The sequence below is a fragment of the Nerophis ophidion genome, linkage group LG04 (assembly GCF_033978795.1).
Source record: "Nerophis ophidion isolate RoL-2023_Sa linkage group LG04, RoL_Noph_v1.0, whole genome shotgun sequence".
NCBI lineage: Eukaryota > Metazoa > Chordata > Actinopteri > Syngnathiformes > Syngnathidae > Nerophis > Nerophis ophidion.
In genome coordinates, this window is record NC_084614.1 from 2,841,855 (window position 1) to 2,964,778 (window position 122,924).

The 122,924-nt window shown below is 44.8% G+C and overlaps 2 protein-coding genes across 2 annotated transcripts; both read left to right on the top strand.

The window, feature by feature from the left end:
• Positions 1–8,904: 8,904 nt before the first annotated feature.
• Positions 8,905–64,792, top strand: LOC133551135 (mucin-19-like). Its single transcript, XM_061897520.1, has 4 exons — positions 8,905–8,988; positions 33,325–33,395; positions 33,469–41,340; positions 41,404–64,792. Exons 2-4 carry the CDS (start codon positions 33,347–33,349, stop codon positions 64,422–64,424), a joined length of 30,942 nt encoding a protein of 10,313 aa, XP_061753504.1. The 5' UTR covers positions 8,905–8,988; positions 33,325–33,346; the 3' UTR covers positions 64,425–64,792.
• A 35,039-nt stretch (positions 64,793–99,831) lies between these two features.
• Positions 99,832–106,012, top strand: LOC133550739 (uncharacterized abhydrolase domain-containing protein DDB_G0269086-like). Its single transcript, XM_061896743.1, has 3 exons — positions 99,832–99,989; positions 102,165–102,252; positions 102,331–106,012. Exons 2-3 carry the CDS (start codon positions 102,213–102,215, stop codon positions 104,724–104,726), a joined length of 2,436 nt encoding a protein of 811 aa, XP_061752727.1. The 5' UTR covers positions 99,832–99,989; positions 102,165–102,212; the 3' UTR covers positions 104,727–106,012.
• The last annotated feature ends 16,912 nt before the right edge of the window (positions 106,013–122,924 follow it).

Here is a 122,924-nt window from a genome sequence, read left to right on the forward strand (position 1 = left end):
CCAACGAACGGGTTGTCGACATAAGTGAGGCGTCGAAAAAAGGTTGTTGCCATAAACAAGTTGTTGACATAAAGGGTTCTTCGACAAACAGGTTGTCAACATGGAGAAGTTGTCAACATAAACGGGTCGTGGACATGAACGAGCAGTCGACATAAATGGTTTGTTGACATAAGAAAGTGGTCAACATAAACAAGTTGTAGACATAAAGTTATCGACATAAATGGTTTGTTTGATGTAAAAAAAGTTGTCGACATAAACAGGTAAACGATATAAATAAGTGGCCAACAAAAAGATTGTCAACTTAAACAAGGCATCGAAAAAAGTTTGTCGCCATAAACAAGTTGTTGACATAAAGGGTTCTTCGACAACCAGGTTGTCAACATGGAGAAGTTGTCAACAAAAACGGGTCGTGTACATGAACGAGAGGTCGACATAAATGGTTTGTTGACATAAGAAAGTGGTCGACATAAACAAGTTGTAGACATAAAGTTATCAATATAAAGGGTTTGTTGACATAAAAAAAATTGTCGACACAAACAGGTTGACGATATAAATAAGTTGCCAACGAACGGGTTGTCGACATAAGCGAGGCGTCGAAAAAAGGTTGTTGCCATAAACAAGTTGTTGACATAAAGGGTTCATCGACAACCAGGTTGTCAACATGGAGAAGTTGTCAACATAAACGGGTCGTGGACATGAACGAGCAGTCGACATAAATGGTTTGTTGACATAAGAAAGTGGTCAACATAAACAAGTTGTAGACATAAAGTTATCGACATAAATGATTTGTTTGATGTAAAAAAAGTTGTCGACATAAACAGGTAAACGATATAAATAAGTGGCCAACCAACAGATTGTCAACTTAAACAAGGCATCGAAAAAAGGTTGTCGCCATAAACAAGTTGTTGACATAAAGGGTTCATCGACAACCAGGTTGTCAACATGGAGAAGTTGTCAACAAAAACGGGTCGTGGACATCAACGAGCATTCAACATAAATGGTTTGTTGACATAAGAAAGTGGTCAACATAAACAAGTTGGAGACATAAAGTTATCGACATAAATGGTTTGTTGACATAAGAAAGTGGTCAACATAAACAAGTTGGAGACATAAAGTTATCGACATAAATGGTTTGTTGACATAGAAAAAGTTGTCGACATAAACGGGTTGACGATATAAATAAGTTGCCAACAAACAGATTGTCAACTTAAACAAGGCATCGAAAAAAGGTTGTCGCCATAAACAAGTTGTTGACATAAAGGGTTCATCGACAAACAGGTTGTCAACATGGACAAATTGTCAACAAAAACGGGTCGTGGACATGAACGAGAAGTCGACATAAATGGTTTGTTGACATAAAAAAAGTTGTCGACATAAACAGGTTGACGATATAAATAAGTTGCCAACAAACAGATTGTCAACTTAAACAAGGCATCGAAAAAAGGTTGTCGCCATAAACAGGTTGTTGACGTAAAGGGTTCATCGACAAACAGGTTGTCAACATGGATAAGTTGTCAACAAAAACGGGTTGTGGACATGAGTCGACATAAATGGTTTGTTGACATAAGAAAGTGGTCGACATAAACAAGTTGTAGACATAAAGTTATCGACATAAATGGTTTGTTGACATAATGTTGTCGACACAAAACAGGTTGACGATATAAATAAGTTGTTAACAAACGGGTTGTCGACATAAGCGAGGCCTCAAAAAAAGGTTATCGCCATAAACAAGTTGTTGACATAAAGGGTTCATCGACAAACAGATTGTCAACATGGAGAAGTTGTCAACAAAAACGGGTTGTGGACATGAACGAGCAGTCGACATAAATGGTTTGTTGACATAAAAAAAAGTTGTCAACAGAAACAGGTTGACTGTATAACTAAGTTGCCAACAAACGGGTTGTCGACATAAGCGCTCCCTCCCCTGGCGCCGCTGTAAACAGTCCGGGCCGGGGAGATGAGCTGTACCGGTAGCTTCCCAAGCACTCAGTCCATCTTAGATGATCTGAGGCCCAGAGAAGCCAATGGCGTTTCTGGATGTTGTTGATAAATGGCTTTTGCTTTGCATAGTAGAGCTTTAACTTGCACTTACAGATGTAGCGACAAACTATATTTAGTGACAGTGGTTTTCTGAAGTGTTCCTGAGCCCATGTGGTGATATCCTTTAGAGTTTGATGTGGGTTTTTGGTGCAGTGCCGTCTGAGGGATGGAAGGTCACGGTCAATCAATGTTGGTTTCCGGCCATGCCGCTTACGTGGAGTGATTTCTCCAGATTCTCTGAACCTTTTGATGATATTATGGAGCGTAGATGTTGAAATCCCTAAATTTCTTGCAATTGCACTTTGAGAAAGGTTGTTCTTAAACTGTTTGACTATTTGCTCACACAGTTGTGGACAAAGGGGTGTACCTCGCCCCATCCTTTCTTGTGAAAGACTGAGCATTTTTTGGTAAGCTGTTTTTATAGCCAATCATGGCACCCACCTGTTCCCAATTAGCCTGCACACCTGTGGGATGTTCCAAATAATTTTATTTGGTGTTGAAAATAAAAATAGACATTGACAGATAGAAGTATACATATATCCATATTTAAAAGTTATTTCTTTTCTTTAGTCATATTTGAAATAGCTAGTGTTCCATTTTGAACTCTTTTTATCTTTTCTTTATCTCCTGACCGATGGTACACCGTAGACTGCCTTGAGCTTGGAATGCAGGAGTAGCAATACTCCTTTTTCCTATCTCAAGGTAGTCTACAGCTGAGGACAACAATAGGTAGGTGGATTCGATCTGAAGAGTGGGAGCTAAAGAAAACACTTCCATAGTGAGGTCAGATCAACTAGGCAATGCGAATTGAATGTGTTGTTTTTTTAGGTTGGTCTCCCCAAAGCTTTGGAATAAATTGCAAAATACCTATTCGGTTCTGGGTGTTCATTTAAAATCAGCTTACGTGTCATTAAAAGAACTTGCAACTTAAATTCCCTTGGAGGAACAGCCGGTCCAAAAGCAACAACATTTCTCACAGCCCAGCCTCTCCCACTCCCTGCATCCAGTGGCCCCCCAGGTAAATTGAGTTTGAGACCCCTGGTTTAAATAGTGAAAGGGTTGTACTTCTGTAACGCATTTCTTTTTACCTTCAAGGTACCCAAAGCGCCCTGCGATGAGGTGGCGACTTATCCAGGGTGTACCCTGCCTTCCGCCCGATTGTAGCTGAGATAGGCGCCAGCGCCCCCCGCGACCCTGAAAGGGAATAAGCGGTAGAAAATGGATGGATGGATGGATGGTACCCAAAGCGCTTAGACACTATTTCCACATTTCCCCATTCACACACGGATGGCCCTAACCAGCACCTATCAGGAGCAAGGGTGAAGTGTCTTGCTCAAGGACACAACGGATGGGGATTGAACCTGGAACCCACAGGTTGCTGGCACGGCCACTATCACAACCGCACCACGCCGTCTCCCGACATTAGACATTGACATAATTGAACTATTGTGTGTTTGTATGTTTTTGTTGTAAGTCATTAGCGCTTTAATTATAGTGTGTGGTTGCTACTGTTTGTTCTTTGTTTGGATGAAACCTGTTTTGGTTGCCAGTGCAGAAAAGTCAATTTAGACTTGTAATAAAAGTGACTTTTTACCCGTTTAAATGAAGAAATGAAAATGAATTCATGGACTCACAGCACTGATTAAAAAGAGAGACTTCATGGAGTTGAAACCCACAATTGGCAGAACCACCACGGCTACGACTAAAGGTGGCGGTGAGATTCCTTCTAGACCTGACCCCGGTGTACTGTCAGGGGTTCTACAAGGGCAATGAGAGAATCCCACTGTGGGGAGGCGTGGCCTGCAGTCCGACAGCGAGGCGGGGCACGCCGGAGCCCGGCCAAGATGGCGGCAAGAAGGACTGGACTGCGGGCAAGCAGCGAGGCTGGGATCTGAGGCTACCTGAACTCAATCAATCAATCAATCAATCAAAGTTTACTTATATAGCCCTAAATCACGAGTGTCTCAAAGGGCTGCAGAATCCACAGCCACATCCTCGGCTCAGATCCTACATCAGGGGACCACAGATTTGGGGTACTCCCCCCGGGCGACCGGTGCAATGGACATTGAGTGGAAGCATTGGGGATGCGATGAGGTGGAGACTTGTCCAGGGTGTAGGCCGCCTTCCGCCCGATTGTAGCCGAGATAGGCTCCAGCGCCCCCTGCGACCCAAAAGGGAGTAAGAGGTAGATCATGGATGGATGGATGGATCTAACATAATAGTGTGAGAGTCCAGTCCATAGTGGATCTAACATAATAGTGAGTGTTCTGGACTCTCACACTATAACGTTGGATCTACTATGAACTGGACTCTCACTATTATGTTAGACCCACTATGGACTGGACTCTCACACTATTATGTTAGATCCACTATGGACTGGACTCTCACTATTATGTTAGATCCACTATGGACTGGACTCTCACACTATTATGTTAGATCCACTATGGACTGGACTCTCACTATTATGTTAGATCCACTATGGACTGGACTCTCACTATTATGTTAGATCCACTATGGACTGGACTCTCACTATTATGTTAGATCCACTAAGGACTGGACCCTCACTATTATGTTAGACCCACTATGGACTGGACTCTCACTATTATGTTAGATCCACTATGGACTGGACTCACACTATTTTGTTAGATCCACTATGGACTGGACTCTCTCACTATTATGTTAGATCCACTATGGACTGGACTCTCACACTATTATGTTAGATCCACTATGGACTGGACTCTCACACTATTATGTTAGATCCACTATGGACTGGACTCTCACACTATTATGTTAGATCCACTATGAACTGGACTCTCACACTATTATGTTAGATCCACTATGGACTGGACTCTCACACTATCATGTTAGATCCACTATGGACTGGACTCTCACACTATTATGTTAGATCCACTATGGACTGGACTCACACTATTATGTTAGATCCACTATGGACTGGACTCTCACACTATTATGTTAGATCCACTATGGACTGGACTCCCACTATTATGTTAGATCCACTATGGACTGGACTCTCACACTATTATGTTAGATCCACTATGGACTGGACTCTCACTATTATGTTAGATCCACTCTAAACCAGGTTAGTAACTTTGGTGCATGGCTGATGTTTGTAAAACCTGCCAGGTCTCCTAGAAGAATTGAGTCCTAAATGCAACAAAAGGAGTGTCTGGGTTTGCAGTCTCAGGGCGTCGTCCTCGACTATAAGAACATCCACTTTTGTCTCTTTGCAAAGTTGTGGCATGACTACCTGTAGTGACATACTTCAGCACCTTTGTTTAAGTCAAGTTAAAGTCTCAAAGATTGTCACACACACACACACACACACACACACACACACACCCACACACACACACACACACACACACACACACACACACACACGTTGTCTGGGAGTTCATAAATACTTGGTTTTCTTTTCGCAGATGTTGGCAGACTACATATGTCAAGAGCTGCGGCTCCTTCACCCCTAGAAATCTGCAAGACTTAAATACAATCACTTTCCTCACTTCCCAAACGTTTATTGAGTGTTGTTGAAAGAAAAGGTGATGTAACACAGTGGTGAACATGCCCTCTGACACTCCCCCACTGCGCCACATTATTCTATTCCGTTCATATTTACATCTAACACAATTTCCACTGATGGAGGGAGCTGTCATGCAAGGCGCTAACCAGCACCCATCAGGAACAAGGGTGAAGTGTCTTGTTCAAGGACACAACGGACGTGACGAGGTTGGTACTAGGTTGGTACTAGGTGGGGATTGAACCAAGGACCCTTGCCCACGGCCACTCCCCCACTGCGCCACATTATTCTATTCCGTTTATATTTACATATAACACAATTTCCCCTGATGGAGGGAGCTGCCATGCAAGGCGATAACCAGCATCCATCAGGAGCAAGGGTGAAATGTCTTGTTCAAGGACACAACGGACGTGACTAGGTTGGTGCTAGGTGGGGATTGAACCAGGAACCCTTGCGCACGGCCACTCCCCCACTGCGCCACATTATTCTATTCCGTTTATATTTACATCTAACACAATTTCCCCTGATGGAGGGAGCTGTCATGCAAGGCGCTAACCAGCACCCATCAGGAGCTAGGGTGAAGTGTCTTGTTCAAGGACACAACGGACGTGACGAGGTTGGTACTAAGTGGGGATTGAACCAAGGACCCTTGCGCACGGCCACTCCCCCACTGCGCCACATTATTCTATTCCGTTTATATTTACATCAAACACAATTTCCTAACTCATATGGAAACAAGGTTTATCGATACCGTGGTAGAGCGCAATAAAAATCACAGGACTACTTCATCTCTACAGAACTGTTTCATGAGGGGTTCCCTCGTGAAAATCTCCTGATGATTGAGGGAACCCCTCATGAAACAGTTCTGTAGAGATGGAGATCAGGTGCGTGGATCGCGCACCCGGGTTCGATTAATGAGTCCTCTCGCACTGCGTCGGGGAGCGAGGCGGAGAAGCAACGAAGGAGGGGAGAGACTGCTGAAAAGCAAGCAAGAACTTTAAACGGCGACAACATCAAAAAGAAAATAAAAAAACTCTCTTATAAACCTGCGTCCTGAGGTATTGTGGTCCTGTTGGTCCGACGAACCCTGAGAAGTAAGAAGAAGACTTCCACCGATGTCTACGTATTATCTCACAACTTTAGTATGCTTAAAGTCCCTTGCTATAGTTATTAGCTATTGTTCTGAATTTGCATTTTTTCTATCTGTGCAAGGACAGAAATTCTTGCCGAAGATGTTATCTTTGTTTTAGCCCGCTAACCGCCGAGGACTTCAAAAACCTCAACGAAGACAAGATGACAGACCGTAGACGAAGAAGGAAATCACAAGGCCCAGCACATTCCGTCACATATCGTGCGTAGTCGACCTGCTTTGCATGAAATGTGTGACCACTCCTTTTAGATGCTGACTATGGAACTCCTGAATAAATAGACGGACGCAGGAGCTGAATCTTAGAGCGCAGGGCGAGACTGTGACTAAGTGTTCAGCTCCATGTGTTCTCCTCATGAACTAAATTGAAATCTGTCTCTGCATGATTCCTTGCTTCTTGTCTGCTTAATAGATGTCATCAGTGTTTGAACCTGGCAACGGGAAACGCTACTTGTTAAAAAAGTAGCTTAGCTTCTGGGAAATGTACAAACCCCAAAAGCGGTGAAGTAGTCAGGTTGTGTAAATGGTAAATAAAAATAGAATACAACAAATCTGGATGAAGTACTGGCTGTCCAAAGTCGGGACCCAGGATGGACCGCTTGTCGGGACTGTGTATCGGTTGGGGACATCTCTACGCTGCTGATCTGACTCCGCTTGGGATGGTTTCCTGTGGACGGGACTCTCGCTGCTGTCTTGGATCCGCTTTGAACTGAACTCTCGCGGCTGTGTTGGAGCCACTATGGATTGAACTTTCACAGTATCATGTTAGACCCGCTCCACATCCATTGCTTTCGGTCCCCTAGAGGGGGGGGGTTGCCCACATCTGAGGTCCTCTCCAAGGTTTCTCATAGTCAGCATTGTCACTGGCGTCCCACTGGATGTGAATTCTCCCTGCCCACTGGGTGTGAGTTTTCCTTGCCCTTTTGTGGGTTCTTCCGAGGATGTTGTAGTCGTAATGATTTGTGCAGTCCTTTGAGACATTTGTGATTTGGGGCTATATAAATAAACATTGATTGATTGATTTTGTCTAATACAAAGTTTTTTGTGATCATTTAGAAACAATTATTATTAATGCTAAAAGGTAAAGGAGAATCAGCACCTCCAAATCCGAGTCCATGGTTCTCGCCCGGAAAAGGGTGGAGTGCCATCTCCGGGTTGGGGAGGAGACCCTGCCCCAAGTGGAGGAGTTCAAGTACCTAGGAGTCTTGTTCACCAGTGAGGGAAGAGTGGATGGTGAGATCGACAGGCGGATCGGTGCGGCGTCTTCAGTAATGCGGACGTTGTACCGATCCGTTGTGGTGAAGAAGGAGCTGAGCCGGAAGGCAAAGCTCTCAATTTACTGGTCGATCTACGTTCCCATCCTCACCTATGGTCATGAGCTTTGGGTTTTGACCGAAAAGGACGAGATCACGGGTACAAGCGACCCAATGTGTCCCAGGACACGTTGGGAAGACTATGTCTCCCGGCTAGCCTGGGAACGCCTCGGGATCCCCCGGGAAGAGCTAGACGAAGTGGCTGGGGAGAGGGAAGTCTGGGTTTCCCTGCTTAGGCTGTTGCCCCCGCGACCCGACCTCGGATAAGCGGAAGAAGATGGATGGATAAAAGGTACATACAGCTTTTGGTAGCAACATGTGTCACTATCATGGACGCCCCTGCTTATTTCAGCAAGACGATGCCAAGCCAGGTGTTACAACAGCGTGGCTTCGTAGTAAAAGAGTGCGGGTACTAGACTGCCCCGCCTGGAGTCCAGACCTGTCTCCAATTGAAATGACCACTTTTTTTGATTGATTTGAAATGATTTGCTAAAAAAATAATAATAAAATGTGAAAATTAAATATCTTGTCCTTGCACTCTATTCTATTGAATATAAGTGGAAAATGAGTTGCTGTTTTCTCGTTTTATTTACTAGTTTTGGGGTCTGTGGATGAGCCCCTGCCCACACACTAATGAGGTTCTGCAGAGTCTTGATCCGGACCGGGAAGGATGTGAGTGACGGTAGAGTCGAGTACAGTAGAGTACAGTAGAGTACAGTAGAGTCATCAGGGTTTGGCCCTGCTTAATATGTTTCATTAAGCCACTGGAGATGATTCATTGTCTATTGCTGACTAATTGCTGTCAAAGAACAACATGCACTTAATAAATAATTGCGGACGTGTCCGCCTTAAAGGCGTTTCTAGTCTTTAAGTCGGCAAGAAGACACAGCAGCCAGACATTAAGTCAACGGCGGGTCAGGACTCAACAACCGACTTCGTTCAGAGCGGTAAGTCTTTCCTTGGTTCTTAAAATGAGGCGTTGTCCTTGGCCTTTGGGGTCTTAACCAACCTGTCGCTTGCTCCTCGAACCGTGCCCAGACTTTGTAACCTTTGCCACATCTGTTCTTTATGGTGCTTTATCAGGATCCCCCTTTGCTACATCGTGGTTTTCATCCAGGATGTCTCCGTATGTTCATCTTAGACCCCGGCCGATCCCGCCTGAGACTTCAATCTTAGTCTTATAAGACTTAGAGAACTGAGTTTTTCATGGTCTGAGAGTCTTTCGGTGGGATTTGGGCAAACGTTTTTGGACTCTGCCATACGGGCCTGATTGGAGGGTTCTCCTTACTACATTGTGGTTTTCATCCAGGATGTCTCCGTACGTTCATCTTAGACCCCGGCCGATCCCGCCTGAGACTTCAATCTTAGTCTTATCAGACTTAGAGAACTGAGTTTCTCATGGTCTAAAAGTCTTTCGGTGGGATTTTGGCAAACGTTTTTGGACTCTGCCATATGGGCCTGATTGGGGGGTTCTCCTCTCTCCTGACTAGTCTCTCAGTTCCCACGCTGAAAACTTGGTTTCCTCCTGGCGATCCCGCCTGAGACTTCAATCTTAGTCTTATAAGACTTGGAGAACTGAGTTTTTCATGGTCTGAGAGTCTTTCGGTGGGATTTGGGCAAACGTTTTTGGACTCTGCCATACGGGCCTGATTGGAGGGTTCTCCTTACTACATTGTGGTTTTCATCCAGGATGTCTCCGTACGTTCATCTTAGACCCCGGCCGATCCCGCCTGAGACTTCAATCTTAGTCTTATAAGACTTAGAGAACTGAGTTTCTCATGGTCTAAAAGTATTTCGGTAGGATTTTGGCAAACGTTTTTGGACTCTGCCATATGGGCCTGATTGGGGGGTTCTCCTCTCTCCTGACTAGTCTCTCAGTTCCCACGCTGAAAACTTGGTTTCCTCCTGGCGATCCCGCCTGAGACTTCAATCTTCGTCTTATAAGACTTAGAGAACTGAGTTTCTCATGGTCTGAGAGTTTTTCGGTGGGATTTGGGCAAACGTTTTTGGACTCTGCCATACGGGCCTGATTGGGGTGTTCTCCTCTCTCCTGACTAGTCCCTCAGTTCCCACGCTGAAAACTTGGTTTCCTCCTGGCGATCCCGCCTGAGACTTCAATCTTCGTCTTATAAGACTTAGAGAACGGAGTTTCTCATGGTCTGAGAGTTTTTCGGTGGGATTTGGGCAAACGTTTTTGGACTCTGCCATACGGGCCTGATTGGGGGGTTCTCCTCTCTCCTGACTAGTCCCTCAGTTCCCATGCTGAAAACTTGGTTTCCTCCTGGCGATCCCGCCTGAGACTTCAATCTTAGTCTTATAAGACTTAGAGAACTGAGTTTCTCATGGTTTAAAAGTCTTTCGGTGGGATTTTGGCAAACGTTTTTGGACTCTGCCATATGGGCCTGATTGGGGGGTTCTCCTCTCTCCTGACTAGTCTCTCAGTTCCCACGCTGAAAACTTGGTTTCCTCCTGGCGATCCCGCCTGAGACTTCAATCTTCGTCTTATAAGACTTAGAGAACTGAGTTTCTCATGGTCTGAGAGTTTTTCGGTGGGATTTGGGCAAACGTTTTTGGACTCTGCCATACGGGCCTGATTGGGGGGTTCTCCTCTCTCCTGACTAGTCCCTCAGTTCCCACGCTGAAAACTTGGTTTCCTCCTGGCGATCCCGCCTGAGACTTCAATCTTCGTCTTATAAGACTTAGAGAACGGAGTTTCTCATGGTCAGAGTTTTTCGGTGGGATTTGGGCAAACGTTTTTGGACTCTGCCATACGGGCCTGATTGGGGGGTTCTCCTCTCTCCTGACTAGTCCCTCAGTTCCCATGCTGAAAACTTGGTTTCCTCCTGGCGATCCCGCCTGAGACTTCAATCTTAGTCTTATAAGACTTGGAGAACGGAGTTTCTCATGGTCTGAGAGTTTTTCGGTGGGATTTGGGCAAACGTTTTTGGACTCTGCCATACGGGCCTGATTGGGGGGTTCTCCTCTCTCCTGACTAGTCCCTCAGTTCCCATGGTGAAAACTTGGTTTCCTCCTGGCGATCCCGCCTGAGACTTCAATCTTAGTCTTATAAGACTTAGAGAACTGAGTTTCTCATGGTCTAAAAGTCTTTCGGTGGGATTTTGGCAAACGTTTTTGGACTCTGCCATATGGGCCTGATTGGGGGGTTCTCCTCTCTCCTGACTAGTCTCTCAGTTCCCACGCTGAAAACCTGGTTTCATCCTGGCGATCCCGCCTGAGACTTCAATCTTAGTCTTATAAGACTTAGAGAACCGAGTTTTTCATGGTCTGAGAGTCTTTCGGTGGGATTTGGGCAAACGTTTTTGGACTCTGCCATACGGGCCTGATTGGGGGGGGGGGGGGGGGGGGGGGTTGTCCTCTCTCCACAGAGGGACCGTGTATCTCTGACGGAGGTGACCACCTGGTCCCCGGTCACCTCCCTGACTAGACTAAGATGAAGGCAGTAGGGCTGCGAGTCTTTTGGGCACCAGGCGATTCGGTTCTTGTCTCAAAATCAAGACTTTTTAATAACATTGGATGCCACTTCTTTGGTTGATTACGTTCCTAAATAAAATAGATAAACTATTTCTGTATGACTTAAAAGAAAACTGGTTTTGTTGGATAAAAATGGACTCAAACATTTGATCAAGTCAACAAGACTTGTCATTTCTAAAGTAAATCTGTAAATCGGACTAGATCTGGTCAGGATGCCACCCGAACGCCTCCCTAGAGAGGTTTTTAGGGCACATCCGACCGGTAGGAGGCCATGGGGAAGACCCGGGACACGTTGGGAAGAATATGTCTCCCGGCTGGACCTGGGAACGCCTCTGGATCTCCCGGCAGGAGCTGGACCAAGTCGCTGGGGAGCGGGAAGCCTGGGCTTCCCTGCTTAGGCTGCTGCCCCCGCGACTCCACCTCGGATAAGCAGAGGTAAACAGATGGATGGATGGATTTAGAATCGGTAAAAATAAGAATCACGATTAGTCTAAAAATCTTTAAAAAATTTTTTTACAGCAGGGGTCACCCGTAAGGACCAGATGAGTCGCCCGCTGGCCTGTTCTAAAAATAGCTCAAATAGCAGCACTTACCAGTGAGCTGCCTCTATTTTTTAAGTTGTATTTATTTACTAGCAAGCTGGTCTCACTTTGCTGGACATTTTTAATTCTAAGAGAGACAAAACTCAAATAGAATTTGAAAATCCGTGAAAATATTTGAAAGACTTGGTCTTTACTTGTTGAAAAAAATTCATTTTTTTTTTTTACTTTGCTTCTTATAACTTTCAGAAAGACATTTTTAGAGAAAAAAATACAACCTTAAAAAGGATTTTTAAACACATATACCTTTTTACCTTTTAAATTCCTTCCTCTTCTTTCCTGACAATTTAAATCAATGTTCAAGTAAATGTATTTTTTTATTGTAAAGAATAATAAATAATGTAATTTAATTCTTCATTTTAGCTTCTGTTTTTTTCGACAAAGAATATTTGTGAAATATTTCTTCAAACTTGTTATGGTTGAAAATCAAAAAAAATATATTCAGGCAAATCTAGAAAATCTGTAGAATCAAATTTAAATATTATTTCAAAGTCTTTTGTATTTCTTTTAAAATTTTTGTTCTGGAAAATCTAGAAGAAATAATGATTTGTCTTTGTTAGAAATATAGCTTGGTCCAATTTGTTATATATTCTAACAAAGTGCAGATTGGATTTTAACCTTTTTAAAACATGTCAAAATCAGGAAAAATTACTTATGATGTTCCATAATTTTTTTTTCTTATTTTCTCAAAAAGATTCGCGTTAGCTAGTTTTACATCTTCTTTTTTTTGATGGGATTTTGAATTTTATAGAGTCGAAATCGAAGAGAAACTCTTTTTCAAAATGTAATTGTCATTTTTTTCGTGTTTTCTACTCTTTTAAACTGTTCAATTAAGTGCTTTTTTTCATCATTTATTCTCTACAAAAACCTTCCGTAGAAGGAAAAAAAATGTACGACGGAATGACCCTATTTTTTATATTTGTCTGTTTCTATATATATTTATTGTGAGAAATCATTAAGATGATCAGTGTTTCCACAAAGATATATATAATTAATTTTTAATAATAACATAGAGTTAAAGGTAAATTGAGCAAATTGGCTATTTCTGGTAATTTTTTGAAGTGTGTATCAAACTGGTAGCCCTTGGCATTAATCAGTACCCAAAAAGGCTGGTGAGCCCTGTTTTACAGCCTCACATGCTTCATGCCGGATGAAAACCAAAGCTTCGCATCCTAGCTGATGGAGCGTGAGAGGCGTTGTAAAGAGGAATGAGAGAAAAAGCCCAAAGACAGGTGTGCAATTGCTGCCCAAAAGTGCATCGACAAAGTATCGAGCAAATGCTGTGAAAACTTTTAATACATTTGCAATATAATCTATGTAAAAAAAACTGAAACATTGTCATAATCGGGTATTGTTTGTGGAATTTTGAGGACACATTTTTTTTATTTCTTTTTTTGGCTCAATTTACAATAAGGCTGTTATTGTTAATCCAAGGACAATAAAAAAAAATAAGTAAATGAAATAAATAAATAATTTAAATTAATGAATACATACTTTAAATAAATAGGTAAATGAAATAAATATGTAGATTAATTTAAAATAAATGCTCTATAATAAATATATAAAATGAATATTTCAATAAATAAATAAATGTAAAAAGATCAAATAAAAACATAATAAATAGATAACACACACACACACATATATAAATAAATAAATGAATAATTTGAACAAAAATAATACATACATTTAAAAAATAACTACATGTAAATAAATAAATGCATAATTTTTATAAATAAATAAATACATGCATCATTTAAATACATCAATAAATAAAATAAACAAATGATTTTAAAATAAATCTATTAAAATAAATAAAAACATAAAATGTATGAATAAATTCATAATAAATAACAATAAAACATAACAAAAAATAACACATTTGCATAAATAACTAAATAAATGCATGAATATTTAAAAAATAAACAAATATAAATTAATAATTATATACTTTTAATGAATACATACATAAATAATTTAAATAAATTAATTACCAACTACAATGTTTTATTAAATAAATAAATAAAATATATAAATGAATAAATAAATGAAAGTATTTTTTTTACAAAACAAAAAAAACACAAATCTAAATTACAAATAAATGATTAATTTAAATTTATATAAAAAGTAAAAAAGATTTAAAAAACAAATAATTTAAAGGAATTAATAAATCATTTAAACTATTTAAAAATGAATATTTTGAATAAATATTGTATTTTTTTTTTAAAATAAAGAAATCATTTAAATAAATAAATACAAGCAGAGCCTTATGAACACAAAAATAGAACAAGAGAACTATTCCCACCAATAGATGTTGATACAAATGTCAAATAATCTGATCTTTTGTTTTTTTTACTAAAATCCAGTCAATTATGCAGCATTATTCACATGTGAATAACATAAATACAGTCTATTATACAGCATTATTCACATGTTAATAATATAAATACAGTTTATTATACATCATTATTCACATGTGAATAATATAAATACAGTCTATTATACAGCATTATTCACATGTGAATAATATAAATACAGTCTATTATACAGCATTATTCACGTGTGACGCTTTAGTAAGTAAGTATTATTTAGCTATATTGTACAACTTAAAAAAAAGTTGCTTGGAGTGATGAATAAAGAATCCATACGAGTAGAAATGGCCGGAAGACGGAATTGCACTTGCACTTCCGGTTGAAGGCGCTCAACAGCAGGACACTATAGCACCTGCAGTGGGCAAACTCATCCTTAAGATGGCACCGTAGCACAAAGAATACACCACTTTTCAAAACGTTTTTATAGCGCCAGCAAATTTAAAAATAAAAAAAATAAGTAAAATAAATTCTTAAATTATGCGCGGCGTTTTATAATCCGTCTGGTTCAAAGCCAAAATAGTGGCTTATCGTGGGGAATGCACGCGTAATTTACCTCAGACAGGGCGGACGGCATCTCGTCATGCGACGCGGGACTAGGGTTGCAAAAGGCTGGAAAGGTTCCGGTAAATTTCCGGACACTATGACGACAGGAAACGGCACGTTTTGATTAAGCATTTGCGAGTTGAACTGTACACATCACAAAAAGGTAAATCCGGTTCGCTAACGTTGTTAGCATAAATGAATGGGATTTAACATAGGGAAAATTAGCATCACGGCTAACGGAGAAAGCTTTTCGGTTCATCATGAGACTGTGTCGGTACATAGACCTAGCTAGCTAGGGATATTGGCCCCAAAATCATTGAACGAGTACAGGAACAGCTAGCTAGTATTGCATTTGGACCAGATGTTCCTCCCAGGGACTTTAAGTTGCTGGTCAATCCCAAGTTCTTTTGATGACACATAAACTGGTTTTAAATGATAACCCAAAACACAATAAGTATTTTGCAATTTATTCCAAAGCTTTGGAGGGACCAACCTAAAAAACAACACATTCAATTCGCGTCTCCTAGTTGATCTGAAAACCCTAAGGACGCGCTGTCTTCTTCACTATCTCCCCCGCCCACACCTAGCAGAACAAATCCACATATCTGTTGTTCTGCTAAGCCTGGGACAGGAAGAGATAAGAAGGGAGTATGGCTACTCCTTACATTCTTCAAGCTTCAAGGTTAACACACGCAGTTTACTAGCAAACAACCATCCATCCATCATCTTCCGCTTATCCGAGGTCGGGTCGCGGGGGCAGCAGCCTAAGCTGGGAAGCCCAGACTTCCCTCTCATCAGCCACTTCGTCTAGCTCTTCCCGGGGGATCCCGAGGCGTTCCCAGGCCAGCGGGGAGACATAGTCTTCCCAACGTGTCCTGGGTCTTCCCCGTGGCCTCCTACCGGCTGGACGTGCCCTAAACACCTCCCTAGGGAGGCATTCGGGTGGCATCCTGACCAGATGCCCGAACCACCTCATCTGGCTCCTCTCCATGTGGAGGAGCAGCGGCTTTACTTTGAGTTCCTCCCGGATGGCAGAGCTTCTCACCCTATCTCTAAGGGAGAGACCCGGAAACTCATTTGGGCCGCTTGTACCCGTGATCTTATCCTTTCGGTCATGACCCAAAGCTCATGACCATAGGTGAGGATGGGAACGTAGATCGATCGGTAAATTGAGAGCTTTGCCTTCCGGCTCAGCTCCTTCTTCCACACAACGGATCGGTACAACGTCCGCATTACTGAAGACGCCGCACCGATCCGCCTGTCGATCTCACCATCCACTCTTCCCTCACTGGTGAACAAGACTCCTAGGTACTTGAACTCCTCCACTTGGGGCAGGGTCTCCTCCCCAACCCGGAGATGGCACTCCACCCTTTTCCGGGCGAGAACATGGACTCGGACTTGGAGGTGCTGGTTCTCATTCAGGTCGCAACCAAAAAGAGAACAAATGGAAAAATCAGATATGACTATGAATAGAAAGAAATAACTCCTAAATATGGATATATGTAGATATCTGTCTCTGTCACTAGCTTGAGTGGAAGTCTCCTGGAGTCATATCTCTATTCCACTTAAACGCGGCATGGCGTGGTGGGTAGAGCGGCCGGCCAGAAACCTGAGGGTTGCAGGTTCGCTTCCCACCTATTGACATCCCAAAAATGGCTGCCGTTGTGTCCTTGGGCAGGACACTTCACCCTTTTCCCCCGGTGCCACTCACACTGGTGAATGAATGATAGGTGGTGGTCGGAGGGGCCGTAGTCGCAAACTGGCGGTCAGTCCACTCCAGGGCAGCTTGATGTAGCTTACCACCACCAGGTGTGAATGAATGTTGAGTCCCACTTCTCTGTGAGCGCTTTCAGTGTTTAGATAAACGCGATATTCATCTAAGTTATTTTTAAACACCATCCATCCATCTAATTCCGCTTGTCCAGGGATCCCGAGGCATTCTCGAGGCTTTACCTGGCCAGCCGGGAGACATAGTCTTCCCAACGTGTCCTGGGTCTTCCCCGCCGGCTCCTGCCGGTCGGACATGGCCCAAACACCTCCCTAGGGAGGCATTCGGGTGGCATCCTGACCAGATACCCCAACAACCTGATCTGGCTCCTCTCCATGTGGAGGAGTTTTGAGTTCCTCCCGGATGGCAGAGCTTCTCACCCTATCTCTAAGGGAGAGACCCAACACCCGGCAGGGGAAACTCATTTACCCGTGATCTTGTCCTCTCGGTCATAACCCAAAGCTCATCACCATAGGTGAGAATGGGAACGTGGATCGACTGGTATATTGAGAGCTTTGCCTTCCGGCTCAGCTCCTTCTTCACCACAACGAATCGGTACAACGTCCGCATTACTGAACTTACACATCTGTGAAGGCACCATTAATGCTGAAAGGTACATACAGCTTTTGGAACAACATATGTTGTCATCTAAGCGCGGTCTTTTTCATGGACGCCCCTGCTTATTTCAGCGAGACAATGCCAAGCCACATTCAGAAACACTGGAGAAAATCACTGTCAGTAACTACAGTTGGTCGCTACATCAGTAAGTGCAAGCTAAAACTCTACTATGCAAAGCCACAGCCATTTATCAACAACACCCAGAAACGCTTCGCGCGGCCCGTGTTCATCCAAGATGGACGGATGCAAAGTGGAAAACTGCTCTGTGGTCTGACCAGAAAGTAAAAGAACCATCCGGACTGTATAGTGGAACATTTGTGAATTAGTGAATTATATTTATATAGCGCTTTTCTCTAGTGACTCAAAGCGCTTTACATAGTGAAACCCAATATCTAAGTTACATTTAAACCAGTGTGGGTGGCACTGGGAGCAGGTGGGTAAAGTGTCTTGCCCAAGGACACAACGGCAGTGACTAGGATGACGGAAGCGGGAATCAAACCGGCAACCCTCAAGTTGCCGCTCTACCAACCGAGCTATGCCAAGACAATGCCAAGCCACGTGTTACAACAGCGTGGCTTTGTAGTAAAAGAGTGCGGGTACTTTCCTGGCCCGCCTGCAGTCCAGACCTGTCTCCCATGGAAAATGTGTGAAGCGTAAAATAGGACAGCGGAGACCCCGGACTGTTGAAGGACTGAAGCTCTACATAAAACAAGAATGGGAAAGAATTCCACTTTCAAAGCTTCAACAATTAGTTTCCTCAGTTCCCAAACCTTTATTGAGTGTTGTTAAAAGAAAAGGTGATGTAACACAGTGGTGAACATGCCCTTTCCCAACTACTTTGGCACGTGTTGCAGCCATGAAATTCTACGTTAATTATTATTTGCAAAAAAAATAAAGTTTTGTCACCGATTCTGTTCATAACTTTTATGGACGGAATTTCTAGGCGCAGTCAAGGCGTTGAGGGGTTCCGGTTTGGTGACCGCAGGATTAGGTCTCTGCTTTTTGCAGATGATGTGGTCCTGATGGCTTCATCTGACCGGGATCTTCAGCTCTCACTGGATCGGTTCGCAGCCGAGTGTGAAGCGACCGGAATGAGAATCAGCACCTCCAAGTCCGAGTCCATGGTTCTCGCCCGGAAAAGGGTGGAGTGCCATCTCCGGGTTGGGGAGGAGACCCTGCCCCAAGTGGAGGAGTTCAAGTACCTAGGAGTCTTGTTCACGAGTGGGGGAAGAGTGGATGGTGAGATCGACAGGCGGATCGGTGCGGCGTCTTCAGTAATGCGGACGTTGTACCGATCCGTTGTGGTGAAGAAGGAGCTGAGCCGGAAGGCAAAGCTCTTAATTTACCGGTCGATCTACGTTCCCATCCTCACCTATGGTCATGAGCTTTGGGTTTTGACCGAAAAGGACAAGATCACGGGTACAAGCGGCCGAAATGAGTTTGGGTCTCTCCCTTAGAGATAGGGTGAGAAGCTCTGCCATCCGGGAGGAACTCAAAGTAAAGCCGCTGCTCCTCCACATGGAGAGGAGCCGGATGAGGTGGTTCGGGCATCTGGTCAGGATGCCACCCGAACGCCTCCCTAGGTGTCGAACCGGGGAAGACCCAGGACACGTTGGGAAGACTATGTCTCCCGGCTGGCCTGGGAACGCCTCGGGATCCCCCGGGAAGAGCTAGACGAAGTGGCTGGGGAGAGGGAAGTCTGGGTTTCCCTGCTTAGGCTGCTGCCCCCGCGACCCGACCTCGGATAAGCGGAAGAAGATGGATGGATAAAGTTTATGACACAATTTCCCAACTCATATGGAAACGGGGTTTGTATTTGTGTCCGCTCACGTTTGTGCTGGCGTTAACTCAACTGGATGCAATGTTCCTGGTGACCGATAGAGAAACTCTCGCATGATTCCCAGGTATTGAAACTCCTCTAATCGGGTTCTCGAGAAGAACCAGTATTTAGACCCGCCTGTTTGGATCACGTTGGTGACGTTTAGAAAAGCACTCCCATACAAATGGGCGCTGGCGGTTTGTTAATTGCTCCAAAAACCTGTTTGCTGTACCGAGGACTTTGGATTTGCTGACGCACTCCACGTACCTGGGTGTTGCTCTCGACCCATCCCTGTCCTCATGGGAAACTGGTATAGACGTTCATACCGCGGTCCACTTCAACGGGCACAGCTTGGGTCACGCTGGACCGTCCTTGGCAAGAACAGCGGAGGTGGTTTTTCCACATGTTGATGGCCCTTTTCCAAACCGGTCTCAAGGTACACTTCAAAAGACTGAAGCCACTGGCGGTGATCCAGCCTTTTGATGTCAGCCAAATAGCTGAAAGAGAACAGAACACGCTAATTAGGTAATTGTGGACATGCCCCGCCCAAAGGGCATGCCAGGTCTTTGGTGGGATGAGTTAGAAAATATAATGACCCGGATATCCACTTCTATCAGGACTCTGATATGGACTGGGAGTTTTAGACTAAAGAACAGTTTCTTTCAAATGTTAAAAAGGAAGGATTTTCAGTGATTCATTTCAATTGCAGGAGTCTTTACATCAGGGGTCACCAACACGGTGCCCGCGGGCACCAGGTCGCCCGTAAGGACCAGAGGAGTCTTTACATCAAGGGTCACCAATGAGGTGCCCGCGGGCACCAGGTCGCCCGTAAGGACCAGAGGAGTCTTTACATCAGGGGTCACCAACACGGTGCCGGCGGGCACCAGGTCGCCCGTAAGGACCAGAGGAGTTTTTACATCAGGGGTCACCAACACGGTGCCCGCGGGCACCAGGTCGCCCGTAAGGACCAGAGGAGTCTTTACATCAGGGGTCACCAACACGGTGCCCGCGGGCACCAGGTCGCCCGTAAGGACCAGAGGAGTCTTTACATCAGGGGTCACCAACACGGTGCCGGCGGGCACCAGGTTGCCTGTAAGGACCAGAGGAGTCTTTACATCAGGGGTCACCAACACGGTGCCCGCGGGCACCAGGTCACCCGTAAGGACCAGAGGAGTTTTTATATCAGGGGTCACCAACCCGGTGCCCGCGGCCACCAGGTCGCCCGTAAGGACCAGAGGAGTCTTTACATCAGGGCTCACCAACATGGTGCCCACAGGCACCAGGTCGCCCGTAAGGACCAGAGGAGTCTTTACATCAGGGGTCACCAATGAGGTGCCCGCGGGCACCAGGTCGCCCGTAAGGACCAGAGGAGTCTTTACATCAGGGCTCACCAACATGGTGCCCACAGGCACCAGGTCGCCCGTAAGGACCAGAGCAGTCTTTACATCAGGGGTCACCAACACGGTGCCGGCGGGCACCAGGTCGCCTGTAAGGACCAGAGGAGTCTTTACATCAGGGGTCACCAACGAGGTGCCCACAGGCACCAGGTCGCCCGTAAGGACCAGAGGAGTCTTTACATCAGGGCTCACCAACATGGTGCCCACAGGCACCAGGTCGCCCGTAAGGACCAGAGGAGTCTTTACATCAGGGCTCACCAACATGGTGCCCACAGGCACCAGGTCGCCCGTAAGGACCAGAGGAGTCTTTACATCAGGGCTCACCAACATGGTGCCCACAGGCACCAGGTCGCCCGTAAGGACCAGAGGAGTCTTTACATCAGGGCTCACCAACATGGTGCCCACAGGCACCAGGTCGCCCGTAAGGACCAGAGGAGTCTTTACATCAGGGCTCACCAACATGGTGCCCACAGGCACCAGGTCGCCCGTAAGGACCAGAGGAGTCTTTACATCAGGGCTCACCAACGAGGTGCCCGCGGGCACCAGGTCGCCCGCAAGGACGACCTAAAATTAATCTTAACCAGGAAAAATTACTAAAGATGTTCCATAAATTCTTTTAATTTTTTCAAAAAGATTCGAATTAGCTAGTTTTTTTGCTTCTTTTTTTTTGATTGAATTTTAAAGAGTCGAAATTGAAGATAAACTATGTTTCAAAATTTTAATTTCTTTTATTCCCCTGTTTTCTCCTCTTTTAAACCGTTTAATCAAGTGTTATTTTTATCATTTATTCTCCACAAAAAGCTTTCTGTAAAAGGAAAAAAAAAATGTACGACGGAATGAGAAAGATACAATTTATTTAAGTGTGTATCAAACTGGTAGCCCTTCGCATTAATCAATACCCAAGAATAGCTCTTGCTTTACAGTAACTTTTCCAAAATTAAAGAGTATCTTAAAAATTAATATAATCTCATTTTGTTTATCTTATGGTTCTTTCCATCCATCCATCTTCTTCCGCTTATCAGAGGTCGGGTCGCGGGGGCAGCAGCCTTAGCAGGGAAGCCCATACTTCTGTTATGGTATTGCAGAGGAAGTGACGGCAGACTGACACCAGAGGGTGTTAAAGTACAATTCATATAAAAATAAAGTTCAAGTAGCAATGGTTGTCACACACACACTCTTGGTGTGGCAAAATTATTCTCTGCATTTCACCCATCACCCTTGTTCACCCCCTGGGAGGTGAGGGGAGCAGTCAGCAGCAGTGGTGCTGCGCCCGGGAATCATTTTTGGTGATTTAACCCCCAATTCCAAGCCTTGATGCTGAGTGCCAAGCAGGGAGGTAATGAGTCCCATTTTTATAGTCTTTGGTATGACTCGGCCGGGGTTTGAACCCACAACCTACCCATCTCAGGGCGGACACTCTAACCACTAGGCCACTGAGTAGGTATATAGTCAATGTACATATATAATACTACTACTAAATAAACTAAGGAAATGGAGCGTGACTAAAAAATCGAGAGTGTATATGGTGTAAGACTATGTGAAGTATTTTAGCTGAGGAAGCAGACAAAAAACAAAGAAGGCAAGGCAAAAGGAGTCCAAGATCTGCGAGGGTTCCATGGGGCAGAGAGGGACGTCAGAGTCCGGGGGCGAGCGAGGAGTCGGGATATGAGGGTGGCAGTCCAAATCCAGGGCAACGGAAGGGAAAACGCTGCGGAAACACGGGAGAACAAACAAGGATGTCAGACACGAGGGAAAAGCGCAGAGAGATTACGGTATCCGATTCGAACTGAGTCCACTGGCTTGCCCTCATCAGCACCAGGTGAGCAGATTGGTAAATGAGTGCAAGCGTGTCGCTGCGTGGGCGTGCTGCGCTCAGCATGAGCGTGTCTGGGTCCTCTGGGTGGTCCCGCAGTGGAGGGAGACGCAGACTGCCCATGTGCCGCAGCAACTTCCCTCTCCCCGGCCACTTCGTCCAGCTCCTCCCGGGGGATCCCGAGGCGTGCCCAATCCAGCCAGGAGACATAGTCTTCCCAACGTGTCCTGGGTCTTCCCCGTGGCCTCCTACCGGTCGGACGTGCCCGAAACACCTCCCTAGGGATGGCAGAGCTTCTCACCCTAAGGGAGAGACTCGACACCCGGCGGAGGAAACTAATTTGGGCCGCTTGTACCCGTGATCTTATCCTTCCGGTCATAACCCGAAGCTCATGACCATAGTTGAGGATGGGAACGTAGATCGACCAGTAAATTGAGAGCTTTGCCTTCCGGCTCAGCTCCTTCTTCACCACAACGGATCGATACAGCGTCCGCAGTGTTTATTGTAAAAACTATCAGAATAACAAACGGCAACTTAACACTGATTGACAATATTTTCAATCAATCAATCAATCAATCAATCAATGTTTATTTATATAGCCCCAAATCACAAATGTCTCAAAGGACTGCACAAATCATTACGACTATGACATCCTCGGAAGAACCCACAAAAGGGCAAGGAAAACTCACACCCAGTGGGCAGGGAGAATTCACGTCCAGAGGGACGCCAGTGACAATGCTGACTATGAGAAACCTTGGAGAGGACCTCAGATGTGGGCAACCCCCCCCCCCTCTAGGGGACCGAAAGCAATGGATGTCGAGCGGGTCTAACATGATACTGTGAAAGTTCAATCCATAGTGGATCCACCACCGCCACGAGAGTTCAGTTCAAAGCGGATCCGAGACAGCAGCGAGAGTCCCGTCCACAGGAAACCATCTCAAGCGGAGGCGTTCAGCAGCGTAGAGATGTCCCCCAACCGATACACAGGCGAGAAGTCCATCCTGGGTCTCGACTCTGGACAGGCAGTACTTCATCCATGGTCATCGGACCGGACCCCCTCCACAAGGGAGGGGGGGGACATAGGAGAAAGAAAAGAAGCGGCAGATCAACTGGTCTAAAAAGGAGGTCTATTTAAAGGCTAGAGTATACAGATGAGTTTTAAGGTGAGACTTAAATGCTTCTACTGAGGTAGCATCTCGAACTGTTACCGGGAGGGCATTCCTGAGTACTGGAGCCCGAATTTTCTATCGATGCATTTGATGGGAAGAGACAAAGTGGACTCTCAGAGACTGATGCAAGGGATCACTTGCCGGTCTTTCACGGTGATCCAAACCAACAAGGAGCAAAACTTGCAAACGAAATGACTTTGTTAGAATAAAATCACCAGAAGCAGTTAAGCCATTCAAGGCTGATCTTTTTAAATCCGGATCGGCAAAATGGTTTTGTGAAGGATATGAAGTGGAACATTTCTGTCCTAGGGTTACCTCCAAACTGAATGCGTTGGGAGGGACAGGACATAAGAGGTCGAGTCACCCTGACCTAGTCCTAGTTCTGATGGTGGGGTGATGTTTGAACATTGGACAGTTGCAGGGGTTGTTGTACTACAATCAGGCCATCAGGGGGCGTATAAATAAGAAGGGAAGACCAAGCCTGATGTGCGCTCTTTCTTACTTCCTTCATGAGAGTTCACCATCTTTCATCTCACAAGACACTGTCTGTAATTCATATCCATGCAATCCAACTTTGGACTATCTGATTATGAGTAAACAAACTCTTTTAACAAATTCTCTATTGTTCCTGTTCTAGATTCGGACTTTTCTTCTACATAACATTTGCATCACGAACCGACTTTTCTACTGCAGCTAGCAATGAAGCACACCACACATTACTGGATATATTTCCCACACTTTATGACCGTCATTGTCCTTTGAGACAATATGTCTTTTTTTGTCTTCTTTCTGTCTTGCCTGTGGTGAGGCCGGTCATATTTTTTTCTCCTCCCGTCTTCTCCTTGCTTGCTCTCTTTGTTTTGTCTTGTTTACACTTTTTTTAAGCTTCTTTCTTTGCGCTGTCCTTCAAATCTAAACATCAGACATGGAATTGATTAGCTGGACTCTCAACTCTGTTATGAAGGTGTCTGTTACTACATGATATATATACTTGCAGTGTGTATATTGGACATATTGTTATGAAGGTGTCTGTTATTACATGTTTTATATACTTGCAGTGTGTATATTGTACATATTACATATTGTTATGAAGGTGTCTGTTACTACATTATATATACTCTTGCAGTGTGTATATTGTACATATTACATATTGTTATGAAGGTGTCTGTTACTACATGATATATATACTTGCAGTGTGTATATTGTACATATTGTTATGAAGGTGTCTGTTACTACATGATATATATACTTGCAGTGTGTATATTGTACATATTACATATTGTTATGAAGGTGTCTGTTACTACATGATATAAATACTTGCAGTGTGTATATTGTACATATTACATATTGTTATGAAGGTGTCTGTTACTACATGATATAAATACTTGCAGTGTGTATATTGTACATATTACATATTGTTATGAAGGTGTCTGTTACTACATGATATAAATACTTGCAGTGTGTATATTGTACATATTGTTATGAAGGTGTCTGTTACTACATGATATATATACTTGCAGTGTGTAATTGTACATATTAAATATTGTTATGAAGGTGTCTGTTACTACATGATATAAATACTTGCAGTGTGTATATTGTACATATTGTTATGAAAGTGTCTGTTACTACATGATATAAATACTTGCAGTGTGTATATTGTACATATTGTTATGAAGGTGTCTGTTACTACATGATATAAATACTTGCAGTGTGTATATTGTACATATTGTTATGAAGGTGTCTGTTACTACATGATATAAATACTTGCAGTGTGTATATTGTACATATTGTTATGAAGGTGTCTGTTACTACATGATATATATACTTGCAGTGTGTATATTGTACATATTACATATTGTTATGAAGGTGTCTGTTACTACATGATATATATACTTGCAGTGTGTATATTGGACATATTACATATTGTTATGAAGGTGTCTGTTACTACATGATATATATACTTGCAGTGTGTATATTGTACATATTACATATTGTTATGAAGGTGTCTGTTACTACATGATGTAGATACTTGCAGTGTGTATATTGTACATATTACATATTGTTATGAAGGTGTCTGTTACTACATGATATATATACTTGCAGTGTGTATATTGGACATATTACATATTGTTATGAAGGTGTCTGTTACTACATGATATATATACTTGCAGTGTGTATATTGTACATATTACATATTGTTATGAAGGTGTCTGTTACTACATGATGTAGATACTTGCAGTGTGTATATTGTACATATTACATATTGTTATGAAGGTGTCTGTTACTACATGATATATATACTTGCAGTGTGTATATTGGACATATTACATATTGTTATGAAGGTGTCTGTTACTACATGATATATATACTTGCAGTGTGTATATTGTACATATTACATATTGTTATGAAGGTGTCTGTTACTACATGATGTAGATACTTGCAGTGTGTATATTGTACATATTACATATTGTTATGAAGGTGTCTGTTACTACATGATATATATACTTGCAGTGTGTATATTGTACATATTACATATTGTTATGAAGGTGTCTGTTACTACATGATGTAGATACTTGCATTGTGTATATTGTACATATTGTTATGAAGGTGTCTGTTATTACATGATATATATACTTGCAGTGTGTATATTGGACATATTGTTATGAAGGTGTCTGTTATTACATGTTTTATATACTTGCTGTGTGTATATTGTACATATTACATATTGTTATGAAGGTGTCTGTTACTACATTATATATATACTTGCAGTGTGTATATTGTACATATTACATATTGTTATGAAGGTGTCTGTTACTACATGATATATATACTTGCAGTGTGTATATTGTACATATTACATATTGTTATGAAGGTGTCTGTTACTACATTATATATATACTTGCAGTGTGTATATTGTACATATTACATATTGTTATGAAGGTGTCTGTTACTACATGATATATATACTTGCAGTGTGTATATTGTACATATTACATATTGTTATGAAGGTGTCTGTTACTACATGATGTAGATACTTGCAGTGTGTATATTGTACATATTGTTATGAAGGTGTCTGTTACTACATGATATATATACTTGCAGTGTGTATATTGTACATATTGTTATGAAGGTGTGTGTTACTACATGATATACTTGCAGTGTGTATAATGTACATATTACATGTAGTTATGAAGGTGTCTGTTACTACATTATATATACTCTTGCAGTGTGTATATTGTACATATTACATATTGTTATGAAGGTGTCTGTTACTACATGATGTAGATACTTGCAGTGTGTATATTGTACATATTGTTATGAAGGTGTCTGTTACTACATTATATAAATACTTGCAGTGTGTATATTGTACATATTGTTATGAAGGTGTCTGTTACTACATGATATAAATACTTGCAGTGTGTATATTGTACATATTACATATTGTTATGAAGGTGTCTGTTACTACATGATGTAGATACTTGCATTGTGAATATTGTACATATTACATATTGTTATGAAGGTGTCTGTTATTACATTATATAAATACTTGCAGTGTGTATATTGTACATATTGTTATGAAGGTGTCTGTTACTACATGATGTAGATACTTGCATTGTGTATATTGTACATATTGTTATGAAGGTGTCTGTTACTACATGATATAAATACTTGCAGTGTGTATATTGTACATATTACATATTGTTATGAAGGTGTCTGTTACTACATGATATATATACTTGCAGTGTGTATATTGTACATGTTACATATTGTTATGAAGGTGTCTGTTACTACATGATATAAATACTTGCAGTGTGTATATTGTACATATTACATATTGTTATGAAGGTGTCTGTTACTACATGATATAAATACTTGCAGTGTGTATATTGTACATATTACATATTGTTATGAAGGTGTCTGTTATTACATGATATAAATACTATAAAGGTGTGCATAATAACAAATATAAACTCCAATTAAGTATGCATTCCAGAGCCACAAACGGCTATTATGTTGTCTCTTTCGCCATCTAGAGGCCAGACGACAACATCGCAGTTGCAATGACCTTAAATCAGGGTCAGCAACTGTTTTGAATGCAAGAGCTACTTCTTGGGTACTGATTCATGTGAAGGGCTAACAGTTTGATACACCCTTAAATAAATTGCCAGAAATAACCAATTTACTCAATTTACCTTTAATATATATATATATATATATATATATATATATATATATATATATATATATATATATATATATATATATATATATATATATGTATATAAAAAATGGGTATTTCTGTCCGTCATTCCGTCGTACATTTTTTATCTTTTTACCGAAGGTTTTTTGTAGGGAATAAATGATGAACAAAACACTTAATTGAACGGTTTTAAAGAGTAAAAAACACGAAAAAAAATGAAAATTTAATTATGAAACATGGTTTATCTTCAGTTGAGTTTTCAGGATGGACCGCTCGCCTGTATCGGTTGGGGACATCTCTACGCTGCTGATCCGCTTGAGATGGTTTCCTGTGGACGGGACTCTCACTGCTGTCTTGGAGCCACTATGGATTGAACTTTCACAGTATCATGTTAGACCCGCTCGACATCCATTGCTTTCGGTCCCCTAGAGGGGGGGGGGGGGTTGCCCACATCTGAGGTCCTCTCCAAGGTTTCTCATAGTCAGCATTGTCGCTGGCGTCCCACTGAATGTGAATTCTCCCTGCCCACTGGGTGTGAGTTTTCCTTGCCCTTTTGTGGGTTCTTCCGAGGATGTTGTAGTCGTAATGATTTGTGCAGTCCTTTGAGACATTTGTGATTTGGGGCTATATAAATAAACATTGATTGATTGATTGATACCAAAATGGATACATGGATGATACAGCAGAGGATTGGGAGAATGTCATGTGGTCAGATGAAACCAAAATAGAACTTTTTTGGTATAAACTCAACTGGTGGTGTTTGGAAGAAGAAGAATACTGAGTTGCATCCCAAGAGCACCATACCTACTGTGAAGCATGGAGGTGGAAACATCATGCTTTGGGGCTGTTTTTCTGCTAAGGGGACAGGACGATTGATCCATGTTAAGGAAAGAATGAATGGGGCCATGTATCCTGAGATTTGGAGCCAAAACCTCCTTCCATCAGTGAGAGCTTTGAATGCTTGACCAAATACTTATTTTCCACCATCATTTACAAATAAATTCTTTAAAATTCCTGGATTTTTTTTCACATTCTGTCTCTCACGCTGCATAATATCATCAAAAGGTTCAGAGAATCTGGAGAAATCACTGCACGTAAGCGGCATGGCCGGAAACCAACATTGAATGACCGTGACCTTCGATTCCTTTAGACGGCACTGTATCAAAAACCGACATCAATCTCTAAAGGATATCACCACATGGGCTCTGGAACACTTCAGAAAACCACTGTCACTAAATACAGTTGGTCGCTACATCTGTAAGTGCAAGTTAAAGCTCTACTATGCAAAGCGAAAGCCATTTATCAACAACATCCAGAAACGCCGCCGGCTTCGCTGGGCCCGAGATCATCTAAGATGGACTGATGCAAAGTGGATAAGTGTTCTGTGGTCTGACGAGTCCACTTTTCAAATTGTTTTTGGAAATATTCCACATCGTGTCATCCGGACCAAAGGGGAAGCGAACCATCCAGACTGTTATCGACGCAAAGTGTAAAAGCCAGCATGTGTGATGGTATGGGGGTGCATTAGTGCCCAAGGCATGGGTAACTTACACATCTTTGAAGGCACCATTAATGCTGAAAGGTACATACAGCTTTTGGAACAACATATGCTGCCATCTAAGCGCCGTCGTTTTCATGCACGCCCCTGCTTATTTCAGCAAGACAATGCCAAGACACATTCAGCACGTGTTACAACAGCCTGCAGTCCAGACCTGTCTCCCATGGAAAATGTGAAGCGTAAAATAGGACAGCGGAGACCCCGGACTGTTGAAGGACTGAAGCTCTACATAAAACAAGAATGGGAAATAATTCCACTTTCAAAACTTCAACAATTAGTTTCCTCAGTTCCCAATCATTTATTGAGTGTTGTTAAAAGAAACGGTGATGTAACACAGTGGTGAACATGCCCTTTCCCAACTACTTAGGCACATGTTGCAGCCATGAAATTCTACGTTAATTGGATAACAGTTGAAGTGTACCTATGATGAAAATTACAGACCTCTGTCATCCTTTGAAGTGAGAGAACTTGCACAATCGCTGCCTGACTAAATACTTTTTTGCCCCACTGTATATATTTGCAGTGTGTATATTGTACAAATTACATATTGTTATGAAGGTGTGTGTTACTACATGATATCTACAAACCCCGTTTCCATATGAGTTGGGAAATGGTGTTAGATGTAAATATAAACAGAATACAATGATTTGTAAATCATTTTCAACCCATATTCAGTTGAATATGCTACAAAGACAACATATTTGATGTTCAAACTCACAAACTATTTTTTGCAAATAATAATTCACTTAGAATTTCATGGCTGCAACACGTGCCAAAGTAGTTGGGAAAGGGCATGTTCACCACTGTGTTACATCACCTTTTCTTTTAACAACACTCAATAAACGTTTGGGAACTGAGGAAACTAATTGTTGAAGCTTTGAAAGTGGAATTCTTTCCCATTCTTGTTTTATGTAGAGCTTCAGTCCTTCAACAGTCCGGAGTCTCCGCTGTCCTATTTTACGCTTCACACATTTTCCATGGGAGACAGGTCTGGACTGCAGGCGGGTCAGGAAAGCACCCGCACTCTTTTTTTTTTTACAAAGCCACGCTGTTGTAACACGTGCTGAATGTGGCCTGGCATTGTCTTGCTGAAATAAGCAGGGGCGTCCATGAAAAAGACGGCGCTTAGATGGCAGCATATGTTGTTCCAAAACCTGTATGTACCTTTCAGCATTAATGGTGCCTTCACAGATGTGTAAGTTACCCATGCCTTGGGCACTAATGCACCCCCATACCATCACACATGCTGGCTTTTACACTTTGCGTCGATAAAAGTCTGGATGGTTCGCTTCCCCTTTGGTCCGGATGACACGATGTGGAATATTTCCAAAAACAATTTGAAATGTGGACTCGTCAGACCACAGAACACTTTTCTACTTTGCATCAGTCCATCTTAGATGATCTCGGGCCCAGAGAACCCGGCGACGTTTCTGGATGTTGTTGATAAATGGCTTTCGCTTTACATAGTAGAGCTTTAACTTGCACTTACAGATGTAGCGACCAACTGTATTTAGTGACAGTGGTTTTATGAAGTGTTCTTGAGCCCATGTGGTGATATCCTTTAGAGATTGATGTCGGTTTTTGATACAGTGCTGTCTGAGGGATCGGAAATGTTGGTTTCCGGCCATGCCGCTTACGCTGAGTGATTTCTCCAGATTCTCTGAACCTTTTGATGATATTATGGAGCGTAGATGTTGAAATCCCTAAATTTCTTGCAATGTCACTTTGAGAAAGGTTGTTCTTAAACTGTTTGACTATTTGCTCACGCAGTTGTGGACAAAGGGGTGTACCTCGCCCCATCCTTTCTTGTGAAAGACTGAGCATTTTTTGGGAAGCTGTTTTTATACCCAATCATGGACTACAGGCAGGCCAGTCTAGTACCCGCACTCTTTTACTATGAAGCCACGCTGTTGTAACACGTGGCTTGGCATTATCTTGCTGAAATAAGCAGGGGCGTCCATGATAACGTAGCTTGAATGACAACATATGTTGTTCCAAAACCTGTATGTACCTTTCAGCATTAATGGTGCCTTCACAGATGTGTAAGTTACCCATGCCTTGGGCACTAATGCACCCCCATACCCTCACAGACGCTGGCTTATGAATTTTGTGCCTATAACAATCCGGATGGTTATTTTCCTCGTTCTTAAGGAGGACACCACGTCCACAGTTTCCAAATATAATTTGAAATGTGGACTCGTCGGACCACAGAACACTTTTTCACTTTGCATCAGTCCATCTTAGATGATCTCGGGCCCAGAGAAGCCAATGGTATTTCTGGGTGTTGTTGATAAATGGCTTTTGCTTTGCATAGTAGAGTTTTAACTTGCACTTACAGATGTAGCGACCAACTGTACATAGTGAAAGTGGTTTTCTGAAGTGTTCCTGAGCCCATGTGGTGATATCCTTTGCACACTGATGTCGGTTTTCGATGCAGTACAGTCTGAGGGATCAAAGGTCCGTAATATCATCACTTACGTGCAGTGATTTCTCCAGATTCTCTGAACCTTTTGATGATTTTACGGACCGTAGATGGTAAAATCCCTAAATTCCTTGCAATAGCTCGTTGAGAAATGTTGTTCTAAAACTGTTCGACAATTAGCATACAAATTGGTGACCCTCACCCCATCCTTGTTTGTGAATTACTTAGCATTTCATGGAAGCTGTTTTTTATAGCCAATCATGGCACCCACCTGTTCCCAATTAGCCTGCACACCTGTGGGATGTTCCAAATAAGTGTTTGATGAGCATTCCTCAACTTTATCAGTATTTATTGCCACCTTTCCCAACTTCTTTGTCACGTGTTGCTGGCATCAAATTATAAAGTTAATGATTATTTTCAACAACAAAAAAATGTTTATGAGTTTGAACATCAAATATGTTATCTTTGTAGCATATTCAACTGAATATGGCTTGAAAAGGATTTGCAAATCATTGTATTCTGTTTATATATAGTTTCAGAAGACAGCGCGTCCATGGGGTTTTTCAGATCAACTAGGCGACGCGAATTGAATGTGTTGTTTTTTAGGTTGGTCTCTCCAAAGCTTTGGAATAAATTGCAAAATACCTATTCTGTTCTGGGTTATCATTTAAAATCATCTTATGTGTCATGAAAAGAACCTGGGATTGACCAGCAACTTAAATTCCCTCTGAGGAACATCTGGTCCAAACGCAACAGTATGTATGTGTGTATTTGTCGACAAGTGTGCTTATTTCAAATAATCTAACAAAAATACCTATTTCCGTCCATCTGTCCTCTTCCACTTATCCGAAGTCGGGTTGCGGGGGCAGAAGCCTAAGCAGAGAAAGAAGAATAAAGTGGAATAAAGAGTTAACAAAGTATATTTAGTTTACAATGTTGTTTTAACGGGTTTGTAATTTTTTTTTTCCATTGAAAACATAGATTTTTTCCCCAGTGGAAAAACTGAAAAAAGCCTAAAGGGAAACTGCACTTTTTTCCCTTCGTCACTGATTATTTCTCACTGCAGACGTCATGAGAGCCAAGAAACAGTACAAAACATCACTTACTGTACATGGTCTGCTGTCATTAGGACGCCAATTGCTAGGATGTTTATATGTTCCCATTTAGATGAAGAATGACTCATAATCATCACAACGAAAAGGGGGGGTGAAACCAAGCGTCTTTTTGTGTCGTTCTCGCCATTCCCATGTCTAAATTGGCTGTCAAAGTGTACCAACTTGTTGGAAAGATCAGTTCCCCTCTAAAGTTCTCCGACTACCTTAGAGTCCAGTCCAGGTTTGGAAGTCCTGAGATATCCTGTTCTTCACTGCAGGAATATTTTTCATGTTACTTGCTGTGAAAATGTAGCAGCAACACCATAAATAAATCCATTAAGTTATTATACCGAGAAAGAACAGGTTGTGTTTTTTACATTCACCATCAATACTGAAATACCATTTTATACTTTTACAGAATACAAAACCTGAAGCGGAAGATGCACAAGATGACCCGAACAGCAACTTTTCTTTTTATTTTAGTTTTTGGTAAGTACTTGTATCTAACAGTTATAAAACATCTCTAAATGCCATCACAAACTAAGCATACCAATGTAAACAGGACTCAAGAGTGAATCTGCGGAGGGAGGACTTCAAGGATTCAGGATTAGCACACGACACCTCAACACCAAACCTGGCAAACCAGGCACTACTTGTGACCTAAACACCCTAAACATCAAAGGGCCTACAGACAGCCAAGGCACCCCTGAATTCCCACACAAATATCCAAGCACCACAGGCACCGAAAGCAGCCCAAGTACCACAAACTCGACAGACAGCGCAAGCACGACAGGCTCAACAGCAAGCTTAAGCACCACAAGAACCACAGAGAGCTTAAACACAGCAGAAACGACAGAGAGAACTGACACTTCAGGTACCACAGACAGCCAAAGTACAACAACTCCAACAGACAGCACAAGCACCACAGGTTCCACAGACAGCGCTAATACAGCTGGTACTTCGGACAGTCCAGGTCCAAAAGACACCACCATGAACCCAAGCAGCACAAGCCTAACAAGCAGCACTGAAATGGCAAGTACCACAAGCAACCTAAGTACCACGAACCCAATGGACAGCACGAGCAGCACAGGTCCCACAGACAGTACTAATACATCTGGTACTTCGGACAGTCCAGGTCCCACAGACAACACCATGAACCCAAGCACCACAGGCCCAACAGGCAGCACTGAAATGGCAAGTACCACAAGCAGTCCAAGTACCACAAACCCAATGGACAGCGCGAGAACCACAGGCCCAACAAATAGCGCAAGCACCACAGGTCCCACAGACAGCACTAATACAGCTGGTACTTCGGACGGTCCAGGTCCCACAGACACCACCATGAATCCAAGCACCACAGGCTCAACAGACAGCACAAGCACCACAGGTCCCACAGTCAGCACTAATACAGCTGGTACTTCTGACAGCCCAGGTCCCACAGACACCACCATGAACCCAAGCACTACACGCCCAACAGGCACCACTGAAATGGCAAGTGCCACAAGCAGCTCTAGTACCACAAACCCAATGGACAGCGTGAGCAACACAGGTCCCACGGACAACACTAATACACCTGGTACTTCGGACAGCCCAGGTCCCATAGAAACAACCGTGAACCCAAGCAGCACAGGCCTAACAGGCAGCACTGAAATGGCAAGTACCACAAGCAGTCCAAGTACCACAAACCCAATGGACAGCGCGAGTACCACAGGCCCAACAAATAGCGCAAGCACCACAGGTCCCACAGACAGCACTAATACAGCTGGTACTTCGGACGGTCCAGGTCCCACAGACACCACCATGAACCCAATTACTACACGCCCAACAGGCACCACTGAAATGGCAAGTGCCACGAGCAGCTCTAGTACCACAAACCCAATGGACAGCGTGAGTAGCACAGGTCCCACGGACAGCACTAATACAGCTGGTACTTCGGACAGTCCAGGTCTCACAGACACCACCATGAACCCAAGCAGCACAGGCCTGACAGGCAGCACTGAAATGGCAAGTACCACAAGCCGTCCAAGTACCACAAACCCAATGGACAGCGCGAGTACCACAGGTCCCACAGACAGCACAAATACAGCTGGTACTTCGGACAGTCCAGCTCCCACAGACACCACCATGAACCCAAGCACTACACGCCCAACAGTCACCACTGAAATGGCAAGTGCCACGAGCAGTCCAAGTACCACAAACCCAATGGACAGCGCAAGTACCACAGGCCCAACAAATAGCGCAAGCACCACAGGTCCCACAGTCAGCACTAATACAGCTGGTACTTCTGACAGTCCAGGTCCCACAGACACCACCATGAACCCAATTACTACACGCCCAACAGGCACCACTGAAATGGCAAGTGCCACGAGCAGCTCTAGTACCACAAACCCAGTGGACAGCGTGAGTAACACAGGTCCCACGGACAGCACTAATACAGCTGGTACTTCGGACAGCCCAGGTCCTACAGACACCACCATGAACCCAATTACTACACGGCCAACAGGCACCACTGAAATGGCAAGTGCCACAAGCAGTCCAAGTACCACAAACCCAATGGACAGCGCGAGTACCACAGGCCCAACAAATAGCGCAAGCACCACAGGTCCCACAGACAGCACTAATACAGCTGGTACTTCGGACGGTCCAGGTCCCACAGACACCACCATGAATCCAAGCACCACAGGCTCAACAGACAGCACAAGCACCACAGGTCCCACAGACAGCACTAATACACCTGGTACTTCTGACAGCCCAGGTCCCACAGACACCACCATGAACCCAATTACTACACGCCCAACAGGCACCACTGAAATGGCAAGTGCCACGAGCAGCTCTAGTACCACAAACCCAATGGACAGCGTGAGTAACACAGGTCCCACGGACAGCACTAATACACCTGGTACTTCGGACAGCCCAGGTGCCATAGACACCACCATGAACCCAAGCACAACAGGCCTAACAGGCAGCACTGAAATGGCGAGTACCACAAGCAGTCCAAGTACCACTAACCCAATGGACAGCGCGAGTACCACAGGCCCAACAAATAGCGCAAGCACCACAGGCCAAACAGGGAGCACAAGCACCACAGGTCCCACAGTCAGCACTAATAGAGCTGGTACTTCGGACAGCCCAGGTCCCACAGAGACCACCATGAACCCTATTACTACACGCCCAACAGGCACCACTGAAATGGCAAGTGCCACAAGCAGCTCTAGTACCACAAACCCAATGGACAGCGTGAGTAACACAGGTCCCACGGACAGCACTAATACACCTGGTACTTCAGACAGCCCAGGTCCCACAGATACCACCATGAACCCTATTACTACACGCCCAACAGGCACCACTGAAATGGCAAGTGCCACGAGCAGCTCTAGTACCACAAACCCAATGGACAGCGTGAGTAACACAGGTCCCACGGACAGCACTAATACACCTGGTACTTCGGACAGCCCAGGTGCCATAGACACCACCATGAACCCAAGCACAACAGGCCTAACAGGCAGCACTGAAATGGCGAGTACCACAAGCAGTCCAAGTACCACTAACCCAATGGACAGCGCGAGTACCACAGGCCAAACAGGGAGCACAAGCACCACAGGTCCCACAGTCAGCACTAATAGAGCTGGTACTTCGGACAGCCCAGGTCCCACAGAGACCACCATGAACCCTATTACTACACGCCCAACAGGCACCACTGAAATGGCAAGTGCCACAAGCAGCTCTAGTACCACAAACCCAATGGACAGCGTGAGTAACACAGGTCCCACGGACAGCACTAATACACCTGGTACTTCTGACAGCCCAGGTCCCACAGAAACCACCATGAACCCTATTACTACACGCCCAACAGGCACCACTGAAATGGCAAGTACCACAAGCAGTCCAAGTACCACAAACCCAATGGACAGCGCGAGTACCACAGGCCCAACAAATAGCGCAAGCACCACAGGCCCAACAGACAGCACAAGCACCACAGGTCCCACAGTCAGCACTAATACAGCTGGTACTTCTGACAGCCCAGGTCCCACAGACACCACCATGAACCCTATTACTACACGCCCAACAGGCACCACTGAAATGGCAAGTGCCACGAGCAGCTCTAGTACCACAAACCCAATGGACAGCGTGAGTAACACAGGTCCCACGGACAGCACTAATACACCTGGTACTTCGGACAGCCAAGGTGCCATAGACACCACCATGAACCCAAGCACTACACGCCCAACAGTCACCACTGAAATGGCAAGTGCCACGAGCAGTCCAAGTTCCACAAACCCAATGGACAGCGCGAGTACCACAGGCCCAACAAATAGCACAAGCACCACAGGTCCCACAGTCAGCACTAATACACCTGGTACTTCTGACAGCCCAGGTCCCACAGACACCACCATGAACCCAATTACTACACGCCCAACAGGCACCACTGAAATGGCAAGTGCCACGAGCAGCTCTAGTACCACAAACCCAATGGACAGCGTGAGCAACACAGGTCCCACGGACAGCACTAATACAGCTGGTACTTCCGACAACCCAGGTGCCATAGACACCACCATGAACCCAAGCACCACAGGCCTAACAGGCAGCACTGAAATGGCGAGTTCCACAAGCAGTCCAAGTACCACTAACCCAATAGACAGCGCGAGTACCACAGGCCCAACAAATAGCGCAAGCACCACAGGCCCAACAGACAGCACAAGCAACACAGGTCCCACAGTCAGCACTAATACAGCTGGTACTTCTGACAACCCAGGTCCCACAGACACCACCATGAACCCAAGCACTACACGCCCAACAGTCACCACTGAAATGGCAAGTGCCAGGAGCAGTCCAAGTTCCACAAACCCAATGGACAGCGCGAGTACCACAGGCCCAACAAATAGCACAAGCACCACAGGTCCCACAGTCAGCACTAATACACCTGGTACTTCTGACAGCCCAGGTCCTATAGACACCACCATGAACCCAATTACTACACGCCCAACAGGCACCACTGAAATGGCAAGTGCCACGAGCAGCTCTAGTACCACAAACCCAATGGACAGCGTGAGCAACACAGGTCCCACGGACAGCACTAATACACCTGGTACTTCGGACAGCCCAGGTGCCATAGACACCACCATGAACCCAAGCACCACAGGCCTAACAGGCAGCACTGAAATGGCAAGTACCACAAGCAGTCCAAGTACCACAAACCCAATGGACAGCGCGAGTACCACAGGCCCAACAAATAGCGCAAGCACCACAGGCCCAACAGACAGCACAAGCACCATAGGTTCCACGGTCAACACTAATACAGCTGGTACTTCGGACGGTCCAGGTCCCGCAGACACCTCCATGAATCCAAGCACCACAGACTCAACAGACAGCACAAGCACCACAGGTCCCACAGTCAGCACTAATACACCTGGTACTTCTGACAGCCCAGGTCCCACAGATACCACCATGAACCCTATTACTACACGCCCAACAGGCACCACTGAAATGGCAAGTGCCACGAGCAGCTCTAGTACCACAAACCCAATGGACAGCGTGAGTAACACAGGTCCCACGGACAGCACTAATACACCTGGTACTTCTGACAGCCCAGGTCCCACAGATACCACCATGAACCCTATTACTACACGCCCAACAGGCACCACTGAAATGGCAAGTGCCACGAGCAGCTCTAGTACCACAAACCCAATGGACAGCGTGAGTAACACAGGTCCCACGGACAGCACTAATACACCTGGTACTTCGGACAGCCCAGGTGCCATAGACACCACCATGAACCCAAGCACCACAGGCCTAACAGGCAGCACTGAAATGGCAAGTACCACAAGCAGTCCAAGTACCACTAACCCAATGGACAGCGCGAGTACCACAGGCCCAACAAATAGCGCAAGCACCACAGGTCCCACAGTCAGCACTAATACAGCTGGTACTTCCGACAACCCAGGTCCCACAGACACCACCATGAACCCAAGCACTACACGCCCAACAGTCACCACTGAAATGGCAAGTGCCACAAGCAGTCCAAGTTCCACAAACCCAATGGACAGCGCGAGTACCACAGGCCCAACAAATAGCGCAAGCACCACAGGCCCAACAGACAGCACAAGCACCATAGGTTCCACGGTCAACACTAATACAGCTGGTACTTCGGACGGTCCAGGTCCCGCAGACACCTCCATGAATCCAAGCACCACAGACTCAACAGACAGCACAAGCACCACAGGTCCCACAGTCAGCACTAATACACCTGGTACTTCTGACAGCCCAGGTCCCACAGACACCACCATGAACCCAATTACTACACGCCCAACAGGCACCACTGAAATGGCAAGTGCCACGAGCAGCTCTAGTACCACAAACCCAATGGACAGCGTGAGCAACACAGGTCCCACGGACAGCACTAATACAGCTGGTACTTCGGACAGCCCAGGTCCCACAGAAACAACCATGAACCCAAGCACCACAGGCCTAACAGGCAGCACTGAAATGGCGAGTACCACAAGCAGTCCAAGTACCACAAACCCAATGGACAGCGCGAGTACCACAGGCCCAACAAATAGCGCAAGCACCACAGGCCCAACAGACAGCACAAGCACCATAGGTTCCACGGACAGCACTAATACACCTGGTACTTCGGACAGCCCAGGTGCTATAGACACCACCATGAACCCAAGCACTACACGCCCAACAGTCACCACTGAAATGGCAAGTGCCACGAGCAGCTCTAGTACCACAAACCCAATGGACAGCGCGAGTACCACAGGCCCAACAAATAGCGCAAGCACCACAGGCCAAACAGGGAGCACAAGCACCACAGGTCCCACAGTCAGCACTAATACAGCTGGTACTTCTGACAGCCCAGGTCCCACAGACACCACCATGAACCCAATTACTACACGGCCAACAGGCACCACTGAAATGGCAAGTGCCACAAGCAGTCCAAGTACCACAAACCCAATGGACAGCGCGAGTACCACAGGCCCAACAAATAGCGCAAGCACCACAGGTCCCACAGACAGCACTAATACAGCTGGTACTTCGGACGGTCCAGGTCCCACAGACACCACCATGAATCCAAGCACCACAGGCTCAACAGACAGCACAAGCACCACAGGTCCCACAGACAGCACTAATACACCTGGTACTTCTGACAGCCCAGGTCCCACAGACACCACCATGAACCCAATTACTACACGCCCAACAGGCACCACTGAAATGGCAAGTGCCACGAGCAGCTCTAGTACCACAAACCCAATGGACAGCGTGAGTAACACAGGTCCCACGGACAGCACTAATACACCTGGTACTTCGGACAGCCCAGGTGCCATAGACACCACCATGAACCCAAGCACAACAGGCCTAACAGGCAGCACTGAAATGGCGAGTACCACAAGCAGTCCAAGTACCACTAACCCAATGGACAGCGCGAGTACCACAGGCCCAACAAATAGCGCAAGCACCACAGGCCAAACAGGGAGCACAAGCACCACAGGTCCCACAGTCAGCACTAATAGAGCTGGTACTTCGGACAGCCCAGGTCCCACAGAGACCACCATGAACCCTATTACTACACGCCCAACAGGCACCACTGAAATGGCAAGTGCCACAAGCAGCTCTAGTACCACAAACCCAATGGACAGCGTGAGTAACACAGGTCCCACGGACAGCACTAATACACCTGGTACTTCAGACAGCCCAGGTCCCACAGATACCACCATGAACCCTATTACTACACGCCCAACAGGCACCACTGAAATGGCAAGTGCCACGAGCAGCTCTAGTACCACAAACCCAATGGACAGCGTGAGTAACACAGGTCCCACGGACAGCACTAATACACCTGGTACTTCGGACAGCCCAGGTGCCATAGACACCACCATGAACCCAAGCACAACAGGCCTAACAGGCAGCACTGAAATGGCGAGTACCACAAGCAGTCCAAGTACCACTAACCCAATGGACAGCGCGAGTACCACAGGCCCAACAAATAGCGCAAGCACCACAGGCCAAACAGGGAGCACAAGCACCACAGGTCCCACAGTCAGCACTAATACAGCTGGTACTTCGGACAGCCCAGGTCCCACAGAGACCACCATGAACCCTATTACTACACGCCCAACAGGCACCACTGAAATGGCAAGTGCCACAAGCAGCTCTAGTACCACAAACCCAATGGACAGCGTGAGTAACACAGGTCCCACGGACAGCACTAATACACCTGGTACTTCTGACAGCCCAGGTCCCACAGAAACCACCATGAACCCTATTACTACACGCCCAACAGGCACCACTGAAATGGCAAGTACCACAAGCAGTCCAAGTACCACAAACCCAATGGACAGCGCGAGTACCACAGGCCCAACAAATAGCGCAAGCACCACAGGCCCAACAGACAGCACAAGCACCACAGGTCCCACAGTCAGCACTAATACAGCTGGTACTTCTGACAGCCCAGGTCCCACAGACACAACCATGAACCCTATTACTACACGCCCAACAGGCACCACTGAAATGGCAAGTGCCACGAGCAGCTCTAGTACCACAAATCCAATGGACAGCGTGAGTAACACAGGTCCCACGGACAGCACTAATACACCTGGTACTTCGGACAGCCAAGGTGCCATAGACACCACCATGAACCCAAGCACTACACGCCCAACAGTCACCACTGAAATGGCAAGTGCCACGAGCAGTCCAAGTTCCACAAACCCAATGGACAGCGCGAGTACCACAGGCCCAACAAATAGCACACGCACCACAGGTCCCACAGTCAGCACTAATACACCTGGTACTTCTGACAGCCCAGGTCCTATAGACACCACCATGAACCCAATTACTACACGCCCAACAGGCACCACTGAAATGGCAAGTGCCACGAGCAGCTCTAGTACCACAAACCCAATGGACAGCGCGAGTACCACAGGCCCAACAAATAGCGCAAGCACCACAGGCCCAACAGACAGCACAAGCACCATAGGTTCCACGGACAGCACTAATACACCTGGTACTTCGGACAGCCCAGGTGCCATAGACACCACCATGAACCCAAGCACTACACGCCCAACAGTCACCACTGAAATGGCAAGTGCCACGAGCAGTCCAAGTTCCACAAACCCAATGGACAGCGCGAGTACCACAGGCCCAACAAATAGCGCAAGCACCACAGGCCAAACAGGGAGCACAAGCACCACAGGTCCCACAGTCAGCACTAATACACCTGGTACTTCTGACAGCCCAGGTCCCACAGACACCACCATGAACCCAATTACTACACGCCCAACAGGCACCACTGAAATGGCAAGTGCCACGAGCAGCTCTAGTACCACAAACCCAATGGACAGCGTGAGCAACACAGGTCCCACGGACAGCACTAATACAGCTGGTACTTCCGACAACCCAGGTGCCATAGACACCACCATGAACCCAAGCACCACAGGCCTAACAGGCAGCACTGAAATGGCGAGTTCCACAAGCAGTCCAAGTACCACTAACCCAATAGACAGCGCGAGTACCACAGGCCCAACAAATAGCGCAAGCACCACAGGCCCAACAGACAGCACAAGCAACACAGGTCCCACAGTCAGCACTAATACAGCTGGTACTTCTGACAACCCAGGTCCCACAGACACCACCATGAACCCAAGCACTACACGCCCAACAGTCACCACTGAAATGGCAAGTGCCACGAGCAGCTCTAGTACCACAAACCCAATGGACAGCGCGAGTACCACAGGCCCAACAAATAGCGCAAGCACCACAGGCCCAACAGACAGCACAAGCACCATAGGTTCCACGGACAGCACTAATACACCTGGTACTTCGGACAGCCCAGGTGCCATAGACACCACCATGAACCCAAGCACTACACGCCCAACAGTCACCACTGAAATGGCAAGTGCCACGAGCAGTCCAAGTTCCACAAACCCAATGGACAGCGCGAGTACCACAGGCCCAACAAATAGCGCAAGCACCACAGGCCAAACAGGGAGCACAAGCACCACAGGTCCCACAGTCAGCACTAATACACCTGGTACTTCTGACAGCCCAGGTCCCACAGACACCACCATGAACCCAATTACTACACGCCCAACAGGCACCACTGAAATGGCAAGTGCCACGAGCAGCTCTAGTACCACAAACCCAATGGACAGCGTGAGCAACACAGGTCCCACGGACAGCACTAATACAGCTGGTACTTCCGACAACCCAGGTGCCATAGACACCACCATGAACCCAAGCACCACAGGCCTAACAGGCAGCACTGAAATGGCGAGTTCCACAAGCAGTCCAAGTACCACTAACCCAATAGACAGCGCGAGTACCACAGGCCCAACAAATAGCGCAAGCACCACAGGCCCAACAGACAGCACAAGCAACACAGGTCCCACAGTCAGCACTAATACAGCTGGTACTTCTGACAACCCAGGTCCCACAGACACCACCATGAACCCAAGCACTACACGCCCAACAGTCACCACTGAAATGGCAAGTGCCAGGAGCAGTCCAAGTTCCACAAACCCAATGGACAGCGCGAGTACCACAGGCCCAACAAATAGCACAAGCACCACAGGTCCCACAGTCAGCACTAATACACCTGGTACTTCTGACAGCCCAGGTCCTATAGACACCACCATGAACCCAATTACTACACGCCCAACAGGCACCACTGAAATGGCAAGTGCCACGAGCAGCTCTAGTACCACAAACCCAATGGACAGCGTGAGCAACACAGGTCCCACGGACAGCACTAATACACCTGGTACTTCGGACAGCCCAGGTGCCATAGACACCACCATGAACCCAAGCACCACAGGCCTAACAGGCAGCACTGAAATGGCAAGTACCACAAGCAGTCCAAGTACCACAAATCCAATGGACAGCGCGAGTACCACAGGCCCAACAAATAGCGCAAGCACCACAGGCCCAACAGACAGCACAAGCACCATAGGTTCCACGGTCAACACTAATACAGCTGGTACTTCGGACGGTCCAGGTCCCGCAGACACCTCCATGAATCCAAGCACCACAGACTCAACAGACAGCACAAGCACCACAGGTCCCACAGTCAGCACTAATACACCTGGTACTTCTGACAGCCCAGGTCCCACAGATACCACCATGAACCCTATTACTACACGCCCAACAGGCACCACTGAAATGGCAAGTGCCACGAGCAGCTCTAGTACCACAAACCCAATGGACAGCGTGAGTAACACAGGTCCCACGGACAGCACTAATACACCTGGTACTTCTGACAGCCCAGGTCCCACAGATACCACCATGAACCCAAGCACCACAGGCCTAACAGGCAGCACTGAAATGGCAAGTACCACAAGCAGTCCAAGTACCACTAACCCAATGGACAGCGCGAGTACCACAGGCCCAACAAATAGCGCAAGCACCACAGGTCCCACAGTCAGCACTAATACAGCTGGTACTTCCGACAACCCAGGTCCCACAGACAACACCATGAACCCAAGCACTACACGCCCAACAGTCACCACTGAAATGGCAAGTGCCACGAGCAGTCCAAGTTCCACAAACCCAATGGACAGCGCGAGTACCACAGGCCCAACAAATAGCGCAAGCACCACAGGCCCAACAGACAGCACAAGCACCACAGGTCCCACAGTCAGCACTAATACAGCTGGTACTTCCGACAACCCAGGTCCCACAGACACCACCATGAACCCAAGCACTACACGCCCAACAGTCACCACTGAAATGGCAAGTGCCACGAGCAGTCCAAGTTCCACAAACCCAATGGACAGCGCGAGTACCACAGGCCCAACAAATAGCGCAAGCACCACAGGCCAAACAGGGAGCACAAGCACCACAGGTCCCACAGTCAGCACTAATACACCTGGTACTTCTGACAGCCCAGGTCCCACAGACACCACCATGAACCCAATTACTACACGCCCAACAGGCACCACTGAAATGGCAAGTGCCACGAGCAGCTCTAGTACCACAAACCCAATGGACAGCGTGAGCAACACAGGTCCCACGGACAGCACTAATACAGCTGGTACTTCGGACAGCCCAGGTCCCACAGAAACAACCATGAACCCAAGCACCACAGGCCTAACAGGCAGCACTGAAATGGCGAGTACCACAAGCAGTCCAAGTACCACAAACCCAATGGACAGCGCGAGTACCACAGGCCCAACAAATAGCGCAAGCACCACAGGCCAAACAGGGAGCACAAGCACCACAGGTCCCACAGTCAGCACTAATAGAGCTGGTACTTCGGACAGCCCAGGTCCCACAGAGACCACCATGAACCCTATTACTACACGCCCAACAGGCACCACTGAAATGGCAAGTGCCACGAGCAGCTCTAGTACCACAAACCCAATGGACAGCGTGAGTAACACAGGTCCCACAGTCAGCACTAATACAGCTGGTACTTCCGACAACCCAGGTCCCACAGACACCACCATGAACCCAAGCACTACACGCCCAACAGTCACCACTGAAATGGCAAGTGCCACGAGCAGTCCAAGTTCGACAAACCCAATGGACAGCGCGAGTACCACAGGCCCAACAAATAGCGCAAGCACCACAGGCCAAACAGGGAGCACAAGCACCACAGGTCCCACAGTCAGCACTAATAGAGCTGGTACTTCGGACAGTCCAGGTCCCACAGACACCACCATGAACCCTATTACTACACGCCCAACAGGCACCACTGAAATGGCAAGTGCCACGAGCAGCTCTAGTACCATAAACCCAATGGACAGCGTGAGTAACACAGGTCCCACGGACAGCACTAATACACCTGGTACTTCGGACAGCCCAGGTGCCATAGACACCACCATGAACCCAAGCACCACAGGCCTAACAGGCAGCACTGAAATGGCGAGTACCACAAGCAGTCCAAGTACCACTAACCCAATGGACAGCGCGAGTACCACAGGCCTAACAAATAGCGCAAGCACCACAGGCCCAACAGACAGCACAAGCACCACAGGTCCCACAGTCAGCACTAATACAGCTGGTACTTCGGACAGTCCAGGTCCCACAGACACCACCATGAACCCTATTACTACACGCCCAACAGGCACCACTGAAATGGCAAGTGCCACGAGCAGCTCTAGTACCACAAACCCAATGGACAGCGTGAGTAACACAGGTCCCACGGACAGCACTAATACACCTGGTACTTCTGACAGCCCAGGTCCCACAGATACCACCATGAACCCTATTACTACACGCCCAACAGGCACCACTGAAATGGCAAGTGCCACGAGCAGCTCTAGTACCACAAACCCAATGGACAGCGTGAGTAACACAGGTCCCACGGACAGCACTAATAAACCTGGTACTTCAGACAGCCCAGGTGCCATAGACACCACCATGAACCCAAGCACCACAGGCCTAACAGGCAGCACTGAAATGGCGAGTACCACAAGCAGTCCAAGTACCACTAACCCAATGGACAGCGCGAGTACCACAGGCCCAACAAATAGCGCAAGCACCACAGGCCAAACAGGGAGCACAAGCACCACAGGTCCCACAGTCAGCACTAATACACCTGGTACTTCTGACAGCCCAGGTCCCACAGACACCACCATGAACCCAATTACTACACGCCCAACAGGCACCACTGAAATGGCAAGTGCCACGAGCAGCTCTAGTACCACAAACCCAATGGACAGCGTGAGCAACACAGGTCCCACGGACAGCACTAATACAGCTGGTACTTCGGACAGCCCAGGTCCCATAGACACCACCATGAACCCTATTACTACACGCCCAACAGGCACCACTGAAATGGCAAGTGCCACGAGCAGCTCTAGTACCACAAACCCAATGGACAGCGTGAGTAACACAGGTCCCACGGACAGCACTAATACACCTGGTACTTCAGACAGCCCAGGTGCCATAGACACCACCATGAACCCAAGCACCACAGGCCTAACAGGCAGCACTGAAATGGCGAGTACCACAAGCAGTCCAAGTACCACTAACCCAATAGACAGCGCGAGTACCACAGGCCCAACAAATAGCGCAAGCACCACAGGCCCAACAGACAGCACAAGCACCACAGGTCCCACAGTCAGCACTAATACAGCTGGTACTTCCGACAACCCAGGTCCCACAGACACCACCATGAACCCAATTACTACACGCCCAACAGGCACCACTGAAATGGCAAGTGCCACAAGCAGCTCAAGTACCACAAACCCAATGGACAGCGTGAGTAACACAGGTCCCACGGACAGCACTAATACACCTGGTACTTCGGACAGCCCAAGTCCCATAGACACCACCATGAACCCAATTACTACACGCCCAACAGGCACCACTGAAATGGCAAGTGCCACGAGCAGCTCTAGTACCACAAACCCAATGGACAGCGTGAGTAACACAGGTCCCACGGACAGCACTAATACACCTGGTACTTCAGACAGCCCAGGTGCCATAGACACCACCATGAACCCAAGCACCACAGGCCTAACAGGCAGCACTGAAATGGCGAGTACCACAAGCAGTCCAAGTACCACTAACCCAATGGACAGCGCGAGTACCACAGGCCCAACAAATAGCGCAAGCACCACAGGCCCAACAGACAGCACAAGCACCATAGGTTCCACGGTCAACACTAATACAGCTGGTACTTCGGACGGTCCAGGTCCCGCAGACACCTCCATGAATCCAAGCACCACAGACTCAACAGACAGCACAAGCACCACAGGTCCCACAGTCAGCACTAATACACCTGGTACTTCTGACAGCCCAGGTCCCACAGATACCACCATGAACCCTATTACTACACGCCCAACAGGCACCACTGAAATGGCAAGTGCCACGAGCAGCTCTAGTACCACAAACCCAATGGACAGCGTGAGTAACACAGGTCCCACGGACAGCACTAATACACCTGGTACTTCGGACAGCCCAGGTGCCATAGACACCACCATGAACCCAAGCACCACAGGCCTAACAGGCAGCACTGAAATGGCAAGTACCACAAGCAGTCCAAGTACCACTAACCCAATGGACAGCGCGAGTACCACAGGCCCAACAAATAGCGCAAGCACCACAGGTCCCACAGTCAGCACTAATACAGCTGGTACTTCCGACAACCCAGGTCCCACAGACACCACCATGAACCCAAGCACTACACGCCCAACAGTCACCACTGAAATGGCAAGTGCCACGAGCAGTCCAAGTTCCACAAACCCAATGGACAGCGCGAGTACCACAGGCCCAACAAATAGCGCAAGCACCACAGGCCCAACAGACAGCACAAGCACCATAGGTTCCACGGTCAACACTAATACAGCTGGTACTTCGGACGGTCCAGGTCCCGCAGACACCTCCATGAATCCAAGCACCACAGACTCAACAGACAGCACAAGCACCACAGGTCCCACAGTCAGCACTAATACACCTGGTACTTCTGACAGCCCAGGTCCCACAGACACCACCATGAACCCAATTACTACACGCCCAACAGGCACCACTGAAATGGCAAGTGCCACGAGCAGCTCTAGTACCACAAACCCAATGGACAGCGTGAGTAACACAGGTCCCACGGACAGCACTAATACACCTGGTACTTCGGACAGCCCAGGTCCCACAGAAACCACCATGAACCCAAGCACCACAGGCCTAACAGGCAGCACTGAAATGGCGAGTACCACAAGCAGTCCAAGTACCACTAACCCAATGGACAGCGCGAGTACCACAGGCCCGACAAATAGCGCAAGCACCACAGGCCAAACAGTCACCACTAATACAGCTGGTACTTCGGACAGTCCAGGTCCCACAGACACCACCATGAACCCAAGCACTACACGCCCAACAGGCAGCACTGAAATGGCAAGTGCCACGAGCAGCTCTAGTACCACAAACCCAATGGACAGCGTGAGTAACACAGGTCCCACGGACAGCACTAATACACCTGGTACTTCGGACAGCCCAGGTCCCACAGACACCACCATGAACCCAAGCACAACAGCCAGCACTGAAATGGCAAGTACCACAAGCAGTCCAAGTACCACAAACCCAATGGACAGTGCGAGTACCACAGGCCCAACAGACAGCACTAATACAGCTGGTACTTCGGACAGCCCAGGTACGATAGAAACCACCATGATCCAAAGCACCACAGGCCTAACAAGCAGCACTGAAATGGCAAGTTCCACAAGCAACCCAGGTACCACACGCACAACAGACGGCAATAATACAGCTGATACTTCGGACAGTCCAGGTACCACAAACCCAATAGAAGGCACGAGTACCACACGCCCAACAGACAGCAATAATACAGCTGGTACTTCGGACAGTCCAGGTACCATAGACACCACCATGATCCAAAGCACTACAAGCCCAACAGGCAGCACTGAAATGGCAAGTACCACAAGCAGTCCAAGTACCACAAACCCAATGGACAGCGCGAGTACCACAGGCCCGACAGATAGCACTAATACAACTGGTAATTCGGACGGTCCAGGTCCCACAGACACCTCCATGAATCCAAGCACCACAGACTCAACAGACAGCACAAGCACCACAGGTCCCACAGTCAGCACTAATACACCTGGTACTTCTGACAGCCCAGGTCCCACAGATACCACCATGAACCCTATTACTACACGCCCAACAGGCACCACTGAAATGGCAAGTGCCACGAGCAGCTCTAGTACCACAAACCCAATGGACAGCGTGAGTAACACAGGTCCCACGGACAGCACTAATACACCTGGTACTTCGGACAGCCCAGGTCCCATAGACACCACCATGAACCCAAGCACTACACGCCCAACAGTCACCACTGAAATGGCAAATGCCACGAGCAGTCCAAGTTCGACAAACCCAATGGACAGCGCGAGTACCACAGGCCCAACAAATAGCGCAAGCACCACAGGCCAAACAGGGAGCACAAGCACCACAGGTCCCACAGTCAGCACTAATAGAGCTGGTACTTCGGACAGTCCAGGTCCCACAGACACCACCATGAACCCTATTACTACACGCCCAACAGGCACCACTGAAATGGCAAGTGCCACGAGCAGCTCTAATACCACAAACCCAATGGACAGCGCGAGTACCACAGGCCCAACAAATAGCGCAAGCACCACAGGCCCAACAGACAGCACAAGCACCACAGGTCCCACAGTCAGCACTAATACAGCTGGTACTTCCGACAACCCAGGTCCCACAGACACCACCATGAACCCAAGCACTACGGGCCCAACAGTCACCACTGAAATGGCAAGTGCCACGAGCAGTCCAAGTTCCACAAACCCAATGGACAGCGCGAGTACCACAGGCCCAACAAATAGCGCAAGCACCACAGGCCAAACAGGGAGCACAAGCACCACAGGTCCCACAGTCAGCACTAATACACCTGGTACTTCTGACAGCCCAGGTCCCACAGACACCACCATGAACCCAATTACTACACGCCCAACAGGCACCACTGAAATGGCAAGTGCCACGAGCAGCTCTAGTACCACAAACCCAATGGACAGCGTGAGTAACACAGGTCCCACGGACAGCACTAATACACCTGGTACTTCGGACAGCCCAGGTGCCATAGACACCACCATGAACCCAAGCACCACAGGCCTAACAGGCAGCACTGAAATGGCAAGTACCACAAGCAGTCCAAGTACCACTAACCCAATGGACAGCGCGAGTACCACAGGCCCAACAAATAGCGCAAGCACCACAGGTCCCACAGTCAGCACTAATACAGCTGGTACTTCCGACAACCCAGGTCCCACAGACAACACCATGAACCCAAGCACTACACGCCCAACAGTCACCACTGAAATGGCAAGTGCCACGAGCAGTCCAAGTTCCACAAACCCAATGGACAGCGCGAGTACCACAGGCCCAACAAATAGCGCAAGCACCAAAGGCCAAACAGGGAGCACAAGCACCACAGGTCCCACAGTCAGCACTAATAGAGCTGGTACTTCGGACAGTCCAGGTCCCACAGACACCACCATGAACCCTATTACTACACGCCCAACAGGCACCACTGAAATGGCAAGTGCCACGAGCAGCTCTAGTACCACAAACCCAATGGACAGCGCGAGTACCACAGGCCCAACAAATAGCGCAAGCACCACAGGCCCAACAGACAGCACGAGCACCACAGGTCCCACAGTCAGCACTAATACAGCTGGTACTTCGGACAGTCCAGGTCCCACAGACACCACCATGAACCCTATTACTACACGCCCAACAGGCACCACTGAAATGGCAAGTGCCACGAGCAGCTCTAGTACCACAAACCCAATGGACAGCGTGAGTAACACAGGTCCCACGGACAGCACTAATACACCTGGTACTTCAGACAGCCCAGGTGCCATAGACACCACCATGAACCCAAGCACCACAGGCCTAACAGGCAGCACTGAAATGGCGAGTACCACAAGCAGTCCAAGTACCACTAACCCAATGGACAGCGCGAGTACCACAGGCCCAACAAATAGCGCAAGCACCACAGGCCCAACAGACAGCACAAGCACCACAGGTCCCACAGTCAGCACTAATACAGCTGGTACTTCCGACAACCCAGGTCCCACAGACACCACCATGAACCCAAGCACTACACGCCCAACAGTCACCACTGAAATGGCAAGTGCCACGAGCAGTCCAAGTTCCACAAACCCAATGGACAGCGCGAGTACCACAGGCCCAACAAATAGCGCAAGCACCACAGGCCAAACAGGGAGCACAAGCACCACAGGTCCCACAGTCAGCACTAATACACCTGGTACTTCTGACAGCCCAGGTCCCACAGACACCACCATGAACCCAATTACTACACGCCCAACAGGCACCACTGAAATGGCAAGTGCCACGAGCAGCTCTAGTACCACAAACCCAATGGACAGCGTGAGCAACACAGGTCCCACGGACAGCACTAATACAGCTGGTACTTCGGACAGCCCAGGTCCCATAGAAACAACCATGAACCCAAGCACCACAGGCCTAACAGGCAGCAGTGAAATGGCGAGTACCACAAGCAGTCCAAGTACCACAAACCCAATGGACAGCGCGAGTACCACAGGCCCAACAAATAGCGCAAGCACCACAGGCCCAACAGACAGCACAAGCACCATAGGTTCCACGGACAGCACTAATACACCTGGTACTTCGGACAGCCCAGGTGCTATAGACACCACCATGAACCCAAGCACTACACGCCCAACAGTCACCACTGAAATGGCAAGTGCCACGAGCAGTCCAAGTTCCACAAACCCAATGGACAGCGCGAGTACCACAGGCCCAACAAATAGCGCAAGCACCACAGGCCAAACAGGGAGCACAAGCACCACAGGTCCCACAGTCAGCACTAATACAGCTGGTACTTCTGACAGCCCAGGTCCCACAGACACCACCATGAACCCAATTACTACACGCCCAACAGGCACCACTGAAATGGCAAGTGCCACGAGCAGCTCTAGTACCACAAACCCAATGGACAGCGTGAGTAGCACAGGTCCCACGGACAGCACTAATACAGCTGGTACTTCCGACAACCCAGGTGCCATAGACACCACCATGAACCCAAGCACCACAGGCCTAACAGGCAGCACTGAAATGGCGAGTACCACAAGCAGTCCAAGTACCACTAACCCAATAGACAGCGCGAGTACCACAGGCCCAACAAATAGCGCAAGCACCACAGGCCCAACAGACAGCACAAGCACCACAGGTCCCACAGTCAGCACTAATACAGCTGGTACTTCCGACAACCCAGGTCCCACAGACACCACCATGAACCCAAGCACTACACGCCCAACAGTCACCACTGAAATGGCAAGTGCCACGAGCAGTCCAAGTTCCACAAACCCAATGGACAGCGCGAGTACCACAGGCCCAACAAATAGCGCAAGCACCACAGGCCAAACAGGGAGCACAAGCACCACAGGTCCCACAGTCAGCACTAATACACCTGGTACTTCTGACAGCCCAGGTCCCACAGACACCACCATGAACCCAATTACTACACGCCCAACAGGCACCACTGAAATGGCAAGTGCCACGAGCAGCTCTAGTACCACAAACCCAATGGACAGCGTGAGCAACACAGGTCCCACGGACAGCACTAATACAGCTGGTACTTCGGACAGCCCAGGTCCCACAGAAACAACCATGAACCCAAGCACCACAGGCCTAACAGGCAGCACTGAAATGGCGAGTACCACAAGCAGTCCAAGTACCACTAACCCAATAGACAGCGCGAGTACCACAGGCCCAACAAATAGCGCAAGCACCACAGGCCCAACAGACAGCACAAGCACCATAGGTTCCACGGTCAACACTAATACAGCTGGTACTTCGGACGGTCCAGGTCCCGCAGACACCTCCATGAATCCAAGCACCACAGACTCAACAGACAGCACAAGCACCACAGGTCCCACAGTCAGCACTAATACACCTGGTACTTCTGACAGCCCAGGTCCCACAGATACCACCATGAACCCTATTACTACACGCCCAACAGGCACCACTGAAATGGCAAGTGCCACGAGCAGCTCTAGTACCACAAACCCAATGGACAGCGTGAGTAACACAGGTCCCACGGACAGCACTAATACACCTGGTACTTCGGACAGCCCAGGTGCCATAGACAGCACCATGAACCCAAGCACCACAGGCCTAACAGGCAGCACTGAAATGGCAAGTACCACAAGCAGTCCAAGTACCACTAACCCAATGGACAGCGCGAGTACCACAGGCCCAACAAATAGCGCAAGCACCACAGGTCCCACAGTCAGCACTAATACAGCTGGTACTTCCGATAACCCAGGTCCCACAGACACCACCATGAACCCAAGCACTACACGCCCAACAGTCACCACTGAAATGGCAAGTGCCACGAGCAGTCCAAGTTCCACAAACCCAATGGACAGCGCGAGTACCACAGGCCCAACAAATAGCGCAAGCACCACAGACCAAACAGGGAGCACAAGCACCACAGGTCCCACTGTCAGCACTAATACAGCTGGTACTTTGGACAGCCCAGGTCCTATAGACACCACCATGAACCCAAGCACTACACGCCCAACAGGCACCACTGAAATGGCAAGTGCCACGAGCAGCTCTAGTACCACAAACCTAATGGACAGCGTGAGTAACACAGGTCCCACGGACAGCACTAATACACCTGGTACTTCGGACAGCCCAGGTCCCACAGACACCACCATGAACCCAAGCACAACAGCCAGCACTGAAATGGCAAGTACCACAAGCAGTCCAAGTACCACAAACCCAATGGACAGAGCGAGTACCACAGGCCCAACAGACAGCACTAATACAGCTGCTACTTCGGACAGTCCAGGTCCCACGGATACCAACATGATCCCAAGCACCACAGGCCCAACAGGCAGCACTGAAATGGCAAGTTCCACAAGCAACCCAAGTACCGCAAACCCAATGGACAGCACGAGCACCGACGGTTCCACAGACAGCACTAATACAGCTGGTACTTCGGACAGCCCAGGTACGATAGAAACCACCATGATCCAAAGCACCACAGGCCTAACAAGCAGCACTGAAATGGCAAGTTCCACAAGCAACCCAGGTACCACACGCACAACAGACGGCAATAATACAGCTGATACTTCGGACAGTCCAGGTACCACAAACCCAATAGAAGGCACGAGTACCACACGCCCAACAGACAGCAATAATACAGCTGGTACTTCGGACAGTCCAGGTACCATAGACACCACCATGATCCAAAGCACTACAAGCCCAACAGGCAGCACTGAAATGGCAAGTACCACAAGCAGTCCAAGTACCACAAACCCAATGGACAGCGCGAGTACCACAGGCCCGACAGATAGCACTAATACAGCTGGTAATTCGGACGGTCCAGGTCCCACAGACACCTCCATGAATCCAAGCACCACAGACTCAACAGACAGCACAAGCACCACAGGTCCCACAGTCAGCACTAATACACCTGGTACTTCTGACAGCCCAGGTCCCACAGATACCACCATGAACCCTATTACTACACGCCCAACAGGCACCACTGAAATGGCAAGTGCCACGAGCAGCTCTAGTACCACAAACCCAATGGACAGCGTGAGCAACACAGGTCCCACGGACAGCACTAATACAGCTGGTACTTCGGACAGCCCAGGTCCCATAGAAACAACCATGAACCCAAGCACCACAGGCCTAACAGGCAGCACTGAAATGGCGAGTACCACAAGCAGTCCAAGTACCACTAACCCAATGGACAGCGCGAGTACCACAGGCCCAACAAATAGCGCAAGCACCACAGGCCCAACAGACAGCACAAGCACCACAGGTCCCACAGTCAGCACTAATACAGCTGGTACTTCCGACAACCCAGGTCCCACAGACACCACCATGAACCCAAGCACTACACGCCCAACAGTCACCACTGAAATGGCAAGTGCCACGAGCAGTCCAAGTTCCACAAACCCAATGGACAGCGTGAGTAACACAGGTCCCACGGACAGCACTAATACACCTGGTACTTCGGACAGCCCAGGTGCCATAGACACCACCATGAACCCAAGCACCACAGGCCTAACAGGCAGCACTGAAATGGCGAGTACCACAAGCAGTCCAAGTACCACTAACCCAATGGACAGCGCGAGTACCACAGGCCCAACAAATAGCGCAAGCACCACAGGCCCAACAGACAGCACAAGCACCATAGGTTCCACGGTCAACACTAATACAGCTGGTACTTCGGACGGTCCAGGTCCCACAGATACCACCATGAACCCTATTACTACACGCCCAACAGGCACCACTGAAATGGCAAGTGCCTCGAGCAGCTCTAGTACCACAAACCCAATGGACAGCGTGAGTAACACAAGTCCCACGGACAGCACTAATACACCTGGTACTTCGGACAGCCCAGGTGCCAGAGAAACCACCATGAACCCAAGCACCACAGGCCTAACAGCCAGCGCTGAAATGGCGAGTACCACAAGCAGTCCAAGTACCACAAACCCAATGGACAGCGCGAGTACCACAGGTCCCACAGACAGCACTAATACAGCTGGTACTTCGGACAGTCCAGCTCCCACAGGTACCAACATGATCCCAAGCACCACAGGCCTAACACGCAGCACTGAAATGGCAAGTTCCACAAGCAACCCAGGTACCACACGCCCAACAGACGGCAATAATACAGATGATACTTCGGACAGTCCAGGTACCACAAACCCAATAGAAGGCACGAGTACCACACGCCCAACAGAGAGCAATAATACAGCTGGTACTTCGGAAAGTCCAGGTACCATAGACACCACCATGATCCAAAGCACTACAAGCCCAACAGGCAGCACTGAAATTGCAACTGCCACAAGCAGTCCAAGTACCACAAACCTAATGGTAAGCACGAGCAACACAGGCCCTACAGAGAGCCCAACCTCAACAGGTCCCACAGACAGCACTAATACAGCTGATACTTCGGACAGTCCAGGTCCCACAGACACCACCATGATCCCAATCACCTCAAACCCAACAGGCAGCACTGAAATGGCAACTGCCACAAGCAGTCCAAGTACCGCAAACCCAATGGAAAGCACGACCACCGATGGTCCCACAGACAGCACTAATACGGCTGGTACTTCGAATAGTCCAGGTACCATGGATACCACCATGATCCCAATCACTACAAACCCAACAGGCACCACTGAAATGGCAAGCGCCACAAGCAGTCCAAGTACTACTAACCCAATAGACAGCATTAGCAACACAGGCCCTACAGAGAGCCCAACCACAACAGGTCCCACAGACAGCACTAATACAGCTGGTACTTCGGACAACCCAGGTCCCATAGACACCACCATAAACACAAGCACCACAGGTCCAACAGGCAGCACTGAAATGGCAAGTGCCACAAGCAGCCCAAGCACCACAAACCCAATGGACAGCACGAGCACCGAAAGTCCCACAGACAGCACTAATACAGCTGGTACTTTGGACAGTCCAGGTACCATAGACACCACAATTATCCAAAGCACCATGAGCCCAACAGGTAGCACTGAAATGGCAAGTGCCACAAGCAGCGAAAGTACCACAAACCCAATGGACAGCACGAGCACCACAGGTCCCACACGCAGCACTAATACAGCTGGTACTTCGGACAACCCTGGTCCAACAGACATCAGTATGAACCAAAGCACCACAGGCCCAACAGGCAGCACTGAAATGGCAAGTGCCACAAGCAGTCCAAGTACCACAAACCCAATGGACAGCACGAGCACCGAAGGTCCCACAGACAGGACTAATACAGCTGGTACTTCGGACAGTCCAGGTACCATAGATACCACCATGGTCCAAAGCACCACAGGCCCAACAAGCACCACTGAAATGGCAAGTTCCACAAGCAACCCAAGTACCACAAACCCAATAGAGAGCACGAGCACCACAGGTCCCACAGACAGCACTAATACAGCTGATACTTCGGACAGCCCAGGTCCCACAGACACCACCATGATCCAAAGCACTACAAGCCCAACAGGCAGCACTGAAATGGCAAGTGCCACAAGCAGTCCAAGTACCGCAAACGCAATGGACAGCACGAGCACCGAAAGTCCCACAGACAGCACTAATACAGCTGGTACTTCGGACAGTCCAGGTACCATAGAGACCACCATGATCCAAAGCAGTACAAGCCCAACAGGCACCACTGAAATGGCAAGTGTAACGAGCAGCCCAAGTAACACCAATCCAATGGACAGCACGAGCAACACAGGTCCCACAGACAGCACTAATACAGCTGGTACTTCGGACAATCCAGGTACCATAGACACCACTATGATCCAAAGCACTATGAGCCCAATAGGCAGCACTGAAATGGCAAATGCCACAAGCAGCCCAAGCACCACAAACCCAATGGACAGCACGACCAACACAGGCCCTACAGAGAACACAACCACAACAGGTCCCACAGACAGCACTAATACAGCTGGTACTTCGGACAGCCCAGGTCCCACGGATACCAACATGATCCCAAGCACCATAGGCCTAACAAGCAGCACTGAAATGGCAAGTGCTACAAGCATTCCAATTACCGCAAACCCAATGGACAGCACGAGCACCGAAGGTTCCACAGACAACACTAATACAGCTGGTACTTCGGACAGCCCAGGTACGATAGAAACCACCATGATCCAAAGCACCACAGGCCTAACAAGCAGCACTGAAATGGCAAGTTCCACAAGCAGCCCAAGCACCACAAACCCAATGGACAGCACGAGCACCACGGGTCCTACGGACAGAACTAGTACAGCTGGTACTTCGGACAGTCCAGGTACCATAGACACCACAATGATCCAAAGCACTATGAGCCCAACAGGTAGCACTGAAATGGCAAGTGCCACAAGCAGCGAAAGTACCACAAACCCAATGGACAGTGCGAGTACCACAGGCCCAACAGAAAGCACTAATACAGCTGGTACTTCGGACAGTCCAGGTCCCACGGACACCACCAGGATCCCAATCACCTCAAACCCAACAGGCAGCACTGAAATGGCAACTGCCACAAGCAGTCCAAGTACCGCAAACCCAATGGAAAGCACGACCACCGATGGTCCCACAGACAGCACTAATACGGCTGGTACTTCGAATAGTCCAGGTACCATGGATACCACCATGATCCAAAGCACTATGAGCCCAACAGGCAGCACTGAAATGGCAAGTGCCACGAGCAGCTCAAGTAACACCAACCCAATGGACAGCACGAGCACCACAGGTCCCACAGACAGCACTAATACAGCTCGTACTTCGGACAACCCTGGTCCAACAGACACCAGTATGAACCCAAGCACCACAGGTCCAACAGGCAGCACTGAAATGGCAAGTGCCACAAGCAGTCCAAGTACCACAAACCCAATGGAAAGCACGACCACCGATGGTCCCACAGACAGCACCAATACGGCTGGTACTTCGAATAGTCCAGGTACCATAGACACCACCATGATCCAAAGCACTATGAGCCCAACAGGCAGCACTGAAATGGCAAGTGCCACAAGCAGTCCAAGTACCACAAACCCAATGGACAGCACGAGCACCGAAGGTCCCACAGACAGGACTAATACAGCTGGTACTTCGGACAGTCCAGGTACCATAGATACCACCATGATCCAAAGCACCACAGGCCCAACAAGCACCACTGAAATGGCAAGTTCCACAAGCAACCCAAGTACCACAAACCCAATAGACAGCACGAGCACCACAGGTCCCACAGACAGCACTAATACAGCTGATACTTCGGATAGCCCAGGTACCATAGACACCACCATGATCCAAAGCACTACAAGCCCAATAGGCAGCACTGAAATGGCAAGTGCCACAAGCAGTCCAAGTACCGCAAACGCAATGGACAGCACGAGCACCGAAAGTCCCACAGACAGCACTAATACAGCTGATACTTCGGACAGCCCAGGTACCATTGACACCACCATGATCCTAAGCACTACAAGCCCAACAGGCAGCACTGAAATGGCAAGTGTAACGAGCAGCCCAAGTAACACCAATCCAATGGACAGCACGAGCACCACAGGTCCCACAGACAGCACTAATACAGCTGGTACTTCGGACAGTCCAGGTACCATAGACACCACTATGATCCAAAGCACTATGAACCCAACAGGCAGCACTGAAATGGCAAGTGCCACAAGCAGCCGAAGTACTACAAACCCAATGGACAGCACAAGCTCCACAGGCCCTACAGAGAGCCCAACCACAACAGGTCCCACAGACAGCACTAATACAGCTGGTACTTCGGACAGCCCAGGTCCCACGGATACCAACATGATCCCAAGCACCATAGGCCCAACAGGCAGCACTGAAATGGCAAGTGCTACGAGCAACTCAAGTACCACAAACCCAACGGACAGCGTGAGTAACACAGGTCTCACAGACAGCACTAATACAGCTGGTACTTCGGACAGTCCAGGTCCCACAGACACCACCATGATTCCAATCACCACAAACCCAACAGGCAGCACTGAAACTGCAAGTGCCACAAGCAGCCCAAGTAGCCCAAACCCAACGGACAGCGCAAACATCACAGGCCCATCAGATGGCCCAAGCACCACAGGTACCACAGACAGCACTGATACATTTGGTACTACTGACAGCCCAGGCCCCACAGACATCATAATCAACCCAAGCACCACAGGTCCAACAGGCAGCCCAAGCAATACAGGCACCATGGGCCCCATAGTGGTTGTAGGGGATCCTGCAGTTCAAAGAGCCATAGAAGCAGCTGTCGCAGCAGCCACAACAGCCGCTGCAGCAGCAGCAGCAGTGACGGGAGCAGCAGTAGCAGCAACAGCAGCCGCTTTAGGCGGCTTGCCACTAACAGATGCTGCAGGAAATGTATCAGCAGCTGCAAACAGAGCAGCTGTTGCTTCAGATTCTCTTTTAAGGGGTACTATAAATCCATCCACAGCAGCACAAGCAGCTGAAGATGCAGCATTGGAGGCTCTATTGGCTGCAATAGCTGCGGCGCAAGGGGCAACAACAGCAACGGGGGGCCTGGCTTCTCTTGCAAGAAATGTATCTGAAGCAGCAGCAAAAGCAGCATTGGCAGCGAGAGCAGCTGCAGATTCTGCAATTTCACTAGCTAACCTTACGGCATCCGGAAACGTTACAGCTAACGCACAAAAGGCCTTTGATGCTGCAAGAAATGCCAGCCAACAGGCTGCAATGGCTGCACAAACCCTCAGTGCATTACTTACTTCAACAGACCTGCCGTCAGAAACAGCTCAAACTGTTAGACAAGCATTGGTGTCAGCTGAAAGTGCTGCTGAATTGGCAAATGACACCGCGGTACAGACCTTGGTGGCACTGAACACAGCAGAACAAGCAGTGGCTGCAGAGGCAGGAAGTCAAGAAGCTCAAGTAGCTGCAGCCTCAGCAGAAGTACAAATTGCAGTAGATTCGGCAATAGTTTCTGCAAGGGTGGTATCAGACATTGTGAGTGCACTGCGTCCTAGCACTACAGGACCCACAGACAGCCCAGGCACCACAGACAGCCTAAATACAATAAACCCCACAGAGACTCCAGGCACTGCAGACCCCGGAGACACTGCAGACACCACAGGCACCCCAGTCAGCCCATCAGACAGCCCAGGCATCGTAAGCACCACAGGCAGCCCAGGCACTGCAGACCCCGAAGATACTGCAGACACGACAGGCACCCCAGTCAGCCCGTCAGACAGCCCAGGCATGGTAGGCACCACAGACAGCCTAAATACAATAAACCCCACAGAGAGTCCAGGCACTGCAGACCCCGGAGACACTGCAGACACCACAGGCACCCCAGTCAGCCCATCAGACAGCCCAGGCATCGTAAGCACCACAGGCAGCCCAGGCACTGCAGACCCCGGAGACACTACAGACACCACAGGCACCCCAGTCAGCCCATCAGACAGCCCAGGCATCATAAGCACCACAGACAGCCTAAATACAATAAACCCCACAGACCCCGGAGACACTGCAGACACCACAGGCACCCCAGTACGCCCATCAGACAGCCCAGGCATCGTAAGCACCACAGGCAGCCTAAATACAATAAACCCCACAGAGAGCCCAGGCACTTCAGACCCCGGAGACACTGCAGACACCACAGGCACCCTAGTCAGGCCATCAGACAGCCCAGGCATCATTAGCACCACAGACAGCCTAAATACAATAAACCCCACAGAGAGCCCAGGCACTGCAGACCCCGGAGACACTGCAGACACCACAGGCACCCCAGTCACCCAATCAAACAGCCCAGGCATCGTAAGCACCACAGACAGCCTAAATACAATAAACCCCACAGAGAGCCCAGGCACTGCAGACCCCGATGACACTGGAGACACAACAGGCACCCCAGTCAGCCCGTCAGACAGCCCAGGCATCATTAGCACCACAGAGAGCCCAGGCACTGCAGACCCCGAAGACACTGCAGACACAACAGGCACCCCAGTCAGCCCATCAGACAGCCCAGGCATCATTAGGACCACAGAGAGCCCAGGCACTGCAGACCCCGAAGACACTGCAGACACAACAGGCACCCCAGTCAGCCCATCAGACAGCCCAGGCATCATTAGCACCACAGAGAGCCCAGGCACTGCAGACCCCGGAGACACTGCAGACATCACAGGCACCCCAGTCCCTGCAGATACAACAGGTAGTGTAAGTACCTTAAATGCCACAGACATTCCAGGCAATGCAGGCTCCACAAACATTGCAGGTAGCCTAATTACAACAAACTCCGGGGGCAGCCCAGGCACAGCAAGCCCCACAAGCAGCCCAAGTCTCACAGCCGACCCGGGCCCCGCTATAATTTTAGTGGATCCTGTACTACAAAGAGCCACAGAGGCAGCCGTTGCAGCAGCCACAACAGCCACGGCAGCAGCAGCATCAGTGACGGGAGCAGCTGTGGCAGCAGCAGCAGCAGCAGCTGTTTCAGGTGGATTTTCTGCAAGGGATGCGGCAGGAGAAGTAACAGCAGCTGCAGACAGAGCTGCTGTTGCTTCATCTTCTCTTTTAGAAGGCACAATAAATGCATCCACAGCAGCACAAGCCGCAGAAGATGCAGCAGATGAGGCTTTGTTGGCTGCAGCAGCTGCAGATCGAGTGGCAGCATCAGCAACAGGAGCTTTGGCCCCTTTTGCAAGAAATGTATCCATAGCAGCAGCGAACGCAGCATTGGCAGCGAGAGCAGCAGCAGATGCTGCAGTTTCATCAGCCAACCTTACGGAATCTGGAAACTTAACAGCTAATGCACAATTTGCCATAGGAGCTGCAAGAAATGCCAGCCAACAGGCTGCATCGGCTGCACAAACCCTCAGTGCATTACTTACTTCAACTGACCTGCCAGCAGAAACAGCTGAAACTGTAAGACAAGCGTTGGTGTCGGCTGAAGCTGCTGCTGAATTGGCAAATGACACGGCAGTGCAGGCCTTGGTGGCGCTGAACACAGCAGAACAAGTTGTGGCCTCAGAGGAAGGATGTCAAGAAGCTCAATTAGCTGCAGCACTAGCCGAAGAACAAGTACAGAATGCAGTAGATCTTGCAAGAGAATCCACACAGATAGTATCAAATGTTGTGAATGCACTACCTACAAGTGACAAAGAAGTTGCCGAAGCTTCAGCAGCAAGCTCCTTAGCGGCCACAGCAACATCCCTCGCAGCCTCAGCAGCAGTAGCAACTGGTGCAAGTCTAACTGACGAAGTCAATGCGGCTCTTCAAAGGGCAGAGGAAGCATCTGAGGCAGCAAGATCGGCAGCAGATGGAGAGACCGATCGAGAAATAGCTTTGGAGGTAGCTAGAAATGCCTCAAGAGCTGCAGCCGACGCAGCAGAAATTGTGGCTCTTGCTGCACTAGCTGCAGCACCGCAAGGAAGTGTCGAGGAAGAGCTTGCACAGATATCAGTAGCTGCGGCGATGGCAGCCAGACAAGCAGCAATGGCAAGACCAGGGGAAATTGCAGAATCTGCAAGAGAAGTGGCGAACGTATCGAGGGAAGCTTCAGAACTATTTATGAGGCTCACGGGATCCACACTCACAGTTGAAATGCTATCAGCGGTTCGAAATGCAAAGCAGGTGGCTTTGTTGACGGAAGCCGCAGGAGTAATAGCAGAAACGGTCGGCGACGGCGCAGACGCACAATCTGCTGCACGAGCTGCAGCACAATCCGCTTCAAGAGCGGCATCAATAGCAACAGCAGCAGCAAACAGAACTGTTTCTCGCATAGAAGCTGCTGGTGCCGCACAACGAGCAGTGGTGGCTGGTCTGACAGCCTCGACGGCAGCAGCAACGGCAGTTGGTGCTGCTGCAGCGGCAGCAACCGGGGCATCGGCCCTCCCTGCATCCAGCATTGCATTGACGGCCGCCAGCGAAGCAGCGAGCGCCGCCACGTCACTGATCGCGGGAGAAGAAACTTCTTTAGACTTTGCTGTCCTTGAAGCAAATGAAGCGGCTGGACTGGCAGGAGATGCGGCGAGCGCTGCCACCACAGCAGCACAAACATCCCAGTCATCTTTGGACCTGCAGCTGGCAGAATTAGCTCAGGATTCAGCCGGAATAGCGGAGAGGGCAGCAAACGCTGCACAGATGGCGGCCTCCGTCCCAGCAACTGGGCAAATGATAGCAGCCGCCCTTGTAGCTGCCACAGAAGTAGAAAGGGATTTTGCGGAGCTGAGACTAGAGTTGGAGAATTTACTGTCAAGCGCCAGACCAGAAACCCTCAGCGAGCGTGTTGCACTCAACAGCATCCAAGCTGGGGCGGACGTAGCACAATGCGTCGGGGAGTTCTCCAGAAGGGCGGCAGAGTCGGCTGTGACGTTGACCATGACGCCCAACACCGCACACGTCGAAGAAATGGAATCTTATGCCTCCGCGGCGGCAAAATTGTCCCGGACCACGACCAATAACACCAGGGGGGTGTTCGACATCACGCTGCAATCTAATGCTGCAAACATCGAGAAGTTCTCGCTCACCACTGCACTCGCTGCCGTGGTTACGGTGTTCCTCTTAAGCGTGTCGTAAATGAAGGACTTGTGGATTTCAGGAAGAAAACCATTCTGTTCACACCTCAAAAGTTGTATTTAGTATTTAATCAGTGTTGGCTCTGAGATATATTTTGCTTAATATTGTCGTTGTTTTTGATTTCAAATGGACATTTGTCACTTTAAGAGTTTTGCCACAGCGGTGACCGGCGAAGAAACATGTGGCTCGTTAAGCACAGTGGAAAAGAGCCACACAATTTTTGGACAGTTTGGTGCATGTCTAGCCTGTGGGAAACCAGCATCCCGCGGAATGTTTTGCGCGGGATTTCCTGCCACTGCTGACAAAAAAATACAATTGTTGTGTCATATTTATCTCCTGTCAAAATAAATGCTGAATCAAACTGACAACTTTGACTTTATTGGAAGCAAAAAGATCACGGGTATTGTACCATATGTCCCGGCAAGAAATCTGCCTTCAAAAGACTCCGGCTTATTAGTGATTCCTAGAGCCCCAAAAAAGTCTGCGGGCTATAGAGCGTTTTCCGTTCGGGCTCCAGTACTCTGGAATGCCCTCCCGGTAACAGTTCGAGATGCTACCTCAGTAGAAGCATTTAAGTCTCACCTTAAAACTCATCTGTATACTCTAGCCTTTAAATAGACCTCCTTTTTAGACCAGTTGATCTGCCGCTTCTTTTCTTTTTTCTCCTATGTCCGGTCCGATCCGATAACCATGGATGAAGTACTGGCTGTCCAGAGTCGAGACCCAGGATGGGCCGCTCGTCGGGACCCAGGATGGACCGCTCGCCTGTGTATCGGTTGGGGACATTTCTACGCTGCTGATCCGCCTCCGCTTGAGATGGTTTCCTGTGGACGGGACTCTCGCTGCTGTCTTGGATCCGCTTTGAACTGAACTCTCGCGGCTGTGTTGGAGCCACTATGGATTGAACTTTCACAGTATCATGTTAGACCCGCTCCACATCCATTGCTTTCGGTCCCCTAGAGGGGAGCAGGGGGGTTGCCCACATCTGAGGTCCTCTCCAAGGTTTCTCATAGTCAGCATTGTCACTGGCGTCCCACTGGATGTGAATTCTCCCTGCCCACTGGGTGTGAGTTTTCCTTGCCCTTTTGTGGGTTCTTCCGAGGATGTTGTAGTCGTAATGATTTGTGCAGTCCTTTGAGACATTTGTGATTTGGGGCTATATAAATAAACATTGATTGATAATTTGAGTGTGATGTAAGGATACCATCATAGAAAGCACATTTAATAATAAAAACATTATTATAGTCTTACCTTTACTTATAAATGAAGTCCATGCGCAGCTCCTTCTGATCAAACGCATCGATAACTTGTTTATAGAAGTCTTCCTTATCTTTCTTCAGTTTTAAAAGTCTCTCTGTCTCGATGGAGATCTTCCTTTATTACCTCCTGCTTGGATTGAAAGAAAGCTGTTTTATTTTAGCTATGTAATCCCCCATGTTAAAAGTGCAAGCGAGAGGAAAAAATAAACACACGCTGCTCACCCTTGCTGGTCCAGTTCATGGTCCGTAGGCGTGTGGGTGGCTCTCGTCTGGGTTGCTCCCCACGTGCAGACCGCTGCTATCAGTTAGCTCGACTCCTCACGTTTAGTGCGGGCGACGACAGAATCTCCCGTTCTGCCCCGTGGGTGATCTCTTTATCCCACCGCTGCCACCATGAAGTGTTATTGTATGAATAATAGACTGGGTATTTATGACTGGAACATGCTTTATTTCAGCCCGGATGTTTACATAGCCAGCATAATAGTAGTGGTGTTACATCCTAAAAGGTCCGTCGTGCACCCCCCTGCGTCATATCACAACACTTGTTGTCACTTCTTCTGCAGCAAAGTAGTCGCAAGAAGGATCACTAGCGCCCTCTACAACCAGGAGGCAGGAGTCATTTAATGACTCATATTTGACACACGTAGCTACGGTATATTAATAAAACATAGCTGCTTACTGTTCTTTTTAGCATATTCAATAGCTTGGAACTTAAATCCTACTGAATAGCTCTTAATCTTCTTCCCTTTATGCCATTTCAAATGATTGAAATCAGTCTCTTCCATTTTGAAAATGATGACAGGGGCAGTGTCACTCGTGACGTGACGAGTTTGACCCTGTGGAAATTCTAGACATGCGCTAGTAAAAATAATATCTTGCGAAACGAGTTTGACCCGGCAGTAATTCAAGGCGGGCGCATACTATGTACCCGGCGGCAATTCAAGGAAATACGGTATTTATTTTTCCATTTGCTGTGTGAGCGTGCTTGTAAGTCGACACGCTAACCTGCCCAAAAGTTCTCATACATATGATCGGGAAGAGAGGGATTGTGAAAGATGAATGAATTTCAACTTTAACCACCAGATGGCAGTAGATTGTTGAATATTACAAAATGTGTTTTGTGACGGGCAGCACGGTGTAAGAGGAGTTAGTGCGTCTGCCTCACAATACGAAGGTCTTGAGTAGTCCTGGGTTCAATTCCGGGCTTCCCTTTCTACATTTCCTGATCAGCCTGCCCGACCGGTTTTTGTCTCTCGAGGTCATGCTACTACCCCAACACACAACACCTAAGAACGTTGCACCACGGATTCTGACTCTGATTCTGATTCACACGGCACTCAAAAATCTGTGAAATGTGTTTTTAGTACACCTTGGGTAAGCTATGAAGCCGCACCGCTTGATGGATTGTGGGTGCATTAAACATACGAGTGTTTTTATGGTGTGTGTATAAGTACCGCAAAATGGTACCCATAAGCAGACATGTTACATGGCGTTTTGTTTCGCAATATTGCCAACCTTGAGACCTCCGAATTCGGGAGATGGGAGCCGGAGGGATTTGAAGTGGGCGGGGGTGGGGGTGCGGGGCTTGGTGGTAGCGGGGGTGTATACTGTAGCGTCACGGAAGAGTTAGTTGCAAGGGGTTTGGGGTATTTTTTTCTGGAGTGTTTATGTTGTGTTACGGTGCTTGTTTGGTGTGGGTTCACAGTTTGGCGCATATTTGTAAAAATGTTCAAGTTGTTTATAGGGCCACCTTCAGTGTGACCTGTATGGCTGTTGACCAAGTATGCTGTGCATTCATTTATGAGTGTCTGTTTGGCCGCTTGTATTATGTGATTGGGCCAAAGCGCTGTTTTGTACGTTATTGTTGTCCGGATGGAAATCGGGAGAAATTCGGGAGAATGGTTGACCTGAAAGATTTTCGGGAGGGGCACTGAATTTCGGGAGGGTTGGCAAGTTTGACTTCTGGTCCCTGCTGATGTGTATTTGGGATCTGCATAAGTCGGTTCTTCTTATGGGACATTCATCCTCCACTGTTGCTATTTCTAATATAAAGTAGTGTAAAGTTCTTACTTATATCTGTCAGTAAACTCACCACGAAAGCGCTAAAACATACCGGTGTAGTGACTTTACATTATTCACCCAAGGAACTTTAATTATTAGAGAGTTCCGGTCAGATGGTTTTTCACAGGACACATTTCGGGTGTTGTTGTTGCGCTAGCGAGCCACGGACGAGGAGTAGCTTTTCCGTTATTGATTGAAGTGTGAATGTCATTAAAACAGTTAACACCAGCTTTTGACGCAAAACAAAGATAACAATGCAAAAAACAACAAAACAATAATGCAAAAACAACACGACAATAACAATGCGAAAACAAAAAAACAATACCAATGCAATGCAAAAAAACACCAACACAAAAAAACTATCAACACAACCATCATAATGCAAAAACCACAGCAATAAAAATACAAAAACACCACAACAATAAGAATGTAGATAACAGTCAATAACAGTGCAAAAATAACAATAACAAAAACACAAAAAACAACAAAAAATAACAACAATAACACCACGAAAACACTACAATAACAATGCAAAAACAACATAACGATAACAAAAACACAAAAACAACAGCGATAACAATGCAAAAAATATCAACACAAAAACAACAACACTGGCAACACAACAATAACAATGCAAAAACAAAAATAATAGCAATGCAAATACCAACACAAAAAAATAAACTAGCAACACAACGATAACAATGCAATACAACACACCAATTACAATGCAAAAAACAACACAACAATAATAAAAAACAGCAATAACAATGCGAAAAAAACACAACAATAGCAATGCAAAAAAACACCAACACAAAAAACAAAACTAGCAAAACAACAATATAAATACAAAAACAAGACAACAATAAGAATGTAAAACAACACAACAATAATAACACCAAAACAACACAAGCAACACAACATTGCAAAAACAACACAACAATAGAAGTGCAAAAATAACACAACAATAACAACACAGAAAAACAAGACAACAATAACAATGCAAAAAATACCAACACACAAAACAATAAAACCGCAAACACAACACAAAAATAATAACGCAAAAACAAACACGACAATAACGACACAAAAACAACACAACAATAACAATGCAAAAAAAACAACACAAGCAACGAAACAACAGTGCAAAAACAACACAACATTAACAGTGCTAAAATAACAACAAGACAACAATAACCATGCAAAAAAATACCAACAGAAAAAACAATACAACAATAACACTTCAAAACTACACAACAATAACACCTCAAAACTACACAACAACAACAATGCAAAACAAACACAACAATAACAATGCAAAAAGAATAGCAATGCAAAAATACCAACACAAAAAACAAAACTATCAACACAACAATAATAATGCAAAAACAACAGAACAATAAGAATGTAAAACAACACAACAATAATAACACCAAAACAACGCCAGCAACACAACAACAATGCAAAAACAACAACAATAACATTGCAAAAATAACAACAAGACAACAATAACCATGCAAAAAAATGCCAACACAAAAAACAATACAACAATAACACGGCAAAACAACACACCAACAACAATGCAAAACAAACACAACAATAACAATGCAAAAATAATAGCAATGCCCAAAATAACTACACAAAAAACAAAACTATCAACACAACAATAATAATGCAAAAACAAAAAATAGGAATGTAAAACAACACAACAATAATAACAACACAGTGCAAGACAACAATAACAATGCAAAAAATACCAACACAAAAAACAATACAAAAATAACACCACAAAAAGAACAATAATAATGCAAAAACAAACAATAACGACACAAAAACAACACAACAATGACAACACAAAAAATACCAACACAAAAAACAACACAGGCAATACAACAATGCAAAAATAACAAAAGAACAACAAGACAACAATAACAATGCAAAAATACCAAAACAAAAAACAATACAACAATAACACCGCACAACAACACAACAATAACAATGCAAAAACACCACAATGATAAAAACACAACGATAACAATGCAACATATATAAACCAAAAAACAACACTAGCAACACAACAACAACAATGCAAAAACAAAATCAATGCAAAAAATATAAACACAAGAAATAAAACTAGCAACACAACGATAACAATGCAAAACAACACAACAATAACAATGCAAAAAACAACACAACAATAATGCAAAAACAACACAACGTTAACAGTGCACAAATAACACAAAATAACAACTAGACAACAATAACAATGCAATAAATACCAACACAAAAAACAAAACAACTATAACACCGCAAAACAACACAATAATAAAAATGCAAAAACAACACAACGATAACAATGCATAAAATATAAACAAAAAAACAACACTGGCAAAACAACAACAACAATGCTAAAACAAAAGCAATATCAATGCAAAAAAGAACAAGAAATAAAACTAGCAACACAACGATAACAATGCAAAACAACACAAAAATAGCAATGCAAAAAACAGTAACACAAAAAACTAAACTATCAACACAACAGTTAAAATGCAAAAACAACACAACAATAAATATACAAAAACAGCACAACAATAAGAATGTAAAAACAACTCAACAATAACAAGACAAAAATAACAATGCAAAAACTACCAACACAAAAAAGCAATACAAAGATAACACTGCAAAAACAACACAACAATAACAATGCAAAAAATACCAACACAAAAAACAACACAACAACAATGCAAAAACTGCATGACATTAACAGTGCAAAAATCAAACAAAAATAACAAGAAAACAATAATGCAAAAAATACCAACACAAAAAACAATACAACAATAAAACAACAACAATACAAAAACAACACAACAATAACAGTGCAAAAACAACTAAACAATAACAAGACAACAATAACAGTGCAAAAACTACCAACACAAAAATAATACAATAATAACACTGCAAAAAAACACAACGATAACAATGCAAAAAATACCAACACAAAAAAACAACACAAGCAACACAACAACAATGCAAAGACCGCACAACATTGACAGTGCAAAAATCTAACAAAAAAAAACAAGACAACAATAACAATGCAAAAAATACCAACACAAAAAAACAATACAACAATAAAACAATAACAATGTGAAACAAACACAACAATAACAATGCCATAACAATAGCAATGCAAAAAATACCGACACAAATAACAATAGCACCACAACAACAATGAAAACAAAACACAACAATAACAACAACACAAAAACAACAATGCAAAAAAAACATAACAATATTTACAAAAACAACACAACTATTCCGATGCAAAAAATACCAACACAAAACACAACACATGCAACACAACAACTATGCAAAAACAACACAACATTAACAGTACAAAAAAACCACAAAAATAACAAGACAACAATAGCAATGCAAAAAATACCAACACAAAAAACAACACACCAATAACACTGCAAAACAAACACATCAATGACAATGTAAAAAACAATAGCAATGCAAAAATACCAACACAAATAAACTATACTAGCAACACAACAACAATGCAAAAAAAACCACACACCAACAACAGTGCAAAAACAACACAACAATAACAACGCAAAAAATACCAACACAAAAGTACAAGATAATTTTATCTCCTGGTTTCCAGCGTGTGCAGGTAGTTCAGAAAAGTAAATTCAGCTTTAAGTTCCTTCGTTTCATTTCTTTCCACTTCTTCCTTCATTTAGCTTTGTAAGACTGAACATGTAGACATAAAATAAACATAACAATAGTACAACATCCACTGTGTAGTTTACACGAATACAAAAGAGGTTTTAGTGTTAATATAATATCACACAATAAACTACAGGTCTTTACACAGCAAACCACGTGACTTATCACGCTCAGCATTGCCGCCCTCTGCTGGTCAGACGCAGCACTGCATGTATTAATAAGACCTTTCAAAAAACAACAACAGCACGACCACGAACACAAAAGGACCAAAGTCCGCCATTTCAACACAAAGGCAAGTAAATATGTTGACAAACAACATTTTCTGACCATTGTTTGACCAAGTTTGGTCAGGAAGTTTAAACGCCAACCTGGTCGCCGCCGGGCTGGACAAACGTGTCCGTCACTTAAAAGGTCCGACAGGAAACAATGACTCCAGCATTTTAAATAGGGAACCTTCACCCGTAATGAATCACCTTGAAATATTTCATTTAATCAAGAAGGAAATGTGGGAAACATTATTGATAATTAACAATAATAATGCGGACTCAAAAAGTGTAAACAAATGTGAAAGAAACGTCCTAAACTGTGATTTTATTTTTTATTTTCATTTTATTGATTGAATTGGGACACTTTAGATGCGCCATTTTCAGCCGTAGTCTCAATGCAAAAACAGCACAACAATAACAATTCTAAAACAACACAACAATAACACTAAAAAACAACATCAATGACAATGAAAAAACTACACAACAATAACAATGCAAAAACAGAAACAATAGCAATGCAAAAACTACCAACACAAAACTAGCAACACAATGACAACAATGCAAAAATAACACAACACTAACAATGAAAAACAACACAACAATAATGAAAAGCAACACGATAATAACAATGCAAAAATAACACAATAACAATTAAAAAAACAAGAAAATCAATGCAAAAACAACACAACAATAGCAATACAAAAACAAAACAAACATAACTGCAAAAAATACAACAAAGATGCTAAAACAAGACAATAACCACGCAAAAACAGAAACAATAGCAATGCAAAAAATACCAACAGAAAACTAGCAACACAATGATAACAATGCAAAAATAACACAACACAACAATAATGAAAAACAACACAATAATAACAATGCAAAAATAACAAAATAACAATTAAAAAACAAAAAAAACAATGCAAAACAACACAACAATAGCAATACAAAAACAAAACAACCATAACTGCAAAAAATACAACAAAAATGCAAAAATAAGACAATAACCACGCAAAAACTACACAACAATAACAATGCAAAAAATACCAACTCAAAAAACAACACAACAATAACAATGCAAAAACAAAAATATAGCAATGCAAAAAATACCAACACAAAACATAAAACTAGCAACACAATGATAACAATGCAAAAACAACACAACAATAACAATGAAAAAACAACACAAGAACAATTAAAAACAACACAATAATAAAAATGCAAAAATAACACAATAAGGATTAAAAAACAAACAGAGTTTGAGTTTGAGTTTATTTCGAACATGCAAGCATACAATCGATGCAAAAACAACACAACAATAGCAATACAAAAACAAAACAACCATAACTGCAAAAAATACAACAAAAATGCAAAAACAAGACAATAACCACACAATAACTACACAACAATAACAATGCAAAAAATAGCAGCACAAAAAACAACACAACAATAACAATGCAAAAACAAAAACAATAGCAATGCAAAAAATACCAACACAAAACTATCAACACAATGATAACAATGAAAAAACAACACAACAATAATGAAAAAAACAACACAATAAAAACAATGCAAAACTAACACAATAACAATTAAAAAACAAAACAATGCAAAAACAACACAACAATAGCAAAACAAAAACAAAACAACGATAACTGCAAAAAATACAACAATAATGCAAAAACAAGACAATAACCACGCAAAAACAACACAACAATAACACTAAAAACATCAATGACAATGAAAAAACAACACAACAATAACAACGCAAAAAATACCAACACAAAAAACAACACAACAATAACAATGCAAAAACAAAAACAATAGCAATGCAAAACAAACACAAAACATAAAACTAGCAACACAATGATAACAATGAAAAAACAACACGACAATAATGAAAAAACAACACAATAATAACAGTGCAAAAATAACACAATAACAATTAAAAAACAAAAACAATGCAAAAACAACACAATAGCAATGCAAAAACAAAACGATAACTGCAAAAAACACAACAATAATGCAAAAACAAGACAATAACCACGCAAAAACCACACAACTGTAACACCACAAAAACTACACAACAATAACAATGCAAAAAAAACAACACAACAATAACAATGCAAAAAAACAACACAACAATAACTGTAATGATAGTGTTTGACCACATGGTGGTAGTAATAGTCTACAAATGACTAGGAACCAATTATAGTATGTGTCTAGCAGGACTTATTAGAGGTAGACACACCTGGTAGCAACGATGTGTTATTTGAAACAATAACAATGCAAAAACAAACGCAACAATAACAATGCAACAACAATAGCAATGCGAAAAATGCCAACACAAAAAAACAACACTAGCAACACAACAACAATGCAAAAACACACAACAACAACACAAAAACAACACAACAATAACAATGCAAAAAATACCAACACCCAAAATCAACACAACAATAAAACAGCCAAACAAAACAATGATAACGATGCAAAAAATATAAACACAAAAAACAACAACACTGGCAACACAAACATAACAATGTAAAAACAAAGACAACAATAACAATGCAAAAACAAAAACAATACCAATGCAAAAAATACCAACGCAAAACACAAAACTAGCAACACAACGATAACAATGCAAACACAACACAACAATAACAATGAAAAAACAACACAACTATAATGAAAAAACAACAACAATAACAATGCAAAAATAACACAGCAATAACATTGAAAAAACTAAACAACAATAATGCAAAAACAACACAACAATAACAATACAAAAACAACACAACTATAACACCACAAAACTACACAACGCTAACAATGCAAAAAAACAACACAACAATAACTGCAATGATAGTGTTTGACCACATGGTGGTAGTAATAGTCTACAAATGACTAGGAACCAATTATAGTATGTTTCTAGCAGGACTTATTAGAGGTAGACACACCTGGTACCGACGATGTGTTATTTAAAACAATAACACAACAATAACAATGCAAAAACAACACAACGATAGCAATGCAAACAACAACACAACAATAATGCAAAAACAACACAATAACAATGCAAAAACAACAAAACTATAACACCCAAAAACTACACAACAAAACAATGCAAAAAAACAACACAACAATAACTGCAATGATATTCTTTGACCACATGGTGGTAGTAATAGTCTACAAATGACTAGGAACCAATTATAGTATGTGTCTGGCAGGACTTATTAGAGGTAGACACACCTGGTACCGACGGTGTGTTATTTAAAACAATAACACAACAATAACAATGCAAAAACAACACAACGATAGCAATGCAAACAACAACACAACAATAATGCAAAAACAACACAATAACAATGCAAAAACAACAAAACTATAACACCCAAAAACTACACAACAAAACAATGCAAAAAAACAACACAACAATAACTGCAATGATATTCTTTGACCACATGGTGGTAGTAATAGTCTACAAATGACTAGGAACCAATTATAGTATGTGTCTGGCAGGACTTATTAGAGGTAGACACACCTGGTACCGACGGTGTGTTATTTAAAACAATAACACAACAATAACAATTCAAAAACAACACAACGATAGCAATGCAAACAACGACACAACAATAATGCAAAAACAACACAATAACAATGCAAAAACAACAAAACTATAACACCCAAAAACTACACAACAAAACAATGCAAAAAAACAACACAACAATAACTGCAATGATTTTCTTTGACCACATGGTGGTAGTAATAGTCTACAAATGACTAGGAACCAATTATAGTATGTGTCTGGCAGGACTTATTAGAGGTAGACACACCTGGTACCAATGAGGGTTGAAGAAGTGGTAGTTATAAGTTATCGTTATTAAAAGACAGTTCTACAAGACATCCAACGATGTGTTGTATAAAACAACAACAATGCAAAAACAAAAACAATAGCAATGCAAAAAATGCCAACACAAAAACTAAACTAGCAATACAACAATAACAATGCAAAAACATCATATTGATAACAATGCAAAAACAACAACACAATAATGACACAAAAACAACGTAACGATAACAATGCATAAAAATACCAACACAAAAAACAACACTAGCAACACAACAACAATGCAAAAACCAAACAAAAATAACAGTGCAAAAACCCCACAACAACAACAACAACACAAAAATAACACAATAAAAACAATTCAAAAAACAACAACACTAAAAACAACACAAAAGTAACAAAGCAAAACAACACAACAATAACAATGCAAAAAATATCAACACAAAAAACAACAACACTGGCAACATAAAAATAACAATGTAAAAACAAATACAAAAATAACAATGCAAAAACAAAAACAATAGACACTTACATCATGTGTTGTCTTCATTATAACACTTATATAAGACTTTTAAAGTCATTTTGATAGTAGGCTAATATAGACACTTACATCATGTGTTGTCTTCATTGTAACACTTATATAAGACTTTTAAAGTCATTTTGATAGTAGGCCACTATAGACACTTTCATCATGTGTTGTCTTCATTATAACACTTATATAAGACTTTTAAAGTCGTTTTGATAGTAGGCTAATATAGACACTTTCACCATGTGTTGTCTTCATTATAACACTTATATAAGACTTTTAAAGTCATTTTGATAGTAGGCTAATATAGACACTTACATCATGTGTTGTCTTCATTATAACACTTTTATAAGACTTTTAAAGTCATTTTGATAGTAGGCCACTATAGACACTTTCATCATGTGTTGTCTTCATTATAACACTTATATAAGACTTTTAAAGTCATTTTGATAGTAGGCTAATATAGACACTTACATCATGTGTTGTCTTCATTATAACACTTATATAAGACTTTTAAAGTCATTTTGATAGTAGGCTAATATAGACACTTACATCATGTGTTGTCTTCATTATAACACTTATATAAGACTTTTAAAGTCATTTTGATAGTAGGCTAATATAGACACTTACATCATGTGTTGTCTTCATTGTAACACTTATATAAGACTTTTAAAGTCATTTTGATAGTAGGCCACTATAGACACTTTCATCATGTGTTGTCTTCATTATAAAACTTATATAAGACTTTTAAAGTCATTTTGATAGTAGGCTAATATAGACACTTACATCATGTGTTGTCTTCATTGTAACACTTATATAAGACTTTTAAAGTCATTTTGATAGTAGGCCACTATAGACACTTTCATCATGTGTTGTCTTCATTATAACACTTATATAAGACTTTTAAAGTCATTTTGATAGTAGGCTAATATAGACACTTACATCATGTGTTGTCTTCATTATAACACTTATATAAGACTTTTAAAGTCATTTTGATAGTAGGCTAATATAGACACTTACATCATGTGTTGTCTTCATTATAACACTTATATAAGACTTTTAAAGTCATTTTGATAGTAGGCTAATATAGACACTTACATCATGTGTTGTCTTCATTGTAACACTTATATAAGACTTTTAAAGTCATTTTGATAGTAGGCCACTATAGACACTTTCATCATGTGTTGTCTTCATTATAACACTTATATAAGACTTTTAAAGTCGTTTTGATAGTAGGCTAATATAGACACTTACACCATGTGTTGTCTTCATTATAACACTTATATAAGACTTTTAAAGTCATTTTGATAGTAGGCTAATATAGACACTTACATCATGTGTTGTCTTCATTATAACACTTATATAAGACTTTTAAAGTCATTTTGATAGTAGGCCACTATAGACACTTTCATCATGTGTTGTCTTCATTATAACACTTATATAAGACTTTTAAAGTCATTTTGATAGTAGGCTAATATAGACACTTACATCATGTGTTGTCTTCATTATAACACTTATATAAGACTTTTAAAGTCATTTTGATAGTAGGCTAATATAGACACTTACATCATGTGTTGTCTTCATTATAACACTTATATAAGACTTTTAAAGTCATTTTGATAGTAGGCTAATATAGACACTTACATCATGTGTTGTCTTCATTGTAACACTTATATAAGACTTTTAAAGTCATTTTGATAGTAGGCCACTATAGACACTTTCATCATGTGTTGTCTTCATTATAAAACTTATATAAGACTTTTAAAGTCATTTTGATAGTAGGCTAATATAGACACTTACATCATGTGTTGTCTTCATTGTAACACTTATATAAGACTTTTAAAGTCATTTTGATAGTAGGCCACTATAGACACTTTCATCATGTGTTGTCTTCATTATAACACTTATATAAGACTTTTAAAGTCATTTTGATAGTAGGCTAATATAGACACTTACATCATGTGTTGTCTTCATTATAACACTTATATAAGACTTTTAAAGTCATTTTGATAGTAGGCTAATATAGACACTTACATCATGTGTTGTCTTCATTATAACACTTATATAAGACTTTTAAAGTCATTTTGATAGTAGGCTAATATAGACACTTACATCATGTGTTGTCTTCATTGTAACACTTATATAAGACTTTTAAAGTCATTTTGATAGTAGGCCACTATAGACACTTTCATCATGTGTTGTCTTCATTATAACACTTATATAAGACTTTTAAAGTCGTTTTGATAGTAGGCTAATATAGACACTTACACCATGTGTTGTCTTCATTATAACACTTATATAAGACTTTTAAAGTCATTTTGATAGTAGGCTAATATAGACACTTACATCATGTGTTGTCTTCATTATAACACTTATATAAGACTTTTAAAGTCATTTTGATAGTAGGCCACTATAGACACTTTCATCATGTGTTGTCTTCATTATAACACTTATATAAGACTTTTAAAGTCATTTTGATAGTAGGCTAATATAGACACTTACATCATGTGTTGTCTTCATTATAACACTTATATAAGACTTTTAAAGTCATTTTGATAGTAGGCTAATATAGACACTTACATCATGTGTTGTCTTCATTATAACACTTATATAAGACTTTTAAAGTCATTTTGATAGTAGGCTAATATAGACACTTACATCATGTGTTGTCTTCATTATAACACTTATATAAGACTTTTAAAGTCATTTTGATAGTAGGCTAATATAGACACTTACATCATGTGTTGTCTTCATTGTAACACTTATATAAGACTTTTAAAGTCATTTTGATAGTAGGCCACTATAGACACTTTCATCATGTGTTGTCTTCATTATAAAACTTATATAAGACTTTTAAAGTCATTTTGATAGTAGGCTAATATAGACACTTACATCATGTGTTGTCTTCATTGTAACACTTATATAAGACTTTTAAAGTCATTTTGATAGTAGGCCACTATAGACACTTTCATCATGTGTTGTCTTCATTATAACACTTATATAAGACTTTTAAAGTCATTTTGATAGTAGGCTAATATAGACACTTACATCATGTGTTGTCTTCATTATAACACTTATATAAGACTTTTAAAGTCATTTTGATAGTAGGCTAATATAGACACTTACATCATGTGTTGTCTTCATTATAACACTTATATAAGACTTTTAAAGTCATTTTGATAGTAGGCTAATATAGACACTTACATCATGTGTTGTCTTCATTGTAACACTTATATAAGACTTTTAAAGTCATTTTGATAGTAGGCCACTATAGACACTTTCATCATGTGTTGTCTTCATTATAACACTTATATAAGACTTTTAAAGTCGTTTTGATAGTAGGCTAATATAGACACTTACACCATGTGTTGTCTTCATTATAACACTTATATAAGACTTTTAAAGTCATTTTGATAGTAGGCTAATATAGACACTTACATCATGTGTTGTCTTCATTATAACACTTATATAAGACTTTTAAAGTCATTTTGATAGTAGGCCACTATAGACACTTTCATCATGTGTTGTCTTCATTATAACACTTATATAAGACTTTTAAAGTCATTTTGATAGTAGGCTAATATAGACACTTACATCATGTGTTGTCTTCATTATAACACTTATATAAGACTTTTAAAGTCATTTTGATAGTAGGCTAATATAGACACTTACATCATGTGTTGTCTTCATTATAACACTTATATAAGACTTTTAAAGTCATTTTGATAGTAGGCTAATATAGACACTTACATCATGTGTTGTCTTCATTGTAACACTTATATAAGACTTTTAAAGTCATTTTGATAGTAGGCCACTATAGACACTTTCATCATGTGTTGTCTTCATTATAAAACTTATATAAGACTTTTAAAGTCATTTTGATAGTAGGCTAATATAGACACTTACATCATGTGTTGTCTTCATTGTAACACTTATATAAGACTTGTAAAGTCATTTTGATAGTAGGCCACTATAGACACTTTCATCATGTGTTGTCTTCATTATAACACTTATATAAGACTTTTAAAGTCATTTTGATAGTAGGCTAATATAGACACTTACATCATGTGTTGTCTTCATTATAACACTTATATAAGACTTTTAAAGTCATTTTGATAGTAGGCTAATATAGACACTTACATCATGTGTTGTCTTCATTATAACACTTATATAAGACTTTTAAAGTCATTTTGATAGTAGACTAATATAGACACTTACATCATGTGTTGTCTTCATTATAACACTTATATAAGACTTTTAAAGTCATTTTGATAGTAGGCTAATATAGACACTTACATCATGTGTTGTCTTCATTGTAACACTTATATAAGACTTTTAAAGTCATTTTGATAGTAGGCCACTATAGACACTTTCATCATGTGTTGTCTTCATTATAACACTTATATAAGACTTTTAAAGTCGTTTTGATAGTAGGCTAATATAGACACTTACACCATGTGTTGTCTTCATTATAACACTTATATAAGACTTTTAAAGTCATTTTGATAGTAGGCTAATATAGACACTTACATCATGTGTTGTCTTCATTATAACACTTATATAAGACTTTTAAAGTCATTTTGATAGTAGGCCACTATAGACACTTTCATCATGTGTTGTCTTCATTATAACACTTATATAAGACTTTTAAAGTCATTTTGATAGTAGGCTAATATAGACACTTACATCATGTGTTGTCTTCATTATAACACTTATATAAGACTTTTAAAGTCATTTTGATAGTAGGCTAATATAGACACTTACATCATGTGTTGTCTTCATTATAACACTTATATAAGACTTTTAAAGTCATTTTGATAGTAGGCTAATATAGACACTTACATCATGTGTTGTCTTCATTGTAACACTTATATAAGACTTTTAAAGTCATTTTGATAGTAGGCCACTATAGACACTTTCATCATGTGTTGTCTTCATTATAAAACTTATATAAGACTTTTAAAGTCATTTTGATAGTAGGCTAATATAGACACTTACATCATGTGTTGTCTTCATTGTAACACTTATATAAGACTTTTAAAGTCATTTTGATAGTAGGCCACTATAGACACTTTCATCATGTGTTGTCTTCATTATAACACTTATATAAGACTTTTAAAGTCATTTTGATAGTAGGCTAATATAGACACTTACATGATGTGTTGCCCTCATTATAACACTTATATAAGACTTTTAAAGTCATTTTGATAGTAGGCTAATATAGACACTTACATCATGTGTTGTCTTCATTATAACACTTATATAAGACTTTTAAAGTCGTTTTGATAGTAGGCTAATATAGACACTTACACCATGTGTTGTCTTCATTATAACACTTATATAAGACTTTTAAAGTCATTTTGATAGTAGGCTAATATAGACACTTACATCATGTGTTGTCTTCATTATAACACTTATATAAGACTTTTAAAGTCATTTTGATAGTAGGCCACTATAGACACTTTCATCATGTGTTGTCTTCATTATAACACTTATATAAGACTTTTAAAGTCATTTTGATAGTAGGCTAATATAGACACTTACATCATGTGTTGTCTTCATTATAACACTTATATAAGACTTTTAAAGTCATTTTGATAGTAGGCTAATATAGACACTTACATCATGTGTTGTCTTCATTATAACACTTATATAAGACTTTTAAAGTCATTTTGATAGTAGGCTAATATAGACACTTACATCATGTGTTGTCTTCATTATAACACTTATATAAGACTTTTAAAGTCATTTTGATAGTAGGCCACTATAGACACTTTCATCATGTGTTGTCTTCATTATAACACTTATATAAGACTTTTAAAGTCATTTTGATAGTAGGCCACTATAGACACTTTCATCATGTGTTGTCTTCATTATAACACTTATATAAGACTTTTAAAGTCATTTTGATAGTAGGCCCCGCCTTCCGCCCGATTGCAGCTGAGATAGGCGCCAGCGCCCCCCGCGACCCCAAAAAAGGGAATAAGCGGTAGAAAATGGATGGATGGATGGGCTAATATAGACACTTACATCATGTGTTGTCTTCATTATAACACTTATATAAGACTTTTAAAGTCATTTTGATAGTAGGCTAATATAGACACTTACATCATGTGTTGTCTTCATTATAACACTTATATAAGACTTTTAAAGTCATTTTGATAGTAGGCTAATATAGACACTTACACCATGTGTTGTCTTCATTATAACACTTATATAAGACTTTTAAAGTCATTTTGATAGTAGGCTAATATAGACACTTACACCATGTGTTGTCTTCATTATAACACTTATATAAGACTTTTAAAGTCACTATTAGTGTCATATTTTCAATTTTTCTTTCATTCCGTCTCCTCATTCAAGTGTAAAAAGAAGTTAATCATCTCAAAAGTTACACATAGAGTATTGTACTAATACTCATAATAAAACAATTGTGAAATAAATGGTGATAATATAGATGATTAGAGACACAATTATTAGAGATAGTAATAGCTGCCACGGGCCCTCATGACACTTTGGACTTTTCTGGTGGTTTTGCTGTTGTGTACCTTGCCCAATCTGGACTTTGTAGGTTTTCCGGGACACTCCCAAAATTCAGTGCCACTCCAGGAAACCTGCGGGACAGATTTTCTCCCGAAATTCAGGCGGAGCTGGAGGCCACGCCCCCTCCCGCTCCATGCGGACCTGAGTGAGGACAGCCTGTTTTCACGTCCGCTTTCCCACAATATAAACAGCGTGTCTGCCCAATAACGTTATAACTGTAGAACTGAATTGGTTTCTTATGTGGGTTTATTGTTAGGCAGTCTCATTAACGTCCTCCCAGCGTGGTAACAACACACAACAACAGCAGTCGCCTTTTCGTCTACCGTAAAGCAGTTCGTCTGCCGTAAACAGCAATGTTGTGACACTCTTAAACAGGACAATACCGCCATCTACTGTACATGCATATGGTATAAAAAATAGTGACAGAGAATAGAACAAGGATGGACAATTCAACCCTTAACACATATGTGTGTGTATACGTGTAAATAAATCCATCCATTTCCTACCGCTTATTCCCTTTTTGGGGTCGTGGGGGGCGCTGGTGCCTATCTCAGCTACATTCGGGCGGAAGGTGGAGTACACCCTGGACAAGTCGCCACCTCATCGCAGTATATGTGTAAATAAATGAACACTGAAATTCAAGTATTTATTGTATATACATATATATATATATATATATATATATGAAATTTATATATGAAATACTTGACTCTTAACCACACCCCCGACCACGCCCCCCGCCCGAACTCCTGAAATGGGAGGTCTCAAGGTTGGCAAGTATGTTGTAGGTGGTTTTGCTGTTGTGTACCTTGCCCTATCTGGACTTTTCTGGTGGTTTTGCTGTTGTGTACTTCTTGTATTGTTGCAGTTGCTGCTGACTTCCTACAGGGTTTGCTGCAGCCTCGGTGAAGGTTGTGTTGCCTCCAGCACAGATGCTACTAATTGCTGCCATTATCCCACCTGACACTTTTACGCTTTTTTTTACTCTCTCTCTCTTGGTTGTAGCCACTTCCTGCGAGGGACGTGTGTGTGTGTGTGTGTGTGTGTGTGGCATCATGGATATTTTAGTCTCCTCTTGTCTAAAACCACAAGGTGCGTGTGCACTTGGTCTTCCCTGCAATGGTCGCTTTTTGTCCTAAAATAAGAAACGTTTTTTTTTTTATGGCCCTTTACGCATTCTTGGGGCTTGTCGGGGATGTGTCCAAACCCCTCAGCGTCTCCCTATTTTGGTCAACAAAGTTTCTCTCCAAATGGGTTTAAAAAGCCCAAAAGCGGTGGAGTTGTCATGTTGTGTGGATGGTAAATACAAACCCCGTTTCCATATGAGTTGGGAAATGGTGTTAGATGTAAATATAAACAGAATACAATGATTTGCAAATTTTTTTCAAGCCATATTCAGTTGAATATGCTACAAAGACAACATATTTGATGTTCAAACTCATAAACTTTATTTTTTTTGTTGCAAATAATAATTAACTTAGAATTTCATGGCTGCAACACGTGCCAAAGTAGTTGGGAAAGGGCATGTTCACCACTGTGTTACATCACCTTTTCTTTTAACAACACTCAATAAACGTTTGGGAACTGAAGAAACTAATTGTTGAAGCTTTGAAAGTGGAATTCTTTCCCATTCTTGTTTTATGTAGAGCAGGGGTGTCAAACTCAAATGCAGAGTGGGCCAAAATTTTAAACGGAACAAATGAACCTTTTAATAGTGACCCAAACAAGTTTTGCATTAAATATTGAACAAGCACGGCTTGTATAACTTTAGTGACATGCAAAGTCCAGTTTCAAAGAATAATAATAATAATTAAAAGAATATCAATGGCATATCAAATAAAATGTAAATAAAATTGTATGTCTTTTTTTCTATTTGCAATCTTCTGAGGTAAATAACATTTTTTTTTCCACAGGCTAATGATAAATTTGATAATAAAATAACAATAATGAATGAACCAAACATTCTAGCCTTGAAGTAGCAAGAGAAAATGCATTATGAATAAAACGTTAATTATTGCTTAGTTTGCTGGAAGTTTCCAGGAAGAGTTAGTGCTGCAAGGGGTTCTGGGTATTTGGTCTGTTGTGTTACGGTGCGGATGTTCACCCGAAATGTGTTTGTCATTCTTGTTTGGTGTGGGTTCACAGTGTGGCGCTTATTTGTAACAGTGCTAAAGTTGTTTATACGGCGACCCTCAGTGTGACCTGTATGGCTGTTGACCAAGTATGCCTTGCATTCACTTGTGCGTGTGTGTGTGTGTGTGTGTGTGTGTGTGTGTGTGTGTGTGTGTGTGTGTGTGTGTGTGTGTGTGTGTGTGTGTGTGTGTGTAAAAGCCACAAATATTATGTGACAGTGCCTTAAAGGCACGCCCCCAAGATAGTTGTCCAGGTGGAAATCGGTAGAAATTCGGGAGAATGGTTGCCCCGGGAGACTTTCAGGAGGGGCACTGAACTTCGGGAGTCTACCGGGAAAATTAGGAGGGTTGGCAAGTATGAGTATTAGCGGTGAATGAGGTGTTACAGCGGGTCAGAGTTTGACACCCATGATGTAGAACTTCAGTCCTTCAACAGTCCGGGGTCTCCGCTGTCCTATTTTACGCTTCATAATGCGCCACACATTTTCCATGGGAGACAGGTCTGGACTGCAGGCGGGCCAGGAAAGTACCCGCACTCTTTTACTACGAAAACCACGCTGTTGTAACACGGGGCTTGGCATTGTCTTGCTGAAATAAGCAGGGGCGTCCATGAAAATGTTGCTTGGATGACAACATATGTTGTTCCAAAACCTGTATGTACCTTTCAGCATTAATGGTGCCTTCACAGATGTGTAAGTTACCCATGCCTTGGGCACTAATGCACCCCCATACCATCACACATGCTGGCTTTTACACTGGATGGTTCGCTTCCCCTTTGGTCCGGATGACACCATGTAGAATATTTCCAAAAACAATATGAACATGGACTCGTCAGACCACTGAACACTTTTCCACTTTGCATCAGTCCGTCTTAGATGATCTCGGGCCGAAAAAAGCCGGCGACGTTTCTGGATGTTGTTGATAAACGGCTTTCGCTTTGCATAGTAGAGCTTTAACGTGCACTTACAGATGTAGCGACCAACTGTATTTAGTGACAGTGGTTTTCTGAAGTGTTCCTGAGCCCATGTGGTGATATCCTTTAGAGATCGATGCCGGTTTTTGATACAATCTTGTCTGTCACGGTCATTCAATGTTGGTTTCCGGCCATGCCGCTTACGTGGAGCGATTCCTCCAGATTCTCCGAACCTTTTGATGATATTATGGAGCGTAGATGTTGAAATCCCTACATTCCTTGCAACCCATATTCAACTGAATATGGGTTGAAAAGGATTTGCAAATCATTGTATTCCGTTTATATTTACATCTAACACAATTTCCCAACTCATATGGAAACGGGGTTTCGTAACTATGAGGACTGGAAAAGAACACACGACTGACAATAATTGCTAATTGGCGGCAGGCGCGCCTACTGAACGTCACAAGGAAGTAGAACATGGGAATCATCAGACAGGAAATGCAAAGAACAAACCCAGAACAATGCCTGGGAGAGGCACAGATACCGGCTGTAATGATGCTGACGTAAATGTGACGAGACAAGTCTGTAAAACTATCATTGTTAGCCAGCATCAAAAGTGTAGGTACACTTGTAAAGATGATGATGTCATCATGGCTGTCTTGACGTCCCAATCATTTCTACAACTCATATTTATTTGGGATGTCGTGATTGGAGCACAATAAAACATTCATGAAGTTTGCTTCTTTTATGAATTCATCCATTTACTTATATAGCCCTAAATCACTAGTGTCTCAAAGGGCTGCACAAACCACTACCACATCCTCGGTAGAGCCCACATAAGGGCAAGGAAAAACTCACACCCAGTGGGACGTCGGTGACAATAATGACTATGAGAACCTTGGAGAGGGAGGAAAGCAATGGATGTATCTTTTAATGCTAGACATGGGGAGACCCGAAAATAATACGTTACAGTAATCGAGACGAGGCGTAACAAACGCATGGATAATGATCTCAGCGTCTTTAGTGGACAGAATGGAGCGAATTTTAGCGATATTACGGAGATGAAAGAAGGCCGTTTTAGTAACGCTTTTAATGTGTGCCTCAAAAGAGAGAGTTGGGTCGAAGATAACACCCAGATTCTTTACCGAGTCGCCTTGTTTAATTGTTTGGTTGTCAAATGTTAAAGTTGTATTATTAAATAGAGGTCGGTGTCTAGCAGGACCGATAATCAGCATTTCGTTTTTTTGGCGTTAAGTTGCAAAAAATTAGCGGACATCCATTGTTTAATTTCATTAAGACACGCCTCCAGCTGACTACAATCCGGCGTGTTGGTCAGCTTTAGGGGCATGTAGAGTTGGGTGTCATCAGCATAACAGTGAAAGCTAACACCGTATTTGCGTATGATGTCACCTAGCGGCAGCATGTAGATGCTGAAGAGTGCAGGGCCAAGGACCGAACCCTGGGGAACTCCACACGTTACCTTAACGTAGTCCGAGGTCACATTGTTATGGGAGACACACTGCATCCTATCAGTAAGATAAGAGTTAAACCAAGACGGGGCTAAGTCTGACACACCAATTCGTGTTTTGATACGTTCTAATAAAATATTATGATCGACGGTATCGAAAGCAGTGCTAAGATGGAGGAGCAGCAACATAGATGACGCATCAGAGTCCATCGTTAGCAATAGATCATTAGTCATTTTTGCGAGGGCTGTCTCAGTCGAGTGATTTGCTCTGAAACCAGATTGAAAGGATTCACATAGATTGTTAGACGCTAAGTGTTCATTTAATCAATCAATCAATCAATCAATGTTTATTTATATAGCCCCAAATCACAAATGTCTCAAAGGACTGCACAAATCATTACGACTACAAGTACAACCCATTCGTTCATGCCATCGAGCAGGTGTTTTTGTTTCACGTTTGTACTATTTAGCCAAGTTTCTTCCTCCATTGTGAGCGCTTTTTGTTGTTTATTTGTTTATTAAATAAACAACCAATCAATCAATGTTTATTTATATAGCCCCAAATCACAAATGTCTCAAAGGACTGCACAAACCATTACGACTACAACATCCTCGGAAGAACCCACAAAAGGGCAAGGAAAACTCACACCCAGTGGGCAGGGAGAATTCACATCCAGTGGGACGCCAGTGACAATGCTGACTATGAGAAAACCCCCATACCCCCCCCCCCCCCCCTCTAGGGGACCGAAAGCAATGGATGTCGAGCGGGTCTAACATGATACTGTGAAAGTTCAATCCATAATGGATCCAACACAGCCGCGAGAGTTCAGTTCAAGCGGTTCCAAGACAGCAGCGAGAGTCCCGTCCACAGGAGACCATCTCAAGCGGAGGCGGATCAGCAGCGTAGAGATGTCCCCAATCGATACAGGCGAGCGGTCCATCCTGGGTCCCGACGAGCGGTCCATCCTGGGTCTCCACTCTGGAGAGCCAGTACTTCATCCATGGTCATCGGACCGGACCCCCTCCACAAGGGAGGGGGGGACATAGGAGAAAGAAAAAGAAGCGGCAGATCAACTGGTCTAAAAAGGAGGTCTATTTAAAGTCTAGAGTATACAGATGAGTTTTAAGGTGGGACTTAAATGCTTCTACTGAGGTAGCATCTCGAACTGTTACCGGGAGGGCATTCCAGAGTACTGGAGCCCGAACGGAAAAAGCTCTATAGCCCGCAGACTTTTTTGGGGCTCTGGGAATCACTAATAAGCCGGAGTCTTTTGAAGGCAGATTTCTTGCCGGGACATCTGGTACAATACAATCGATCCGTTGTGGTGAAGGGTTAGGGTTAAAGTTAGGGTTGTAGGGTTAGGGTCAAAGTTGGGGTTGGGGTTAGGGTTGGATAAGGTTAAAATATTTAAAATACTCCTCTGACACTCAGAGGGTGGGCACGGGCTCAGGTGGTCTCCTAGTAAAAACATGATAACATTCTAAAAACAGGGGGGAATTAGATTATTCCCTTTGAAAAGTCAAATTGGATAAAAGAACAAAGAGAATCCCGACGTTTCGCCAATAGGCTTCTTCAGGGGATGTGTGTTTGGGGTGTGGTCCACTGGGAGGGTTAGGGGTTAGGGTTAACCCTTAATCTTAACCTTAACCTTAACCCTTAACCCTACCCCTCTAACCGCTGAGCTGGAAGGCAAAGCTCTCAATTTACCGGTCGGTCAAGATCACAGGTACAAGCGGCCAAAATGAGTTTCCTCCACCGGGTCTTGGGTCTCTCCCTTAGAGATAGGGTGAGAGGCTATGCCATCCGAGAGGAGCTCAAAGTAAAGCTGCTGATCCTCCACTTGGAGAGGAGCCAGATGAGGTGGTTGGGGCATTTGGTCAGGATGCCACCTGAACGCCTCCCCCGGGAGGTGTTTCGGGCACATTCGGCCGGTAGGAGGCCACGGGGAAGACCCAGGACACGTTGGGAAGACTATGTCCTGGGAATGCCTCGGACTCCCCCGGGAAGAGCTGGATGAAGTGACCGGGGAGAGGGAAGAGTTGTAGAAATGATAGGCAAGTCAAGACAGCCTTGACATGATATCCTTTACAAGTCTATGTACACTTTTGACCGCGACTGTAATGAAGTAAAGCGACAACACCCGTGAACCTCTGCTCAACGCGATCTCGACCTTTCTCAGGGAGAAGAAGACGACAATGTCAACACTCCCCCGTTGTGTTGCGTCAGTGAGCGTTCGGCCCGCTTCGCCCCGTATCGAACTTTGTCCGATTCGTTCAAATGAACAATAAGCAGGGGTGTCTCCGACCTGGCTCCTCTTTGGTGAAAATTCTAAACTACTTCCATTTGTCAAGAAGTAAACACACAGTTTTGCCTCGGCAGTGAAGTGTTCTAAGGCTGGAATGGCAATCGTGTAGTCACAGATCCGTTTTTAAAATAAAAACCAACAACCTCCCGGGCCTGTTTGACAACATGTAGCACGCATTGACGTAGCAACACCCAGTGATTGTTGTTTACCTTTGAAGCTCTTGTTCTAAACATGCTTTGGCGTCACTCATGTGTCATACTCATGTGCACCCCTCGGGCTGCGAATGAAGTTAGGACCGGCGTCGACAACAAAATCAGCCAGGGTGCAAAATAAACGCCAGCGGTCACATCATTAGGAACAGCGGGAGTGGCGCACAACGCAGTGTCAAAAAAAAAAGCAGAATTTGGCAACATTTGTGTCACCGCGGAATTTTGTCACAATGGAAGCAGACTTCCCTCTCCCCAGCCAGTTGGTCCAGCTCCTCCCGGGGGATCCCAAGGCGTTCCTAAGCCAGCCGGGAGACATAGTCTTCCCAACGTGTCCTGGGTCTTCCCCGTGGCCTCCTACCAGTGAGACGTGCCTGAAACCCCTCCCTAGGGAGGCGTTCCCAGGCCAGCCGGGAGACATAGTCTTCCCAACGTGTCCTGGGTCTTCCCCGTGGCCTCCTACCGGTGAGACGTGCTTGAAACCCCTCCCTAGGGTGGCGTTTGGGTGGCATCCTGACCAGATGCCCGAACCACCTCATCTGGCTCCTCTCAATCAAACAATCAATCAATGTTTACTTGTATAGCCCTAAATCACGAGTGTCTCAAAGGGCTGCACAAGTAACAACGACATCTGCGGTTCAGCGCCCACATAAGGGCAAGGAAAAACTCACAGTCCAGTGGGACATCTAAGAGAATGACTATGAGAAACCGTGGAGAAGATCGCAAATGTGGGTGATCCCCCCCAAGGGGAGACCAGATGCAATGGATGTTGAGTGACATAATATTGTGAGAGTCCAGTCCATAGTGGATCTAACATAATAGTGTGAGAGTCCAGTCCATAGTGGATCTAACATAATAGTGTGAGAGTCCAGTCCATAGTGGATCTAACATAATAGTGTGAGAGTCCAGTCCATAGTGGATCTAACATAATAGTGTGAGAGTCCAGTCCATAGTGGATCTAACATAATAGTGTGAGAGTCCAGTCCATAGTGGATCTAACATAATAGTGTGAGAGTCCAGTCCATAGTGGATCTAACATAATAGTGTGAGAGTCCAGTCCATAGTGGATCTAACATAATAGTGTGAGAGTCCAGTCCATAGTGGATCTAACATAATAGTGTGAGAGTCCAGTCCATAGTGGATCTAACATAATAGTGTGAGGGTCCAGTCCATAGTGGATCTAACATAATAGTTTGAGAGTCCAGTCCATAGTGGATCTAACATAATAGTGTGAGAGTCCAGTCCATAGTGGATCTAACATAATAGTGAGAGTTCAGTCCATAGTGGATCTAACATAATAGTGAGAGTTCAGTCCATAGTGGATCTAACATAATAGTGAGAGTCCAGTCTATAGTGGATCTAACATAATAGTGTGAGAGTCCAGTCCAAAGTGGATCTAACATAATAGTGTGAGAGTCCAGTCCATAGTGGATCTGACATAATAGTGAGAGTCCAGTCCATAGTGGATCTAACATAATAGTGTGAGTCCAGTCCATAGTGGATCTAACATAATATTGTGAGAGTCCAGTCCATAGTGGATCTAACATAATATTGTGAGAGTCCAGTCCATAGTGGATCTAACATAATAGTGTGAGAGTCCAGTCCATAGTGGATCTAACATAATATTGTGAGAGTCCAGTCCATAGTGGATCTAACATAATAGTGTGAGAGTCCAGTCCATAGTGGATCTAACATAATAGTGTGAGAGTCCAGTCCATAGTGGATCTAACATAATAGTGTGAGAGTCCAGTCCATAGTGGATCTAACATAATAGTGTGAGAGTCCAGTCCATAGTGGATCTAACATAATAGTGTGAGAGTCCAGTCCATAGTGGATCTAACATAATAGTGTGAGAGTCCAGTCCATAGTGGATCTAACATAATAGTGTGAGAGTCCAGTCCATAGTGGATCTAACATAATAGTGTGAGAGTCCAGTCCATAGTGGATCTAACATAATAGTGTGAGAGTCCAGTCCATAGTGGATCTAACATAATAGTGTGAGGGTCCAGTCCATAGTGGATCTAACATAATAGTTTGAGAGTCCAGTCCATAGTGGATCTAACATAATAGTGTGAGAGTCCAGTCCATAGTGGATCTAACATAATAGTGAGAGTTCAGTCCATAGTGGATCTAACATAATAGTGAGAGTTCAGTCCATAGTGGATCTAACATAATAGTGAGAGTCCAGTCTATAGTGGATCTAACATAATAGTGTGAGAGTCCAGTCCAAAGTGGATCTAACATAATAGTGTGAGAGTCCAGTCCATAGTGGATCTGACATAATAGTGAGAGTCCAGTCCATAGTGGATCTAACATAATAGTGTGAGTCCAGTCCATAGTGGATCTAACATAATATTGTGAGAGTCCAGTCCATAGTGGATCTAACATAATATTGTGAGAGTCCAGTCCATAGTGGATCTAACATAATAGTGTGAGAGTCCAGTCCATAGTGGATCTAACATAATATTGTGAGAGTCCAGTCCATAGTGGATCTAACATAATAGTGTGAGAGTCCAGTCCATAGTGGATCTAACATAATAGTGTGAGAGTCCAGTCCATAGTGGATCTAACATAATAGTGAGAGTTCAGTCCATAGTGGATCTAACATAATAGTGAGAGTCCAGTCTATAGTGGATCTAACATAATAGTGTGAGAGTCCAGTCCAAAGTGGATCTAACATAATAGTGTGAGAGTCCAGTCCATAGTGGATCTGACATAATAGTGAGAGTCCAGTCCATAGTGGATCTAACATAATAGTGTGAGTCCAGTCCATAGTGGATCTAACATAATATTGTGAGAGTCCAGTCCATAGTGGATCTAACATAATATTGTGAGAGTCCAGTCCATAGTGGATCTAACATAATAGTGTGAGTCCAGTCCATAGTGGATCTAACATAATATTGTGAGAGTCCAGTCCATAGTGGATCTAACATAATAGTGTGAGAGTCCAGTCCATAGTGGATCTAACATAATATTGTGAGAGTCCAGTCCATAGTGGATCTAACATAATAGTGTGAAAGTCCAGTCCATAGTGGATCTAACATAATAGTGAGAGTCCAGTCCATAGTGGATCGAACATAATAGTGTGAATCCAGTCCATAGTGGATCTAACATAATAGTGAGAGTCCAGTCCATAGTGGATCTAACATAATAGTGTGAGTCCAGTCCATAGTGGATCTAACATAATATTGTGAGAGTCCAGTCCATAGTGGATCTAACATAATAGTGTGAGAGTCCAGTCCATAGTGGATCTAACATAATATTGTGAGAGTCCAGTCCATAGTGGATCTAACATAATAGTGTGAGAGTCCAGTCCATAGTGGATCTAACATAATAGTGTGAGAGTCCAGTCCATAGTGGATCTAACATAACCAGTCCATAGTGGATCTAACATAATAGTGAGAGAGTCCAGTCCATAGCGGATCTAACATAATAGTGTGAGTCCAGTCCATAGTGGATCTCACATAATAGTGTGAGAGTCCAGTCCATAGTGGATCAAACATAATAGTGATAGTCCAGTCCATAGTGGATCTAACATAATAGTGTGAGAGTCCAGTCCATAGTGGATCTAACATAACCAGTCCATAGTGGATCTAACATAATAGTGAGAGAGTCCAGTCCATAGTGGATCTAACATAATATTGTGAGAGTCCAGTCCATAGTGGATCTAACATAATATTGTGAGAGTCCAGTCCATAGTGGATCTAACATAATATTGTGAGAGTCCAGTCCATAGTGGATCTAACATAATAGTGTGAGAGTCCAGTCCATAGTGGATCTAACATAATAGTGTGAGAGTCCAGTCCATTGTGGATCTAACATAATAGTGAGAGTCCAGTCCATAGTGGATCTAACATAATAGTGAGAGTCCAGTCTATAGTGGATCTAACATAATAGTGTGAGAGTCCAGTCCAAAGTGGATCTAACATAATAGTGTGAGAGTCCAGTCCATAGTGGATCTAACATAACCAGTCCATAGTGGATCTAACATAATAGTGAGAGAGTCCAGTCCATAGCGGATCTAACATAATAGTGTGAGTCCAGTCCATAGTGGATCTTACATAATAGTGTGAGAGTCCAGTCCATAGTGGATCAAACATAATAGTGATAGTCCAGTCCATAGTGGATCTAACATAATAGTGTGAGACTCCAGTCCATAGTGGATCTAACATAACCAGTCCATAGTGGATCTAACATAATAGTGAGAGAGTCCAGTCCATAGCGGATCTAACATAATAGTGTGAGAGTCCAGTCCATAGTGGATCTAACATAATAGTGATAGTCCAGTCCATAGTGGATCTAACATACTAGTGTGAGAGTCCAGTCCATAGTGGATCTAACATAACCAGTCCATAGTGGATCTAACATAATAGTGTGAGAGTCCAGTCCACAGTGGATCAAACATAATAGTGAGAGTCCAGTCCATAGTGGATCTAACATAATAGTGAGAGTCCAGTCCATAGCGGATCTAACATAATAGTGTGAGTCCAGTCCATAGTGGATCTAAGATAATAGTGAGAGTCCAGTCCATAGTGGATCCAACATAATAGTGAGAGTCCAGTCCATAGTGGATCTAACATAATAGTGAGAGTCCAGTCCATAGTGGATCTAACATAATAGTGTGAGAGTCCAGTCCATAGTGGATCCAACATAATAGTGAGAGTCCAGTCCATAGTGGATCTAACATAATAGTGATAGTCCAGTCCATAGTGGATCCAACATAATAGTGAGAGTCCAGTCCATAGTGGATCTAACATAATAGTGATAGTCCAGTCCATAGTGGATCCAACATAATAGTGAGAGTCCAGTCTATAGTGGATCTAACATAATAGTGAGAGTCCAGTCCATAGTGGATCTAACATAATAGTTGTCTTGTCTTGTGATCGTATTTTGTTTAGCTATGTTCTGTTTCGCTTTAGACTCCATTGTTTCCTGTTTTTGCACTTCCTCAATTGTTTTGTTTCCATGACTACCCATTAGTTTTCAACTGTCCTCATGTGACCCACCTGTCTCACGTTTTGCACTCACACACCTGTCACTAATCATGTCTATTATTTCAACCGAAAGTTGCTAGGAAGTCAGCCTGGAGACATTACCTCTACTCACGTCATGCCATGCCATGCCTGTCACTCACGTCATGCCATGTCTCTACTCACGTCATGCCATGCCATGCCTGTCACTCACGTCATGCCATGCCATGCCTGTCACTCATACCATCCATAGTTTCCCTCCTGCCCATGCCACGGAAGTTTTTGGTTTTTATGTCACAGTTATGGAGTTTTGCTTCTTGAGGGCACCACAGACTGTGGATGCTTTTTAAAAACGCTTAAAAACCCTTCTTTTTTTACAAAGTATTGTTCTTAGATATATGCGTGCGAGTTGTAGTTTTTATTTTTATTTATTTTTATTATCTTTTTAATTTTTTTTTATCACACTTTAACACTTCGAGGTTGTTTGCTCAATTTCAAGTGCTTTTAATAAAAACAATGACACCATACTTCGACGCTAATGAAGGGAAATTACACATCAAAGACTTGTTTTTCTCGCCCTGACACACCCTCTTTGTTTTGGAGTGTTATTATTTGGGGTTTTGGCACCGGCCGCCTGACTAGACCTGACTGAACTACGTCTACGAGCATGAACTGATAAACCCTAACCCTATACTTGGATGAGGGGCCGAACGTCTTCTAAGACAAACCAAAACAGTCCAGTTTGGATCGACTGAAAGACCTGAGATGACCTGGACAAATGACAACATTCATAAAAAATTCAATGAAAAAAACAGGGTTAGGCTGACCCTAAACTGAACCATAACACTACTTTTTCTTTGGCTTACCTAGCCCTAAAACCTAACCCTAATTATAACCCTAACCTTAACCCCAACCCTAACCCTACTTCTTCTTTGACTTCTCTAGCTCTAAAACCCAACCCTAATCCTAACCCCAAACCCAACCCCAACCATAACCCTACTTTTTCTTTTGCTTCTCTAGCTCTAAAACCTGACCTTAATCATAACCCCCACCCCAAACCCAACCCTAACCCTACTTTTTCTTTGGCTTCTCTAGCTCTAAAACCTGACCCTAGTCATAACCCCAACCCTAACCCTAACCACACTTTTTATTTGACTTCTCTAGCTCTAAAACTTAACTCTAATCATAGCCCCAACCTTAACACCAAATCTAACCCTACTTTTCCTTTGACTTCTCTTGCTCTAAAACTTAACCCTAATCATAGCCCCAACCTTAACCCCAACCCTAACCCCTAATCATAGCCCCAACCTTAACCCTACTTTTTCTTTGGCTTCTTGAGCTCTAAAACCTGACCCTAATCATAACCCCAACCCCAGACCCAACCCTAACCCTACTTTTTCTTTGGCTTCTCGAGCTCTAAAACCTAACCCTAATCATAGCCCCAACCTTAACCCCAACCCTACTTTTTCTTCGACTTCTCTAGCTCTAAAACCTAACCCTAATCCTAACCTCTACCCCAACCCTAACGCTACTTTTTCTTTGGCTTCTCCAGCTCTAAAACCTAACCCCAACCCTACCCCAACCCTAACCCTACTTTTTCTTTGACTTCTCTAGCTCTGAAAACCTGACCCTAATCATAACCACAACCCCAACCCTACTTTTACTTTGACTTATCTAGCTCTAAAACCTAACCCTAATACTAACCCCTAGCCCAACCCCAACTCTAACCCTACTTTATCTTTGGCTTCTCTAGCTCTAAAAGCTAACCCTAATCATAACCCCAACCACAACCCTAACCCTAACCCTAACACTACTTTTTCTTTGGCTTCTCTTGCTCTAAAACTTAACCCTAATCATAGCCCCAACCTTAACCCCAACCCTAACCCTACTTTTTCTTTGGCTTCTTGAGCTCTAAAACCTGACCCTAATCATAGCCCCAACCTTAACCCCAACCCTAACCCTACTTTTTCTTTGGCTTCTCGAGCTCTAAAACCTAACCTTAATCATAGCCCCAACCTTAACCCCAACCCTACTTTTTCTTCGACTTCTCTAGCTCTAAAACCTAACCCTAATCCTAACCTCTACCCCAACCCTAACGCTACTTTTTCTTTGGCTTCTCCAGCTCTAAAACCTAGCCCCAACCCTACCCCAACCCTAACCCTACTTTTTCTTTGACTTCTCTAGCTCTGAAAACCTGACCCTAATCATAACCACAACCCCAACCCTACTTTTACTTTGACTTATCTAGCTCTAAAACCTAACCCTAATACTAACCCCTAGCCCAACCCCAACTCTAACCCTACTTTATCTTTGGCTTCTCTAGCTCTAAAAGCTAACCCTAATCATAACCCCAACCACAACCCTAACCCTAACCCTAACACTACTTTTTCTTTGGCTTCTCTAGCCCTAAAACCTAACCCCAACCCCAACCCCACCCCCAACCCTAACCTTACTTTTTCCTTGGCTTCTCTAGCCCTAAATCATACTCATAATTCTACTTGACATAGGGGCTCCCGATTTCCACCCGGACGACAATATTGGGGGCGTGGCCTAAAGGTACTGTTTTTAGCGTCCTCTCTCGCCTGAAACCTTCACCCCTTAACAGTCTCATGCTGTCCGGGCGTACGCATTTCCTCCATTTGAAAAACCTGCTGGCCCACTCACATAATAATGTAACTTAACACAACATAAACACAACAGAACAAATACCCAGAACCCGGGTCATCCGGGATGCCACAAGGACATCTACGGCTTTTGGAGCTCAGCGCACGACTGCACACACAAGGAGAAGGAGACAAAACAGAAGAAGGGAGAAGGGACATGGCGACAAGGTGGCGATTTGTCCCGGGTGTACTCCACCTTCCGCCCGATTGTAGCTGGGATGGGCACCAGCGCCTCCCGCCACTCCGAAGGGAACAAGTGGTGGAAAAATGGATGGATAGATGGAGTTCCAAAATGATTGGAAAAAAAGAATTTCATTTCATCCAGGACAGCTCAAAGCTTGCAGTTCAACCCGACTCCCTACATTCTTTATTTTCATGTACATTCAGGGTGTCTCAGATGGTACAAAAAAAAATGGTGTTTCTAAAAATACATATACCGACCCCCAGACACATTTTTTTCTGTAAATTCGGGCCCCCGAGGCAAAATAATAGCCCAGGCCAAGTCTATACCGTCTGAACTGTCCCACTGCTCTACGTCAGGCTTGTGTGTGCTTATTTCCTGTTTTGGTTCTGTTTCCTGTTAGCCTCCCTGAGTGCTCTGTCCCCTCAGCTGTGGCTGATTGGCTCCTGGCCACACCTGGTGTCAATCAGCCAGCTGATATTTGAACCTGCCTTCCCATCCAGTCTGGCCTGGATTATTCTCGTGTCGATGTCACCGATACCTGCCATTGTCGATATCGTTACAGCTACTACCTGTTGTTTTTGTCGCTGTCGTCATAGCGGTAATCTGTCCTGTTAGCTATTTATAGTTTACATTCTCCTAGCTCTTTTGTTTCGTGTTTTCTTTGCAGCCATTAGCTGTTTCCAGTTTTTCTGTTTGCTGGTTCCTGTTTTCAGTTTTGGCGATACCTAGTTCCTGGTTTGTGTTCTTTGCATTATTTTTGAAGATTAAATCATGTTTTCCAGCACAATGTCTGCCGCCTTCTCTGCATCTTGGGGTTCGTCACCAACCCAACCTGACGATATATTTATTATACATCGACATTCATGTCAGAGCTGTGTGCAGATTCCGCAATCACACGTACAAGATTGAAAGGCATACTGGGTGACACAGAGTACACCAAAGGTTGTGATATAAACAACTTTAACACTTAGTAATATGCACCACGCTGTGAAGCCACACCCAACAAGATTGACAAACACATTTCGGGAGAACATCCTCACAGTAACACAACATAAACGCAACACAACAAATATCCAGAATCCTTTGTATCCGTGATGATTCCTGAATATATTTCACACCCACGCCCCCAACCCTGCCCACCTTACCGACGCACGAGGGGCGGGGGTTTGCTGCTAGCGGGGTGTATAAAATAGTCAAGATGTGTCATGGATACAAAGGATTCTGGGTATTTGTTGTGTTGCGTTTATGTTGTGTTACTGTGAGGATGTTCTACCGAAATGTGTTTGTTGTTCTTAATTGGTGTGGCTTCACAGCGTGGCGCATATTACTAAGAGTGTTAAAATTGATTATATCACAACCATTAGTGTACTCTTTGTCACCCAGCATGCTTTGCAGTCGTGTGCGTGTTGCTGCGGAAGCCACACACAACTTGATGCTGGACTGACAAGCAGATCGAAGGCGACAAAGCCAATGGCTTAATAGCACGCCCTAATACTTATTATTTGGGTGACTACCACTAATAAAAATCTTCAAACATGTGCAATACCTAACACTAACTAATAATGTACATGTTCGCATTGTTCAACTTCATTACGACTGGCGACTTGTCCAGGGTGCAGCTGAGGTAGGCTCCAGCACCCACCCCCCCCCACCCCCCACCCAGACCACGTGACCTTGAACGGGACAAGCGGTAGACAATGGATGGTAACACAAAAGCGTAGCCGTTTTATATTTTGTCGGGAAAAGGAAGTAAACGGTGACCCCAAGTAGGTACAAACAAAACCGTGGGGACGAGGCAGAGTTACAAAGCGTATGCTGCCATGTTTCTCCACCTACAATGTATTGGTTTTGGTTCTCAAAAAAGGTTGACACATTTGTACCCGAGTCCTGAACTAAAACGGCCTCAGCGTAAATTCCGTTTGGTTCGGGGGCCACTTCCTCCTTACGGGTGTTGTTGACTTTGGCGCTCTTTATATGTTTTTGCCAAGTCTACCTTTGCTTGGTTTCCTACGTCTCTTCCTGACGGTTTGGATCTATCTTTCACTCTTCACCCCCGGTTGTTGGAAAGTGTGTGCCCCTTTCCGAACAATTCCCCGTACGACATTCGCCCAAGAACTGGACAGACCAACCTTGGCGAGGCTGAACTCTGACGCCAATCGGAGGGAACAGGGCGTACAGTAGTGTGTGTGTGTTCTTTCTAAGTGACTCATTTAATTAGTGACAATCAACAAGTCGCTGGAAATGTTGCCTGACAGGATGTTTGGTAATTTTTACACACCCTGCCGAACAATGACAGCTAATTAACCTTCTAAGAGCACAGAGTAGAAACCAACTGGAATGAAATGTCTAACGCAGGTGAGACAGGTGTTGATGTCACAGTTTTTTTGGAGGCGGCATATAAATGTCGGTTAGGGTTAGAGAGACCAGAACATTCAGAGTCAAGTCTACCTCCAGTTCGGAATTCAGCACGGAACTTTATCAGAGTGGTAAGTTCTTTCTTTATCTTGGATTCCGCTATAACGATGGTTTCTTGGAACCTTTTTGTGTTGTCCTTGCCTGCAATGCTATTGTGAGTTATGTTTATATAGCACTTTTCTCAAGAGACTCAGAGCGCTTTACATAGTGAATGAAGCCATGTTTAAATCGGTGTGGATGGCACTGGGAGCAGGTCTTGCCGAAGGACACAACGGCAGTGACTAGGATAGCAGAGGCGGGAATCGAACCTGGAACCCCTTAAGTTGCTGGCACGGGCGCTCTACCGAGGGAGCCACACCGACCTTTTGGACACTGTTGGACTTTTTCCTCCCTGATTTGTTACAGAATAATTTTGAGGCACTTGGTTTTTCCAGTGAAACTGTAGCTACATCCGGACCGTTTTCTGAGGTCAAAAGGGGGCAGTCTAGCTCGGTTGGTAGAGCTGCCGTGCCAGCAACTTGAGGGGTTGCAGGTTCGATCCCAGCTTGCACCATCCTACTCACTGCCGTTGTGTCCTTGGGCAAGACACTTTACCCACCTGCTCCCAGTGCCACCCACACTGGTTTTAAATGGAACCTAGATATTGGGTTTCACTATGTAAAGCGCTTTGAGTCACTTGAGAAAAGCGCTATATAAATATAATTCACTTCCCTTCAGAAGGAGAGTTTGCAAGGAAAGATCTCTTCGTGGATCTTGGACTGTTTGGTTGTCCAACCATGTCCTCCTTTTCTTCCCTTGCAAAGGCATCGGTCATAACCCTGGCAAGCCCTGACCGGAGAGCGGAAAAATCAACGGCTAAAACGAAAACAAAATTTGAATGACTAAAATGAAAGTTAAATGGGTTAATACAGTTCAGATAAAAACTAAATATCCAACCATCCATTTTCTTTACCGTTGATCGTCCCTGGGCTGGCTGGTTAGCCGGAGTCCATCCCAGCTGACTTCGGGGCAGAGGCGGCGTACACTGGTACTGGTACTGGTGACTGGTACTTGTACTGGTGACTTACTTGTACTGGTGACCGGTACTAGTACTGGTTACTGGTACTCGTGACTGGTACTTGAACTGGTGACTGTTACTTGTACTGGTGACAGGTACTAGTACTGGTTACTGGTACTGGTACTGGTGACTGTTACTTGTACTGGTGACAGGTACTAGTACTGGTTACTGGTACTGGTACTGGTACTTGTGACTGGTACTTGTACTGGTGACTGGTTGCCAGCGAATCACAAGAAAACAAAAGGATGTACAGGACTAAAAAATAAATGCACACAAAAACATAGGTATGAAAAAAAAATCTAACCAAGAACAAATCGGTAAACTCCTATCAACATCTCATACGCCTTGGAAAATGTGAGTCTGTTAGAAGCGATCGGGCTAGTGCGTCTATCGGTGCGTTTGGGAGCTGCACCCGGACTAATTTAGTGTCGGAGACGGATTTGTACCCGTGTCTGGACCTGACACGGCCTTAACATAGGAGATTGTGGTTTTTTTGAAATACCTGGGTGTTCGCCTCAACAACAAAACTGACCGGGCACGAACACAACCAACCTGTACGAGAAGGGCCAAAGCGGCCTCCACCTTTTGAGGAGACTGAGGTCTTTCGATTCGTGGAAGCCGATTCTAGCCTCCGCCTATGACAAGGTGGCGGCTTCTGCCATCGTGTGTTTTGGTCGGGGGCATCATGGCTAGAAACAGATTTAGACTGAGTACGAGCGCTGACTATGTCGTAGGCTTCTCAGCAGACACAAGGCCTCTCTCACCCCTCTGCCCCACTTCTTTCATTCCATGTTTTTGCTTGGCTTGTGTTTACCTCTTGTCCTACTAACTTTCCGTATGGGAATTTTACACTGCAGCCGTATAATAATGGGACTCATTACCTCCCTGCTTGGCACTCAGCATCAAGGGTTGGAATTGGGGGTTAAATGAAGCCCACTGCTCCCCTCACCTCCCAGGGGGTGATCAAGGGTAATGGGTCAAATGCAGAGGATAATTCCGCCACACCAAGAGTGTGTGTGACAATCATTGCTACCTTAACTTTTCAACTTTATAATTTCCCCCAATATGCATTAAATGAACTCAGTCGCATCCTATAATAATCAACCCTACTCTTATTTTTCTGTCGGTTTAGGGAAAAAAAAAGTTGTATCTTACAGTAAATTTTGAGATACTTTACTTTGTTTTACAGGAGACAATCGCATCTCATTTGGGACATTAAAGGACGGAAAACTTCAAGATGATAGTAAACACTTTGGCGCTTGTATTCCTATTTATTGGTAAGTACTTTCAACTAATGATTACAATATATACAGTAGCTAAATACCAGGGCTGACTAAATTTCTCAACCGAAACAGGAATTTCCAGTCAGTCTGCTGAAGGAGGACTTCAGCACACCAGGATTAGTAGACGTCTCCTTCAAACAACGTCAGATGAAGGATCCGGAACGACCACAGACGACATGTTGGGGTCCGGATCCGGTATGGACCTAGACACTACAGTCATCCCTGGTACCACTGTTGCTCCAACAGTTATACCGGCTACTGTAGAAGGAAGCGCAACAAACACAGCAGTTGCAGCAGCCACATTAGCTGCGGCATCAGCAACATCAGTGACGGCAGCATCCGTGGCATTGGCTGCAGCCGCTTCAGGTGGATTCACAGCAACAGATGTTGCAGCAAATGCTTCAGCGGCTGCAGAGAGAGCCGCTGCTGCTTCATCTTCTCTTTTAGCTGGAACAATAACTGCAACCGAGGCAGCAGAAGCCGCAGCAGAAGCAGCAGAAGCGGCTGAATTAGCTGCAGAAGCCGCAGCGGCAGTGGCAGCCGATGCAATGGGGGAATTGCAACCTTTGGCACTAAATTTGTCAATGGAAGCAGCAACTTCAGCAGCTGCAGCGAGAGAAGCTGCAGATTTAGCAGCTTCAATAGCGAACATGGTAGGGTCTGGAAATGCAACAGCTGATGCACAATCTGCCATAAACGCCGCAAGAAATGCCAGCCAACAGGCTATGACTGCTGCACAAAGTCTCAGTGCATTACTTAATTCAACAGACCTGCCTGCAGATACTGATGCAACTGTAATACAAACTCTGATGGCAGCACAAACTGCAGCTGAAATGTCAGATGAGGCGGCAACTGCGTCCTTAGAGGCACTGAACACAGCAGAAGAAGCAGTGGTTGCAGAGGCAGCAGAGCCGGGAAGTCAATTAGCTCTTGTATCTGCAGCATTAGCTGAAGAACAAGCAAATAACGCAGCGGATTTGGCAAGAGAATCCGCAGAGGAGGTATCAGAAGCGGCGGATGCATTGCCTTCAAGCGATGACGAACTTGTCGAAGCATCAGCAGCAGCGTCCTTAGCAGCTGCGGCAGCAACCCTGGCTGCCTCAGCGGCAGCAGCAACTGGGGAAGATGTAAGCAGTGAGGTCGATGCAGCCCTTCAGAGTGCAGAGCAAGCAACTGAGGCAGCAACTTTGGCAGCTAACTTTGACGGAGAACCAGATTCAGCAGAAGCTGCAGCGCTAGCTAGTAGCGCCAGACAAGCTGCAGAAAACGCAGCAGAGGCAGCAGATATAGTGGCTGCTGCTGCAATAAACGCAGCTGAAGAGGGAAGTGTTCAGGAAGAGCTTGCACAGGTATCATTAGATGCGGCAATGGCAGCCAGACAAGCAGCGATGGCGGGCCCAGGTGAAGTTGACGAAGCTGCAGAAGAATTGGTGAACGTATCGAGGGAAGCTTCAGCACTATTTTCATTACTCTCCGAAGAGGAACCAACCAGACTGACGGAAGTAATGCAATCAGCAGTTCAGAGCGCAGGGCAGGTCGCTTTGTTGACAGAAGCTACAGGAGTACTAGTAGGAACCGTCGACGATGGCGGAGACGCACAATCCGCTGCACAAACCGCTGCACAATCCGCTGCAAGCGCTACCTCAGTAGCAACAGCAGCCGCAAGCGAAAGTCTTCCTGATGCAGAAACTGTTGCTGCTGCACAGCGAGCAGCGGTGGCCGGCCTGACAGCCTCTGCGGCAGCAGCTGCAGGAGTCGGTGCCGCTGTCGCCGCAACAGCCGGCTCATCGGCTATTCCTGAAGCCAACGCCGCATTGACGGCCGCAAGCGATGCGCAGATGGCCGCCGCATCACTGGGCTCTGGTGAAGAATTGTCTTTAGCCCTTGCTGTCGCTGAAGCACTTGAAGCATCTGCAGCAGTCCAAAGTGCATCTGATGCTGCCATGACAGCTGCAGACGCATCCGGATCAACTTTGGACCAGACGCTGGCAGAAATAGCTCAGGATTCAGCGGACATAGCGGCGAGGGCAGCAAGCGCCGCAGAGGCGGCGTCTTCCGAGCCAGCGACGGCGCAAATGGTAGAGGATGCCCTGGTAGCCGCCAGAGAAATTGAAATAGAATCCGAAGCGCTGAGACAGCGGTTGGAGGAGTTAGTGCAGAGTTCATCACCAGAAGCCCTCTCAGAGCGGGTTTCACTAGCAAGCTTGCTGGCTGCGGCGGAGTTAGCGAATGCTACCGCCGGCTTCTCCAGAATGTCAGCAGAGTTGGGTGTGAGCGCCATCACGACACGGAGCGCCGCAGACATCGCAGCGGCGGAGGCTTTCGCCTCCGCGGCTACACGATCGGCACAGATCACGGTGAACAGCGCCAGGGAGGCAATCAACATCAGGTTCGATTCAAGCGCCGCGGACTTCAAGAAGCTCTCGCTCACGGCAGCACTTGTCGCGGTGGTCGCGGTCTTCCTATGAGGCGTGTCATCAACGAAGGACTTTCGAATTCAGAGAAAAACGCAGTTCTATTTATGATTGTATTATATTATTATATACCATTTCACAAATATGCACCTAATCATTTGGAGGCTACTGTACAAATCCAAAATTGGCTATGATTACATTTCTTTGGAAGGACGATGACAGTGGCCAGCATTTGTTATTCACTTTGCTATCGCAGTGTTGGAATGCTAATTAGCATTTGGAATGTGTGAAAGATGGCAATCTCAGAATTAAAGTTTGACAAGTACAGTGGAACCCGCTTATATCGACGACCCGCCTGTGTACACGGGCACCAACCCCGCAGTTGACTTCTTGTTGTACTTTTGGTAGCTTATGGGCAACAATAACCTCAGTTCTGGTTGGTAAATAGTAGTAAAATGCGAACATAGAATCTCCTGTTCAGTGCAAAGTAAGCTTTAAGGTTGATTTCACTCGAACTTAGGGCTCCATATGTCGGGTAGATTTGGTGACGAACCCCAAAATGCAGAGAAGGCGGTAGGCATAGTGCGGGTAAACGTGATTCAATTCAACACTAGAACAAGAACAAACAAAAGGGTAGAAATAAAGGCGCACACAAGACGGAGAACTAGCACAAAGGCTAACCATGGACTAGAAAGAAAAACACTTACTGTGACACGAAAGAACTATGAGTACTAATGACATTGACAGGTAGTGGTGACAAATAATCCAGCCCTGACTGGAGGGGAAGGCAGCTTTAAATAGTAACTGGCTGATTGACACCAGGTGTGGCCAGGTGCCAATCAGCCGCATTTGGGAGACACAGCACTCAGGGAGACAAACAGGAAACGGAACTAAAGACCAGAAACAAAGACAAATGCAGGGGGGGAACTAAAACAGGGACAAGCCTGACACCATAACCACCACCGACAAAAAAAGAATTTGACTGAGATCTTTGAAGAAAAACATACAAGAATGTAAATATCATTAATCCGATTAAAAATGTAAACAATGGAAGGCAAACCAACCAAAAAAATCAGCCCCCGTTTTTTGTAAACGATTACTTCCGGTGGGGGTTACGTCGGCGCAAGCGGGTTCCACTGCACATGTCGACCCTGCCCACGCATGATTAACAACGAGATGACTGTGTGGGTTTCTCGGAGAGATTGGTAATTTATTGGAGAATGTGATCGACAGCTGCCAGGGGCGGGCGCGCCACACCCCTACGTTTCATGTTGTATGTTCATGCTCGGAATGAAGAGGTTTTTGTCACACTGTTGTAATAAAAAAATCGCTGGACTGATGACTTGCTTTTTATTTCTCGAAATCCTATAATATTGGGCATCACTAACAGAACAATGGCAGCATGGTGGGACAGGGGGTTAGTGCGTCTGCCTCACAATACGAAGGTCCTGAGTAGTCCTGAGGTCAATCCCGGGCTCGGGATCTTTCCGTGGGGAGTTGGCATGTTCTCCCCGTGACTGCGTGGGTTCCCTCCGGCTTCCTACCACCTCCAAGGACATGCACCTGGGGATAGGCCCCTCCCTGGGGATAGGCCCCTCCCTGGGGATGGGCCCCTCCCACCTCCAAAGACATGCACCTGGGGATAGGCCCCTCCCTGGGGATGGGCCCCTTCCCCCTCCCACCTCCAAAGACATGCACCCGGGGATAGGCCCCTCCCGCCTCCAAAGACATGCACCTGGGGATAGGCCCCTCCCTGGGGATGGGCCCCTTCCCCCTCCCACCTCCAAAGACATGCAACTGGGGATGGGCCCCTCCCTGCGGATAGGCCCCTCCCTGGGGATGGGCCCCTCCCACCTCCAAAGACATGCACCTGGGGATAGGCCCCTCCCTGGGGATGGGCCCCTTCCCCCTCCCACCTCCAAAGACATGCACCCGGGGATAGGCCCCTCCCGCCTCCAAAGACATGCACCTGGGGATAGGCCCCTCCCTGGGGATGGGCCCCTTCCCCCTCCCACCTCCAAAGACATGCAACTGGGGATGGGCCCCTCCCTGCGGATAGGCCCCTCCCACCTCCAAAGACATGCACCTGGGGATAGGCCCCTCCTTGGGGATGGGCCCCTTCCCCCTCCCACCTCCAAAGACATGCAACTGGGGATGGGCCCCTCCCACCTCCAAAGACATGCACCCGGAGATAGGCCCCTCCCACCTCCAAAGACATGCACCTGGGGATAGGCCCCTCCCGCCTCCAAAGACATGCACCTGGGGATAGGCCCCTCCCTGGGGATGGGCCCCTTCCCCCTCCCACCTCCAAAGACATGCACCTGGGGATGGGCACCTCCAAATACATGCTCCTGGGGATAGGCCCCTCCCACCTCCAAAGACATGCACCTGGGGGAAGGCCCCTCCCACCTCCAAAGAAATGCACCGGAGATAGGCCCCTCCCACCTCCAAAGACATGCACCTGGGGATAGGTTGATTGGCAACACTGAATGCTCCCTAGTGTGTGAATGTTGTCTGTCTATCTGTGTTGGCCCTGCGAAGAGGTGGCGACTTGTCCAGGGTGCACGCCGCCTTCCACCTGACTGCAGCTGAGATAGGCTCCAGCAAACCCCCGCAACCCCAAAAGGGAGAAGCGGTAGAAACACTTTCTCCTCCTTTGGCACCCTGCAGTTTATATACCTACCAAAATATACTTTGTTATTGTGCCGTACTAATCTACTCCAATAACAAACCATAAGGCAGGTAATCGCTGGCTGGCAACCACTGTGCTAATCGCTAGATATATTAATGTTTCGCCTTCACGCTGGTTGAAGAAGCGCCCATCTACCAACTCTCTTCCTCCTCTCTTTGCCGCCACCTGCCCTGAGATAGTCACCGTCCCTCCGGTCCTTTGCGGTGGGAGTGCAGCCTGGTGACCCTAAGCCAAGTCCTCTCCTCACCCTACCTTGATTGTGGACTTTTGGAGATGCTTTAACATCTGGTATGTGTTTTATTGAAAGAACTCCGGCTTGTTAATGATTCCCAGAGCCCAAAAAAGGTCTGCGGGCTATAGAGCTTCAGTACTCTGGAATGCCCTCCCGGTAAGAGTTAGAGATGCTACCTCGGTAGAAGCAGTTAAGTCCCATTTTAAAACTCATTTGTATACTCGAGCCTTTAAAAAGACCCCCTTTTAGACCAGTTGATCTGCCGTTTCTTTTCTGACCCCCCCCCCCCCCCACCCCCTCTCCCTCGTGGAGAGGGTTGGGGGGCGGGGGGTGGAGGGTGCACTGGTCCGGTGGCCGTGGATGAAGTGCTGGCTGTCCAGATTCGGGACCGGGGTGGACCGCTCGCCTGTACATCGGTTGGGGACATCTCTGCGCTGCTGACCTGTCTCCGCTCGGTATGGTCTCCTGCTGGCCCCACTATGGACTGGACTCACTCTATTATGTTAGATCCACTATGGACTGGACTCTCACTATTATGTTAGATCCACTATGGACTGGACTCTCACTATTATGTTAGATCCACTATGGACTGGACTCACACTATTATGTTGGATCCACTATGGACTGGACTCACACTATTATGTTAGATCTACTATGGACTGGACTCTCACTATTATGTTAGATCCACTATGGACTGGACTCTCACTATTACGTTAGATCCACTATGGACTGCACTCTTACTATTATGTTAGATCCACTATGGACTGGACTCTCTCACTATTATGTTAGATCCACTATGGACTGGACTCTCACTATTATGTTAGATCCACTATGGACTGGACTCACTCTATTATGTTAGATCCACTATGGACTGGACTCTCACTATTATGTTAGATCCACTATGGACTGGACTCTCACTATTATGTTAGATCCACTATGGACTGGACTCACACTATTATGTTGGATCCACTATGGACTGGACTCACACTATTATGTTAGATCCACTATGGACTGGACTCACACTATTATGTTAGATCTACTATGGACTGGACTCTCACTATTATGTTAGATCCACTATGGACTGGACTCTCACTATTATGTTAGATCCACTATGGACTGGACTCTCACTATTATGTTAGATCCACTATGGACTGGACTCACACTATTATGTTGGATCCACTATGGACTGGACTCACACTATTATGTTAGATCCACTATGGACTGGACTCACACTATTATGTTAGATCTACTATGGACTGGACTCTCACTATTATGTTAGATCCACTATGGACTGGACTCTCGCACTTTTATGTTAAATCCACTATGGACTGCACTCTTACTATTATGTTAGATCCACTATGGACTGGACTCTCTCACTATTATGTTAGATCCACTATGGACTGGACTCTCACTATTATGCTAGATCCACTATGGACTGGACTCACTCTATTATGTTAGATCCACTATGGACTGGACTCTCACTATTATGTTAGATCCACTATGGACTGGACTCTCACTATTATGTTAGATCCACTATGGACTGGACTCTCACTATTATGTTAGATCCACTATGGACTGGACTCACACTATTATGTTGGATCCACTATGGACTGGACTCACACTATTATGTTAGATCCACTATGGACTGGACTCACACTATTATGTTAGATCTACTATGGACTGGACTCTCACTATTACGTTAGATCCACTATGGACTGCACTCTTACTATTATGTTAGATCCACTATGGACTGGACTCTCTCACTATTATGTTAGATCCACTATGGACTGGACTCACACTATTATGTTGGATCCACTATGGACTGGACTCTCACTATTATGTTAGATCCACTATGGACTGGACTCACACTATTATGTTAGATCCACGATGGACTGGACTCTCACTATTATGTTAGATCCACTATGGACTGGACTCACACTATTATGTTAGATCCACTATGGACTGGACTCTCACACTATTATGTTAGATCCACTATGGACTGGACTCACACTATTATGTTGGATCCACTATGGACTGGACTCTCACACTATTATGTTAGATCCACTATGGACTGGACTCTCACTATTATGTTGGATCTACTATGGACTGGACTCTCACTATTATGTTAGATCCACTATGGACTAGACTCTCACTATTACGTTAGATCCACTATGGACTGCACTCTTACTATTATGTTAGATCCACTATGGACTGGACTCTCTCACTATTATGTTAGATCCACTATGGACTGGACTCACACTATTATGTTGGATCCACTATGGACTGGACTCTCACTATTATGTTAGATCCACTATGGACTGGACTCTCACTATTATGTTAGATCCACTATGGACTGGACTCTCACACTATTATGTTAGATCCACTATGGACTGGACTCTCACTATTATGTTAGATCCACTATGGACTAGACTCTCACTATTATGTTAGATCCACTATGGACTGGACTCACACTATTATGTTAGATCCACGATGGACTGGACTCTCACTATTATGTTAGATCCACTATGGACTGGACTCACACTATTATGTTAGATCCACTATGGACTGGACTCTCACACTATTATGTTAGATCCACTATGGACTGGACTCACACTATTATGTTGGATCCACTATGGACTGGACTCTCCCACTATTATGTTAGATCCACTATGGACTGGACTCTCACACTATTATGTTAGATCCACTATGGACTGGACTCTCACACTATTATGTTAGATCCACTATGGACTGGACTCACACTATTATGTTAGATCCACTTTGGACTGGACTCTCACTATTATGTTAGATCCACTATGGACTGGACTTTCACACTATTATGTTCGATCCACTATGTACTGGACTCACACTATTATGTTAGATCCACAATGGACTGGACTCACACACTATTATGTTAGATCCACTATGGACTTGACTCTCACACTATTATGTTAGATCCACTATGGACTGGACTCTCACACTATTATGTTAGATCCACTATGGACTGGACTCACACTATTATGTTAGATCCACTATGGACTGGACTCTCACTATTATGTTAGATCCACTATGGACTGGACTTTCACACTATTATGTTAGATCCACAATGGACTGGACTCTCACTATTATGTTAGATCCACTATGGACTGGACTCTCACTATTATGTTAGATCCACTATGGACTGGACTCTCACACTATTATGTTAGATCCACTATGGACTGGACTCACACTATTAGGGTAGATCCACTATGGACTGGACTCTCACACTATTATGTTAGATCCACTATGGACTGGACTCTCACACTATTAGGGTAGATCCACTATGGACTGGACTCTCACACTATTATATTAGATCCACTATGGACTGGACTCTCACACTATTATATTAGATCCACTATGGACTGGACTCTCACACTATTAGGGTAGATCCACTATGGACTGGACTCTCACACTATTAGGGTAGATCCACTATGGACTGGACTCTCACACTATTATGTTAGATCCATTCAACGTCCATTGCATCTGGTCTCCCTTAGAGATGGGGTTCCACTTCCTGTGTGCTGAATGGCAAATAGTGTTCCTGGTTGCCAGTCAGAGATTCCCTTTATGTGCCAGCCCGGTCTTCTGATCAGGGATGCTGTTCTCTGGTACAACAACCACACTGTTCCAGTTCTACTTTTTTGGGAATAAATACAGTTTTACAGGCAGGATTTTTCCACACTTTGGGTCACAACAGGACGCTTGAAGGACGCCCTATTTTGGAAGATAAAAGTCATGGTTAAAACTCGCCCTCTCCCTGGTTCTAGCCGCCCAAGACACGCCCCCCTATGCTCATGTGCGGAGAAAGCGGACAACACCTGCTTTCAAGGGTGGTGTCTGGAATGAAGTCTATTCAATGCAAAGTTCATCAGAAAGAAACATGTCGCCCTGTACTTGAAATTCCTACTTGTTGTCCTCGGAACGCCCGGTCACACAAACTTCTATTGTAAATACGATTAAAAAGTTCAAAGAAAACAAGTGTGCAATATTTACACCAGTGGTTCTTAACCTTGTTGGAGGTACTGAACCCCAGCAGTTTCATATACGCATTCACCCAACCCCTTCATCAATGATATATACATTTTTTTCTTCAAATTCAAGACAAAGTTATATGTTTTTGGTAACACTTTGGTATAGGGAACATATTTTAAGTAACAAAGACTATCTATGGCATAAGAAACAGAACTTACTCGGCGTGGACCAAAATCAGGTGGCGGCGACGCGTGGAGGACCGAGGTGGGCGACCCGGGAACGGCCACATCGGTGGCCGACCTCCTTGGCGTGGCGGACGACCACGGAGTGGCCACCACTGTGGCCGACGAGGAGGTCGACATCTTTGGCGTGGTGGACGCCCACGTAGCAGCCACATCCGTGGCCAACAAGGAGGCGGGCGCGTCGTCATCGTGGTAGGCGTTGGCGGTCGGCGTGGACTCGGGCTAGGCTGTCGACTTGGACTTGAGCTTGGGGGTCGACTTGGGCTTGGGCTTGGGGGTCGACTTGGGCTTGGGCTTGGCGGTCGACTTGGACTTGGGCTTGGCGGTCGACTTGGACTCGGGCTTGGCTGTCGACTTGGACTTGAGCTTGGGGGTCGACTTGGGCTTGGGCTTGGCGGTCGACTTGGACTTGGGCTTGGCGGTCGACTTGGACTTGGGCTTGGCGGTCGACTTTGGACTTGGGCTTGGCGGTCGACTTGGACTTGGATTGTTTATGCTACTTTGACGCAGAGGGAATATGGGACGGGAATTCAGGTACATGTTTGTCTTTATTAATACTCAAAATACAAAAAAGAAGGCAAAACAAAAAGCGCGCTCGATGGCGGACACTAATCCATACTAAAACTTAGAACAAAAACAGCACAATGGCAATACTATCTACAAACAAACAAAAGATACTATCAAAAACATAAATACAAACAAAAACTTACTTGGCGTGGATGAATCGGAAAGCATGGCATGAAGTATGTAAGGCAATGAAAGTTAATGTTCCCAGACTGATGGACAGAAAGAAATGGACTTATATAGTGGCTGTGATCATTAGGAACAGGTGTGGGACCGAGGGCATGGGCGTGACGAGGAGGGCAAGGTGAAAAGCAATGAGTTGTCATGGTAACAAAACAAACCAGGAACTGAAAAAACGGAACAAGAGTCCAGAAAACAAAACAAAACAAGATCAAACATAAAACCAGATTTACAGACGTGACAGAGCCCCCCCATTAAGGACGGCTTCCAGATGTCCCACAATGATCTAGAGTCATGGGAGGGCGGGAGGGGGTCATGGCGGTGGATCGCCAAACCACTTGTCCCCGTATCCATCGGGGCAGAATCAGGTGGCGGCGACGCGTGGAGGACCGAGGTGGGCGACCCGGGAACGGCCACATCCGTGGCCGACCTCCTTGGCGTGGCGGACGACCACGGAGTGGCCACCACTGTGGCCGAGGAGGAGGTCGACATCTTTGGCGTAGTGGACGCCCACGTAGCAGCCACATCCGTGGCCAACAAGGAGGCGGGCGCGTCGTCATCGTGGTAGGCGTTGGCGGTCGGCGTGGACTTGGGCTTGGCGGTCGGCGTGGACTTGGGCTTGGCGGTCGGCGTGGACTTGGGCTTGGTGGTCGGCGTGGACTTGGGCTTGGCGGTCGGCGTGGACTTGGGCTTGGCGGTCGGCGTGGACTTGGGCTTGGCGGTCGACTTTGGACTTGGGCTTGGCGGTCGACTTGGACTTGGATTGTTTATGCTCCTTTGACGCAGAGGGAATATGAGACGTGAATTCAGGTACATGTTTGTCTTTATTAATACTCAAAATACAAAAAAAAAGGCAAAACAAAAAGCGCACTCGATGGCGGACACTAATCCATACTAAAACTTAGAACAAAAACAGCACAATGGCAATACTATCTACAAACAAACAAAAGATACTATCAAAAACATAAATACAAACAAAAACTTACTTGGCGTGGATGAATCGGAAAGCATGGCATGAAGAATGTAAGGCAATGAAAGTTAATGTTCCCAGACTGATGGACAGAAAGAAATGGACTTATATAGTGGCTGTGATCATTAGGAACAGGTGCGGGACCGAGGGGGGCAAGGTGAAAAGTAATGAGTTGTCATGGTAACAAAACAAACCAGGAACTGAAAAAACGGAACAAGAGTCCAGAAAACAAAACAAAACAAGATCAAACATAAAACCAGATTTACAGACGTGACAGAGCCCCCCCATTAAGGACGGCTTCCAGATGTCCCACAATGATCTAGAGTCATGGGAGGGCGGGAGGGGGTCATGGCGGTGGATCGCCAAACCACTTGTCCCCGTATCCATCGGGGCAGAATCAGGTGGCGGCGACGCGTGGAGGACCGAGGTGGGCGACCCGGGAACGGCCACATCCGTGGCCGACCTCCTTGGCGTGGCGGACGACCACGGAGTGGCCACCACTGTGGCCGAGGAAGAGGTCGACATCTTTGGCGTGGTGGACGCCCACGTAGCAGCCACATCCGTGGCCAACAAGGAGGCGGGCGCGTCGTCATCGTGGTAGGCGTTGGCGGTCGGCGTGGACTCGGGCTTAGCGGTTGGCGTGGACTTGGGTTTGGGCTTGGCTGTCGACTTAGACTTGGGCTTGGCGGTCGACTTGGGCTTGGGCTTGGCGGTCGACTTGGACTTGGGCTTGGCGGTCGACTTGGACTTGGGCTTGGCGGTCGACTTGGACTTGGATTGTTTATGCTCCTTTGACGCAGAGGGAATATGGGACGTGAATTCAGGTACATGTTTGTCTTCCTGGTAACAAAACAAACCAGGAAGTGAAAAAACGGAAGGAGAGTCCAGAAAACAAAACAAAACATGATCAAACATAAAACCAGATTTACAGACGTGACAAGCAGCGGTAATGAGAAACAGGTGTGAGAGGCTGATGATCGGGGCGTGACTAGGGGGAAACTAATGAGTAGCTATGGTAACAAAACAAACCAGGAAGTGAAAAAAAAGAACCAAATGTCCAAAAAACCAAACCGAACATAACCAAAACAAAACATGATCCATAGGTGTGACAGACCCTTATTTAAGCCTGTCTTTGCCAGTCAGTCGGCCTGGCGTCATTGCTTGTTTTCATGTCGTACCACATTTTGTGTTTCTCGATTCCACGTAAGTCTTATTTATTTTTTTCCACAGTTTTGTGTTTGTTGGAAGCCTGTCGCGTTGGAAACGCATCGTGATGCGTGTTGAGTCACCCCAAGATGCACGAGGAACCAAGACAGGCAGAAATTGCAGGTAGGAGCTTGGTTTAGTACAAAAATTATAAAATAACACTAGAACAAAACAGCAAAGAAAAGGTGTGCAGAACGCACGAGAAGCTGAGGCTAACTAGCATGAAGTCCAAGAGTCCAAAAATAACGCACCCTAAGGAGCTACTTAGCAAACATACAAAGACTTAGAAAAGCCAAGGTGAGTGTTGCCCATAGCAAACAAAGGATCCAGAATGAACTAAGGTCGAAGGCAGGCTTAAATACTAAAGCAAACAATCAAAAAGCATAGCAGGTGGAACAAATGCGAAACCATGGTAACAAGGTAAAACAGGAAGTGCAAAAACTAAGAACAGGAAGAGTCCAAAACGATCGACAAAACACAAAAGGACTCAAAAACCAAAACAACATATATGATCCGGGCGGCGGATCATAACAAAGCCAGAGTTTATGTTTGTTTGTTTCATGCCACAGTTTTGTGTTTGTTCCACGCCATACTTTATGTTTGTTTACCTCATGCCCTGCCAAGATTTATCGAGTTAATAAATATGTTCCTACCTGCAAGGCTTGTGCGGAATAGTCCATTTGCATCCCGGGAGAACAAACCTCGCAGTAAGCTGCGACCCGTCCGTCATGACAGAATGATCACAAGTCGGCATGGTAACCAAACAAAACAAGGGAGTGCAAACAGGAACTAAAAGAGTCCAAAAACTAACAAAAAACCCCAAAAACAAACATAATCCAGACCACAGATCATGACCAATTTAGAGTTATTTGGACACTAGGGGAACCCAGACTTCCCTCTCCCCAGCCACTTCGTCTAGCTCTTCCTGGGGGATCCCGAGGCGTTCCCAGGCCAGCCGGGAGACATAGTCTTCCTAACGTGTCCTGGGTCTTCCCCGTGGCCTCCTACCGGTTGGACGTGCCCTAAACACCTCCCTAGGGAGGCGTTCGGGTGGCATCCTGACCAGATGCCCGAACCACCTCATCTGGCTCCTCTCGATGTGGAGGAGCAGCGGCTTTACTTTGAGTTCCTCCCGGATGGCAGAGCTTCTCACCCTATCTCTAAGGGAGAGACCCGGAAACTCATTTGGGCCGCTTGTACCCGTGATCTTATCCTTTCGGTCATGACCCAAAGCTCATGACCATAGGTGAGGATGGGAACGTAGATCGACCGGTAAATTGAGAGCTTTGCCTTCCGGCTCAGCTCCTTCTTCACCACAACGGACCAGTACAACGTCCGCATTACTGAAGACGCCGCACCGATCCGCCTGTCGATCTCACGATCCACTCTTCCCTCACTCGTGAACAAGAATCCTAGGTACTTGAACTCCTCCACTTGGGGCAGGGTCCCCTCCCCAACCCGGAGACGGCATTCCACCCTTTTCCGGGCGAGAACCATGGACTCGGACCAGCTCTGTACTCTCGGCAGTGTCAGGCTTGCCCCTGACAGTTTGTCTATGTTTTAGTTTTTTCCTCTGCATTTGTCTGTTTCCTATGTTTAGTATTTCCTGTCTTTTACTTCCTGTCAAGTACTGTTAATTTCTCAGCTTCCTGTCTTGTTCCCTGAGTGCTGTGTTCCTCCTCGGTGTGTTTAGTATTTCCTGTCCTTAGTTCATGTCTAGTGCTCTTATTTTGTCAGCTTCCTGTCTTTTTCCCTGAGTGCTGTGTTCCTCATCAGTGTGTTTAGTATTTCCTGTCCTTAGTTCCTGTCTAGTGCTCTTATTTTGTCAGCTTCCTGTCTTGTTCCCTGAGGGCTGTGTTCCCCTTCAGCTGAGGCTGATTGGCATCTGGCCACACCTGTTGCCAATCAGCCAGCTCCTATTTGTACCTCCTTTGTCTTGTGTCAGTTGCTGGATCATTGTGTTGTATTGTATTGTCGTTGCCGCATGTCACACTTGTGTCTTTGATATCTGTCGTGTCTGGCATCATTTCAGGTATTACCTGTCGTGCTACATCTTGTCCTGGTCGTCGTAGTGGTAGGCTGTGTTTGTTAGCCATTAGCTTTTTCCAGTTTTTCTGTTTGTTATCCTCTACCTTCCATGCTAAAGTTCTTTTTTTTTTCTTGTTAGCTTCTATGCTAAAGGCCTTTTGTTTGTTATCCGCCCATGTGCGCTCTTTTGGTTAAAACCCTTTGTTTGATTTTGTCTTTGTTTGCTCACTCCATGCCTGCCTCCATCTCTGTATCTTGGGGTTCATCAACAAATACCTCTGACAGGCAGGGTCCTTGAGGGTGTATGGAGTTTGCCCAACCAGTCTACATGTGCTTTGTGGACTTGAAAAAGGCATTGGACTGTGTCCCTCGGGAAGTCCTGTGGGGAGTGCTCAGAGAGTATGGGGTATCGGACTGTCTGATTGTGTCGGTTCGGTCCCTGTATGGTCAGTTTCAGAACCTGGTCCGCATTGCCGGCAGTAAGTCCGACCCGTTTCCAGTGAGGGTTGGATTCCGCCAAGAATGCCCTTTGTCACCGATTCTGTTCATTACTTTTATGGACAGAATTTGTAGGCACAGTCAGGGTGTTGAGGGGGTCCGGTTTGGTGGCTGCAGGATTAGGTCTCTGCTTTTTGCAGGTGATGTGGTCCTGATGGCTTCGTCTGACCGGGATCTTCAGCTCTCACTGGATCGGTTCGCAGCCGAGTGTGAAGCGACCGGAATGAGAATCAGCACCTCCAAGTCCGAGTCCATGGTTCTCGCCCGGAAAAGGGTGGAGTGCCATCTCCGGGTTGGGGAGGAGACCCTTCCCCAAGTGGAGGAGTTCAAGTACCTAGGAGTCTTGTTCACGAGTGAGGGAAGAGTGGATGGTGAGATCGACAGGCGGATCGGTGCGGCGTCTTCAGTAATGCGGACGTTGTACCGATCCGTTGTGGTGAAGAAGGAGCTGAGCCGGAAGGCAAAGCTCTTAATTTACCGGTTGATCTACATTCCCATCCTCACCTATGGTCATGAGCTTTGGGTTATGACTGCTAGGACAAGATCATGGGTTTCCTCCGCCGGGTGGCGGGTCTCTCCCTTAGAAATAGGGTGAGAAGTTCTGCCATCCGGGAGGAACTCAAAGTAAAGCCGCTGCTCCTCCACATGGAGAGGAGCCAGATCTGGGCATCTGGTCAGGATGCCACCCGACGCCTCCCTAGGGAGGTGTTTAGGGCACGTCCGACCAGGAGGAGGCCACGGGGAAGACCCAGGACACGTTGGGAAGACTATGTCTCCCGGCTGGCCCGGGAACGCCTCGGGATCCCCCGGGAAGAGCTAGACGAAGTGGCTGGGGAGAGGGAAGTCTGGGCTTCCCTGCTTAGGCTGCTGCCCCCGCGACCCGACCTCGGATAAGCGGAAGAAGATGGATGGATGGAGAACGCTCTTTGAATGCCTTTTTTAAGTGATTTAGAGGCAGAATGGATTGCTAACATTAGCCGCATTGCTAGCCAACAAAAACTAGATGTTTTTTATATGTTAGAAAGCGAAAAAAAAGAGGAAAACTTTTGTGTTCTTGTCCCTCATAACAACTGTGAACGATAGCCAAAATTCCCTAAAAAAAAAAAAAGTGCAGGTTTCTTCTTAAAAGGAAACAGCCGATTTTTTTTGGGGGGGGGGGGCATTCTAAATATTACATACAAGCGATCAAAAATGTGCTAACAATGGAGTCAATGAGAGCAGCGCAATTTCTTCTATAAAGCCCTTAAAAAAAAACCTCCATTAATGTTTTATATACATGATGTAAGTATATATGTAGTATCTAGTAACATTCATGATAACATGTTATATATATATGATGTAAGTATATATGTAGTATCTAGTAATATTCATAATAACATGTAACATATACACGATGTAAGTGTATATATGTAGTATCTAGTAACATTCATAATAACATGTAATGTATATATTTGATGTAAGTATATATGTTATGTAGTACCATTCATAATAACATGTAATATATACATGATGTAAGTATATAAATGTAGTATCTAGTAACATTCATAATAACATGTAATATATACATGATGTAAGTATATATGTAGTATCTAGTAACATTCATAACAACATGTAATATATACACGATGTAAGTATATATATGTAGTATCTAGTAACATTCATAATAACATGTAATATATACATGATGTAAGTATATATGTAATATCTAGTAAGATTCATAATAACATGTAATATATACATGATGTAAGTATATATGTAGTATCTAGTCACATTCATGATAACATGTAATATATAAATGATGTAAGTCTATTTGTAGTATCTAGTAACATTCATAATAATATGTAACATATACACGATGTAAGTATATATATGTAGTATCTAGTAACATTCATAATAACATGTAACATATACACGATGTAAGTATATATATGTAGTATCTAGTAACATTCATAATAACATGTAAAATATACATGATGTAAGTATATATGTAGTATCTAGTAACATTCATAATAACATGTCATATATATATATATATATGATGTAAGTATATATGTTATGTAGTACCAGTCATAACATGTAACATATACATGATGTAAGTATATAAATGTAGTATCTAGTAACATTCATAATAACATGTAACATATACACGATGTAAGTGTATATGTAGTATCTAGTAACATTCATAATAACATGTAATATATACATGATGTAAGTATATATGTGGTATCTAGTAACATTCATAATAACATATGTATATGTTACATAATAACATGTAACATATACACGATGTAAGTATATATATGTAGTATCTAGTAACAATAATAACAACATGTAATATATACATGATGTAAGTATATATGTAGTATCTAGTAACATTCATAATAACATGTAACATATACACGATGGAAGTGTATATATATAGTATCTAGTAAAAATAATAACATGTAATATATACATGATGTAAGTAAGTATGTCATGTAGTAACATTCATAATAACATGTAATATATACATGATGTAAGTATATATGTAGTATCTAGTAACATTCATAATAACATGTAACATATACATGATGTAAGTATATATGTAGTATCTAGTAACATTCATAATAACATGTAATGGACATGTCATAAAAAGTTCCGGTTCCGGGTCAACGTGAATGACTGCTCGCTGACTGCTCTTGTTGCAAAAAAGCTAAGTATCGTTCTATCTGTGTGATTTTAACTGTTTTGCAGCTTTATTTACAACTTATCGAACATATTTAATAGTTCAATTTAACTTGCAAATCACCCGATCTCTGTCTCACCACTTCGCCCTCAGCTAGCTAGCTGCTAAGCTAACGAGGCTAGCGGAGAAAGGCAGCGCCGGTCTGAAGGAAGCTTCTCCCCCGCCACCGTGACCACCACTTCCCGAAGACAGCTGGCACCCCACTCGGCGACGGAAAGTTTCTGTGAGTATGGCTTCCTGCGCTTCGTGCACTTTACTCATGGATAGGTTGGCTTTGCTAGAGAGCCGTGTCCGCCAGTTAGAGCAGTGTAATTTCGTAACTTTAGATGTTGCGGACACATCTGCTAGCGTTAGCTGTAGCGAGCTAACTAGCCCAGCTTGTAGCAGCCCTAAGCGGCCTACAAGCTACGGTGTACCGGTTGAGACGCATAATAGATTTAGCCCTTTAGCTAGTCCTACACCCCAGTCTACCGGGCACCACACTTTAGTCATAGGGGACTCCATCACCCGAAACATAAAGCTTAGCAAACCAGCCACAATTAAGTGTATTCCCGGGGGCAGAGCACCTGACATTGAAGCTAATCTTAGGGAGCTAACTCGCAACAGGTCTAGTAAACACGTACGGCAGGCTAACCGCACCACTAGTTATGCGAATATAGTAATACACGTTGGCTCCAATGACGTTAGGATGAGACAATCAGAGATTACAAAGAGAAACATAGCCAGGGCTTGTAATCTCGCCAGAAAGATGTCCAGGCATCGAGTAATTGTCTCTGGCCCCCTGCCTGGGAGAGGCAATGATGAGAGATATAGCAGATTAGTCTCTCTTAACAAGTGGCTGGATAGCTTCTGTAGACAACAGGGATTTACGTTTATTGATAATTGGCCCTCTTTCTGGGGCAAACCTGGCTTGCTGAGGAGAGACGGCCTTCACCCTAACCAGGAAGGCGCCATCATCCTGTCTAGGAACATAGATTATTGTTTGAGTCACACTTGACTAACTGCACTAAAGCAAGCCCGGTCACAGGCAATTACAGAGCCTGCTAGCCTGGGTATGGAGTCAGTTAAGTTAGAACTAGCCAGCGCCAGGCTGGATGATCCCTGTACACATAGCAATTTTCTTAGAATAATACACAACTCACAAAATGTTTTTTCTACTGTGTCTATGACTACGTCAGAGTTAGACATGCGTTCTACTGAGGTGGAAAATTATGATGCGTTCAGTTTATCGCAGCGCCAAGTAGACAATCTGAAAATTCCCGTCATATCAATTCCTAGATATGGTCGTAATTATTTTAAGTACACTGCGCATAATAAACGCAACATTATTAATATTGCTACTACGGATAATTTTATCAACAACTCCTTAAAACAGCCCACTACCTATAATATGGGCTTTCTAAACATCAGATCTTTGTCTCCCAAAACGTTATTAGTCAATGAGGTCATTAGAGACAACAACCTTAACGTCATCGGTCTTAGCGAAACCTGGCTTAAACCAGACGACTTTTTTGCGATAAATGAGGCATCCCCTCCTAACTATACGAATGCGCATATTGCCCGTCACCTCAAAAGGGGAGGGGGTGTCGCACTAATATACAACAAAAACTTTAACTTTAGTCCTAACTTAAATAATAAATATAAATCGTTTGAGGTGCTTTCTATGAAGTCTGCCACACCTCTGCCTCTGTGCCTGGCCGTTATCTACCGCCCCCCAGGGCCCTATTCGGACTTTATTAGTGAATTCTCAGAGTTTGTTGCTGATCTAGTGACGCACGCCGATAATATAATTATAATGGGGGATTTTAATATCCATATGAATACCCCATTGGACCCACCGTGCGTGGCGCTCCAGACTATAATTGATAGCTGTGGTCTTACACAAATAATAAATGAACCGACGCATCGCAGCGGTAATACGATAGACCTAGTGCTTGTCAGAGGTATCACCGTCTCCAAAGTTACGATACTCCCGTATACTAAAGTATTGTCCGATCATTACCTTATAAAATTCGAAGTTCAGACGCATGTTCGTCAAGCTAATAATAATAATAACTGCTATAGCAGCCGCAACATTAATGCTGCCACAACGACGACTCTTGCGGACCTACTGCCCTCGGTAATGGCACCGTTCCCAAAGTATGTGGGCTCTATTGATAACCTCACTAACAACTTTAACAACGCCCTGCGCGAAACCATTGATAACATAGCACCGCTGAAGTTAAAAAAGGCTCCAAAAAGGCGTACGCCATGGTTTACTGAAGAAACTAGAGCTCAGAAATTATTATGTAGAAAGCTGGAACGCAAATGGCGCACGACTAAACTTGAGGTGCACCATCAAGCATGGAGTGATAGTTTAATAACTTATAAACGCATGCTTACCTTAGCTAAAACTAATTATTACTCAAATCTCATCCGCATTAATAAAAACGATCCAAAATTTTTGTTTAGTACAGTAGCATTGCTAACCCAACATGGGACTCCTTCCAGTAGCTCCACCCACTCAGCTGATGACTTTATGAAGTTCTTTAATAAGAAAATTGAACTTATTAGAAAGGAGATTAAAGACAATGCGTCCCAGCTACAACGGGGTTATAGTAACACTGACACGATTGTATATACGGCGGATACTGCAAATATCCAAAATAGTTTCTCTCGTTTTGATGAAATAACATTAGAAGGATTGTTACAACGTGTAAATGGAATAAAACAAACAACATGTTTACTTGACCCACTTCCTGGGAAACTTATCAAGGAGCTTTTTGTATTATTAGGTCCATCAGTGCTAAATATTATAAACTTATCACTTTCCTCGGGCACTGTTCCCCTAGCATTCAAAAAAGCGGTTATCTCCTTAAAAGACCTAACCTCGATCCTGACCTCATGGTAAACTACCGACCGGTGTCT

What these genes read in the sequence shown, in the direction of transcription:
- LOC133550739 (XM_061896743.1), top strand. Translation starts at nt 102,213, where the DNA reads ATGATAGTAAACACTTTGGCGCTTGTATTCCTATTTATTG. An exon ending in GCTTGTATTCCTATTTATTG is followed by an intron (nt 102,253 to 102,330) that starts GTAAGTACTTTC and finishes CAACCGAAACAG; the next exon opens with GAATTTCCAGTCAGTCTGCT.
- LOC133551135 (XM_061897520.1), top strand. Translation starts at nt 33,347, where the DNA reads ATGCACAAGATGACCCGAACAGCAACTTTTCTTTTTATTTTAGTTTTT. An exon ending in TCTTTTTATTTTAGTTTTTG is followed by an intron (nt 33,396 to 33,468) that starts GTAAGTACTTGT and finishes CAATGTAAACAG; the next exon opens with GACTCAAGAGTGAATCTGCG. An exon ending in AGTCAGCACTAATACAGCTG is followed by an intron (nt 41,341 to 41,403) that starts GTACTTCTGACA and finishes CACGCCCAACAG; the next exon opens with GCACCACTGAAATGGCAAGT.